We start from the raw sequence: 144179 nt of genomic DNA, 5'->3' as shown, positions 1-144179 counted from the left end.
GATTCACCATGTGACCCAACAATCCCCTAACTAGGCATTTGCCCAAAATAAATGAAGATGTATGTATACACAAACACTTTTATTGTAGCTTTAGTTACCACCACTAAAACTGGAAAAGATACACATGTCCATTCACTGGTGAATCGATAAATAAGTTATATATGAACTACAACTCAGCATTAAAAAGGAAGGAACCACCAATACCTGTAGTGACAAGGATGAGTCTCAAAGCATTATGCTAAGTAAGAGATATTCAAACCCTATAAATTGTGTGATTCCATTTAAAGCGACATTGTGAAAGAGGCAAAACTATAAGGACCAAAACATATCAGTGGTTGCCAAGGGCTAGGAGCACCAAAAGAGAAATGGCTAGAACAGGAGACTCTTAGTGGTAGAAAAGGTCTATACCATGATCTTCATGGTAGTTACACAGCACAGTATACATTTACCAAAATTCATTAAAATTGTACACACACAAAAAAGTGAATTCCACTGTACATAAATTATATATCAGTAAACTCACTCTTTTTGCTATACTGATTGTTTTCAAAATAATTATTGCTTGAATCAGATGAATAGTTGACTAGATATTGGAAATTTTTGTTATTAAAGTATTTTTCTTTATCTACTTATTTTTGTGGTTGTTTTATAACCACAACTGAGTAAGAACATTTACTGAGGAGCTGGGAAACCATGTTTTATTTCCTTCTTATCTGCAGATTCGGATTATGAGTAAAACAAAGGATATTACATACCAGAGCAAATTGCTAAGACAAGTTGTAACATCTTCTCTGGATATTTTGAAAAACAGAGAAGATGGACTTATCTCTTAGATTGTTAAAATGCACTCATTCTTGGAGATAGAAGCTGGATTAGATAATTTCTCAAGTTTGCTTGAGTTCAGTCTCTGTAATTCTGTGCTTTGGTGGCAAAATTGGGGTAATAGTCACTCTTACAAATTACATGTTCTTAGATGAAAGGTTGGGTATAAATAAAAAAGGCACTGCTATTTTGCTTTAAATGCTACAAATTGTAAGAAGAAAAAAATAACCTAAAGAAATCCTTGATCATTGGTTTTAAATAAATTGCTCTCTCTAGTCAAAAAAACTCACTCTCTTTTTAAAAGTATATAACATTGTCACTGGCTGTAGATGGTAGATAAGGCAAGACCAGTGAAAAGACAATTCACAATAACCAAGTATATCTTTCTTAAAAAGTACAAGAAGAATTCATAAAACATGCACTCTTAACACCTCTTCTTACGTGATTCTTCTTGGGTTTAATTATGGGTCGAATGAAATGTGGGAATGATCATGTATAAGGTCATATTTTCTGAGGTTTTTCTAATCGTGACACTTCAAATAAATCACTTTTAAAGCTTGTGCAAGTAAAACAGTTTGAATTTTCCTGTTTAGTTGGTGAAATCTAATCAATTTCTAAATAGTTGAAATAGTCTTTAGCATCAGGGAGACTTACTTTGTGAAAATCAAGTACTTTTTATAGGTTATTCTCTAGATGTGATTTTTAGCACAGTTAGGCAGTCAACTTATTGCTTATCACTGGACTTGCATTAAGTATACTTATTGACTGCAAAAAGGACCAAAATTATGTTGGATAGACAACTTCTGACTTTTAACTAGATGATAGCTGAGACTTCATATTAAGTTGTGCATTTAGTTACATGGGCTTTTCTTTTGCCTCCAGAGAGTCTCTTGCTCCCCTGGTGTGTACTGTATTGATTCATCGTCATGTTAGAAGTGTGGATGACTTGTCAGTGATCTTCAGTTTCCCAAGTGTGTTTCGGTGCTTCTCTCTCCATCTCTCACCTCTGCGGCCCCAGTCCTAGTCCCAGATGATGACTGAACTCAGAATTGTAGCTCTCAAGGTGCTTGCCAAGGAATATAATCTTAGAGTCATTGCCAAGCAATACCGTCTATAAAATTAGGGGAAGAACACAGCCTATGAGAATTGACTCAATGCAGGGATTTTCAAACTTTTTAACTAGATTCGCAGTAAGAAATACATTTTGCATCATGACCGAGTAAACATATTTAAAAGAAACCATGAGACATTTCTCCAGACATTGATTTTTCTATTTCACACTCTTCTACTTTTTTCTCTTTAGAAACTGGTTGCCACCCACTGAAATAATTTTACTACTAACAGATGCAACCTGTAATTTGAAAATCCATGCTCTAAAGGATATGAAACTTACCATTCATCTAAATATTATAGAATCCAAGTGAGAGTAGATCGTTATGAAGTATTTCACCTTGACCATATTATAAGATAAGCACCACTCCCATGCCCCCACCTCCATGAACCTGAATTGCTTTTACTGAATTATACTTTGGCTTAATACTACAAGCCCACATGAGAATGATCTCTATGTTAATTGTTGAGAATGTTGTCGAAGATGACTCATTACGCTACATAGTGTCTCCTCTATGAGGGCAAGGGGAGAAAAAAGACTTTTTGGTCACATTGGCAGGAAAAATGATTATCCTTGGTGACTGGCTTATTTTTCCTTTTGGAAAAACTTATTGCATTCCCCTTCTCATATTGCCATTTAGGAGTCTCAGTTTCATGTTCACAGCCTACCTTTAACAAGTATGTGGGAATTTGTAGCTAGAATTTGTGCTCTTTATTCTAAATTCCCTTTTACTTTTCTATCCTTTATGTTGTCCTTTACCTCATATTTCTTAATGGTCTTATATTTATTTTAACCTTTTTTTTATATCTTTGTATACCACTTTAAATCTTTATTAAACAGAAGAGAAAGAGAGGAATCGGAGAGTAAAGAGGTGGGGGGGAGAAAAGAAGAGGAGGGGGACAAAGAGAGAGAGAGAGAGAGATGAGTTTCCATGTATGGTGATAAGACTCAGGTTTTTAAACTTGCATTTCTCACATTTTGAAACTGAAATTACCATGAAGGTACCAAGTTAGAAACCTTTGTCCTACCTGTATCAGAAATAATAATTATAAGACAAACCAATTTGGGGATATCTTAAAGCTAATAATAATTGTTTTTAGAGTTTTCTAAAACTGACGTATTCCATATGCAATGATAAAAACTGCCTGGACCAGTAGGGATAACTTCAAGCAAAAGCTATTTCCCATAACTGTGTATGATTTGTCATAATACCAGAGAGTACAATATTTTCTTCATGGTCCAAGAGAACAATGTTGAAACACTATGTGGTATCCAAATTGAATGAAAAGTTTCTTCTGAGAGAAGCCAATGACATGCATTTTACCAGTGGCCAAGGTGAATGTGGTTTCAAATACATTTTAAAATAATGGCCAGGTATTAGAGGACAGATAAAATCAACTATGAAAATGTGTCTTTGGTTCTTTTTATTTTAGACCTCCTTGGAGTAGTTCAAAACCAAGGAAATTGTTCGGTGACATCAACAATGAAGAAAAATTAATTTACTGAAAATGTTTTAGAAAATCAAAACAAGCTTAGCCTTCTTTAAGTAGCACCCAGCCTGAAAAGTTGACTTATTAAATCTATATCAGTTACAAATATTAGTATACATCCCATTAGTTTTCAAACTACTTTTATGATCTCTTCATAATGTATTTTTAACTTTTAGGAACTGATATATAAGTGATCGATGACAAATAACACTATTTCCTGAATGGCTCAACTTTTCTGGTGCTATCTTTGATTTCACTCATCCACCCACCTTGCCCCCAAAACAGTTGTGATTAAAACTATGTGGTAATATCTTACCAAAGATGATATCTGCACAAGGACAAAAGTACAGGCAGTGAGAATGAAAATAGTCTTATAGAGCAACTTAAAGGATTCAAATATTCCTAAGTATTTGGTAACAGATACCTCAATGAACGGGGGAAAGAGTTTAATGAAAAATTCGTAATTATGGTATGCAATAGCAGATTAATTACTTCTGTACTTTCAAATTATAATGAATAGTCTCAATGTGGCTAAGTTTCAATTATGTAGAGAAATTAACTTTGAGCAATAATTTGATAGCTGAAAAATAATTTTATTGGAGAAAAGATAAAACAAGAAGGGATTGCTTCTGCCTTCCAGTAGAATTCACTTTTTGGAATCAGGTCTCTAATCAACCTGGTTTCCTTCTGGGTCTTCCAGTGTTCTCCAGTTATCACCCTTGGTCTCCGTTGGCTTTTATCTTCCCCCAACCTCCTCAGTTCAATCTCTAGATGTTAGGAGCGCCTTAGCACTAAGTCTTGGTCTTTTTCTTTGCATACTCCGTACTATCCCATGGATCATCTCAGTCACTCCTAGAGCTTTACACACCATCTACATGTTAATGGCTCCCAAATGTATATTTTAGTCTCAACCTCTTCTTTGCACTTTGACTCATATAGTCATTCATTCAGTAAATATTTGTTGTGTAATCGAGTACCCATGATGTATGAGGTATTAACCTGGCCTGGAGATGCAGTGGTGAGCTTAACAAAGTCCTTGCTTTCACAAAGCTTATCTTCTGGTGGAGAAACAAGCCATAAACACAAGCAAAATATTTATATGTTAGAAGCAATAATTGCTAGGGAAAAAGTAATCAGGATACAGTGAAAGAGTATTGAAGGTGGAAACTATCCCAGGGAGAGTGGTCAGGGAATAATCTCTGAGGAGGTAAAATTTGATCAGAGACCTGAATGGAGTAAGGGTACGAGACAGGCAAAGATCTGAGGGAAGAGATTTTCCAGGCAGAAAGTAGGGTGAATGCCAAGGCCCTGAGGCATAAATGACATGGTAAGTTTCTACAAAGAGTTAAGAAGACACACCTGCTTGGAGCAATCAGTAAAGGAGAGAAAGGAGGAAGATGAGATCAGAAAAGTAAGCAGAAGCCAAAACAAGCTCTTGTCAGCTATTATAAGAACTTTAGATTTTATTTTAATTGTCATGCAAGAGCCAGTGGAAGGTTTTGAGCAAGTGAATGATATGGTCTGATCTAATGGTCTACTTGATGTCTCTGTTTGAGTGTTTCATAAGCATCTTATGCTCAGAACGAAATTCTTAACCTCTCTCCCACCAAAAGTAAAATTATCCTGCTCCTTTTCCATTTTTCCCCATTTTAGTAAATGGTAACGCAAACTATCTAATTACTTAAGCCAGAAACTAGGAAATCATCCTACCTTCGTCTATCTCCTTTATCTCCCACATCCAGTCCATGCTAAAAAAACAAAGCAAGTGTGCGTGCACGCGCACACACACACTCACACAAACACACACACACACACAAACAAAACAAACAGACAAAAAAACAAAAAACCCTATGCTTTTCTCTTCAGAAGAGACGACTAATCTATTTGCTTCTCTGTGCCTCTCATCCCACCAACCTAGTCGGTGACCATCTCTACTTAAATTATAACACAGAAGCCAGATCTTTTACAATATCTACTTTCCATCAATGGCTTCTCCATGCTCTAATGTACAATTCATACACCTTGCCATGATCTACAAGGCCCTTGCATGATTGTGTCCACAGCCAGCCCTTTGATATTTCACTCTTCCCGAACTTCCTGTGCTCCAGTCACACTGACCTTTATCATCTCCTTGTACACAGTTTTCAGACCTTGGGATATTTGGCTTACTATTCTTCACTATTCTCTCACAGCTGGCTGGCTCTATCTCTTCCTCCAGTCTTAACTGACATATTCCCTCCCCAGGGACAACTTCCCTGCCCACCCAACATAGAGTTGTCCTTCCTTGTTCTTCTCTATCATAGCACCCTCTCTTTTCATTCTATGGCACTTACCACACTGTGATCTTCATGATCTTCATGATCTTCATGTCTGTCTTATTCAGTGCCCTGTAGACAGTCCAAGAATTGTGCCTGGAGCATAGTAGACACTCAGTAAATATTTATTTAATGAAGAATCAGTTGGTACTGCTATCCCTGTGTCATGTGGAAATGTTTACAAACATACAAGACTACTCTTTAAAAAAATCTTCCTAAAATGCCAGCTGAAAAAAAAAAAGTAAATTAGGAAATTAGATCATATTACTGATTTGACTTTTGTATAAACTTGGTTATACATTTCCACAAAAGAAAAGAATGATTCTAAAAAATTATTAAAAGTAGAATTTATATTATAGCAAATCTTTGAAAACCACACATTCCATAAACCAAACATTTTTTGAATGAAAGGGCTAACATTTTTTAATCTCATCTGTGTCCTTGATATTGTCTTAGGCATGTCTCTTATCTTGCCTCATTTAATCCTCACAACTATCCTGTGTCTTAGAAACCATTGTTTCTCATTAATAGATGAGAAAACTGAAACTCAGAATTGTTCAGTAACCTGCTTAAGGGTATACAACTAATTAGGACAGAAACAGGATTCAAACTCCACTGCCAATTATATTGCAGGCACCATCTGAAAATATTTTTTTTCTAATCATAATATTAAAAATAAGTTAATAAATACTAATGCTATTTAATTCAATCTTCAAAATATTGAACCAGAAAATGTCTTTACTTTGACCTACATCCTGGAAGAAGAAAATATATATTCTTTGTATATATTGTTTGGGCCTGTGCCAAGCACAGTGAAGAATTCATAACAGGCCAAGAGCTGTTGATCATTTAAAGGATTCCTTAAATTTCAGTTATGAGTTTCTTTATTGTAAAGTAAATATTCTTCTCATACAAACTTATATTCTTATTTTATTCCTTCTTATGTGAGTTCTTTTGATTATTAGTTTATTTAATAATAGCATGACTTTTAAAGTCAGCTAATATCTATTCTTAGCATCTTTTCTAAGATTGTCAATGGCAAATATACTACTTATTTCTATAAATTAGTCTACTATTTGCCATTGAATGTCTGATAAGCATAATTATTATTTTCCCGAAGCTGAGTTTCTATGCCCTGATCCATTTTAAAGAGCTCACATATGCAGATAGCATGTACTCATCTGGCTGCCCCAAACAGAAGTATCTTCTTGGTATTTCCACATTCTGATGAAAAGATAAGTCATCCATAATGAATTAGGAATTGAGAATTCCATCTTTGTATCTCTTCAGTTCATGGAACACAGTGGGCATTTAAATATTGTTTGTTTAATGAATGAATAAATGTATAAATGAGTAAATGAGTACAAGTGAGTAGAAAAAAGAGGTATTTGGATTTTTGCATTATACATCAAACACTTCTGTTTACCTAAAGGCAATTGATTTTTTAGAAAGATATTCTTTTATCACATTTTTGATAATTTATCATTTAGCGCTTAATTTTTATTTTATAATTTCATATCCACTATAAAAATACAATTTGTTTATTATAGGAAATAAAGAAATACATATATGTAAAATGAAGAATAGTAAAATGATGGATAATATCCCCCTCTTCTCACATATGTCCAAGTAATCTATGAATTAAAAGCACACCAGCATTAAAAAAGGATGGGAGGTTATTTCTTATCTCAAAGCACAATGCTAAACATACTATAAACAATTAAAATGCTCATTTTATTTTCCAAAGTAGTATTTAACCTTTATTGACAATAATATTTGCTGCAATCTATTTATAACTCAGAATGCGCCATCTACCGAAACAAGTTTTTTGCAAACATTGTACTTATGTGATCTTTGTAAGAACCTCTAAAGTAGATAGCACTGTCAACCTTTTTTAAAGGCTTGGGGAGGTTATACAATGTCATAGAGGTAACAATTCTGACCTGGGGCAGAACTGGGCATCTAGCCTAGGCCCATTGGACACCAATGTGTACACTAACTCCACACTGGACTTGGCTACCTGTTGAGTACAACCACATGATATTGCCAATAGTCCACCATTTTAGACATAGCGAAGTGGAAATTGTATATGATTCCATCTAATATACAGAAAATTAGTTTCCATTCTTATTCTTGAATTAAGCTCCATGATAAGCTTCAAAATATCAGGTTAAAGCATTCAAAGCAGATGTCAGATGATATGGGTTCAAATTCTGACTTCCTGCTAACTATCAGAGAGAAGTTAGACAAATCATCTCATTTCAAGTTTAGTTCCTTGTTGAAAAAAAAAAATTGCTTTGCCCTGCACATTTTATAAAAATTTGTGAGGAATAAATGACGTATGTAAAATTGAAAAGAATATAAAATATAAAGTGATTATTATAAACAACACTTATACATATGGAAAATCCAACGAGCCACATTTCCAAGTTTCAAATATGAAAAAGTGGCATTAGGAACTAGTGTAGAAGACCCAGGAGCCCTCCACAGTGATGTTGACTCAGTTTTTGTAAGGTCAAAGCCAATCCCTCAGAACCCTATGAATGAGTAGAGAGTCTAAGGACAATAGCTCTCCCTAAATGTCAAACAAAATGCTTACACAGAAATTTGGCCTAGTCTACAAAACACTCATTACTGTTCCTGGAAAATAGCTCAAAGCTATTTAAGAAATAATTACTGCTGTACTATACGAAAGTCACAATGAAATTTCAAGAAGCTCAGAGACTTTTGGGCAGCCTACATAAATTTAAGGAGAAGGAAATCTTATACCTACTGGCAAAGTATCAAACCCCAAGAACATGTGCCTTACCTAGAGAAGACTTCCTTAGAGGTCTTAGAGGAACTCTGAGCTACCCTTGAGTATTAATGCTCGTTTCTATGCACCTTTTCTGGAAATAGCAGTTACTCAGCATGAAGAAACTCCTTTTTGGGACAATATTTTTGCAGTGTGATTTACATTCAAGATTTTTATCCCTTCCAGTGTTGCATATCTTTAAAAAAATTTCTTAACCTTAGCCTAGCTTTCCACCCCATGGTTATTCAAATCTTTTCCATTCTATGGAAATCTCCAGTTTCACATTGCCTTCTAGCCAATGACCTGATCTCTTTCAGTTCATTCCGTAGAAATGTTTTTCCAGTCCTACCGTACCCTATCTTCTCATCTCTCCTCAGAAGAGGGAGGATATCCCTTCACTTCCAAGGTGGACTATTCCCCCAGGGGTTCCATTCCTTTCCCCTACTCTCTATTTTCTCTTTCTCCTTCATCTTCATGTGTTTCCCTCCCAGAGGACGAAAGTCTTTCTTATCCCTAAGAAAATAAATAAATAAATAAATAAATAAATAAACAAACAAACAAACAAATAAATAATAAATCAGAAGCAAGCAAACAAAACACTTATCTCCATTTTATTTTTTTTATATTACTATTCCATGTTACATCTTCTTTGACGTTAAGCCCTAAAAGAATTGCCTATTCTCATTTTCTGAACTTGTTAATTCTATAGTCCAGTTTCTATTTATCGCTCTTCATTAATCTTCTAAAAGTCTTCTCTCAAAGGTCTGAATAGTGTAATATTCTCCTAGTCATACTTTCTAGAATTCTCAGAGCCATCTTTATCTCTTTCCTCTTTCTCCAACAGCCCTTTATCTAATCCTTTAGTATATTTCGTCAAGTCTTTCTCCACACTGCATCTTATATCTATAGCTTCTTATTTATTCCAATTTCAGTCCTTTACTTCTTCTGCCCTGGATTATTACAATTCACTCCTGACTGGTCTCTCTAAACCTTCCTCTACCCCAACCCTCCATCGGAGCCTAAAGAGTAAGCACTCTTCTCTATAATTAGACCCACGCTCTCCTTCAGGCTCCCTACCTCTTGAGCCCTCCTGCCCGGCATTGGTATCCTCCCCTCTTCCCAGGCTTTCTGCCTTGCGCTTTTGTTTATACTGTTAGCTCTTTTCAAATCTGACTGTGGAAATGCTCATACATTGACTGACCACTCCCTCCATAAAGCCCTCACTGAAATGCTCATAAGCTAATACTACCTTTAAAAAAAAATCAGAACACTAAGATGTAATTACAATGTAATCTCAATTTATACGTGGTATAGAAACATACTGGATGGAAATAAGCTATAATGTTAACAATGCCCATTTTAAGGTATGATAATCTGGAGATATGGAACTTTGGACTCATTTTCTATTGTATTTTCTAAATTATTCAAAATAGTTAATACTAATGAGTGCTTCTTATATACTAAAAATCTTTAATGCATTAATTCATTTAATCTAACAACAACGACAACAAAAACACTCTGATGTAAGCATTAGTGCTATCCTCCTATTACTGAGATAACTGGAAGTGAAGCAACTTGCTCAGTCACAGGGCTGGCGAGAGTGGACTGGCTTCAGAGGCTTCACTCTCAAGCTCTGCACTCCGCTGAACTGTACAAAGAATTTTCATAACTGGAAAAACATATGTTTAGTTATCTTTTTTCCCCCTGTGTCTATCCTCTGCCCACCTCCACCCCTCAACCAAATTCCAAATTCTTCTATGTCTTTCAAAGACACTAATCTTAGCTAGGCATTAAGGAGAAAAGCAGTCTGATTAAGAAAATTTGCATGAACTTGTCAATTAGCAATTGCCATCCTGAGGTAATTGCATCTTAAAAAGGATTCTTGTTACCATAATTGAATTCCTAATTAGTGGAATTTCTGTTGCTATAACTAAGTGAATATGGCATACTGTTGGCTGTGTGGGGAGGGGTGGAGGAGTATCTCGGGAAAGTGTATTTTTCCCTTAGACCTTAAAGCACAAAGGCTCTTATGCACAAGGTCTCCCTCTATCTCAGATCTATCCTCCTTCTCACTCTAGTTTGGTTGAGCACCAATAATCCTCACCCTGAGGCCTGTGTAAAATCCTATTATATCATTTTAATGTTGCAGAAGCCACCAAAATCCAAGCTAAAAACCAAGTCACAGGTGTGCTCAAGGTTGATCTGGTTGGAATGCTCATTTTAGCCTGACAAGTGTACCACAATGTTAACAAATCCATAACTGAAGCAATAGGTGTGTTTATATTGTGGCATTTATTCTAGCTGTGTGTAACTGCCACAGAAAAAACTTTCCAGTGTAAATATCTAGTCTAACTTTTTTTGTACCTCTCATATTTCAGGAGGTGAGTTTTATGGCTTATATTTTTACTTGTCCTACTTTGGTTCCATAACAATGAGATTTGAAATCCCGGATTCTGCCTTGTGTTTGCTACCTCAAAAGAACAATATGCATTCATATTACCTTTTCTTATTTCTGCATTTCTAGGGACTGAATGTCCATTGAATATTTACCATGGTCGATTTCCTGTTGGAAATCCCATGGACCAGACACACTGGTGTCAACTGCAGGGCAAGATGTTTGCTCCCTGAGGAGGGGCTGGGGCTGAAACAACACCGATGCTCATTTCCAGAAGAAAAGTCTTTAACAAAATTAAGGTTCACAAAGTGATACAAAGGAGACTCATTCAAGAGGACACCTAGTAAGGACTTAATAAATATTTTCTGGATAGACAGATGGATGGACGGACGGACGGACGGATGGATGGATGGATGGATAGACGGACAGATGAACGAATGAATGGATCAATGGGTGGATAAAAGCAGCCTTGGAAGAAACAATGCTCTTAGAACATAATGGGGGAGTGAGAGAAAGAAAATGTAATTGGGAAAAAATGAAATAAATAATATTCCTATTTCCTCTGCCAGTTTTGAAGATAGTTCTGCTGTATGTATTTAAGGAATTGGGGGCCAAGGCAAGTACTTCACCATGACAGTAAGTCTTCTTCAAGGCAGGATCAAATCTCAGTGGGAAGAGAAGACTCACTGGAGAAGGCAAAGCTGAGAGAGAATTTCAGTCATTCTAAGATTCCACATATCCAATGGAGTCCAGAAAGTGCCAGAAAATTGAATCAAGAAGTAAGTATATCACACAGTCTTGCATGCTCACCCAGAGAAAGGAACACCAAAGGAAGCAGGTAAGGTAAAGAGATTGGGTGAGCTGAGGTTATCCAGAAATTCTAAATATCTAATGCAGTTTCTCTCCTGGCTTGAAATTCATATTATTCAATGGTTTTCTGTAATTTAAACTTCCAAAGGAGTTTTTAGTGAGAATAGCTGTGGCAGAGCCATTTTCTACTCATCGCATATACTTTGCTCCCCGACATTCCCTGCCCTCTTGCAGTTAGGAGGGACCACATGACTAGCTCTGGGCAATAGACTGCAAGCAGGAGTAGCTTTTGTCATTACCAAGAGGAAGCACTTAAGAACCAGCATGTGATTCTCCAGTTCCACTTCCCCGATGCATAGACAGAGGAGTCCACATGTTCCGGATGTTACAGCTTTCAAATGGCAGAGCCTCCATTAATTGGCACCCCTGGACAATCTGGGATCAAATTTCAGTTCTTTCACAGGCTAGCTGAGTGATCTTGGGCATGCATTTTAACATCTCTATGCCTCAGTTTGCTCAGCTGTAAAATGAGTATAATAACAGTACTTACGTTGGAAATTTGTTCAGGGTGGCACAGAATGAGCACTCAGTAAATGTTATCTAGTATTAATAATCTTAGAAATAATAAGAAAGCCCACATAATAAATATATTCTCTCTTTCAATCTCTCTCTCTCCCCCTCCTACGCTCCTTCCCTTTCTACCTTTATCTCTGTCTCTACTTCTATCTTTATTTCCACCTCTCTTTTTAAGAAACAAAGGTAAGGCTGAACATTTTCTAAAAACTATTAAGTATTATAATTTATACTATCACTTCTGTTTCTTTTCCCTTGTTATGGCTTACATTTCCAAACTCAGAACCAACATTCTGCCTTAAGAAGTCTATTAAAGCATTTTCAGATTATAAATCTGAAAACCACGTTTTCAGATTATAAATATTTTAGCGAGTCTTAGTTGTCCTGTTTTAAAAAGAGTATATCTTTCAAGAAAGAAATAAGAACAAGAGATAGGGATTTACTACACCATTTAATGAATATTTCTAGAAAAAAATTGCAATGTGTAAAAGATCGCAATGAGAAGAAAAGAAGAGGACAATTTCAAACAAAGGATTGACTCTGAAATGAGACTTCCAAACATTCATAAAATTAGATTTTCTGACTTAACGTCATGCCTCATACATCACATTTATCAAAAACTTCAGCAGTTATAAAAAAAAGCAACAATGGTTCCCAAAATTGTATAATATCTGGCTGTTACCCTAACCATTATTTCAATTCTTATTTTCAAGGTCATTTCCCATAGCTAAATAACTTCGTTGTCACACTGGGATGAGAGTGAAATAATTTTGCTTCTACAATTATAGAAAGTTGAGAAATCAAATCAAGACTATGTTTTCTGAGGAAACTCTAAATGTAAAATGACATCGATTAACCTTTAAGCATCCATTTAATGTGCTTCCATAACATGGAAGGCACAAGCCATTTCTTCCACTCAGAATGTCTTTCTATTCCTTGTCCACTGGTGAGCTCCTCTTTCACCATCAAAACTCACTCCTCTCCAAAGCCTTTCTTTTCCTCCTTCCTTCCCCCTTCATGCCCAGAGATAGTTGGTCACTCCTTCCCCTCTAAAGCTACAGAGACTCTATTATTGCCCTTCCCATCATATTTGTCTGAATCTCTCTCTCCCTACCATGAGAGCAGGATTCATGTCTTATATACTCCAAAGTCCCACAAACCTAGGAAGCTTACAAATTTCAGTTGAACGTTACAGAGAGTGTTGAGTATGAAAGACGCTAAGAGAGTACTAAATCTTAAGAATTCTCATCTCAAAAAAAAATTTTTTGTACCTATGTATGGTGGCAGATGGTAACTAGACTTACTGTGTGATCATTTCACAGTATAAATATCGAATCATTATGTTGTATACCCAAAACTAGTATAATATTGCTTGTCAATAAAAAGGCAAAACAGTTGACTATGTAAACAATAGATTGGATTCAAACATGATATGGATTCATTTTGCTATTTTAATCTAATACCCGGGGCCTCCTATTTTAATGAATTTTGTATGAGTCCTGTTCCTTCTCTAAATAGTGAGGAGCTAGAAGACAGCAATTTTGTATCATTTGCCCTGGTAAGTCCTTGCATCATCGAAAGAAGTTTTAAAGGTAATAGGTTCCGTTTGCTGAAATTAATTTAAATTATTACAGCAGGTATAAGTGCTAGGTGACTCATTCAGTAACAAGTAAAGTCCTCACTGAGTCATGTGATTCTAAAGTTTATTACTGATACAGCCAATATACTTACCATTAATTGTCTCAGTTCTTTATAACACTATAATTCTGAAGCTAAGCACAAAAGGTGTTCAGTTAAGCCCAACAGATCATCAAAGTGTTAGCAAAACTGCAACAACCTTTTGGGAAAGCCAGTTTACTATAATACTACAGATTATATTGAAACTATGTAAATTTCCTTTTTAAATTCCCATTACAATCACAGTCTTTATAATTCAGTGTAAGCACCAATTTCTCAGCATTTCCCCAACCCAATAACTTGATATCTATCTCTTTAGAAACTTAAAAGATTAAACTTCCCCACAATTTTCATATGATTTATGCCCCTCTATCATGTGCATTAATTTTTCCACACACACACTGGGATACTTTGCAAAATACTGAGAAGTTGATTGCTGATTCATCCTCATTGTCACATGAAATTAAAGCAAAATTAAAAAGTTGAAATCGGATTCTGTTTCCAGAGATTCTAAAATAATATCCAGGCACTAATCACTCACAGAAATGTAAGACTGAGAATTTTCTTTTGTCTTTTCTTTTTTTTTCTTCTTTCTTTTTTTCCCTCTCTTTTTGGTCTCCAAAGAATCAACTGAGTAAAGACAACCCCACAAAAATCTAGTCCAGCTTCTCATGATATAGCTGAGTAAAGCCAGTCACTAGACTCAAAAACAGAATATTGTTGCCACTTGTCAGCCACGTGACATTGGATAGCTAGCTCACTTCATATCATTAGACTCAGTTTCTCCACTTAAATAGTGGTAAATATCCTCCCTCTTTATTGCACAAAACAGTTTGTCAATGATTAGCCAAGATAATATGTACGAAATTAAAACATGTCTTAAAATCACTAAAAAAAATACAAAAATAAATTATATAAAACGTGCAGAAAGGCAAAGGATATACTAAACATTTTCCTCTCTGTAAGAATTTTATAATTTCAAAATGAATTTTAAAAACTCATACTGATGAATGAATAGATGAATTAGTCTCAGTGGGAAGAATCTATCCACAGACATGAAGCTTCATCAACTGCTAAAGAGCCAGGGCCAGAGAATTATGGACAACTGAATTGCAAAGCAGAAAAGAGCTTTGGAGCTATACAAGCAGAGGAGTATGGTTTGATGATGAACAAAAAGATCGTTTCATGCTTTGAGAAGATACTGGCTTATATAACATCTATGGGGCCAGGAACCACATGGTTCAGTTTCAATGGTGCAGTGAGGAAATATAGTGCAGCAGCCAAATGTCATTTCAAAAATATCTTGAGTTCGTTACTTGCATTTGTGAAACACTGTGAGGGGTATATGCAGACCATAGCAAAACTTTGTGAAAAATTCTCTTTCTATTTACCCCCTCTCCCCGCAACACTTCTCTCATATACCACAGCAATCCTGGAGAATAATTCTTGTTTGTCTGAAAATCACCTACTCTGGCTAGAAATAGTCCATAAGTATGTCACCCCTGTCTTCTACCATGAAGTTAGAGGTTCACAAATCTGGGAACACAAGCCCCTGCTATGCCACCACCACCACCACCATCACCACCACCACCAGCCTCCTGTACCCAGACCTCTGGGAATTATCATTTATCTTCTGCTCCCAGTGTTTTTTCCTCATGATAATTGTGACAAGCACCTTCTCTGTCCTCTTCATTTTTATAGGGGTGGGAGAATGTTGTAGACTCTATGTTAATAATTTATATCCCATTACTTTTATTTAAAGTTAGATTTAGTATAATGAGTTGAAAGTTCCAATTTGGGGGAAGGCAAGGAAGACTGTCTTGACATTTGATGGAAGACTACAAGCAGGCAGTCAAGACAGGGTTGAGTCAGACCCGTGATCCATAGTGAACACAGTGACCTGGACTCTGTGGTTTATTTGATCACAAATGTTCTGATAGGGGAAATTATTAAAAAGTAGCCAGACCCAATATCAGAACTTTAAAATTTAAAAGGAAAAATAAATATATATGTGAATTATGTTTCTTGTGTCTCTTAAGCATGGATCTTGAGACTGTGTTCAGAGTTCCAGTAGGGGACCACAAAGATTCAAATATCCTTAAACAATTAATTTATTTCTTTCTCTCTCTCTCCTCCCTCACTTTTCTTTCTCACTCAGTTAAAACTTACAAAATATTTACCACTTGCCAGGCACTATTCTTAGCACTTTATGTATATTTAATAATTTAATTTTTACAATTCTCTCTTTGCAGGGCTTCTCATTATGGATGGACTTGATGGACAAGACAGGACCACATAGAGGATAAGATGGAGGAGGAGGCAACATAGAGATGATAAACCAAACACCAGTAGAGAGAATGAAGCTTGAACTTCTTGCAGTGCTCCAATCATTTTTTTAACCACTGAGACTAGCAGGCTGTGACACGAGCTCAATTTAACCCAATCTAAAAAGTGAGAGATTTAATCATCTATGAGATCCTTTGTGTTTTTAAATTTTATAACCCTATAAGTATTAACCTAAGTGTAACATTGGCCAAAATAGCCCCATTGCTTCATCACCGTAACTCTCCTTCTCTAACATCAATTTCCACATTTACAGGGAAACAAAATAGACTCACTGCAGAAGCCAAGGCAGTTCATGACACCAAACATGTCAAGGGAGAGAAAAACATCAAGTTCCACATCTCTAGCCCTCTTTCCGGGTCTTCCTAACACAAAGAAAGCTTGAACTTTCAGAGTTTAGTGATTCAGAACGTCAGCCTACAAAACAATAAGCCTAGAAGTTTTATTAAGATTGTTACCTCCTACAAATAAGCAATAACAGAAACATCATGTAAAAAGAAAATTTTATTTGCAGCTGAATTATATTTAACAAAGTGACATAAAAAAAAAAGCACTGTAGACTACAAAACTTTCAATTAACTCTGCCCCTTGAAATATCTGTACATAAAACCACATCACCAGGCCTCAGATACAAGCTAAGTGGTTCACTAAAATTGGAATAAGGAAGAGAATAGGGAAGAGTTTTTGTTGCGTTTTTATAGGAGCACTGAGAATATTTAAATGTCAATGAGCTACAATAAAGAAAATTGAAGAGGCTCTTCTACTCACTGTTGAAGTGACCTTTCGAAATTTCAGGGCATTAAAATAAACAATATATCTGTGACCCACCACAGGAAAATATTTAAAGTAAAGGTTTACTTTTGCTTCTTTACACTACTTTGAAAGATGTCAGGGCATAGCTATAAACCAAGTGACGTTTTCCTGTTATGTTTGATTTCCTAGATTAACTAGATTTGTGTTACAGAAAAACAATTATGTGCCAGATTCAAATGCATGATAATTATGTAGTGTCTGGAATGATACGCTAACTCAGTAGGTTAGAACCTGTTTATAAACCAAATAATAAAATTCAAACCTAATACTAAAGTCAGTCAGTTTCCCTTTAGCACTATCCACTGTCTTATAAATATGTGCCCCTCATCGAGAGAGAGAGACAGACAGACAGAGACAGACAGACAGACAGACAGACAGACAGAAAGTCAGAGACAGAAGACAGAGAGAAGAGCTGAAAAGAGGAGCACAGCCCGTGCAGTTACTGCCAAGGGCAATTCATTGAGCACTCTCTATGAGCAGTGAATCTGACACCATCATGATTTCTGCATGTAAAATGCAGGTGGTGGTAATATTTTATGTGGTATGGCCTGGCCTCATAATCAATATTCGAAACTGCCTATTGATCGTGATTATAAATCTGAGCTCTTAGAGATCAGTGATTCAGCCTGGAAAGGTTTCTAGATACCAAGAAAATATCTCTATTTTGATCTCTCTGAAATTCTCCATGGGCATGTATGTATATTACAGGCCTATCCCAAAAAATCTTGGAGTGCCAATTTTATAATACTTTTCTGGGTTCATTCTTGCAAATATTATTAATCCATTTTGTTAGTGTACATATGAAGACTATGCTACAGTGTAGTCTTGGGAACATCAATATGTTTGTGGGTATAAAAGAATGTGAGCATCTCCCACCATGGATCATTCTTACACAAAAAAGTTTTCTTATATGTGTGATATATCATGATGCAAAATGCCTCAGATGCTACAGTGTAGTCTTGGAAACATCAATATGTTTGTGGGTATAAGAATGTGAGCATCTCCCACCATGGATCATTCTTACACAAAAAAAGTTTTCTTATATGTGTGATATATCGTGATGCAAAATGCCTCAGATCAGTTATTAATAATTAATAACTATGACAGCCTCTTGCCTCACTAAAACCACACTACAAATTAGATCATCACAAATTTGGCTAAATGAAAATAATAATGACTCTCTTGGGTCTTTTTCTCTCTCTTTCAGTATGAATCTGGCAATGGATCATCTCATAGGTAACCAAAGGACAACTATGAGGGGTTCTATTTTCAGATTGAGTGTTATAGATGGTAATTTAAAGAATAACATTAATGACATTTTCCATTTATTCCAAATGTAAAATTATAGGTAAAATTACTTTCTATGACCTTATTTGAATGACATTATTATGTTATCATTATTATTGTAGAATCCATACAGCATTCATCATTTGGTGGATTTCATTTTCATTTTTGTTGATGCAGTTTATTATTTAAAGTTCATCTCATACTAATTTATTAATTTACCCTGTTATAGTAAGATTCTCCAAGAATGCTGGGGGTTAGACTAATTATTAAATACAAATTGGAGTTGCACAGAATGTCCTCCAGCCCTAAAAGAATATAATCAGTTATACAAACACATTTAATGAAAGTCTCACCAGAAAAAAAAGTAATCAAGATAATAATACTAGATTCAAAAGAACAAACCACGTCACTGTTTATCTAGCAATGTTTACGATAGACACAAGCAATTCCTTCATTAAAGAGATACTCTCCACCGAAGTCTGGGAACACGTTATCATACTTCCTCAGAGCTTAGTAGAAACAACCCAGCAAGCCATTGTGGTGTTACTGCAATAGCATACTGGGGTTACTCATGTAATATGAGGAGAAAGACATTAATCTACTCTAACAAAGTACTTTAAACAACCCCAAAATACAGTGGTCTGAATAAGATCACTTACTCTCTCATAGTGCCATCTGGATATGAACAACCCAGGTTGTAATCCCCCTGATAAGTCTAGCACCTCCACTGACACCCAGATTTGGTGGAGCCCACTCTACTATCCCTACATATGGCTCTCAAGGTTGTCCCAGTTCTCATCATTCCTCAGTCAGTATCATGGGAAAAGAAAGACTATCTAAGAAGAGAGAATTAATCTTGAAGGAGATGACCCAGGAATCGCACATTTCCCTTCTGCTCACATCCAGTTGGTCAGCAATTAGCAGTAAAGGAGAAAAGGAAATGCCATACTTAGCTGGGTGGGAGAGTTTTTCTTACTAAAAGGAGGAGGAGATAGGATACTAAGAAGAAGTTATTAGTCTCTGTCACATTCCAACCATCTGGTCATTCAAATATTCATGCATAGTCATTTTTGCACATATAGAAGATTTACACCTTCCCCAAGTCTCCTGTATTTCATCTAGCTCAAAGCCCTAGGTTTTTCATTGATACAAAGTCCTTTTCATCAGGCTCCTCACATTTCAGCGAACAACAGACTAATACACAAGTGTGCTCTCTCTCTCTCTCTCTCTCACACACACACACACACACACACACGAAGGAACAGGATAGCTACCATAAAATCTCCTGTTCATAAAAGACAAGAATGGCACATGCGCAGCAATCAATGGTCTGCAGCAATGATGAATCCTGCTGAGTGGGATGTATGGAGGCCCCCTATCCTGGAAGTATAGGAGTTCTCTTTTTTTATTATTATTATTATTATTATTATTATTATTAAATTATAGTTGACATTCAATATTAGTTTCAGGTGTACAGCATAGTGGTTAGATACTTATATTGTGAAGTGATCTCCCTGAAAAGTCTAACACCTCCACTGACACCATACATAGCTATTACCATATTGACTATATACAGTATAGGAGTTCTCCTGATTAGAACATGATTCTGCTCACCAGTTTTCTTGATTGGCACCTCTTTGTCAGTTATTCTCTGTGGCCATTTGCATTGCTCTCTGGATGGTTTTCTCTTGTTCATCATCGTTGTGACCCCATAACTAAATAAGGGGGTCATTGATACATACTCCAGCTTTCTGCTGGTACAGGTTCAGGAGGAATAGAGGAACAATTGTAAGTTCTTGTAGGTCAGACTTGTGGTTTCTTTGGCAAAATGATTCCCTCAAAATGCAGTAAGCTCTGTGGGTTTGCTTCTGCCAAGTACCAAGTGCAATAACCATTCTTAAAGTTCTCCAGGCATAGTTCTTAAGCTGAGTAACTCTTCCCTTTATTTACTGACCTCTGTATTTCCTCATTTTTATGACAGCTACCCGAAGCCATTCGAAACAATAACCTTGGGAAGGAAAGTATCGCCCTTGATCCGATCCTTGCCTTTGAGTTGCTCCCAGGTCTAGAAGTAGTGCTTAACCAGTTCGTGAGAAAAGCTCTAAATGAGTTTTATCTTCAGAGGTTTGCTATAGAAGAGTTGACTTTTCCAATCCTGTGAATCTCAAATTTAACCTGCAGGTCATAGGCAGAGAAACTTTCCTTTAGCGAATCTATATTCTTTTCCATTTCTGCTTCCAAAACTGGCTAATCCTGTCTGCTTTCATCTGTCTTTTGTAAAAACCAGCAAGAAGCAGCCAATAAACATCAAACATTTGAGTTTTTCTATATAGTTACCCTAGACCAATAGACTCAGTAAGCCTATAGTCTTCCAAGTTATTGTAGACTAAATTTTGTCAATTATTTTTCAGCAGCCTACAGTCAGCAGCATGAGAACCTGCAGTATCTGCTGCTTTGCAACCCACTGCAGGACTGCTAAGTACAGTTTAACTTATTGTCATGTGGGACTTCACTTCTAGATTATCATTTCTTATATTAGTTAGCTGCTATAACAAAAGACCCCAAAACAGAGTGGCTCGTACTAAAAATGAAGTTCATTACTTTCCCACAAAACAATCTAGAGCTCCCAAGGTGGCTCTACCATTGGTGACACGTGGCCTTCAAGGTTGCTCCAGTTGTCACCATTTCCCAGACCGCAGACAAAGGGGAAGAGACAACCCAAGGCAAATAGGTGCTCTCCAAAAAGAATACCCAGAAATCACACACATTTCTGCTCACATCCCATTCATTGGCTTAAACTTATTTACATGGTCACAACTCGATTCAAAGATGTTCTCTCACTGGGTAACAACCTGCTCCACTAAAACTTGCTGTAGAGGAATTCTATTACTAAAAACAAAGGGGAAAATGGTTGGTGAAGAGCTATCAGTAGTCTCTGTCACATGGGGATTTCAGAATCGCAGCTCACTGTTGCTCCATTGTTTTGATTTCCTGTTTTAACATGGGTTCATAAGAGTCCACAAAAAAGAGTATGCAATGCAGTATCTCAAACAGAGACCCAAAGACTCACCTTTGATGAGTTTTCATAGACTAAAATCCCTACACATTACACAGTCCCAGTTCAGCCTCCCATTCACCATAATATTTCACATCTTATAAAAAGGAGAAAAGAAGGAAGCAAACTAGCATGTGAGTCTATTGCTTCCATTCTGGAATGTTTGCACTAAAAGATTATCTTTATTATCTTTATGTTGAAATTCTGAGAATTTTATGTTACGCAGCATCCACCAGTTTGCAACAGCACAGTTTTCTGATGGATCTGATCACTGCCAACCTTTTCAGGCCAGATATTATCCTCCCCAAGTTTCACAACCACCAAAATTATGACTCATTGGAATATTATTTCTCAAAACACATAAATGTGTAACATAGCATTCTCAGATAAAATGAAAAGCAAATCCCCTACTGATTATAGCACATTGCCCCTGAACTCAGGTGCCCAGTATACCATTTGAGCCTCTTTAATGCTACCTTAACATATTCTGCTTCTAGGACTATAATTCCATGCTCGTCCTCTGATAAGTAATAAGCCCACCTCCCAGATAATTTGATACCAAGTAGTGCATATCTTGAATAAAGGATTCATGAAAGGTCTGTCACCCAGCATAAATTGGATATGATGTTATTATGCATGAATTGCATGTGCGTTTAATAGCAGTGAGTCTGTAATTAAAAAACAATAATGTCTGTTTTAATCAAGCAAATCTTGTTCCTAGACCTGTAAGGGAATGAGACAAACGATAGAAAATGGTGACTCAAACCAGGTGCTTTTAGGAGGCTCTAACTACAACTGAATTGTCCCCCAAATAGCAACCTCATTAGCCTTCCCTTAAACTCCTGTAAGTGCATCTCATCAGTAGATCTTTTGTAAACTGTAAATCTAGGAGAATGGTGAGGTGATCTTACCAGTTATTTTAAAAAAACTCTTAAATGGCAACCACTACAATACTAATTAAATGAGTATGATTGCTCTTGACTTCTTATCTTCTTTAATGAACCCCTATTTAGAAAGAAGAATACACATACACACACCACATGTACCAGAAAACCAAACACTGACAACATAATTCTTTTTATCATATGGGTTGATAAATATATAACATGCTTCATCTATACCCATAATAGATATTCTAAACCAGTCATAGCACCCTTTCCCACAAATGCCAGAAGTAGCCTTGGAATCATTCTTTATGCAAAACTCCAGGAAAGTGTCATCAATTATAAGTTGTCCTCAGAGTCAAATATATTCAACACTCTGACAATTAAACACACACACACACACACACACACACACACACACACACACACACTGAGGTGTAAGGTCACATAAAAAGCCGGTGGTTGATCAGGGACTAGGGTCCAGGATTCCTATTTCCTGAGATTAGTGCTCTTTCTTCTGCAAGGTAGTGTGATGGCTTATTAGTAAATTAATGATATTTGTAACAGCTTGGAATGCCTTTATTTGCCAAGGGGAAAGTTATTGAAAGAAAAATCAATCCACAACTCCCTGGATAGCATTTTAAAAGATCCATACCATAAATATTACTTCTAAAAGCCCTTCTAAATGTTAAAAAGGTAAGAAAATTGCTGTTAATTAAACTCTCAATTAATGTTTATTATAGATTTTATGAATTGTTAGGCTAAGTTTATAAAATAGAGCCATATGTATATGCACTTCTTATGTTTTATAGTATATTCATGTTTCCTTGTATAATCGAAGTTTGTGAATGTCAATGCCAATTGTATAAGCTTTTTATAAGGAGTCTAATGGGCAGTATTCTGACAAATTAGAGAGAAATAGGTGGCATCTGCCTTGATATTAGAGGATAGGTGTGGGCTAGTCACTGGCTGCACCCTACCTTTCTCATTAAATTGAAGGGGTCTTTATGGTCTCTGAAAGTGTGAAAATGTTCAATCCCTAATATTCAAAGCAAATTTTTGTTATTTAATTATTATAGGATACTAAACTTGAAGCTTTCCTTCACAATATACCTAAAATATTGTCAACTTGCCACCACAAGTTTGAAAAATTACATATGCCTCTTCATATATTTTTCAGTCGAATCTAAATTTTTATCTTAAATGTAATAGTTACAAAGATGCAATTTCTAGTATATTGCATATTATGTGTGATATTTAAATGTATTAAAATATACTTGGAATCGCAGATTTAGCCCATTCAATTAGTGAAACATATCTGCGTATAAAACCTCACTGGCAAAGCCAGTCCTCATGGTCAAACCAGTCAGTCAAATCAGACTTTCTTTTTGCCATAAAAAGTCCAACTTCATATTCCGATTTAAGTAAAAATGTCAATATATGCTCCATAGAAACATTTTTATTTCTGAATCCTAATTCTAACATATTTAGACAGAGGCAAGGTGGACATAGAGCCTTTCCGTAAGTTCATGACCTGAATGAAATCAGGCGTTGCTCGCTTCCTTTTTTGTTTGTTTGTTTATTTGTTTGTTTGTTTTACCATATCTAGAGGCTCTTATTCAGGAGCTCTATATTTTCAAACATCCCTCTGTTTAGTACCCTTAAATTTTTTATACCCTGGGAAATGCCTCATAATAATATTTAGATGGGAAAGAGGTGCACTTTTTTTTTTTAAGCAGAAGAGGGTCAACTGTGAAAAGGGAGGTAGGAAAAGAAAAACACTGACTGTGCTTCTCAGACAGATCAGCTTTAGGAAGAAACTCAATGGAAGCTGAGCATCTACAAAATAATTTGCTTAAAGCTGCCCAAGCTGCATGCCCCTAGAAAGTCTTCTAGTCCCCTCAGGGATATGCACACCCTGCTTAAAGATACCTGGACTGAGATTCCTCTAAGGTAGGAAAAAAAAAAAGAACAACTATATGCAGAAAGTTAGGACTTCCTCACTGGAAGAAATGAGACAGAAGACAGAAATCAAATTCAGGTAAGAATTCACTTACCTGAACCATTTATGCTCACATCCTCAGTGCAAAATTACTTGCCATACCCATACACACAAACAGCAAAGAGGTTTCATCTTAGAAGCCACTCCTACCAGCAGTAACCTCCTGGAGTATTAGGATGGGTCTATGATGGTGAGTCTAAGCTCTTCAGAAAAGAGGGCCATGATTGATTAGCAAAATCTAGCAGGGTGGTGAAGTGACAGCATACATGTTATATCATTCTTTCCACATTTAAGTCAGAATGACCTAACCAAACAACTTTATTTTAATGTCATTAGGTTATCTAACCTTTGATTCCTAGAATTCTGAATGTAAGTACATTTCCAAAGAATACTTCTTTTTAAAAGAGATATGCACAAAGTTTTACTTTATTATATACATGATATATGTAAATGTAAACAAATTTTCCCCACAAAAGAATAAAATGACTATATTTATCAATCAAGAAAAATAAGATTTATTCACTCATTTATTACTAGATAAATAGGTAGGCTTAGAAGAAAATGCACATGCTTTATTTAAGAAATTGAATTGATTTTAGTATGGCTGGGAAGTAAGGTGCAAAAGAGTAAGCAGTAAAGAGAAGCCTGAACTAATCAGCAGAGACTATGTCATGAAGAACCTTGTAATCCATAGGACTGATTCGTAAAGCAATGGAAGCTATCAATTTTAATCTTACAAGGTCAGATTTACATTGTAGAATGCTCCCTCTGGTGGCAGTGTAGGGAATAGATAAAAGGCAGTAAAGCAGGAAAAACATTTGGGAATGCTGAGGTGTTCTAGGAGAAAGATAAGGTTGAGCCAAAATAATAGTTATTTGTAGTAGGAATAAAGAGTAGAAAGACTCAAGATTACAATAGTTGGATTCTCCTAGACTTGAGAGTTTGTTGGCTGTAGGCAGAAGAATGGAGGACAGAGTCACCAAACTGGGGCATAAAGGAAAGGAGAACAGGTTTGGAGTAAAAGACAAGGAGTTCCAATTTGTACATACAGAGATTGGTCCACTGAGATATATGGGTCTATAATTCAGAAGAGAGGTCAAGGCCAGAAACGGAAGATATCTCTATCTTTGGCATAGAAGTAATTGTCAAAGCTGTGGGTGTGAGTGCAGTGAAAGTGAGGACACCATGTAGTATTTGGGGGAACTAATAAAGGAACATCAGTATTATGAGGATGGTTCAAAAGAAGAGCTTGCAAAGAAAGCTGAGAGACATCAACAGAGAGTTAAGAAAAACTGGAGTAGAGTGGTGTTCTGGAAAGCAAGGAAAGCAAATGCTGCCAAAAGAGAGAATCAGAGGTGTAAAATGTTGCCCAGTGGAAAGTAAAAAAGGATGAAGGCATGTGGACTGAATGCATGGCAAAGAATTTGCTGGTGAGAAGTTTCTTCCAGTGTTGGTAACTTAAGACAGAGTGCAATGGCTTCGGAAGTAATGAGAGTTTAAAAAGAGAGGAAATTTGAATATTAAAGGACGAAGAAAACTAAAGTAGCTGGAAAGGGGCACATGGGATCAAGGAAGGCTGTAGTTTTGGGGGGTTTTGTTTTTATTAAATTTATGGCGAATTTGGTTAATTACATTATAGATGTTTCAAGTGTACAATTCTATAATATATCATCTGTATCATTTCCATTTGCAATTGCAACAAAAAGAATAAAGTATTTAGGAATAAACTTTGGAAAGTGAAGGAAAGTAGAGAATGTGAGAAGCACTCATGTGAAAAATGAGAGAGAGCTGACTATGGAAATGGAATGATGCTGTTCTAAGTTACCATTTTATTTGACATACAGTTAAAATTATTAAGTAATCTTTAATAATAGATGAGAAACTGCTTAAGTAAATAAAGTCCCTAAATTAATTTTAAGTAATGATTGTAAGTGGTTCTAAACAGCCAATTAAGAAGACAGTACTTGAAAAATAAAAATTAATGAAGGAATAATTTAAACAGCATTTTATTTGAATATAATTCTTTTCCTATTTCTGCTCATTCTCCTAAGCTTTGTAATCTTTTCTGACTCACAAGAAGATGTACATGTAAGAAGTGTGGATTCAAGGGCATTCTCATTTCAAATTACAGTTAAGAAAAATGTGGAAAACATAACAGAAGTAGAAGATCAGATGTCTAGATTCCCAATGGTCAGGAACAGAGAAATATCCTTCCCAAGCTTCCTAGCTTATGCTCTCTAGTTAGTCCACAAACATCTGCTGCGTAACTACCCAGAGGCCATGCTAGGCAGTGGCACAACAGTAAAGGGACGTAGTTTATGCTTGTAAAATGTTCGGTCTCATGGTAAAGAAAAGAAGTATATCTCCGTGTAATGTGGACTAAGCATATTTTGAGACTTTTACTATAGTTTGCTCATTGTGTTTATTTATCTCGCCCCCCACCAACCCCAACACAAACACTCCTCCACACACCTATGTCCCTTGTATAAGAAAGCATTCGGAAGATTCTTTTTGGGGGAATTTTATCAGCCCAAGAGAAAAGCCTGAAGATACCATCCAGATTGCCTGATGAAATGGCCCAGTCGGTCTCCAGACAAAGTGCACTACCAACAAGCCCTACCCACATGCACGCAGCTTCTAATCAGCTATATAGATACCTCATTTAAATATGAGGAGAGAGCCAAAGGTCACCAGACATCTAAGAAGTATGTGTAAGGAAGGGGCTTTCAGAGAGTCTGGAAGAATTGTGCCATTACAACTGAGGGGGACAGAAATAAAGGGCTTACACTATTTTATAAAATTGTTAACATATTTCCTGTTTGAAGATACAATTAACATATGTTGTACAACAGAGGTCAGCAAACTACAACCTATGAGTCAAATCCAGCCTACCCACCTACAGTTTTTTAAACAAATTTTTATAGAAATGCCACCATGCCTATCATTTGCATATTACCTACAGCTGCATTCACACTACAGCAACAAAGTTGAGTAGTTGAGATGGAGACCATACAGCCCACCAAGCCTAAAATATCTACTATGTGGCCCTTTATAGGCAACGTTTGTAGCCTATCTTTTACAAAATAGATCATTTGAATAGTCTCTTCAATCAATCATTCAATTATTTTATTTCCTCACTGTACAAAGGGAGAGATAAAGGTAATTAACATGTGGAGTCCATCCTCAGGCAACTTATAATTTTATAATAAAAGATAACATCTATATATATAATCACATTAGGAAGTACAGCGAAAAGTGCTATGTGGGATATAGATAATATGCTATGATTTTGGGGAGACAGGCAAATATTTATATAGCACAGGGATTCAGAGAAGACTCCTGAAGTAGAGGATATTTGAGTTGGAACTTAAAGATTAGATGTCTTTGAAATCTTTACTTTCTTTTATGTACTTTGGAGTACATTAGATATTTACTTGAAACTGTAGGTTTTTAATTCAGATGTTTAAAACATAATAATAATCCTGTCCTTTTAAAATATATTTTATAATTTTATACAAGCTTCTTGTTATAATTTTATTTAATTTCACGTCTATCTAATTCTTGTCAAAGATCTTGAAAATTTTGTCTAAGGAAGCTAACAAAGAATTCACATAACGTTCTCCACAATACTCTGATTTGGGTAGGAACCATTTATTATAAAATACTGTAAGGCAGGGAAGAAGAAATTGTTAGGTCAAAGTAATTACAGCTAAGCTGTCCTCTAATCACAAGGTAACTTTGGCTGTGAGACAAGAATCTAATTTAACAAAATATGTCATTCATTATTGCTAATATGAAAGAATATTTTTTAAAGAACACTGTGGTTCTATAGCAACTGAAGACTAAAATTTTAGTTTCAATGATTCAGGTTTATAAATTGTATTAGAAGTAGAGATGAACTTTTTTTCTGAGCTCCACATACATGAATAAGCTGAGGCTATCCACCCATATCAGTTTGGAATGATGGCTTACTTACTACTTTCTTTTAAAACCTACCAGCCAACTATTGCAAGCTTCACAATACAAAGACAATCTCCTCTTGGGAGGAGAGCCCCAGCTCTTGTCCCAAGATTCCCCTTTTAGCATTCTAGCCACCACCTCACTGGCTTCAAGCATTGACCACCATTGATAACCAAAAACACAGAAAGAATAAAAACCCTGAAAAAAAATTTACCAAGGCTTTATTAAAGACTCTGAGATAACAAGGAAGTAAACACAGAGTATTAGAGAGAGAGAGAGAGAGAGAAAGAGAGAGAGAGAGAGAGACTATTTTAGGTTCTTTAACTTTTTACTGAAGCATTTGAAAATAAGTTGTAAGCATCATGACTTTACCACTACTTCAGCATGCATATCCTAAGAATAAGAATATTCTCTTACTATTATTTCACCTAAGAAAATGAAGTGTATTAGTTGCTACTTGGATGTAATTTCTTCTGGGACATGTTAATGAAATCAGCAAGGAATACATATACATAGTTTATGCTGCTATCTCCAATTCAAATCCAACATCCCAGGGTTCTTCCTTAATTTCTCCCATTCCATATTGGTAGCCCCCTTCTTCCACAATAAAAATCCTTGTTTTCCCCCTAAATCTATGTATTCACTCATTTGTTCTATCCTACTATACAAACAAAATAGTTTGATAGCCACAACACCAACATCATGAACAACAGCAAACGAAAGGAGAAGAGTTCAAAAATATTTTGTAATTGTTTTTGCCCTTGGAATATAAACTTCTAAGTATATATGATCAAAGCATTGTGTTCAAAAGTTCTTTTTTTGTGTAGTTATATAGACTTTATACACAATAAGGATTGTTTGTATTTGTATTCAGTTTTAGTATTTGTTCACTTTTTATTTCATCCCTTTTCTTTGTTTTTGACTATATAAAATTATGTAAAAAATTTGTATGAATGTATAAAATATTACAAAAGTCAAAACTATGTAAAAGTACATTCAGAGAATTCTAGTTCCCAGCCCTATTCCTTCTTCAATTCTCACCTGCCTACTTATGGAACCACTTTCATTAGTTTCTAATTTGTCATTCTTGTGTTTCTTTTTTGAAAAACTAAGCAACAAGTATGTGCGTGTGTATTCTTATCTATTTATTTATTCTTTATTATACAAAACATAGTTCACTACATATCCTTTCTGCAACTTGCTCTCTTTATTTCACAATATATCCTGGAAATCATTCCATATAGTTGCATAAAGATCTTGTTCTTTTTATGGTGTCAAATTACTCCTTTATGTGGCTGTTCAACTAATCTAAGAGTGGGTATTTAGCTCATTTTTAATGACCTAAACTTTTTGACATGAGTAGTTTGGGAAATTTTTGTTTTGTATTTGTAAGATGCATATTCAGGAGCTTAACTTTTTTTTTTTTTAACATTTGGCATAAGAGATGGTTAAATGCTAGAGATACGATTATGATAGTGTGATAGTTTCCTATCTAATATCCATTTTCTACTACCTCCTAACAGAATACTGGTTTAGTTATTAGACTCAATATGTCAACTAGAAGACAATATTCCTTACTCTTTCTAAAGAAGGCAGACTCAACTTTGTCCTTCTGTCCTTCTCATTCTTTCTGTCTAAAACTTGAACAAAGTATCCAGAACCCTAGCTGCCATTATTGGACCATGAGGCAACCTAAAAAGCTGAAATCTAAATACAAAGGATGGCATAGTAGATAAATATTAGACTGAATTCTAGCCCAAATTGCTTGCCTCCAGACTTATTTTACATGAAAGAGAAATAAACTTCTATATCACATGAGCTATTTATTTGGATTTTTCTTATAAACAGACAAATAAAATCTTAGTGATACAGAAACTGGTACCTTAAAGTATACCTACTAAGAACTGAAGCCAAAATATGTCAAGGCTTAGTGAAGGCAAATCAGCTGGAAAACTGATGATCTTTTAATGAGATAGCAAAATGTTTAGTTAAGTGTTTGCCTCTGTACTTTGGAAGAATGTTCATGTACTTTGGAAGAATATTCATGTACTCATAAAGACGCCAGTGTTAAGGGAAATGGTTGGAATAGTCAAAATGGTCTCTGTGTTGGCTCTTCTTTATCACTTTTAATAAAACCTACAAGGGAGAAATAAACTCAGACCAGAGCTCTCAAGTCTGCAAATTGAGATAAAAGGAAACACTGCCTTCACAAGGAAAGTGTTCTCTCTGCCTGAGGTGTGCAATCTAAGTTGAATGAGAGACCCACAGTTCAAAGCCTCCAAGCTATAAGAGCAACCACTGCTTCTGTACTTTCAATCACAGCAGTAATAAGAAATGTCTGTAGAACTGCACCCTGAACAGAATTTAAGATAGAGGATGCATCTGCTAGCAATGACAAGATTGGACGTGGCTTCCCACTAGAGCCATTATTTCAATTGTCCTCAAGACTTAGCCTTGAAGTTGAGTGTTGTAGAGAACACCAAAGCCAGATTTTTTTTAAAAAAATGAAACTCTTCAGGCTTTAGAATTACATATCTACAGGTGAGCTAGAGTGGTATCATACTTTTCAGAGTGGATATAATGCTACTGAAGCAGCCCAGGACTATGACTATGAAAACTGTCCCTGCTCCTAGTTAGCTGCTACTAACGCTCAAGTGTCTACTCCAAGTCCACATATCAGAAATGCTGCAAGGCAGAAAGTCTGTTATTGGTTTTCTTCCTCCCAAGATCGGGAGGAGGTCGAGAGGTCTGGCTGCTATTGGATGGACTAACTACAAGCTCACTAAATCGGAACATTCTCCCTGCTGACCAACACAATGTTACCTAATTCCTGCTACCTTCTGAGCCAAAAGACTTGAATGCTAGTCTTTGTCTCTTTTCAAGGGAAGGAAAAAATGTCTTCAAAAGAAGACACTTATGCCAAGACTAAAGCCTGCTTTGCCTTTTTCAAAAAAATCCCCTAGATGACAGCATCACAAGGCTAAATTGAAGAGATATCCCTTACAGACTTCATGAAGGAGGTGAAACTTGAAGAATGGGTAGAATTTAAATTAACTGTTACTTATTTCAAGTAGAATAAACAGTATGCACAAAGGGTTGGTGTAGAGAAAGTTCAACGCCTATCCAAAGAATAATGGTCTTGTTTGGCTGAAGCTTCAGGCACAGATAAAGGGATTCATTTGGACAGGGTGTTGAGTGCAAAGCTAAGACATTTGGACTTTGTCCTATAGATGACAAGGGTTCATAGGAAACAATGGTGATGTTTGTGAACATTGTTCTTCACTTGAGCTGTATAGCAATGCCTAAAACTAAATCATGGAGTCAGCTAGGACCCATAGAAAACAGCACAAGTCTAACTGAGGAGAGTGAATAAGCAAAATGGGAGAAAAATGGTGGTTAAACTAGCAAACAGCTTTAGTGCTCACCAGCACCGGCCATAATGGCAGGTTAAATGGGGTTCACTCTGCTTTTTTGGGAAAGCTCTTCCATTTATATTTCTACAGAATCAGACTAACCATTTGGGAACATGGGTAGCATATGATGCATGATTTGTGGCAAATGAGAACTTTTTAAGTCTTGTCTTTTTTTCTCTGCCTCATTACTTGATACTAGGTGAGCATTGGAATGATTCTAAAAACATCAAGAGTCAGATTTGTGACTCGTTCATCTAGAGTAGAATCTGCTCATATGTGTGGCCAAGTAACTATTTATGAATGTACTGGAAGTGACTAACTAAATACAAGGACAGAAGCTCTTCTAAGCTTACTAAGCAACCCTGAATCTTTTGCATTACTTTGTATAATACTCTCTGTAGAGCCTTAATCAAGACAATATACAAAATGTTGTCTTCATTTGGTCTCATTATGTCCATCAGATTTTGTCACCTCACTCTGGCAGTGTACTATGATTTCTCTGACTTTTACACAATGTGATCCTGAAACGTGGTGTAATCTTGGGTGACTTAGTGAACAACCATTATACCTACATCAGTGCAGTCATCTCAGCCTCTGCACTGTCAGCTCCAGATTATAAATTTGACCTACCAGTTCATGAAGCTGTCACACAGAGAGAATATCAGGCCTGGCTTTAAAAAGAGATTAGAAATAAAATGGATTCAAGTGTAAAAAGAGTATTAAAAATAATGAAATGAAAACAAATATTATCAATGCCTTTTTAAGTGACAGAATAAATTACCTGAACATGACTGCAACAGGAATATAACTATTTGTTAGTTTATCTTTCTCTCCCCTCTCTCTCTCTTTCTTTCTCTCCCCGCTCTTGTCTCTCTCACTCTCTCACACTCTATCTTTTACCTCTCTCCTATTTGGCACAGAACATCCTTTTACATTAGGTTTTGCCAAGGGCAAAAATAGGTTTTGTTGGTGCTCCTCTACCTTTGGAAGGAAAGCAACGCTGAGTGTCATTTGAAGGTAGGAAGCATTTTATTTGTTCTTTTGGAAACCTTGCACACACCAGAGACTTAATAAAAGCTTAAAAAATAAGAAAGAAACCTACCATCGGTGGTACCATCAAGATCAATGTCCACGGTCATACTGAGAACAAAAATTTTAACTCTATAATTCCGAGTTTGAGCTCCCACAGACACATAAAAACCCTTCTGAACTAAGACACTTGACCAGCTTGATCTAAGCTCATAAAGAAGGTGAGAGTACTGCTTATCTTTTTTTCTCCACAAAATAATACTTTCTACTCCTAAAAAGAATATATAGCCATCAAGAAGAGATTAACTAGACATTTTCTTTTTAAAGACTTTTTAAAATTAATAATGTTCTCTGAATTACAGAACAATCTCCTCAGTGGGTTAGCATACTGTATTAATTTGGAGACAAAGATGATCATCTGGTGCAGAAATTCAGGCATTCTTGCTGGGTTACCAGGTGTTATGGATTGAATTGTGTCCTCATAAAGGTAAGTTGAAGTCCCAGTCCCTTGTACCTGTGAATGTGATTGCATTCAGAAATAGGATCTTTACCCTTATAGGAAGAGGAAAATGCCAAGTGAAGAGAGAGATGCACAGGGAGAACACCATGTGACAACAGAGGAGGAGATGGGAGTGATGCAGCTGCAAGCCAAGGAATGCTAGCCACCACCGGAAGCCAGGAAGAGGCGAAGAAAGATTCTACCCAAAGTCACAGATGGAGCATCGCCCTGCCGACACCTTGCTTTTGAACTAGCATCAAGAACTGTGAGGGAATACATTTATTGCTTTAAGTTGAGTTTGTGGTAACTCGTTACATTACTCTGAGACACTAGTGAATAGTGTATTATAACACTGGCGGAAAATAGGACTCAGGCTGGATTAGGGAAAAATGTGAAATTTGTCTCAGAAAACCTGGATTTGGATGTTGGTTCTGCCACCACACTGCTAAATGTATATTATGGTTATATTATATGTGAACTTAAAATATTTTTACCTGAATTACAAAATGATTATTTTAATCTCTAATCAAAATGTAAAAGTATATAATTCTGTGCAAGTAGTTCAAGAGTCAAAAGAGTGGACTACTCTACCATTCTAGACTATTATTGTTAGTCTGATATGTCCTGCCAAGCAATTGATTGTATCACGTTGACACTTTTTAAAGAACTTTGTTTCTTGATGTCTTTCATTTTTTTAAATTTCTGCTTTACAGATTTGTTAAAACAGCGGTGAGAAATGTGGCAAAGTGTTAATAACTGTAATGAAGAAAAGCTAGAAAACACTCCACGTGTGTGTGTCTTATTGTTATTATTGTTGAAAATCTCACTATGAGTGTAAGTTTGCCTTTGTAGCTCACTGCTATGGACTGAACTGTGTCCCTCTAAAATTCATACATTGAAACCTTAACCTCTCATGTGAATATACTGGAGATAGAGCCTTTAAGGAGGTGACTAAGGTAAAATGAAGTCATAAGTGTGGAGCCCTGATCCAACAGAACAGTGTCCTTGTAAAAGGGAAGAGACATCAGAGAGCTCTCTCTCTTCATCATGTGAAGACGCTGAGAAACATGGCTGTCTGCAAGCCAGGAAGCAAGTCTCACAAGAAACTGAACCCTGCTAGAACCTTGAACTTAGATTTTTCAGCCTTCAGAACCATGAGAAAATAATTTATTTTGTTTAAGTCACCCAGTCTATGTTATTTTGTTATGGCAGCCTGAACAGACTAAGACAAACTCTGAATGTCTGGTGGGATTTAAAAAAGGGGGTGGGGGGGCGTTGCATAAACGTGAACAGTTTGAGAAACCCTGTTCTAAGACAAAATTAATATCATGAAAATACATTGTATATAGGTCTTCAGCAATATTTTTTTTTAACACATTAAGTAATAATTTGAGGAAGACTGAAAAATAGATTTCTGAGATTTTGAAAAATAGGATTCTGAGATTTTGATGCGGTAGGTCAAGGTCAGGGTCTGGGTTTTGTTTGTGTTATTGTTTACTTTCTCTAGATGATTTTGATGCATAGCCAAGTTTAGAAACCATTGTACCACCTCAAAAATAATAGAGGTATTGAATGAAATCCCCTCCTCCCTCTAAACCTATACCGTGCCTATTCCTCTTCTTACCAGTAAAATGAATTTAAATTAGTGAGGGTCTTGAATTAGAATCAACGTCTGGAAAATTTCTGATGAAGAACAAGAAACTTGCCACTCTCTACACCAACAATCAGATGGTCTACATACGAACAGGACAAAAACCCCAGGAAGCCACAGAATCAATTCTGTCTCCTCGATAGGTCTGTTACAGAGTTCGAGATACTTGTATTCAAAATGGCCCTCTGGATTAGTCTGTTTACTTTCTTTTTTACTTTTGCATCTTAAAACCATAGTTTTTGTATTCCAGCCTAGAAACAAGTGAAAATACCAAAATCCCTTTTCCCTCCTGCCCCTCCTCTCTCGTTGGTCACCAAATCCTATGATTTTGCCCTCTTAAGTTTCTCTCAAATACTTCCTTACCTCTATCCATAACCTCTGCCTTATTTCTGATTCTTATAATTTCACACATGATTATTGCAATAGCTCCAGTTTTTATTGCTCACAGTCTTGACCTTCCAAGATCTAATCCTGATTGAGGTCCTGCATATTCCTTACAGCTACATGCAGAGTTTCCCCTCGGTTCAAGCTTAACTTCCACAGCATGACTCCAGTCCTGACCCATAAACACACACCCCAGGGCCAGTCACACTGAATTATTTTATTCTCTGAACATTTAATCTCATGAAGCAAATGAATTTCACACATTTTCCATTGTAAATTGCCCTCTTACTTGGAATATGACTTCTCTAAAACTTGTCCAATCCTACACATCATTTGCTCCAGACCATCCTCCATGAAATGCTACAGATCTTCCCCTGTAAGGTTAAAAGAAGGGGTGGGGGGAGGGTGGGAGTAATATTTATGAATAACTCAAATCTCTAGAAAGGCCTGCTCTTGGCAAGAAAAGAGTGTAGGGAGATAAAAACCGAGCCTTGAATTTGTGCCTCTGGAGCCTGGGAGGTCAAGCAAAAAGTCAGACAAAGCATAATAAAGGAAGGGTCTGGAGCCTGGAGAGAGTCAGCTCTGCAGCCTTTGTCTCCCCAACAGTGTTGGAGGATGCGTAGACCTTCCTCCACATGCAGCACGGCAGTGAGGGGCAGCTCGAACTATTTTCGAAAGGAGGGACCATATAAGCAGTAACACCAGCGACCTTTACCATAATGTGATAGAAAGAAAGGAGTTGAAAATTCACTGAATGAAAGGTAAAATATTGCAGTATTCCATAATCAACACTGCGATCATGATATTTGATATTCCTAGAGATGAAAATTTAACAGAGAATCTCATAAAAAATTAGATCATTTTACTTTCTAGGGACTCACTTTGAAAAGTACTTGTTAATAGTTTCCAGAGCCTGATGTAGCTAAATTATAAACGCTTCTTTAATACCAACCCTTTCTGAAAGAATTGTGGCCAATTCCCTCTGTATAGACATGGCACACTTGGAATTCTCATGCTGGCCCAGTCACCTGTGAATTCAAGAATTCACTAGAACCAAAAATAGGTTTGGGGCCCTGTCAAACATGCATTCTTTGTGCCCTGAACTCAAAGAGAAGCAATTATGTCTCCTCCATGCTTTTATTTCTTGTTTCTGTATTCTCTTCAATATAAACTTACTCTTTTTCAGTGTCCCATCACATCAGGCTTCATATCAATCTTTAAGAAGGAGGCTAAGCCTTCTACACAGTCACACCAACCTAGTGCCCATAATCTGGAATTGGGCTGCAGGTTCAGCCTCCCCTGCCACCTTCCACTGCTTTCTGACCACGGGCCCTTTGTGAAAATGTATAAGCAAGATCCAAGCATTCTGCACACCAAAGAAATGCACTTCTGGAGGGAGTGGGTAGAAAGCATAGAGGGTAAAATACCACCTGCAACTCAGAAGAAAATACCAAGGAAGGAAAAACAGGTAGCAAGAAGGCAAAAGAAAATATAAAGACAGAAATTAACAGTGAAGATGTGATTGAACCACATGCCGAGCCCCTCAAGAAAAGGGAGATGAAAAAGCAGAGATAACTGAAGAGATGATGGATCAGGCAAATGATAAAAAAGCGGCTGCCATTGATGCCCTGAGTGATGGTGAACTACAGAAAGCCATTGACTTGTTCACTGATGCCGTCGGCCTGATTCTTGCTTGGCCATTCTATATACCAAGAGAGCCAGTGTCTTCATCAAATTACAGAAGCCAAATGCTGCCAGTCTATGACTGTGACAGAACTATTAAAATAAGTCCTAATTCAGCTCAGTCCTGCAAGTGATAAGGGAAAGCACAGACTTCTGGGCCACTGGGAAGAAGCATCCCATGATCTCGCCCTTGCATGTAAATTGGATTATGATGAAGATGCTAGGACAATGCTGAAAGAAGTTCAACCAAGTGCCTAGAAAATTGCAAAACGTCAGAGAAAGTATGAGTGGAAACGTGAAGGAGAGAGATCAAAGAAAAAATTAAAAGGGTTAATTAAGAAGGTTTGGGGAGAACATGAGAGAGCCCAGAGGGAGGATGAAGCCAGATGACAATCAGGAGCTCAGTAGAGTTCTTTTCCAGGCGGCTTTCTTGGGGGAACGCCTGGAATGGGAGGGAGCATGCTTCGAATGACAGGAATGCCTGGGCTCAGTGAAATTCTTAGTGATCCAAAGGTTCTTGCCATGCAGGATCCAGAAGTTATGGTGGCCTTCCAGGATGTGGCTCAGAACCTGGCAAATATGTCAAAATATCAGAGCAACCCAAAGATTATGAATCACTTCAGTAAATTGTCAGCCAAATTTGGAGGTCAAGCATAATGGCCTTCTGATAATTAAAGAACTTGCTGAAGGAAAAGCAACTTAAATCACTCAATAGATGTCACCATTGTACCTCTGAACTCATGAAGAAAGTTGGGGTTCTTTGAAAAGAATCTCTACCTTTCTGCCCCAAATGCAGCTGTAACATTTTACAGTGATTTGCCCTTAGGGTATTTGTTCAGATAATGTTTTCCTACTAGGAATTACAAATTTTAAATACTTTTAAACCTTAAATTTTAAATACTTTTAAACCTTAAAAATATTTAAAACCAAATCGAAAGGTAAACCCCTAAATTTTTCTTTACTAAAAAAAAAAGAGGAAGTTAATGACAAAAGTATAAACAACTTTAGAGTCAGCCCATATCCTCATCTACACAGAAAAAATACATATACTACTTATTAATATCTAAGATGTCTAATTTCTCTAAAATTCTCTGAGATCTGATAAATTTACATCAAATATACCTGTATTGAAAAGAAGAGAAACACCTCCATTTATTAGCAGTGGCCTTGAATAAATCAAGTCATCTCTTAACTTCTCTAGGCCTTGCTACTGTTGCCAGATTACCTGGTTTTAACCCCCAAGTTTGCCACCTACTGGCTGCAAAGATTTCAGAATGTTAATTAACCTCTTTGGACCAGTCTATTCACCAAAAATATGAAGATAATAATAGTAATTTTCCCGTAAGGTTGTTACAAAGATTAAATGAGTTAATACACATAACATGTTTAGAGCTGTACCGCAAAAACTAAGAGCTCAATAAATGTCAGCCACTTTTACCATCTTTATTGTCATGATAAAATGAGAATAATAACCTGCTATGAGCTCTTCCCATGGTTCACGAAGGTCGATTAAAATAAAGTGATTTGTAAGTTTAAAAGTGCTATTTAAAATTAAGGAGGTATACAAATATTCAGCAACTGGTGACTGAATTTTTATGTGCCATAGACATACAATGGAAAACAATTCAGCAATTGAAAGGAAAGAACTATCGGTACATGCTACATACGAATGAACTCAAAGACATTTTGCTAAGTAAAAGAAGCAAGACACAAAATATTGTATATTTATACGCACTGGCATCCAAATCTATAGAGACAGAAAGCAAATGAGTGTTTTTGTCTAGGATCAGAGTAGGGATCAGGGAAACTGCAAACAGGCATGAGGGAATTTTTCAGGGCAAGAGAGATATTCTACAACTGGACGGTAGTGATGGCTGTACCACCATAATTTAATATAATTTAATAAAACCATTGAACTATACACTCAAAATGGGTGAATATTATGTTATACAAATTATACCTCAATAAAGCTATGAAAATAAATAAATGAATAAATAAAGTTAAGGTGTTATTGTCATCTAATATGTTATATTGTGAACTATGTTTCTTTTTTAAAACTTGATTGGAAGTTGCTGGGTATTATGAAAGTGCTTTGAAAGTTGTAAATCTCTACACAAAGTAATAATATTACTAGTGAAAAAATAATAAACATTTTAAAGGCGTCTGCTTTTGGTTCACCTTCCCCCCATTCCACACCCTCAATATTAAATACTCCCACAGGAATCCCCTGCTTTAGTGAACCTGGGTCCCACAGACCCTTCATTCCCGTAACCAAGTTTTCCTTGGAGCTCTATCAGCCCATTTCTGGAACACATTGCAGAGGAATAGACAAGAACGGGCTTTAAAATAGTCATCGGTTCAAACCTCACCTCGGACACATACCACCTATATGTCCATAGGCAAAGTATTTACCCATGAGCTCCTTCTTTTCCAGATAGCAGAAAGACAGGCACCGAGGCAGAAAGATTAGGCCTACACCGAGAGAGCCTAGTCATACTCTACACATCTTTCCAAATCCAGTTCAGCCCCAATTCCTCCACGTAGCCTTCTCTGCTCCTTCAGCATCTTCATGTAGTAATTCAGAAGATGCCTTCACATACTTTGACTTTGAGTTCCTTGACAGCAGGGACTAGGTATATGTCTTTTGAACTTCCAGGTTGGAGGTGTTCAAGAAATATTTATTAAAATAATGTCAACTATTTTTACTCTTCACTGAGTGAGCTGCCTCTCAGAACTATTTTCAATGAAGAAATGTTTTGACCATGAGCCACTGTCCATACAAGAACTTGAAGTTTTCTCTCATGTTAGGTTAATCCTAATCCACCAAGTCTATCTTATTTACTTTCTCATGGGAACAAATATTAACATGTGCTAACATGGAGAAATAGCCAGTTTGTGGCCAGAGAATGGAGCTTTTTCTTAGTGCAAGGACAACAGTTGCTATAATGTTTGGCCCTGGTTACATGCTCTAATCAATTAAGTTAATCAACCTAGATTTATTATTTTGTTCCCTGTATCCTGAGGTTAGCGAACACCATTAGTTAAGAGAGTCAACAAATAAATACTTTAAAGAGAAAAAGCCTTCTTCCAAAGCTTTGCTTAAGACTGTTGTCAATTTGTTCACAATATTTTGTAACTCCCAGGCCCATTTCTACAGAGCCCAGACTTGCAGCCAACTCATAGCTAATATGTACTGTGAGCAAGATATAAACTTTTGCTATAGTAAGTCACTGATATTTGGAGGTTATGCTTTGTTACCATAGCATAACTTAACTTAGAGTTGTCTAGTGCAGAAAGCTACCTATAGGCATTTCATACTCTCCCTCTGGCCTTTGTCACATCACAGATATAGAATGCAATTGGAAGCTCATTCTTTGAAAGCAACAGTAAAAGGCATAAAACCTATGTCATAGGATTATTGGGATGATTGAGTGGGACAACATATGGAGAGTGATTAGGATTGTGTGAGCACCTAGGATGTGTGAACTCCTCCCTACCACAACTCTTTCCCTTCCCATTTCATTCCCACTTCCATGGTGGAAGTGGAAAACCATAAACAAATGTCTACTAGGGTCCTGAATTTTCCTCTACTGGTAAAATGAACAAGTCATACTCAGTCCCTATCTTAAGAAGCTTCTAGTCTAACTCTAAGGAAAATGCAGCATTTGAATGCTTGCTTCCTCATATATTAAAGTAAGATCCCAGCTTCCAAGCGGAAAACTAACAAATGTGGTTAAGATATGTCTCAGAAATGGAAACAAACCATTGTTCATTTTCCCTACTCCCCACCACTACCAACCACCCCTTCTCCCATACATACACAACCACTGCCCTCTCCTCCAGCTGTTATTCCCTGATCTTCAAGTCTGAATTAAATTGCTCTCCTTTATTCTCCCACAGCACCCTGTACTTCTCTGTTCTCCCAACTATTACTTTTGATTGGTTTTACTAGTTTATGAATCAGTGTTTCTAAGGTCTATCAGAGAAGAAACTGTAGCTTCTTTATTGTATTCCTAGAAGCTGGCTCATGCTTAGTAAAGGGTGGATGTTAACCAACATTATTTGAATGAATGAATGAATGAATTTAATCAACTAATTCCTTCATAATGACTTCTGAGTTCTCACTGCAAGTTGATGAATTCGTTATGCCATTGCCCAGGGCTCCACTCAATCCTTACAGATTTTTTTTAACTGGCAAAGAATTCTTCATTATGAAATTGGCACGTGGTTTACATATACCTTCCATCTTAAAGCACTCACAGATCCCCATGGAAATGCAAATGAACAATCCACAAATTGAATTATCAGCTCCTAATTAAGCAGATGTTGACTTTCATTAAAACTAATAAAAAATATTCCAAAAGTTAATTAATAGCTTGAGAATACCGTGAACTTCATGAAGCTGAAATCTGACAACACTAGGTTATTCTGAGGTATGTTCAGGAGAGTTTCTAAATCTAAAATATGTTTCTACAGTTGCTTACACTGCAATAACCAAAGAATAGGCAAGCTAATTTTCTAAAAAAAGGAACACAATGAACTCAAATTTCCTTCTTTTGGAAAGACTCCAGATTTGCCAGAGTAGGACCATGTCCTTACTCCTGAGATATCTAAAAATTGTGATCCTTAAAAAAGACGAGGACTGATTCTTGTTCTGTTTATTTTTATACAACACTTCTATCATCAAAAGTATTTCAAATGATGACTTGGAAGCATCATCTTTCTTTTGTAGGAAAACATCCTTCCTTCTCATCCTCCTGTTAGGTTTTGTCCACTTAAGCCTTTTCTCTTCATGTAACAGGATGAACAGAGGCAAATAACAATTCAAGGCTATAGCTTATCAACCTTCCTTTCTCTTATTCAGCAAAATTCCCCTCCACACCCCTCACCCAGTCTTTGTGGATCCTGAGAGGCATTCCAGAAGGCAGAAAGGGCACACATGCTTGCTTTCCGAATTGAGAAAGGATTTCATTTGTTTTATAATTGTCAAGATACAAAAAAAAAATTTTTTTTAATAATAAATAGGTGAAAGAAAGAAAGAAAGAAAGAAAGAAAGAAAGAAAGAAAGAAAGAAAGAAAGAAAGAAAAGCCTTCTCAATTCAGCCATAAGGATACACACAAGAAAGGCAAGTATGAGATAGATATTTGGGAGTGAAACATGAGTTGTCTACACAGGTTCCAAGGTCCTTTCAACTTGAAGATTGTATCAGGCTGTCTACAGATCATACTGTCGACATAAGGTTTTCTATTTTATTTTATGGCTCCCCATATCTCCTCTCGCATCTGCCAGGTTGTAGTTCAAATAATCTGAGTTTTTCGAAATAATGTTAGGGAATCGATCTGTGTAAAGCTTCAGGGTTTCAGAGCCGCCCAAGTTCCCGACAGGCAGCAGTAACCAATCAGCCCTCAGGATTCCATAAAGTCCCTCCCAAGTTAACTTCTCTGGCCTGGCAGCAGACGGATACTCCTGGAAAGCTAGGAAGAGCACAAAGCCCTCAACTCAACTGAAATATCAGCTCCAAGCTCCCCACCCCCACCCCTTCTTCTTTTCTTCTCTGCTTTCACCACCTCTCTGCCCCGCTTTTACTTTCTCCAGCCGAATTTTCCTCCACCTCTTCCTTACATCCTTCTCATCCTTCTCATTAAGGAATCCTGTGCAGGTCGACTGTAATTTTTCCCTGAGTAATTCACCTCCAAAGGGTTTGCCTGGAGGAACCAGAGAGTCAAAGTCCAAACCTGCCAACTCTTCTTCCCTTCCTCCCCAACCCAGGCTGGTGGCAGAAATGGGGAGTGGAGTCTGCCTCTCCTTGCACCATTTAAGTCCTTGTCCTCCTGGGCCGCCGCCAAGGGAGGGTTCTCAGGAGGCGGGACCCTAGTCTGCACCTCCAACCCTGTAGGCCAGGTTTATAGCGTGGACAGCGCTGCCCTCTAGTGTTTGCAACCCGGAGACTTGAGGGCGCCATCAGGTTCAGAATTTCTCTTTTGCAGCCTAAGCAAGACCTGAAGCACCTCAGAGCTCCGACTCCCTCCCCGCCGCCGGCCCCCCCAGTCCTCCACCACCACCACCACCGCCCGCATTGCATCTGCTCACGTTTTTATCGCACCCACCCCTTTCTCGGTTCAGTGGTGTCCTAGGTGGCTGCAACCTGCCGGTTGATTTAATAGACTGCCCCTGCCCCTGCTCCTCCTCCTCTTCTCCGTTCTCGCTCTCTCCTCCTCTCCCAGTCGGGGAGCCCAGACTCCGCGAAGCGCAGCGCCTGCCGCCCCGCGCGCCGCGCTCCGGCTCCGCCTCGCCGCAACGCCCGGGCACCGGCGCGGGCCAAGGACGCTCGAGGGAATAGAGCCCCGCGACTCAGCGTGCCCCAGAACCCGGGATTGCGATAAGTGGTGCTTTGATATAGCTCCGGAGCAAAAGGAGCGTGTTGGGAGTGAGACTTCTGGAGCCAGCGGGACGCCCCAGCTCGCCCAGTGCGACGCGGCTGCACGCACCGTCCGCAAGGTGAGGGGCACACCCTTCTAGGGGCGACCGCGGCTTCCCGGCTCACCCCCACCCAAGGCCAGGGGCCCAAGCTCTGCCTTGGGGGGATTTTTGCTCCCTCTGAGGCGCAAAGGCGGCGGAAGTTGGGGCAGGGGGCGGGAAACTACGGAGGTCGCCTGCGCACTGTCCGCCTCCCTGGACCTCTTAATAAGGGACGCATGTCTCCGTCAGTCCCCCCAGATGTGTGAACCTGAGCGTCGACATCGTGTATAACTGTGGTTTACGAATTTCTCGGGCTTCCTTGCGAAAGGATTTGAGGCGGCTTAGAAATTAAATAAATGTGAAAGGGGTTCTAGGAGGAAAAACTTGAGTGGAAATCACGCGGAAAGGAGGACGAGATGATTTCCAAGCCAACGGTGATTGAAAAACATTTGATTAGAAAGGACAGCACGGTTGCTCCAGCCCTCACAAAATAATAATGTGCTTAGTCCTGATAAAGAAAATTCCCGGGTGGGGAGGCGATAGAGATGACTCTTTTTCTTAAATTACAAAATAAAGCCGTCCAAGTGCGAGTTAAGACGGGAAGTTTAGTCTTAAGCTATTTCTACCCAACACTGCAAGGTGAGAGACTGGTCCCCTACATAGTGAAAATGAAAGGGAATTGAAGCTAAATGCAGGTGGTTCCTGCGCCTATCACAGGATCATACATGGTTTTGCATTGTTAAAAAATATATATTTTGTATGTCTTTGTGTCCAGTTTTGGATAGGACCTTGTATTCAACTCAATCCTGCTTGACCTTGTCCTTAGGTTAGAAGGATGAGGCAGAGGGTGTCAGCATCCCAGGGTGCATCTTCCTGACCTTCCTCATTGTCCTTCTCTGCTTCCTGCACCGAAGAGTCAGGGAGGGGATAATGGATGGACAAATGGTTTGGGGGAGGAGCTTTTTCCCAAATAATTCAGGGTTCTCCTACCACTCTTCTTTTACTCCCAGCTCCAAGCAGGTTATGCTCCTGGTCTGAACTCGACATTGCTCCAGAATATATATTTGCATGCACACACATATGGCGTGTGTGTGTGTGTATGTGTGTGTGTGTGTGTGTGTGTGTGTGTAGACATTTGGACATAATGTGCATGACCTTAAACACCCAGGGTGGATTTGTGAATCTGGGGCTTTTCTGACTTAATCCTGTTCATGGGGCAGGAAGCAAGGGCTCCCAGTTCAGCCTCTTCAATGCGGACAATATTTGAAATACGTTTCAAACACATATTGCAAATACAAAGAGGAGATTATGAGCCAGCCTTTCTCTTCTTGCTGATGCACTTGTATTCCTGCTGAATTAGGTGAGATGATTCTGTCTTCAACAAATAAATGAGAGGAAGCGTTTGAGGCCCACTTAGCAATTTCAGAAAATAAGCCCGCCTGCCTTTTTCCCTGCTTCAGAACTTTAGCTCCCAGACCATAGAACTTGAAAATGAAGCGGGCCTCCTAAGTGGGACTCAGCCCAATTTCTCTATCATGTTTAAAGCAAAGTATGTTGCTTATTTCTAAAATTGCATAGCACATCCATAGCTAACCATTTTGCTGCCTAGAGGTGGGAGAAGTGCTTCTGCCCAGCTATTTCATTACTGGAGAGCTATACAGAAACTCGTTCAAATCCTGATTCATCATTGTTGATAGAACTTCACGATTATGTCATCATCACCTGATATGGGCTGTTGAAACACAGAGGTTGCTACAAATCTCTGTATAAATTGAGACTTGTAATGATAGAGCAGGAGAGGAGCTCAAAAAATAATGTACATGCCTATATATTCCTTTAGGTGATCATTATCCCTTTAATGAAGACTTCCAGGGATTAAGACTTCACAGATTATTTTTATATAAAAAAATATTTAGATTAATGATTTATATCCAACACCTGGCAAATTTAAATTACACGGTAATCAACGTCACAAACATAGTAAACTCAAGTTTTCATTCTTTTCTCTTCTCCTGCCCATGGTGACTTTACTTGGGGCATATTCCTAGATCAGGTGTTCCTGGGTATCCTCCTGGACACACCAATCCATTGGGCATGTGTTAAGACATGAGTCACAGCCTTCCTTGCAGCTCACTCTGATGTCACCTTGTTAGCCATTTTGGCATCTATTCAAAATATTTGCTTCTCATTTCTTTTTATTGTTGCCTAGTCAACATTAATCATGTAAATAAATTTCTATTTTTTGGAGGAAAGTAACTAAGTTAGGATTTCTCAGAGATGGTATTTAGTAAGAGACAAAATCCAGAACCCATCCCTAGCCCAGGTGACACTACAATATGTTCCCATCCCCTGCTGTTTGATGAGATTATTATTGAAGAGCAAAATAAGATAACATCGCTAGCAGCAACTTCTCCCCTACCTGGTTCAATCAACACATTACCCCCATCCCCACACCAAGATCCCAAGGTGTCAAATGGAAAGTAGCTCCCTTTTCAGAAAGCCTCAGGCCCTGACCCATTAGGTCATCTCATTACTCAAACATCCTATTCTCTACACCTCAGCTTTACGCACAGGTCATTTTTTTCATGTTTCGGTGATCCTTCTTAAAATTTTATTACTATGCTACCCTTTAAAAGTAAAATATCTAAATCTAATACTTTAATATGGAGAGGCTTTTCCTCTATTTCTGTAGGTTAAGTTACATGAGAAAGTAAGCTCGAGGCTGCTAGAGAGGTGAATTTCAACCAAATAAGGCTTTATTTTTCATACCATACATTATCAAGGGCATCTCAGGACAGAGGTGAATCTGAGCATCTCATGCTTTATGCTTCTTTCTTCTCTATCTCTCACATTTTTATACATGTTAAAGTATATGAACATATAAAGTATATTAACTTCCGGGAAACACTGAAGATGAGTATGCAAAATGCCGGGAGGGGTGTGGGAGACAGGAAAGAGAAAAGGGGAGAAATGGGCAGCAGCTCTTTAGAGTGGCTCATTTCTCCCTTGTTTTCTCCTCTATGAGTCATTTTCTAGAAGCAGTATTGTGGCCCCTAAAGCTTGGGGCCCAGGAGAGTCAACTTACCAAAGTTCATCTTCCTGGGAAGAAAAGGACTTTCATCAATATCCAATCTATGTTTTATAATTTGATATCCCTTTTCACGTTTTATGGATTAAGAAACTGAGAACCAGAATTTATGGAAATCGGCAAAATCCTTGAGAATTCTAATTCGATTTGATTCTAATTTTATTTTTCATTTTTATTTTTTTCTTTTCTTTCTTTCTTTTCTTTTTTTTGTCTCACCCACTGTGGATACTTGGTTCACTATGGTCCTTGTCCTAATAGAGATCACTGCTTTTATATCATGGCCATATTCCCCTAAGACATGCAAAATGGAAAATACACATAGCCAGCAAAACACTTGTAATAGATCCACTGTTAGAGCTCTCTCCTGTTGATCAATTCTCAACATTGCAATTGTAGAATTAGGAAGACAAAATTCTTAAGAAGAAGCTGTAAAACCCAGTCTGGATCATTTTAAACTACAAGCTGTAAGAGGAATGAGCATCTCAAGATTCTGGTTATCAGTACAGACCAGATGGAAGGTCTTGCTGAAATCTGGCATCAGAAGAAAAACATTTTTTATAGCAAGAAGATAATATTTTGAAAAATAACAACCAATAGCAGCAGCAGCTTGCAGTTCCGGACTCTCAGATCCTTCTATGACCTCATCCACCTAAAGTGCCCAAATAAAGCAAAACTGGACCCTGCGAAATATCTTTCCTAAGTTGCAGCTGTTCTTTACCCCTTTATCAGATAATGGATATGTGGTGATATTTCCAAGGGATTTGGGAAGGATCAGACTTGAATATTAAAGTATGGATTTTGTTGGGAGAGTTTGCCCAAGAAAGTCAAATCTATGTCAAGATTTGTAATCTTGGGGATCGAAGACAAGCCAGAATGAGATTGTAAACTCCACCAAATAGATAGTGAGATTGATAGGTAATACCTCCCAAAGAGTAACTTCAGCTATGATACTCTAGTAATGTTCAGAGTTATCAGAAATCCATTTATCTGGTTCTGGCAGGAAGGGGAAAGAAGGAGTAACTAATATATGTTGAGTGTCTGCTCTGCTTCAAGAACTGTGCTAAGAAATGCACATATATTCTGTCATTTAATCTTCACAAAGGCACTGCAGGGTAAGTATTATCAGCCCCATAATTCATTCATTCATTAAAAACCAGTTTCTGTCACCCAAACACCTGACCTGCTGTCCTTTTCACGGAGCAGCAAACAATCCAGAGTGAGTGAAGTGAACACACCCAGGAGGAATAGCTAGAGAAAAGGTTTGAGAAGTGTGCTGGTCATAGAAGGGATCCTGTGAATTTGGGCTTTACCCTGTAGGCCTGGGGGAATCATTATAGGATTTTCAAATGTATTAATTAAGAATAATATACATATAGAAAAGTGTGAAAATCACGTGTTAAAGCTCAGCAGCTTTTCTCAAAGTGAGCATACTCGTGTAACTAACCACCACCAAAACAAGAAATAGAATGTCACCACTACGCAAGTGTCCTTCCCGTCCCCACCTTCATTACTTCACTCTCCTCTCTAAATGTAACCGCCACCTGCGTTCCGTCTGTTTATTTTCAGCTTTATATACACATAAATGATACAGAATGATCTTTTCTGTGATTTGCTTCCATGTTCTATTCATGAAATTTATCCATGTGAATGGTTATACCATAACTTGTTCATTTATTGTTGTTGTAATATAGCATTGTATTGTACAGGTGTGCCACAATTTAATTATTTATTCTACCGTTGATAGGTATTTGAGTTGTTTCCAGGTTTTCGCTATAATAAATAAATGCTTCGGTATAGTATGTTAAGCTGTTGACCAAAATAATTAGCTTGGTGTTATAGAGAGCTTACCCTGGCTGCAATGCAATATAGAGTGGAAGGAGGCAGTTACCATAATGAGAGCCCAAACCAAGGCAGTAGTAGTAGACATGGAGAGAGAGAAATGGAAACAAGATGAATTGAGACTGTAGAGGAAGAAGGAAATGATAACATGCAGAGATTAAATGGACGTAAGGAGTGAAGGAAAGTATGGACTGCAGGGCAGTTCCCCGATTTCTAAACCTGGTGAATAATGTTTCCTTTCCTCAGGACTGAGAACACAGAAGAATGAGTAAGAACATATTTATTGGATCTCAGCAGATTGAAAGAATTGCCCAAGGTGACTCCAAATCTGTGCTTCTGCTATAAAGTACTTCGTTTTTCCCCCGGCTCCCCCACCGTGCCCCTTCCTCCTGCAGCAGCTCTCCTCACACCCCAATCTGTAATGGGCAGCCACCTAAAAAGAAATAAGAACTACTGCATATTTTCTGAACTGTTGACCTATAAATCATTTGCTTTTCCCTTCAGTTTCGTCCCCTATCAGCAGCACAATCACAAGAAAAGGAGATGATGATGAATCAGCTAAAACTTTATTTTACCTTTTAGACTATAAGAGACAGAATTCAGGGCAAGAGAGTGTAAATAAAGGAAATAGAATGTAGACAGCCTCGTTCTGTTCTGGTTGGTTCAAGAGGACAGACGAGTTAAAAGTGTAGCGAGCCAGATTCCAGCACTTCATGGAGGATCTGTCTAACGCCATCTGAAAATGCAATTAGACTGCCTATGAGGTGTGGACACTGCCTCATTGGGAAGTGCAGCATCCTTGGGGGCATGCCACAGCTTGGGTTCTCCATGCCCTAAGAGAACATACCCCAGATGAGGTTTGTTGTGCAGGATGTTTATCAGGGAATGCCCTTGAGAAACACTGGAGAAAGGGAAGGAAGCAGGGTTGGGCAGAGGAAAAAGTTGAGCTGCAAAGTGGGCCAAACAACAGACCCAGCTAACCCTGTGGGGTTCTGAGCTAATATAATCCATCAGAGTTCTCCCAAGGCCAAAAGGATCGGGCTTTTCAACCCCGTCCTGCACCAGGAACTGAATGTGGGCTGCACCCAAGAAGGGCACGATCTTTGGGAGTCAGCCCTCTGCCACTGAGGACACCCCTGAAAGGGCTAACAATTGAAGGCTGTCCTGACCCAGTCCCCATTAGCTGGGCCACAAGCCCCTTGTCTCTATGTCCATCTCAGGACATTTTTTATAAGTACTTCAACTACAGAGGATTAAACTAAATAACTTTCCAGACTCCTTCCAACACCGAGATTAGTGTTTACTTATTACATTATACCCAGGTTTCTAACCCACTGAAGAGCTTACAGATTGTTATAAATAATTTGCCATTTCTCCTTTAATCTCTCCTCCCTCCCATTTCCACAAGTCAGTGTATCAGTCAAACCGCTCAAAGTATGTGGGCGGCAAGAATCCTCATAAACGTATGTGGCCCCTTCGTGCAGACATTTTCATAACAAGATAGAGAGGGTGTACTGCCAACTGTCTTCAGAAGCTTCAGGAGGAACTTTTTAGATGATCCAAAGGAATTTGTGTGTGTGTGTGTGTGAGAGAGAGAGAGAGAGAGAGAGAGAAGAGAGAGAGAGAGAGAGAGAGAGAGAGAGAGAGAGAGAGAGAGAGGGAGAAAGACCTGTATTTAATGCTTGAAAAAGATTTGGCTATAACTGCTCCTTTATGATTGAACCTGTATGGCAACTGAAATATAACTGAAAAACTGCTCATAAAAAGCCTCTTCTTATTATCTCTGCCTATTCAACAAGGTAACATAGTACCCTGCAAAAGGATTTTATGCTGTACAATTTTGACAAAGGGGCCAGCTGATGTTTGTCAGTTTGAAGAACCTCTCGGAGCAGATTCTGCTGGGGATGCACCTGCTCTCATATCAGACACAGCAGCCCCTGAACAGGAGACACTGCCTCTGACCTCATGGTTCATTCTGTGTTTGTTTTTAATGATCGGGCTGCTGCTCCCAGCTTTCCTATAACCGTATTTAATGAATTCCTACCAAGAACCACTCCACAAAATTGCCTAGAAAGTGTAGAAGAATCACACTCTGTTTTCTGCATCCATCCCAGCTCCATTCCTGGGTGCTCTTTGCTTCTTCTGCCACAGTTTGGTCTCCTTTCAGAAATAGTTGCAGCTACAAAAATATCATTAAAAAAAAAAAAACCAAAAAACATGGTCTTTTAATAAAATGTCACCGGTTTTTTTGGCCTTCGTTGTATTAATTTTCTGTAGTTCTTACTCTAGTTTACTTCTATTAATTATAATCTGATACTCCCCCTCATTTTGTTTTTACCACCTAAAGCAAATTCTCTGATGGCTCTGTGCCTCAGTTGTCCCTTCTCTAAAAATGAGTGACAAGTCCTACCTTACAGACCTATTGTGAAGAGTAAAGAAAGGGTAGTGCAACATGGGCTGTGAAGAAAATGATAGGTATTATTACAACTGTTATCTTCATAATTATTCTTGTGTGGGGTGCTATAGAAATAATTCTGATCTAAATTTAGGTGAAGGACGTGAAGCTGGCCTTGTAGAAAATAAAGAGAGATGAATTCAGGCTGAGTTCCACTGCCCTAAACCCTTTCGGCAAGATTTTTTTTCTTTTATTTACTAAACATTGCCCCAGATCAAGTATGTCATCAAGCCCCAGAGAATGCCCTTGGGTGCACCTTTCTCTACCACTGAAAATAGTCACAGATCTCTCCTTTATAGATACAGAAGAGACTGATCCCAGGCTGTGACTTCGGAGTTCCCTTTGCCATTGCTTTGCACTCACATGATTTCTGCATGCTTTATAGCAATGCCTCTCACAACTTAGTGTGTAGAAGAATCACCTGGAAAATTTATAAGGGAACTTACTCTCAAAGAAGTACATCCCTGATTAGAGATATGTACTCTTTAAGCAAGAAAGCATGTTGCTCTCATGTTGCAAATATTTTATTACAAGAGTCTTCTTTATAGGGAAAGCAAACAGCCTTTAGAAGTGAGCAAGAATATCACACCAGTGAGCCAATGCTCATCTTAAAGGTTACTAAAAGTTTATAAAATTCAATATATATTCAGAACTTAAAAAAAAACTAGTAAACTAGAAATAGAAGAAATAAACTTCTTGGTAAACTAGAAATAGCAAGAAACAGGTTTTCATCATAAGAACATCTTTCTGAAACAATAGCTAACATCATGTTTATTGGTGAAGAACTATAAAGATAAGACAAGGATGCTAATACCACCATCATTTAATACTCATTTGAACGTTCTGATGAATGGAATGGAATAGAAAGGAAGGGAAGGGAAGAGGAGGGGAGGGGAGGAAAAGGAAGGAAAGGCTGGGAAAGGAAAGGAAGGGAAGGGGTATTATAAATTTATAAATTCCGGTCAGGCAGTAGCTGTATTATTATTTACAGATTATCGACTAGAAAAATTCAAGTGAATAAATAAAAATGCCTTTTAAAAGAATGGAGAAATTCAATAATATGGCTAGCTACAAAATATGCAAGAGCCAATAGTTTGCCTGATTAGCAACAATGTAATTGTAGGGATTTGTACTAAGCTTGCAAATCACTGGGGAGAAAACAGGCCTGAGAAATGTAAGAAGATTCTGTCAGAGTCCAAGAAGAATGGAAAAATGAAAGCCCAACTCATCTAAAAAAGATAGAGGAAGAAGATTCTGCAGGAAAGGACTTCATGTTACAAACCTCATCCCTATGAATTCTATAATATTTATCCCTACAATACAGTACAGCATTGTAATTATCTCCTTTATTACCGTAAGTGAATAAGAACTGTATACTTATTTAATTGGCTTACATCTTAGAACTTCATTACATAGTGCAAGTTTTAATGCTGAACTCTGCCTTACTCAAGGAAATTTTTGTCACCTGGCATGAGAATTTGACATTTAATCCAATAAATACTCTCCTGCCATACAGTCCAGCATAATTTAAGTAACCATTCAGGGAAAGGAGCAGGGTTTCCTCTTTGATTATGTTTTCATTAGAACTGTTTTAACTTTTTGCTCACTCTGTCCCCGTGAACCTAATTCAGTTTCTTACATGGATACTCTAAAAAAAGAAATGAAGAATTAAATATGACATTTAGTAATTAGCAATTTTGCAATTAAATTTACAAGATATATTCATATTGGTGAGCTGTATTTTATTTCATAGATTCTAAACTGGTAAAGCAGTGCAATCTCCTCACCCTTTCTGTGCTATGATAAGCCTGTTTCCAAGGCCCCCGGAGGCCTTACTTTATGCCTAAGGCATTGGAGGACCAAAATGTACAGACCTCGGTGTTTAGCGACTTACGTATAAATAAAATGTCTTACTAAGAAGGGATGGAAATGACTTAGAGAAAACAAAAAAAAAAACCCTCAAAGCTCTTGAAACTTGATTAGTTTTTCAATTTGGTAGCAGAGGAAATGCTCCTGTGTTGCAAATGGAACGATTTTCTCCAGTACATTGTGGCAATTTATACCATTATACTAAAAAGGTGGTCAGCCAAGCCCCAATGACTTTCGGAAAATCTCTCAAATTGCCTTGAGTGTACTTGAGTGCCTCTTTCTCAGAAATATATATAACACTAGCCGGCATTTAATTAATAATTGATGGTCCATATTATCATTATTATGATTATTACATGTTACCATTATTACTATTAATATTTTGAAAATATGTGGATTTTGTAGCATATGGTTTGCCTATTTTAAAAAAAATGAGTATGACTCTAAAGGTGAGGAGTTAGGGTCAGATGGCCTGGGTTAATGTCTCTGCCTCCTGGCTGTGTGAGCTGCATGTTTTGTCATCGTTACAATAGGACAAAAATACCTGCCCTGACTATCTTAGCCTCCTTTCAAAGAAGTTTCTCAATTCCAAGTGTGCTGTTGTAATTCATCCTTTACATTTTCACCTGTGCTAAGTCAAACTGTCTGTCTCACTCTTACGGGGCGATACAGCAGGAGAATCAAGCCCTAGCTCAGATGTCCAGGGAGTCATATCCCAGCTCTGCCAATTGTTAACTGCTTGCTTTGGGGAAAATTACTTCACCTCTCTAAACCTTAACTTCCTCATTTGTTAGATGGGGCTGTCATAACAGTACTACCTCAGAGGGCTATTATGAGAATCAAAAACCATGTGTTAGTTATTTGTTGCTGCAAAACAAATTACCCCCAAAGCTTAATGGCTTAAAATAGCAGACTTTTATTATTTCACATTTTATGTGGGTTGGGAATCTGGGCATGGTTTAGGTGGATCCTCTGGCTCAGGTTTCTAACAGGGCTGCAAAGTGTCAACCAGGACTGCATACATCTTAAGGCTCAAGTGGGGAAGATATGCTTCCAAACTCTCTTATATAGCTGTTGACAAGCCTTGGGTCCTGGCTGGCTGTTGCCTGGAGACTTCAGTTCATTGCCACATGGACTATTATCAATAGTTTGCTTTTCCCAGGTGTTGCAGCTCGCTTTCCCCAGAACAAGGACTGAGAGTGAGAGATTCCAAAATGGAAGCCGCAATCTTTTTGTAACCTAATCACAGAAATGACATTCCGTCATTACTGCTGTATGCCATTCATTAGAGGCAAGCCATTAGTTCCAGCCCACACTCAAGAGAACAGTTAAACAAGGGCATGAATACCAGAAGGGAGAGATCATCGAGGGCCATCTTAAGGCTGTCTACCGCAATATGATAATATACAAAAAGCTGTTTGATAAAGTTTCAATTTAGTGTTCACTGCCAATATTGGTACCCCATAGAACTGTTCTTAGATTGAAATTAGAATATCTAGGTAAAAGAAATTTGTAAAATGTAAAGTCCATGCAAAATCAAAATTTTATTAGTTTTGTTAATATTGAGAATCTAGTTCCAAACTGCAAACCAAAGAGTAAGAGATCTGAATTCTATACCTTGCTCTGTGTGTGACCTTGGAAAAACCATTTATTTGTTTCATGCCTTAGTTCTCTTATAAAAGCAATGATAATAATGGCATTACCAAGATAAAATGAGGCAGTATACATAAAACTATGCTGAAACCTAAAAAATTAGATGGCGATGGTAGAGATGATGATGATAACAATGATAAAAAGATTATATATTTCAGCTACTGCTTCTTGTTCCTTTGTTGACAACTGAATTAAATGGATGTGATTTTTATCAGTTATGTTTTAAATGTTTGCACCAAATCCTGCTACTCCCAATTTTTACAATACTGAGTGGATTAATCTTATCTTGCTTTGCACATTAGATATGCTGCCTGGAAAGGTAATACAAATATAATTTTTGGAAACTGACCCATAATTCAAATACACAAAGAGAGTTTCCACATATCTAGTGGAATTTTATAATGCACATGAGATATTGTGATATAATTAGTATTTTTGCAATATGTAACATATCTTTATCTAATTAGCTTGAATTTTCTGACATTATATCAAGTGCTCTAGAATTAAGCACACCTGTATAAATATTCTTCTAGTACATAATCAAGCTTTACAATTATTAAAGAACTCACTAAACAGCCTTCTGAAGTAGGCAAATATAACCAATTCTTGGTTATCTCAAAGAGTGTTTTATGTTTGATTCTTGTGCTATCTACATTTTTCTCTCACTGTAAACTGACACAAATTTATAGGTACAAAACAGGTACAGTTCAAAATCCTCTATTCAACTACTTTCAGGGTTTTTTTCCCTGATTATAAATGTATTACATATTCATTGTAGGATATGTGGAAATACAGAAAAGTATATACAAATTAGAATTAAAATTACTCAAAACCCCACCATCAAGAGATAGCCATTATTGATAGTTAGATATATTTCTGGCCCTGCCCCCATGCTTTTTCTCTATACAGGCAGAAAACAGAAGTTTCTTTTTAAATAAAATTAGCATACTATGCGCTTTTGATCCTATTAACTTTTTTCCAGTTAGCATTATATCTTCAATACTTTCACATATAATTATTCTTTAAAATCACTTTTAATATGTATATGATATTCTATTGTAAGGATATAACATAACTTACTTAACCAATCATTACTATTGGACTTTTAGGTTTGGTTTTTTTTAATACAGTACTATAAAATTATAGTGTGAAAAGAATTTCTTTTTACATAAATCATTGTGCTTCATTATCCCGATTATTTTAGGAAAAGTTCTGTAGCAAAGGGGTCCATTAGAAGGAAATGAGGTTTGGTAATTTAAGTGTGGATAGGATTTATACACACATCATAGCCTTCTCTCCCTCTTTTGGTAGAAATTTATAGGCTTTTAATGCTGGAAATTGCCAAAGCAACAATCTCATTGGGATGGCCATCTGTCGTTTTTTGCCTACCCAGCATCCATCCCTCTTCTGCGGTAACATCCCTCTTCTTGACTTGCATTAAGGAATCACACCTCTTCACTCTCGATTGGTATGGTTCAAGCCAAACCGAATGCACCCTTTGCTCAAGAGTCACATGTGACCCAGGTCGGTCACATCATCTTGCTCTCCTGTCCGCTGTGCTTAATTCAGGGATAGCCCATCATCCAGAGCAGATCAGTCAGAATCATTGACTCAGTTTAGAGGTTTACAGATGCCATCAAGGCATTATATCTTTACTGCTTTGGAGATCTGAGGATCTATGCCTGGAACTGCTGGGAGCTGGCATAAGGGCAGAGCCTCCTAAAGATAAAAGCTTACATGGTGAAAAGAAAAGATAGAGAAAGATTCTTGATTACACTGTGTTTCTGGACCCACCAGTGCCTGGTCTACCCTGGACACTGAATTTTCCCAAGAAAATACATTCTCCATTTTTGCAAAAACCAATTTAAGAGAATTTCTTTCATTTGTATTTGAAAGGATTGTCACTAATCCAGAGACCTTCCACCTTCAATTGATGAAGATGAGTTGTGATTAAGATAGTATAAGTACTTTATAACTTTACGAATTATGATTAAGACAAATCTGGAGCTGAACCCTAGTTCCGTCACTTACATCACATGACCATTCCCTGCCTCAGCTTCCTTACCTCTGCAATGAGGAGAATGCTAACACGTATCTCATTAGGGTTTCGAAAGGTTAAAGTTAACATGTGAAAAGTGATTAGAACAGTGCCTGGCACCTCGTAGGTGTTCTATAAGTGTGCCACTGCTGCAACTGTAGTTATTTTGAAGGCAGAAAGAAACACAGCAGGGTAAATTTCTCACATGCAGGGATTTGTTGACCAAGCTAAAGCTCAAACTTAGGTCTTCTCTGTTCAATTAACTTTCTCAAAAGTTGACCATGTCATCTTCTTTATGAAAGAGATTTAAGAATTAGCTTTGAGAAGTTTTTGTCTACATATTTGAATATTTCTGTCAAAAACATTTGAGGGAAGTCTGGAGCCCACAAGATAGGTTTGTTACTAGCAATGACCAGACCTATTGTTAGAACTAGATTATAACTTGTAACTGAATATTTTATTATAATAAATTTAATTCAATTTATTGTTAAATTTATTTTTTAATTAAAATAAAACATTTTGTTGTAATTTCTATTATTACAAGTGACTAAAAAAGAAATACTTGGTACCCTTTCCAGCCTTTTATTTGTTTAATAAAATATAACTTCCCACTAAATCAGTTGTTCTTGCAGAATGCTTAACTCATGCAGCATTCAGTTAGAAGGTTCCCATTACCTACCGAGCACTGGGTAAGTGTGTTTGCTGGGGGAGGCAGCTGGTGTCTTCCAAATGTAAATCAGATTTCATCGTGTCTGGCTCAGAGAGAATGTAGCATATGGCAAATGAATACACAGCTGCCTGGTGAATTTTTCCACAGAGAATTAGTCTAATACCTAAATGCATAGTGAATAAAACATTTTCTAAATGAGAATATTATGTTCACATTCCTTGTCACTGTTAAATATTAAGAGTCAGGTCATTCCCTTGAATTTTAACAAAACTCCACTATCTTGCTTGAAAAATATATGTTACCTAGTTTTTAATGTCATACTATTCAAGTTCAGGCTGCCTTTAAATAGTATTATTAAAAAATATTTCAGACATCTACATTGCCTGTTGTTAAAATACAAACTCTTCTTTGGGTAGAGAAGTTTTCCTTAAGACCTTATAAAGTTCTGATAGAAAAGGAGGGCAAAGAGGAGTCATAGTGTGATGGGAAGTCCATGGCCTGGGACTTCAGAACAGTCCGATCAGAGTTCAAACACAGCCCTTCCACTTCTTGGCTGCCTGGCACTGAACAAGGTACTTAACTACCCTCTGCCTTAGTTTCCACATCTGTAAAATGATAGTAATAATATCATGCAATGACAGTGATAAACAAACCTTATAGGATTGTCAGGAGCAAAATGAGAAAATTCATACAATGCCGTTAGCATAGCATCTGCTGCATAATAAGCACTCAAATATAATGAGAGCTGCTTTATTATTGGTTCTAAGGTTTTGCTGAATTATTTTTGTAACCAGGGGGGAATTATCAAGCCTTCCGGGCCTCAGTGTTGTCATGTTTATGAGTAAATTATCAGATTTCATATAAAATGCCTTTCAGGTTTAAAACGCTATGACAATGCCCGTAAGTATGGAGTAAACCAAAAATCCATAACAATTTCAAAGTAGGGAGAAAAATTTTTTAACCTATTTTTTAGAATTAAACCATTCTCCAAGGGTGATCATCACCTGAGGTGAGACAGCAAGCTTCATTCATGACTTTCCGTCCATCCTATACTTAAATTTTTCAGCATTCGTTTGGGGAGGAGAACTTGCTCCATCATGATGACTTAATGATGTTATTGACATTATTTCAGATAGTCCATTATTTCATTATTCCATAATAAAGCCTTATTTATCATAATCAAAAGGCTTCATGATGTTGCCAACACAGACAAAAGTAACCAATTCAAATATGAACTTGAAGATCACTAACGTAGATATTTTCCCTCCCAAGTGTTTTGGCAGAGTGGGTGTTGGATGCACTATCTAGTTGTCTACACTGATCAAGATAACTTGAAAGTCTCCTTATCAGCTTTTTATTTTTCAGCATCACAGTCTTTGAAGTATTTATGTTTTTCTTTTCATAAAGAGCCTTAAAATTTTTTTGCCTAAACTCCAAAGTAAGAAATTAATTTAAATAGCTTTACTTTCATTCTAGAGTCTGAGAGCCTTTACATGTCATCATTAAATCTAAATTGATAAGTATTTTTTTTGCTTAAAAGATGCAAGTTTTAAAACGAATGCCATTTTCTACATGAATAACTATACCTATGTTGATTTGTGAACTCCAGGAAGAATTATCACTAGAGAAAAAGACAGGCTAGAGGACATTAGTCATTAAGCAGATTTTAAATTGGTAATGATAATCTTCTTACAACATATTATGCATTAACTGATATTTATATTCATTTTTCAAAAATGAATTGTAGATTGATAAAGGCTATATTCAAAACTCAATTCACTGGAAGAATAAACAGTAGCTATATCTATTTAAATATACTCCGTGAGATTGAAAAATATTTTTCTTCTAATAATATAAATGGAATTTTTAGTGGCACACAATATTTTAGGCCCCTAGATTGACTACTGGCATAAGTATCAGAAAATAAAATAGAAACCAGGTACAGCCAAGCATTGGCAAATATCATTTTATTTGTTAAGAAACTTATAACAACTGCCTTTTCATTAATGTGAATTTTCTTTAGTTGAGGTTCTTTTGATTACAAATAACATATTCCTACCAGCTTAATCATGAAGGGCATTTATTAGAAATGGTGGGATATTTGGTGGGACTCAAGAGCCAGAACTAGTGTGTATGTGTCTCTTTTTTCTCCTCTTCTCTTTTCCATCTCCCCACCCTCTCTTCTCTTATCGTCTCTCTGGACTGATTTTCAACGCTTCTGCATGTATGCGGCCAAGTGTAGATGTTCCACAGCTCCTTTAGTTTAGATGTCCAGATTAAAACAACTTAGTATCTCTTACTCACAGTTTCAAATTTTTGGAAAAGAGACTGATTGGCCCAGCTATAACTAGATGTCTACCCTTGGCCCAATCAACAATGTCTGGGGGTGAGGTTATGGAACACAAACAAGATTGCTGGGAATCTAGTCCTAGCGGGAGGGAAACAGAGTGCAAGAAAAAAAAGGATATGAATTATAGGAATACCCCCCAAAAGTTGTTTAATTCTTCCTTTTAGCTGGCATGTGCACATACATGCACACGCACACACACACACACTCCTACCTTTCTTCTCATTTATTAAAGAGCTCTCTCTGCCGTACATGATTTAACCATCTTACATTAAACTACATTCTCACCCACCCTGTTCCAAAAGGGAGATAATCCAACCAGTTGTATCTAGCAACTGACTTCAAAAAAATGTCATCAATGGGCCCCTCTTCTCAAAGTGAATGATTTCCCAATTAGTCCTTTTTTCCTCTACATCAGACTTCATTTTGTTCAGACAATACTCCTTTCCATCCTACAATGCAGTGGTTAAATGGAGAAATTAACTAACAGAACCACAAACACTCCTACTTAGAAAAAGATACAAAATGCAAAAATCTTCACCGTTTCTCCATACATTGGCTACCAGAGCAGAGAATACATTGCATCCCACAGGACAAGGATCATGTGGTAAAGTATATGATTAACATATTTTATGGCATTCATTGGTGTTTGGGTGGGTTCCTTGCCTAATCAACTGTTTCACTACATGATACGAATGAGGGTATTTTTTCTGTATGCTGCCCTAAGCGACTCAGTCTATCAATTCCACATTCTCTCTACAGCTTTGTTAATTGTAGCCTTTTCTATTGATACAGTTTCTCTCTTGGCCAAGATTCTTTGGGTTGCAAGTAAAAACATGCACAGATACAAAACTGCACACTTCAAGTTAGCTTAGGGAGAAAATAATTTCCAAGGAGTTTATCAGAAGGGTACAGGGATCTATCAGTTAGCTTTTACTGAATAACGAATGACCCCCAAAGTCAATGATATAAAACAACACCTTTTGTTTAGCTCAATTTTGGAGATGGGCTGGGTAATTTTTCTGCTCTGGTGAAGCTCAGCTGGTCTCTGCTGAGATTGCTTATGCAGATGCATATGACTGGTAGGTCAGTTACAAGCCTAATGATCTAGTATATTCTCACATTTCTGGGGGTTGGCTGGCAGTCAGCTAGTGTAAAGGAAGCAGATGGTTCATGTGGTTCTCGACATCCAGACAAGATGTCTTTACTTGGTAGTCATGGGTTCCTAAAAGAGCAATCGAGGAAGCCAAAAAGCTCTTGAGACACAGATTCGAAACACACAATTCCATTTCTACCACATTCTATTGGTCAAAGTAATTCATAAGTCCACTTCTTGATGGGAGGAGTTACAAAATATCATGGACATTTTCACAATCTCCAGCAAGTGTATTTCGAGGAAGTCAAAGATAATTTGCAGAGCCAGATACAACAGCTAGAACTGGGACTGTAAAGCTAGCAGAGCCTAGGAGATTTGTTTTTATTTAGGCTATCTGTCAGCCTCTCATCATATGATCTCTTGTTGTGTTTCTCTCAATAGATAATTAACTTTATTCTATGACTTTCTTCTCCTCTTTGGTGTATGTGTGCAAGACAGGGAGGACAGCCTCACACTTTACCAGTGTGCATGTCTTCAGTTCGAAAAAGCTGAATAGCTCTTTCAACACCAGTGGGGCAGCCATTCCCCCAGTTCATTCATTATGTCTGGTCAGAGAGCTACAGAATAGACACATGTTTGCTGGAAGCCCACCCTGTGGAAAGGGATGTTGCGGGATCCTTCTCAGAGGATGAGAGACCCAGAGACACTTTCTGTTATAGTGTATAGTGACAAAGCCTGCTTGCAATGAAAAAAGTCAACTCCCAAAAAGAAGTAAATACTCTATTGCTGAGTCAGAAGCAGGCCAGTGTAATAAAAAGTGAAAACAAGCTTGTCATTTTCTCTTATTCTTTCTAAACCTGAAGCTCCTGTAAATACCCTCTGTTCTTTTTAAAAGATTGTAAATAATGTTTAATGGAAGTCAAATTTGGTTTGCAGCACATTTTTTCATTTGATTTCCCCCCTTATCTTGGAAACATCCCCTAATGAAACAAATATTCCAGAGCACCATCACTAAATGTGTCTGGGAAATGAGTGCAGCATAAACCAGAGCTTCCTGATAGCAAGCTTGATTTTCAGGATCTTCCCTGAGCCCATGTCTTATGACTTCACCACACTTTCCTACACTTCCTTAAGGTCTAGCAAAGAATCAATTTCCCTGACAGCCTTGTTGCAGCAAACGGTATCTCTTGCTGGCACCAGCACTTATTTCCTACAGAGCAATTGAGAGGGAACATGGGCCCCATGCCTATTATCTTCCCATCTGCACTTGCCAATCATGTGACCGTAAGCAAAGCCTCCTCTCTGTCAACTTGTCACCTGCAAAATTTAGATTTAAAATATTTACTCTTGCTGTTATTCCATATGTTGGTTATCAAGATCAAATAAGACCATGTCTATATGTGGTAGCACCTTGAAAACAGGAGAATATTCTGTATGTGAAAGGAAATAGAATTTCTATCACAGATACTTGGTAGTTAGATCTATTGTCGCAGGTCATTGTATGCCCAGTACAGTAGTAAAACCGCACCTTGGAAATGTAGGTGACCACATGTAGAATTTTTGCTCCGCCCACCACCGCCTTCCCCCGACCCCCCACCCCAGGCTGCTGCTGCTCCTTGAAGAATCTTGGAAGCTTTGCCTCTTAGCCTTCCTCTTTAGGTAGAAACACTTGGGTGTCCATCAGAAGAAGACTGCAGACATGACCACTTAACAAAATTTGCTTCTCCCAGAAAAAGCCTCCAGAAAGCCTGCCAATGGGTTCAAGGAAGACTTATCACACTGTTCTAGTTTAGAAGCCCCTTCCGATATCACTTCCATAGTTTTCTCCTAAACTTATCATTATTGTCTCCTCAGATTTCCTTTGAACTTTCCTTTAACAGAAGATGCTTTACCATCCTTAAAATTGCTTCCAAATGTCAAGGAGACTCAGAATTGTAAAGTGCTAAATCATCCAACCTTCAAATTATGTTCTAGATGAAGTATCTTTTCCTATTATTTTAATTCTTACACTTGAAATTTTTCCCCTACTCCAACATTTTATTTTGAAAATGGCAAATCTACAGAAAAATTGAAGGACTAGTACCACGAGCATGGGCATATTCTGCTAGACTCACCAATGTTAACATTTTCCCATGATGATTTGCCTTTTGACTGTCTCTCTCCATATGTGAGTGTGCATGTGTACATATACACAAATACATTATGCACATCGTGTATGTCTATATGTGTATATGTACGCATATGTAAAGGTCACAATATTCTGGGCTCATTTTAGACTCTATACCAGTTTGGAATTATCAATTTAGACAAGGTGTACTGATTACTTTTAATGGGGAATGGTACTTAGAAACCATAATTTGGACTCTAGTATACTTTGTTGCTCATAGGCCTTCTTAGTGAATAGAACTAGGAAAATGGTTTTAAATTACAAGTTTATATGAATGTTTCCAATTCAAATCTAGCATCTCAGGGTTCTTTTTCACCATCTCACTTCATATTTATCTCCTTTCACAGTGAGAACTCTTTTTCCAACTACATTAATATATGTATTCATGTGTGCTGCATACCACACACACAAAATACTTAACAGAATTATTGTAGCAATACTACTGCTAACAATAAAGCTTCTGAGTAAAGATAAAGATTGATGTTATTTTTTTCCTTAGAATACATATTATTTAGTATTATAGAGTATGTGTCACTATATTATCAGTTTGATTAGGTACATTTGTTTCTATTTATACCTTATTTTACAAATTGCTTTTTTCCATTGTTTTTCAATTCATTATTCTTTGAACATATAAAGTATTTACAAAGTTCAAAAGTCAGAACATATTTTTAAAAGTACACTTAGAGAAGTAAGTATGCCTACTCTTTTAATCTCATTCTCATTCATTCTCCATAGGTAACCATTTGCATTAGTTTCTGATTTATCTTTCTTGTGTTTCTTTTTGCAAACTAAAGATATACATTTACCTTTTATCTTACACAAAAAGTAGATATATTCTTTTATACATTGCCTCTTTTTTGTTTGTTTATCAATATGTATTGGAAATAGCTCCATATTGGTTCAAAAAGATCTTCCTCCTGATTATTTTTCATGATGACATTGTACTCTGTTTTGTGGACGAACCATAGTTTAATTAACAGTAGCATCTGCAAGGGCTTTAAAGTTGTTTCTAGTATCTTACTTTTAAAATAATATTGCAATGATTAATGTAGGGTTTTTTTATATTTTAGAGGTAAATTCATAGAAGTAGGATTGCTAAGAGAAGGGTGAAACATGGTCATATAGTGAACTCCTAGAAATGGGATTGCTAAGTGAGAATGTAAATATAAGTGTAGGTTTGTTAGACATTGTCTAATTGCCACATCAGCAGTGTGGGGGAATGATTTTTTTCTCTCAACCTTGCCCAATAGAGTATATTGTCAAATTTTTTAATTTTTGTCAATCTTGTAAGTGAGAAATGATATTTCAGTATAGCTTTATTTGTATTTCTCTTATTATGAGTGATTTTAACATATTTTCATATATTTAAAGGTCTTTAGTATATCTTTTTATAAACTGTCAATTCTTGTCTTTTGCCCATTTTCTTATATTGGGTTTCAGTCTTTTTCATTTAATTTTAAGAGCTCTTTTTATATTAGGTAGATTAGACGTTTATCTTCAATACATGCTACAAATATTTTCTCTCTGTGTGTTTGCATATGTCTGTTTTGCCATGTAACTTTAAAAAATAGTCAAATTTATTAACATTTTCTTTTATTGCACCTGGATTCTGAAGCAGCTTTATGAAGTATTTTCCCCTGGGTATAAAAGAATTGACCTATGTTTTCTTCTGGTATATACATTTTTACATTTAGAATTCTGGTATGGATCTAATTTTATCTTTTTTCAAATTGCTATACACCATAAGCCCCTCATTTTCCCAGTGATTTTAGATACCACTTTTATCGTAATCGGAATTCCCATTTGCACTTGAGTCTGTTTGGGGAGTTTCTATTCTGCTCCATTGGTCTGTCATTCAAGCACTAATATAAATTTGATAACTTTTCCACTGGATTTTATAAATAGACACTTCTTCCACAATAGGTGCTTATAAGAGGTGAAGGGAGGAGGTTTCATCAGGCCTAGTGTCTCACAATTTAAAGACTCGGAAAGTGTTTGTTGTAGACAGATCCTAAGGTAATTTCCAAAGATTCCACTTTCTGATATTCATGTCTTTGTGCACTCTTCTCCCTGTGACTGTGAGTGAGGCCTGTAACTTGATTCTAACCAGGAAAATACAACAAAGGTGAAGGAATCTCACTTCCTTACGTTGTATAAAACTGAGTCTTACTCACAGGTATACTCTCACTCTCCTGCTGACCTTGATGAAGCAAACGGCTGCTGTGAACTACAATGTGGGCCACACTGGGTGCGGCCTCTAGAAAGTGAGGGCAGCCTCTGGCCAACAATCAGCAAAAATAAATAAATAAATAATGATAATAATAAAAAAAACAATTTTTAGAGTCTTTCTCTCTCCATTGTGGGCTTTAAAGAAGGAGGCTGCCATGAATCCGATAGCTACAAGGAAATTAATTTTGCCAATAACCTGAGCAGGTTTGAAAGTGGATCTTTCCGCCTTGGAGTCTGTGATGAGAACCCAGCCTTGACTGACACCCTGATTACAGCCTTGTAAGACTCTAATCAAAGGACTCAACTAAGTCATGCTCAGACTCTTGATCACAGACACTGTGAGATGATAAACGTGTGGTTTTAGGCTGCTAATCTGTGGTAGTTTTTTACACAACAATGAACAACTAATACAGCATTCAATCTTAAATCTAAAATAACATTTTAAATAATGATTTTAAGAAATTGGATAATACTACTGTGGAGGCTGACAAGTTCAAACTCTGCAGGGTAGGCTGGCAGACTGGAGACCCGGGGAAGAGTTGGTGATGCAGCTAGAGCCCAAAGGAAGTTTGAAGGCAGAGCGCTCTCTTCCTCAGGAGACATCAGTCTTTTTTCTCTTGAGGCCTTCAACTGATTGAATGGGGCCCACCTTCATTCTGGAGTGTGATCTGCTTTACTCAAAGTCTGCTTATTTAAATGTTAATCTCATCTAGACTAGTCTTTGACCAAAATCAGGTGACTATGGCCTAGCCAAGTTGACAAATAAAATTAACCATCATGAGCAGAATGACAGAGCTCCAGCAGATGCAGGTAGCTAGAGGATCTGTGGTGAAAAGATTAGAAACAAGGGCATGTGTAAGGAAGAAGAAGCAAGTAACTTCCTGACAGATTTTGAATCTCTTTTAACTCTCTTTTATGCAATGATTGGAAAAAAGAAGATAGAGCCACGTTCAGCAGTGAAAATTCTAGCTTTCTGGTCTCATCTCAGCTGAAAGCTGAAGTAAAGCTGTTAGCAGAGACCAGGTAGTTCTGAATCCCCCACTTTGTGGTGACACTCTTCCTCACTGTCACTATATCTTTTGAGTACTAATAAGGATACCAACCAATTCTACTCAATTTACAGATAAGTATATTGAAATGTAGACTGTCTAAACAATCAAACTTAACTGGCACACTGAAAAAGTTGTCCAAATAAATCAGGATAAGATTTACCAGGCAAGTTTGGAAAGCTTACATTCTGGGTTCACGTTATTCCAGCTGGTGACCTTCACCAGTTAGATTCTTTTTATGACTCAACCCAGGCAGATGGTCCTCTATCACAGGTGTTCTGTCAAGCTCCATTGAGGTGCAGGTGGCAGGAATTGTTGATCAGAAGCAACCACTCCAGGAAAGTGGGGATTCAGTAAAGAAAGTCCAGACTGGGGGCCAAAGGAACATATTTCCAATAGGTTTAACACCTCTTTGGGTAATTTGGGACAAGTCGCGTCATCTGCAAGCCTGTTTCCTCTCTGATTCTCTCCCAGCCCTACAGTTCCATGGAATATCTAATCTCAGACAATTGACTGGCCATAATGACCTTAGGCTCCTCTTCTCATGCCTAAAGCTAACCCTACGTGCCTTCAAATATACGCTGCTGCTGCTGCTATTGACTTTATTTCTATCACTTAAGTAATAAAAAACTTATATTAAAACATATTTATTTTTCCCACAATGGTGAGTCAGCACGCAGGTTCTGAATTGCTTTACATATAAACCCTATGTTTATCTAATTATAAATAGAAAATAATACTGTGCCGGCGATAAAAATGAAGCTAGGAACTGTCAAGAGGACCTAGTCATATTACCAAATCCTATTATATTCTTTAACAGTTTGGTTTCAAATAAGTTTCCAATATTTTGAGAGTCTTTTTTTTTTTAATATTCTTGTTGCTCACTTGATTCAGAAAATCTCTTGTTGCTATGGAAGTCAACTGGGTTTTTGTATCTGTTTTAAAATCCTCACTTCATGCCTGTATAATTAAAAGTCATACCTAATTATAATGCTAAATGACTGAATGTGAGATCATGTGTGAAATAAAAAAATACTTTTTCTATGTTTATTATTCTACCAGACTTTAACTCTTCCCCATTCTTTCACATCCCACTTGAATACAACTAAGTGTGACTAAAATCAATTACATGAGTTTAATTTGCCCAAGCTCAGGGCAAAATTTTATTACTCTTTTCCTGAGCGTCTGGTTATTCTAATTAATTTTCTGCTCCTTATCAGCGGATTTAATGATTCACTCCCATGCTCTTCTTTTGCCAAGTGCGTCAGAGCAGTATTGTTTGTTAGCCAGAGGTATCTCCATGGCCGCTAAGAAGCTCTGACCTGGATGAAGAAATGAGCAGTGTGCTGAGCAGAAGAGAGATGAGGTCGTGGCTTTGAGCAGGGACTATCACCTTTATTTTGCCCTTGGGTTTTGTAAAGTATTCACTCCCACACACACAAATACGTGCGTCATTATATGTATCCTTATGTCAGTTACGGGTGGCAGGTGACGATGAGGGCATATTCCACTTTTTTAACCTAGTCTAAATTCAGCTCCTTTGCAGAGCTTCCCCTTTGTTGAGTAACCCCTTTTAAATCAGAGCCCTCTAATTACTCCAGATTCTCTTAACACTCGGCTACTTATGTGCCTCTGCTGTCACAGCAAAGTCACAGGCTGACATCCACAGCAGGGAAGATAAGTAAGAAATGCATGAATTTGCGGTACAAGATCAGGCCCCAGGCATTCATGCTCATGACTGGCATTGAGGAAAATGTCAAACCTGTTGAAGGAAAATGAAGACTGCGATGCGAGTGCCTGGAATTAAGATCGGAGACACATTAAATCAGAAACGGTGTATGTGGCGCCTATACATAGAAGTTATGAAAATGTCCCTGGTCCACTGCGGCCTTCAGCAGGTTTATTTACTCTTGCCCTAAGGCACATTCTGGGTACATGGCTCAGCTCCATACACTGCGTGTCTGCCAACACTAAAAATGTGTGGGAAAATAGGTGTATAAATATGAACACACCTATGTAGAAGGGTACTATCGCCACCAAAACTGTACTGAGGCTAAAATCAGTCGTGAAGAAAGAATAAATTGACGACTCATGCCCTGTGCTTCTATTTGCTGTTAATTCCCAAGGCTAATATTCTAAGTAAGAACTGCCTTCCTGAGAGAAATTTTTCCATGTACCTTTTTACTTGTTCATGCAGAATGAACAAAGAAGGGAACATAAAGCAGATGAAATTTTGTTTGCACATTAAGAATTTCTTGGCAATGAACAATGGAACAGTTTATGAAATGTGATTGTGTGGTCTCCAAACCTGGAGCACGTAAAGAAAAAAATCAAAAACCATTTGCCTGAAGTCGTTTGGGTCTGAAATGACAGGGATTGAATGCAAATTATCTTAACCAGCTGTGAAACTGGTCAGACACAGATATAAAGAGATTAATATAATTATTTATCCTATAAATACTTACCGAGCACCTACTATCTGCCAAACACTATGTGTGGCACTAGAAACACAAGGAACAGACTTTCTTGTCAAGGCCCTTGTAGTCTAAGGAGTAAGACGGATAGACTGGCAAAAATTACTACACAGTTCAAGACATAATTCTAGAGAACTCCAGAAGAGGAATGTACTATGGGGTACAGAGGAGAGGCACCTTATCCAGGGCAATGCACTCCCGGGATGGCTTCCTAACACTATTCAGCCCTTCAGTTCTAAAACCTAAATTGTCATGTGATTATGAAGAAAGCTGATATAGTCAAGCGTAGGAATAAAAGAGTATGCATTGGAATAGTATCCTGGGGTGTGGGGTAGGCTGCACTATTAGCACAAGACAAAAATCAAGTATACATATTTACAATTTTTGTAAAATTCCTGCATGTTGTCTATAAAATTCTATGTATACGAATGTATACAGTTATGTTCCCCAAATATTGGAAACTTATTTGAAACCAAACTGTTAAAGAACATTACTGTATTCAGCAATAAATGTGCATAAATATGTGGTGTAACCCAGGGGTCCTCAACCCCCGGGCCGCAGACTGGTACTGGTCCCTGGCCTATCAGGAACCCAGCTGCACAGCAGGAGGTGAGTGGCAGGCAAGAGTGAAGAGGCTTCTGTATTTACAGCCGCTCCCCAGCGCTAGCATCACCGCCTCAGCTCCCCCTGAGATCATCAGGCATTAGATTCTCATAGGAGCATCAGTCCCTGGTGCCAAAAAGATTGGGGTCTGCTATTGTAAACAAAGAACACAAGCATCACATTCAGCAGAGCAAAATGTTCTCAGTGCAAGAGACAGGGAAAATGTGACAGAGGCTTGTACACTCATTTAGTAATATAGAATTGTTTGTAGTATTTAAATGATTTCTTCCTACCTCTGCCTTTATTTTTTTTCAAGCATGTGGGTAGTTTGATTTGTTTAAGTACAATGAGCATGTGGTGTGATTACACAGTATTACTTTGATTTCTCTTTGCAACAGCAATAAGTTATAATTTGAATAAAAGTCTTCAAAATATCTTAAATTCTCCTAAAATAGTGATTCACAGTACTGAAAAGTTAAATGAAACAGCTGTAAAATAAACCACAAATAACTAATGTTTATTTATTTTTGTATCCTTAGATTTTTTTTAATGCCCTTGCAATTACGAAGAATTATTTCATTTGTAGGGATGATAACCTGCACATAAAATTTCAATTGACAATTTAATAAATAAAACAACATAATGCCATTCAGGAAATGAAAAGGAATATAATTAGAGACATATACTTCAAATTTACTGTGCTTCATCCACCCCCAGATTGTGTTGTTCAGGCCATTGTTTTAGAACTAGATCTGCACGATTAATATCACCTTCTGCCTCATTTCTGTTGCCTCTATAGGCCAAATTCCCCCCTCACTGCACCAACTCCATGCCCCATATGAGGCGTCCAGGCCAATCTTGACTTTGGGGACTCAGCACCTTGGGCTTCTTGCCCCTTTCAGTGGAGTTGTCCGAGAGGTTCCTCCATCAGTCCTGAGACATGCTCACTGCTGCTCTGACCTAACGTATAATCAGAGCTAACCATTGACTCTGGGCAATTCTGAGTCTCCTCACCTTCTACAGGTGTTCCCTACCTGATAATGAGGCTCCCATTCTTGGCCTAGAATCTATTCCACTCCCCCCACCTTCTGAGTCCCACCTAGTTCAGGGATCCTCAATGATTCGCAACTGAAAAGACTAGAATTCCTCAGTGCAGTGGTGGTTCTCACATGTGACTGCGTATTTTATTCTTCTGGGGAGTTTTATTTTATTGTTGTTTTTTAATGCCAATGTCCGGCCCTACCCCACAGATTCTGATTTAATGGTTCTGAGGTGGGTTACAGTCATCAGCGTTTTGCAGAAATTTCCCAGGTGGTTCGAACGTGCTGCCATGGTTAAGGATCACTTTCCTAGTAGGCTCCACAAATAATACCAATCTCACCTACCCAGACAACGCCAACAGCCGAGCAAATCTATCCAGGGGTTACATGCACACACACATGCACGCACTCCAGGACATGCTATAAGTAAATAACTCAAGGAATGAGAACAAGTAAGTGGTCTTTCTCTACAAAAAAGTAATTCTAACTCTTACAGTCTTTCTTGGAGGGTGATAAGAGATAAAAAGATAAAGTGGTTTTCTAATTTTTTAGACTCGATAAAATTAAGTAAAGGAAATGCATTGGCCATGTGGAATTTGAGAGAGAAGAATATTACCAAGAAGAAAGAAGAGAAAAAACAGAGCCGAAAACAAAAGTCAGGTGAAGTCATTAAGTCCAAGGAAAAAAAAAAGATGAAATGAGGGAAGACAGAAAACTAAGAAGGGAAGGAATCATTGAGATATTAAGGAGAATTACCTAAATTAACAGACTTACAAATAAAGGAAATCTTCATCCAGTTATTAGTATCACCAAATGACTGAGGCCCTATGGTGTAATGAAAATTATACAAGTCTTGAACTGACATGGACGGGTTAATCACATCTCTACCTCCTTCTAGCTCTGAAATTTGAGCTTCTAAAATATCTCTTCATTTATACTTGAAGGCATTGAAACCTGGGAAACCTAATCAGCTTTTAATAATCACACATTATTAGCAGCGTTGCTGAGACTAAAACCCAGGACCCCTTACATTTCAATAACGTATTCATTTATGACTTCAGGAAACATTTGCTGAGCGCTTCCTATGTTCTAGCCACCGGGGATTCAAAGTGATTAAGAAACATTCTTGCTGAAGGAACTCACAGTCTGATTGGAGATTCAGTCACAAAACCAGATAAGTATAGAGTTCAAGAGAAGAGCTTCAGTATTGTCAAATGGTATGGGAGCAGAGAAGGGATCTGCCCATTTGTCTTTACTGGGAAAAGATTCAGAAAGAAGATGATGTTCTGGCTGAGTTTTGAATGCTGAGTAGGGGTTTGCCAGGCAGAGAAAAGACATTCTAGGTAAGATAACCGACACAGTAGCCCCACCCCTCCCCTTATCTTCAGTTTTGTTTTCTGGGTTGCAGTTATCCATGGTCAACCATGGTCTGAAAATACTAAATGGAAAATTGCGGAAATAAACAATTCATAGATTTTAAATTGCACGCCGTTCTGTGCAATTTAAAATCTCTGAAATCTCACGATGCTCTGCTCTGTCCCACCCAGGATGTGAATCATCTCTGTGACCAGCATATCCACACTATAGACGCTCCTGCCTGTTAGTCACTTAGTTGTCGTCTGTGCTATCAGATCGACTGTCAAGGGTATCACAGTGCTTGTGTTCAAGTATCCCTTATTTTACTGAATAACAGCCCCAAAATACAAGAGTGTGATACTGGCCATTCAAATATGCCAAAGAGAAGCCATAAAGTGTTTTCTTTGAGTGAAAAGGTGAGTACAGTACAGTAAGATATTTTGCAAAAGAGACCATATTCACATAACTTTTATTACAATACATTGTTATATGTTTGATTTTATTAGTTATTATTATTAATCTCTTAATTTATAAATTAAACTTTATCATTGGTATGTAAATATAGGAAAAAACATAGCATATATAGGACTAATACTATGCCTGGTTTCAGATATCCACTGGGGTTCCTGGAACACATTCCCTGTGGATAAGGGAGGACTGCAGTATATGTGAAGGCTTGATGATATGAATGTGCATTTTCATTACACTGGGATTTCTGAAACTCAGCTCCATGGACATGTTCTTAAAGAACTTAGAGAATTTCTATCCTTTTAAAAGCTTAATATTGTTTTCAAGTTGAATAAGCAGACATGTCCTAATAACCAAAGGCATACATGTCTTTTTTAGAGAAACATAGAGCATCTGAATTGGATGGGCCCTCAGAGGTCATTTACCTCAGTCCCCATGTACACATGGACCAGAGCTGAGGAGTGATATAGCACAATGAGCAGGAAGACTGTGAAACCAGAACCATAGTTAAAGAGCAAGAGCAATTAAAGGTTAAAATTAGGTTATTATTCCCTTTGATGCCCTTCCCCCATGCCATATCATGAAATATAAAAACAAAGGGAAGGGAAAAAAACAGCAAATGGGAAGACTATCCTCTCTAGCCAGCCTATTACTTTTATAATAAGGTATTTGAAAGTAGAAAAGACGTTTTAAAAGGGCACCATTATTAATGCCACCAAGGAGGAATTGGAAAGATGCAATTTAAATCATTGGTTTTGTGCCAGTTCTCTTTTTTATGTAAATATCAATTCTCACTGTGAGTTATTGCACCTTAATTTAGTTAGGAATACATTTTTAAAATGGCTTACTAAAAGGTGTGATTCAATAGAGGGTAAGTATTATCAAGTAGTGCAATGATCCATAAATAGCTGCTATTATTATTATTATTATTATTATTATTATTATTATTATTATTTAACATTCATTAAACACAGTGAGCTAAGCACCATACTAAACTTTGGAAAAATGTGTTTCTTTCTTTGACAAGGAAAGATTAAATACACAGAAGAGAGGAAAGCTTAAATCTACGTAGGATCAGGGAAATTTATTCTTTTACTCCAATTTGTCCATACTCTCCTTGTCAAATTAACATAATTCAAGATATTAGACTAGTACTGATAACAGTCATTCCTTACTTGTGTTTAGTGTTTTATTCTTTACAAAGGTACTTATATGCATCTGTCGTTAGAGAACTTAGCAGCATATAGTTTCTGGAAGATGTGAGTGTTAAGGAGGGAGGTAGTTTTATTTCAAGAGAAGACCAAAAAAGTTGGAGATGTCAGCTGACCTGTCAGAGCATCAAAGGGCAGATGTACTTTGAGGAAAGAGAGAGATTTTTCAGAAACATATACAAAATAAGTGTCCCTCCCATCTCTGTCTTTCAGCCATCAGTTTCCCTCCCTGGAGGCAGTGACTGTAACTAATTTCTTGTGTATCCTTCCTGAGATATCAAATTCACACACTAGCATACAGTTTATACACATGGTATCATATTATATACTTTGTTCTTCACCCCACTTCTTTTCTCTTATAATATATTTTGGAGGCTATTTCATGGTGCATTATTATTTTTAAGGGTCATAACATATTTCAGGTATAAATGTACCATAATTTATTTAACTAACCTGCTCTTAGAGGATATTTTGGGTTTTGTTTGTTTGCTTTTGCAAACTTATGCATTATAATGATTCAATAAATCGCCTGTAGAAACAACTCTGCAAGCATATATGTATAAGATAATTTCCCAAAAGTGGAGTTATTGAGCCAAAGTGTATGTGAATTGGTAATTTTGAGAGCTGTTACTAAATTCTCCTCTGGAAAATCTATATTGATTGAAATTCCAGCAGCAATGGATTGGAGTGCTTATTTCCCCCACTGTCACTAACGTAATGTTACCAAATTTTTTGATCTTCGATAACCTGATAAGTGAAAAACAGGATCTCATGGTAGTTTCATTTGCCTTCCTTCTAATTATCACCCCTTGAATATTTTTTCATAGTTTAAAAAACATCAGTATTTCCTTTTCTGTGAACTCAGTTTATAGCCTCTGTCAGTTTTTCTTTTGGGATAGTTGTTCTTTTTCTGATTGATTTAGGGAAAATGTTTTAATATTAATGAAATTAGTCTTTAGTAGATAATCTGAATTGCATGTATTTTTCCTAATGTGTCATTTATCTTTAGGCTTTTTAAATACTTTTAGACTTATAGAATTGTTTGGTTTTAATAAATTAGTGAATTAATCAACCTTAGGTTTTGTTTCATAGTTATAAAAGTGTTCATTAATATAAGATTATTTCTAAAAGAAATTCTCTCATTTTCATCTAGTACTATGATTTTTGTTTGTGAATTATTAATCCATTTGCTATTTATTTGGTGTGAGGTAAGGATCTAACTTTGGTTTATTTCTTGATGACTACTAAGTGGTCCCTACTGCATTCATGAATCATTCACCTTTCCTCCACTATTTGAAATGCCACCTCTGTCATATACTAAGTTCCCTTATAGAGAGAAGTGCCATTATGCAGTTTAAGAATCTAGAAATTCTTCTGGGTTCATTCACCAGAGCTGATGTTAGGCATGACTTACAAAATTCAAATAGATGTGTGTGGCAAGGAACACAGGAAAACTAATATGAAAGAATAAGGCAGAGTACCCAGCCGGAATTAGGACAGCAAACAGAAACAGCAAAATGTTAAGGAAAATATGAGAGGAAAAGTAGGGAAGATTTCAAAACAAGTGTTTTAACGATGCAGAAGGTGATGGGAAGAGACCTGTTCCAACCGCCCTCGTGATAAAGTCCAAACTCCACCACATAAACTTTGGGACCTGTCTGATCTGGACTCTGCCTACTTCTCCAGCACCAGGATGGGTTTCCCCTTACTTGTCTTTCAGTTTCAACCTAAGCGTTGTTTTCTCAGGTGTACTTCCCTGACCTGGCCGAGATTGAGTCAGGAACTCCTCTTATGTGTCTCTGCAGGATTCTGTACATTATAGTCTAATAGTCTAGCCTCTTAATGCTTCTACCTCTATTGTGGACATTTTGCTCCACTTCCCAGCTTATATTTCTCTTTCTCCTGGTAATTAAATTTCTCTCTGGGGAATTGCCCCTTATCTTACAATAAGCTCCCGTGATTCTGGTGCCGTTGACTCCACTCAAAGGTCCTATACAAGATCTAGAGGAAAGCCACTTAGTACCAATCATTCACCAAGCACTACATTAGATCAGAGATGGGTGTAAGCCCTAGGACAGCTAATGGGACCCAGTGAAACTTAAGCTTGGGAGCCTGAACAAAAATTCACACCAGAAGTCATCTTACAACACAGGCTGCAGAATGGACCAAATATGAAGAAGTGGGACCAAGAAATGGAGAGTAAGAGAACATTACTTGAAGCCTTGTGTCAAATCTGAAACTAGTCTTATTCCTGGACTGTTTAATATTATTGAGCTAATAAATTCCCTATTTTTTTGTAAATCATTTTAAGTTGGATTTTCTGTTACTCCTAACAGCGACTTCTTAACTACTCCTAAAGGTTAAGCTACTTAGGGGCAGAAACTTTATCTAAATGCTATTGTACTCCCAGCACCAAGCTGGAATAAAGCATTTGGTGCTTCTTAGGAGGAAGGCTCAGACTATTCTAGCCCAGCCCTCATATTCTGGTTCCTGCACCCACCACTTGGTCAGAAACTCCCCAAAACAGTGCTCTGTTCCACCTCAGCACAGCACCAGGCCCTGGAATGGCTTCTATCTCACAGAAGAGCAGACTGGGCAATAGTCCCCTAGGACAGGCAGATCATCTCCTGAGGGTCATGGAGGGTAGTGAGTGGCAAAGTACAGTCCACAATCCAAATCTTGCCTGCTGCCTGTTTTTGTAAATACAAGTTTATTGGAAAAAACACACACACACAAATAATGATAATAACAATAATAACTACACATAACAAATAACTTATTCTTAAAACTGATTATTTCATCCTTTTTCAACTGCTCCTCAGAATCTTTATGGGTTATAAAAAACCACATAGAACTCTCTAAACTCTGAAAAGAAGGCATCATGGCTATGAGAGATTACTCTGATTTTTGCATATAAAATTATATTTTTATTCAGCTTTCAATTGTGTCTGCTAATGAGAGAATGCAAAGTAGTGGATAATCCAGAGTCATTTATATGTGCTTGGGGACCTTGTTTTATAATGCGTTCAGCAGTAAAATTTCCTTCCTAATTGCATTTTGCCTACAGTGGCACCAAAATGAGTTTGGATTGTCTGAGCATATATTGATTGGGTGATAAAGAAGATAATCATTGTGCTGGACAGGAACAGAAACCATTTTAAAATGTTGTTAAAGTTTACTTCATGTAATCCTCAAAGCAGATAATCCACAAAGCAGAGTGGTTGATGTCAGCAGAGGATAAGAAATTGATTTTAGCATAGTATTATAACTTTTTATTTTGGAATAATTTAAAACAATCTTACCTACTTTAGTTAGTGGAAATTTCATTAACTGTAAAATTTTATACCACTAGAATAATCTCATGTTTCAATTACCATCTTCTTAAAATAGTGCAAGTAATCGCTAAAACATTATTCATTGTGTTCATGATAATGCTGTTTAAACTGTTAGTGAAATGTGTTAAAAATTCTTTATGCATTTTTCCACCTTTCATAGTCTCTGCTATGCAGGGTTTAAAGGCCAAGCAGAATATTTTAAGATATACTTTGGACATTCTTAGAAAAAAAAATTACCTAAACTAGGTGAAATAACCAAATTTTATAAGGCTCTGGTACCTTTTTCATGGGGGCTGGTGGTTGTCTACATTGATATATTATTTCTGGAAGGCAATTTCCAATTCGTATAAAAATTTCTAAAATATTTAGCATTTGATTCAATTATACTTTGAAGAGTTATCTTAAAATAATTAAAAACACAAAAAGATATGTCATTGCAGCATTATTTATTATAAGGAAAAAATCTGAGTTGCTAACAATAATGGCATAACTTTAATTCTAAAAATCATGTTTCAAAGATTATTTCATATCCAGACAAGATGCTTATAATTATTATGAAATTTAAAACACACATAAAAGCAGAGGGTTATCCCAGATATCTATATGATTATGTATAGAATGTAGGGGACAGGCAGTGGGAAGTGGAAGAAATTTGACAGTGATTATCAGTGTTGTAGGATTATGGGTAATTTTCACTTCTCGTTTTCAACCTATTGTACCATCTCAAGTTTCTGTAATAAACATGTATAGCTTTTATAAGAACGAGTTTTATTTCAATGACTAGATCTTGGTTTCCACAGCAGATAGATTAAGTAAACAGCCCTCTTTAGAGGGTGCTTTCTAAAAAGAGCTTCCAAGACTGGAGCTTGTTTTACAGCTGCTGTTTCTAATCAGTCAGTTCCTTATCATAGCTGTACTTCACAGCGTGGTCTAGGACACAGGCATTCTTTAGCAAGGTTGGATATCTGCTTGCTATTCAGAAGGAGCATTTACTTTCCTAGAGAAAAATACTATCTTCCTCTTTCCAGTCTCTTAAATTCTTGGCTCAAAACTCATTGTGAGTTCTATGCTTTTTGTTCAGAGGCAGGAAGACCCGTTAAGATTCTGTTGCAATAGTCTGGGGGAGGGAATGACAAGCCTGAACCAAGGCAGTGTGTGTGTGCGTGCATGTGCGTGTGCGTCTGAGTAGGAGAAGCAACATGTTCACATAGCCCACATGTGTCCTCTGCCTAGAATGATCTTCCCTTCCTCTTTACTCAGCCAGATCTTCACATTTTTCAAGCTTCCATTCAAATTCCTACTTCTCTATAAAAACTCACCCTCCTTATACCTACATCTGGAAATGGTTTCACTTCCTTTGATTTTCATTTTTTGCCTTTTTCGTATATATACTTTTTATCTTGAAAAAAAATTAGGTTAACAGAAAAGTTGCACGTGCAGTACAAAGAACTTTTTTCTTAAACCATTTGAGAGTAATTTGCCAAGCTAATGCCCTACCACCACCAAATACTTTAGTATGTATTTCCTACAAAAAAGACATTCTCTACATAACCACAGTATAACCACCAAAATCAGAAAATTAGTATTGAAACATTAATGCCATCTATTCCTCACTCCAGTAATGTTCTTTACAGCAAAAGGATCTTCCTCAGAATCAAGTGTTGCATTTAATTATGTCTCCTTAATCTCATTCAATCTGGAACAGTGTCTCAGTCTTAACTCTCAGGACCTTGACACTTTAAAAAATTACAGACCAGTGGAATATACATCGATTTGTTTGGTGTTTTCTCACGAGTAAGTCCAAGATATCCATCTTTAGTAAAAATATCACAGAAGCTATGCTGTGTTTCTAGTAAGTAGTATATGAATGCAGTTTGTTCTATTATAAGTTATATTCACTTTGATCACTGGATTAAAGTGATTTCTGATAGTCTTCTCAACTCTGAAGTTACCTTTTCCCCTTATGTAGTTAATAATATTTTGCGGGGTTGTTCTTGAAAATTTTATTGATTCATTTTTTATCAGCATAGACTTGCCATTTTATTCTGTGAACTAAAATCCTTTACTATCATTACTTATTTTAAAGCTCAAATTGACACAGATTTGACCAGTGGGAGACTCTTCAAAGTGGTTCCTGTGTCCTCTGACATTTCCTTGTTTCGTGGTATAAAATGTATCAAGCTTATTTGTATTTTCCTTGCCCCAGACCTGGAATCATCCATTTCTTTAGGGACTCCTGGTTCCCATAAGAATGGGATTCGGAAGCCAAAGTCTGAGCCCTAAGAGTTTTTATTGCTTTGGGTTGTCACTGCTTTTAGGACTACTCAGTGGACAGAGGTTAGTCATCTTGAGAATACATGTGCACATATATATAAATCCACACACATTTACATCTATAGTTATTAGACATCTACCTTCATAGTGAAACAATTGTTTTACGATTCCACTGAGCTTAGGCCAGCTATCTCCCTTTCCGTATTTACAATTGCTTTTTCCGATAGTGAGAAACCTAGCTCCCGGTAACCTTACTATGGTTACTTATTTAAACATTTCCGCTACATGTAACCAGGCTTTTATGTTTAAAACTACCAGCTTCTGGGGTGGTTCCATGGAGTAGTGGTTAGCATGTCTGCTTTACATGCAGAATGCCCTGGGTTCGAGCTCCAGCGGAGCCACGGCCCATACTGGGGCGCGCCAGGCCCTGGGTGTGTTAGGCCCCGCAGATGTGCCAGGCCCCGAGTGTGTGCTGCAATCACATGGGAGGAGACACCCCACCTTCAGAGATCCAGTTCTTAAGGAGAGATGGCAATATCTGCAGGTCAGGGGAGGAAGTGTGTGTGGGAAAGGAGGGAAATTAAATTAAAAAAAAAGACAACTACCAGCTTCACTACATAGACATCCTTCTCACTCTACTCAGACCACAACCATGCGTGGATGTCCTCCCCACCCTGTTCAGTCACTGAAATTCCATGCCAAGTCACCCTTCTTAACTCCCTCTCCATATGTGTACACTCCTCAACCTGACACCCCCATGCAAGGCTGCTGGCCCCACGTGGCTGCCCTCTTCATCCTGCTTAGGCTCTGATACCCCATTCCATGCCATCTTAAACGTGTACCCTCCTCCCTCCACAGGGCTGCCCTATACGTGGACATCCTCCTCACTCTGTTCACAAATGACAAAAATTTTTAATTAAAAGAAAAGAGATACAGAATTTTGAATCTAGGGACACTCTAATACTTTAAAACCTTTGGCCAAACACTGACTTTATTAGAATACTTGAAACATTCTCAAGAAAGAGGGATTCCTTCTTTTCTACCCACCAGAGCAGTCATCAATATAATTATTGTTTTAAAGAGAAAATGAATAAGTTTTTCATTATTAAATATCACACACATGGACTCATTCACACTCCTTCACCATGACAATTTCTTTCACTCTCACTTGTTTCTTTCTGGATCAAAATTTGGCAGAAGAGAATCAACCGATTAACATTTTAGATGGAAAACACTGCCTATTACATTCTGTTGCTGAAAAGATTCTTCTGATGCAACAAGAATGATGGCAACACCAAAGGGAATACAAGGTAGATACAGAAGACGGGAAAAAGAGAGATGAGGAAATAAGAAAGTGAAAAGGTGGGAACGAGGAAGGTAGCAAAGACAGAGACGCAAAGAGGAGGCTTAGGAGAAGGAGGCTAAAAGGGAGGAATGAGAAAAGGGACTGGTCGAGGGGCATGCAGGAGAGTCTGACTTGGCCACTAAATTCCACGGAAAGGGGCTCCAACTCTATAAAGAGCCCCAAAGCAGTGCTACTATCGAAATGTAAAACCACCAACCACTCCAAGATCACTGACATGTCTAAGTAAGTAATGGGAAGAACCGTTAGTTTATACACTTCCTTTAATACACAACTGAATGAAACCGACATCTAGAAGCTTAGTATAGCCAACTTCTGGATTTTGTCTCCGTATGTGCTTACTTTAAATAATCCCTATTTGCAGATCACTTTGAAAACCACACAGACAAAAATATCTGCAAAATGATGAGAAGGTTCTTGGTTGACTAAAATTTTAATGAGGAAAAATACTTATATGTATAAATGGAACACCTGCAACTCTGAAAATCACTTCTAATTTTGCTTCTTTGATAAGAAAGAAAACACCTATCCTGTAACTCAGGATGTCAGTGTTTCAGACTCAATTCCTTACCAACCATCCAGACAGATGTCTTATCTAGTGTTGTCTTGTAAAAGCCAGGTTATTAAACCACTGCATTTTTAATAGTTTTGGTTTAAAAAGGTGTAACAGAATATGAAGTTCTTCTCTATTACACCTGTGACTGCTAGATTTCCAAAAAGTAATGTTGAAACACAGTAGAACTTAAGGCAAATGTTTTCGAGAGAAAGAATACTCATTCTCAGAATAACTTCATAGGCAGTTAATTCATAGTTTTATTTAATTTGCAGATATTTTTAGTTAAGATAAAAAATATCTTAGGTATTCTTTCCGAATAAAACCCTGATTTTGTTTGGTTATTCTTCCCCAAATGACTGAGGAAGAACAGACCTCTTTGTCATGTTGTCCCGGCAGTCACCACGTGGCATTGATCTGACTCCCGTCATAGTTGAGGGAAAGGTTTCTCTCTCTTTTAGGATATGAACAAGAATATATGTTGGATCAGATAGTGCTAGTACATTATCTTGCAACCATAAGACAAGCCAGTCTGAATTCAATGCTGTCACACTGAGGAAGGCAGAGCAAAAATATGGGAAGAATTTGGATACATGGTGATATTATTGAATTACTGAGTCACCAACGTGACCAAACATGACTGTACTTCTGGACTCACTGTTATGTGAGATAACAAACTTTTTTACTGTATAAGTCCTCATTAAGTTGGGCTTTTGTATTTGTAGCCAGAAGAATCCTAGTTGATCAAACCATGTGCAAGCTCCAGTCTGAAAGCCAAAATTGCAGGCAGACATGCAAGCCAGCTTTGCAGTGCTAGAGAAAGTGCTTTTACAAGTGTGGGTCAGGAGTTACAAGGATTTCATGGTTTCCCTACTAAAAAAAAAAAAAAATGTGAAAATAACTGAGAATACTAGAGAACTCTTTTGCAGATTCCTTCTGTTTATACAACTTTCAAATAAATATGGGCCATAATCCTTTCTGTTCTGGCATAGAGAGAAACAATAATGCTGGCTTTGCAAAGGTAAACTTATTGATTTGAGGACAAAGGAAATGATGCTCCATAAACTCAACAAAAAAGAATCTTGGAAAATGCTGATGCTCTTTGACAACAATCTACCTTTGAGTCACAGTTTTTAGCACCAGCTGCCATCAAAATAAAAATATCAAAATCAATTTAGTGCTCAAGATAATTTTCATGTTGCTATGTCAACCTCTTATTCAAGTTTAACATCAGATGCCTTAACTTGGGCGAGTTAATGTTTACTTTATTTTTGGAGAGGTTATTTTTTTGCACAAATTACATTCATTTCAATTATTTCCAGAAAGTCACCATTAGATTTTACATGATTTTTTTTCCATGAATAAATTTTTCTGTGGTCAAAATCAACTTCCAATTTAGTAAAATAAATCATATACAAATTTGTGATGTATATGTTTTATCTACTTTTGGGGGGAGAAAAATTATATTTTCATCTGATCCACAAAGGAGTCAGCACTCAAAAAGTTAAAACTATTGCTGGAGACTTAGTAATAACTGTAGGTGGTCAGATAAATTACCATGAAAAGAGAAAGGGGATAGAAGGAATAAAATAAGAGGTATTTAAAGAGTTTTGACATGGACAGTTATAAAGGAGAACAGATATAAGGACACTGACTCCTGGATATGGCAAAATGGTCGCATATATATCGGAGTCTGTTACAGTATAGTGGAAACACAAGCATATAAGAAGCCACTGGAGCCTTTAAGATATTTAACGACAATACATTGCAGTGCATGTACAAATTAGGTGCATGCTTATATCAGTTAAAGTCCTGGCAGGAATCTTAAGACACAATCAAAAAGGGTAATTGAAGAGAACTTAATGAAAGAAATGTTTATAAAAGAATAGATAAGATTGAGGGAAGCTGCAGGCATGGTGACGGAGCCTAGGACCCACAACAGTAAAAGTCATTACCTCTCTTAAGCCCGAAGAGACAAAAGGAGGAAGTTTTCTCAGAAGCTAGCCTTGTGAGAGTCATAGCTACAGGACCAGGGCACTTGACAGGAGCCCTGGCCTTAGGAAGAGGGATGCAGAAACCGCAAAACTGTACTCCAACGAGAAAGGAGCCGGGAGCAAAAATGCCTCAACTTCGCTTTCTCAACATCCTCTGACTGCCCAGCCTCTCACTGACCAAATCCACACAAAAACTGAGGAAAGGGGACTGGATTATCCTGTCTGAAGAGCTCAGTCCCTGAGGCCCAAATAGGGTCAAGGGTGGAGAAGGGCCTGGCTGGGCAAAAATACACCACCCAACACAGACACTGCCAGATAGCAGCACGGGAGGGACTCTCATTAAGAAATGGAGATATTTGGTTTCACAACAGCTTTGATACACATTTTGGGCTAAGATGTATGTCCACTTTGCCAATGTTCGTTTTTAGTCATCATTTCATGGTGACAACTTTTGGGGTATAAATAAATGCATATTTCATAATCATTAACTTTCTGAAAGTAAATCCTTTTTCCCTCAGACAAAAATACTCTTCTAGTTCCATAATCCTTGCAGGACTTTATTAGAGTCAAAGAGTAAAGTGTTTGTGTAAACTTGAGATAATTTGCTTTGATTCCATCTCCCTAATGTGAATCTAATTCACATTAGATTCACACTTCTCTTTTGAGTTGCTATGAGCATAAATTGTGTCTGGAAGTGAAGGTAGATGTGTGCATATAATTTACTTAACTGATCAATAGAGATTCTGTGTGTATAGATGATCTGAAATACCACACTAGCTCATCATGTCTGAAGATGTCAGATCACCTATACAGGAACTGCTTGTACAGGTCGTGTGGTGCAACAGAAAGCGTTCTAGGCTTTAGTTCTGGAGACCCTGGTTATGATATGTCTTTTCATTAACAAACTATAGGACTCTGGCAAGTGTCTTCATCCCTGAAGCTTCTCTTTTAATTGCATAAAAGGGGTTAAGGCAAAAGAGGCTCTGATGTCACTTCCAGCTTTCAAATTCAATGGTTCTCATGCATGTCTCTAATTATCATGCCCAACAGCAACTGTCAATTTTGCTGCTTAGTGGTTGCTTTAGTTTGAAAGAGATTTTTTTAGGCAATGTAGAGAATGCAAATACTCTACCTTTAAATTAGAATTTAGATAAAGAAACCGACAGATGATTTTAAAATGCAGCAAGTCTTCAGTGACTTTTTGAGTCTAACAGCTATAGCCTCCTATGAACCTTGGCATTTCCCTGAATTACATAAATAATGTTTACCATTTCAAAGGTAAATATTTACATGATTAAATAATGACTCCACAAAACTATGAGGAATGAAGAGCATAATTTATGCCCTGTACTTTGTAATTTAATTCCATTAAGGAAACTCTCCTTAACATCCTTAATATGGTCTTCAGTGTCCTAGAACAGAGGAAAGAGCTATTTGACCACAGCTGAGGCTGAAATATTCCATGCAGACTGTCACATGGGTACTTGTACATATTCCTGCATCATATAAATGTATGTATTTAATACCTACTACACGCTGTATTAAGTGTATTACATCTATTTTTAAATTCTCACAACTGTTTTTTTGATGGTAAGTCAAATTTAGTGGTCTCAGAGAAATTAAGTAACTAACCGAAGACAATACAGCTAGTAAGTGAGGGAGCCAGGATTTGCACCTAAGATTCTAAAGCTAATGCCTTCATTCTTGTTACCCTAGTATCTCCAACAACACTGGTCAGACACAACCACTAGGTCTCAAATACTTCATTTGTTTTTCATAGAAAATGAAGCTTTCCACCTAACTTTGTTTTTTGCCCTTGAACGATGCCTCTGCGCCCTGACCCCCTCCACATATCCCTCTACCAATATTCACCACTCTGTCAGGAATGAGAACTAGGTAGGCTTGGCCTCAAATGTCAGCATTCTCAAGCTCTGTAACAGGCGATTGACACCTCAACAAGGCATTAAAAGCCCTCTTTTTTCTCTCTTTTTAATTTTAGACATTTTTCCCATAAGTACTTCCTCTCTCCTTCCACTATAATTATCCAACTATCCAAATAACATTCCTTACTTGAATTCTTTCTAGAAAACATCAACCTTATAAATGTGCTTTACAAAATTTTACACCTTTACTTGTCTTTGAGAAGTAAAGAAGAGAGGCACTGCCCTAGACATCTCTTTTTCTGTCTTTGATTGAGTCTCAAAATGTAGAACAGTGTGCAGAAGTTTGGCTGGGCAGTCCTCTCAGGTAATATACCTGAAAGGAAGTGAGGAAAGAAGGACTAAGCGGGGGAAGACCCAGGGATTGGTCAGCCCTTAAAGAGAGGTCTGGAATGAGCAGCACGATATGCACTGCACCCTGTTGGACTGGTGGACCTAACTTTTGTCTTCAGTTTACCTGTTTGTCTTCCAGTTTTTAAGGTTCTAAAGATTAGTCTGGAATCTGACTATGCAGAATTTAAAAGATCTTGTACTAGCTTTCCTGAGAAACTAAGTGAAACAAAGAAAGATTATGAAATATGAACGTTCTAAAAATAATAGAATGAAATTAGGTGATTTGAATGAAAACCAGTCAAATCTACATGGAATATAACATATTACTGATTCATTATCAGGCCACATAATTTAATTATATTCTACTTACCATGCAATTTTCACACCCTAAACCTTTTAGTGTGAAGTCTGTGTTAAGTGATTTAAAAAACAGAGAGAGAGAAAGAGAGAAAGAGAGAGAGAGAGAATCGCCATGTAAGAGAAGCTTAAATAAGGATGGCAGAATGCATTGCAAATTCAGAAACATTTTTAATATGAAAAAGAAATTATAGAAATTCATTTTTTTTAATAAATAAGCTGGGTTTGATCATCTTAAGCTATTAGTAAGAATATCTTCCCTTTCATCTTTCCTCAACTTGACCCATTTACAATCTGTAACACAGAGAACTATTTTCAGATTTAACTTAACTTGTAACTCTTTGATGCTTCAATTGAATTTAGCAAAATCTAGAAAGAAAATTCTTTCCTAGGACATAATTAATTTCCAAAAAGTGTTGATTTAAGAGTTGCTAAGTTAGGAATATACATATCACTCTTACTAGGTTCTTCTGGTCACACTTTCAAGATATATATTCCTCGAGTTCTTGGATAAGGAGGTTTTAGTGATTGATACTGAGGAACATATAAAGCTCTTAAACTTTCAAATCAAACACATCAGTGGTATTATCTATATTGAAAACAATTATTTGTTTTTTGTCATAATAGGAGATTATAGTTGACCATTGAACAACACAAAGATTGGGGTCACCAACCCCCTGCACAATCTAAAATCTGTGCATAGCTTTTGACTCCCCAAAAACTTAACTACTAATAGCTTACTGTTGACTGAAAGCCTATAGATAACACAAAGTCAGTTAACACATGTTTTGTGTTATATTTATTATATCCTGTATTCTTACAATAAAGTAAGCTAGAGAAAAGAAATTGTTATTAAGAAAACCATAAGGAAGAGAAAATACATCTACAGTATTTATTGAAAAGAAATCCACGTATAAGTGGACCCATGCAGTTCAAATCCATGTTATTCAAGGGTGAACTGTAACAATAAATATACAAATAATGCTGCTAAGTTAATCTGTTCAAATAAATTAATAACTTAATAAATACTAAAGTTTTGAGAAGTACGTCCATATAAAGAATAGAGGGGTATGTGTGTATGTATGTATGTATTTATTTAAAACATTTCCTATCATTTATGGTGTCCTAGGAATTATATAAAATGAACTTTTAAGTATGTCTCTAGTAAAACCAAAATTAATATTTTATTTTAAACAAATTTTGTTAGGAACGAGATATAAACTTGTGGAAGGCAAAGTTTTTGATCTGTTTTATTTGCGTTATCTCCCCAGCAAGTAGAACAGTAACTGGCACAAGGTAGGTGCTCACTAAATAACTGTTGAATTAATACATTAGGACAAGGTTAGTGAGGACTATAAGGCAATACTAAGAACAAGAAATGACCCTGGCCATTCACTGAATGTACTTTGTTTTAGATAGAGAACTAGCAAATATTGAAAGCAAAGTTCAATCCAGGTTTGAGTTAACACTAAAACACACTATTAACATCTGTCCAAATTCCATTCACAATCTTGGATTCTTACATGAATGTTCTAAAATCTTTTAAAATAACACAACAGGCATAAGCCCAGAACTACGACAGCTTTGTTTCAATAGAGAGTTAAGAGATGGACTGTTAGTAAAATATCTTTACCATGAATTATTCATGCAGGGAAATCAACAAAATACTAATTCAGCTGTAATGCTTAACTGTGTTATTTAACCAAGAGATTGAAATGATCCTGGAAAATTCAGGAGAGACAAGAGAACTTAGCAAGGAATAGCACTCCATGGAACCACATAAAGACCCAAATACTATATCATCATCAATATTATATGAACTATATGAACTATAAAGCACATTTATATATATTGTGTAAATTAATGCTCAGGACAATCTTCTGATTCAGATAATATTACTCAATCATTTTGGAAGTTAGGGAATACTAATTGCAACCTTTTGCAGTCTAACCAATTGAAAGTAATAATAATGGCAATAATCATTGTAATAATAATAATAGCTAGCACCTAAGTAACATTTATTTATGTGCCAAGTACTATCTACATACTTCTACATCTGTTAACTCATTTACTCCTCACAACAATCACATTTCTATATAGAATCAAGGCATCTGTCTTATTAAAGTTGATTGGCAAATTTAATTTCCACCTGATAGAAAAATGGTGCTTTTTGTCTCTGTCTCCTGAATTGAAGAAAATCAAGGAATGACCATCCTGACTTTTCCACCCATTGTTATGCTGTAAAGCTAGAACAGAGAGAATTAAGATCTGGCTAGGACAGATTTGTGGGGTCTGGGGATCTTTTAACTGACAGCCTGAATGTGCGAGCTACAGCCTCACATGAGCTCAGACAGGTCTATGAGCTGAGCGAGATGAAGTAGTTGTGAATGTCAGGCTTTCCCCAGTTTTATTGATCTCTCACAGTTTTATCAGTGGATAGAAAATTGTTACTGAATATGATGCTGCTCCCTTCTGAGCATAAAGCAGATATCTCTCATGCCTCCATGGGAAACTGCAAGGAAGACAATGAGTGGTCTAGTCCATCCTACCCACAATGTCTCCAACAACCAAATGAGGAAAACTGAGGACCAGGTAGGCTTAGTATCTTTCTCAAAGTCAAAGAACTGGCAAATGGCAAACAGGTCTTGAGTTGTACTACTCTGACAGCAGTCCACATCGTATTCATTCTATACTACACGGGAATCTCTCCACTCAGACAAGTTTGGTGAAAGCCGAAAGTTTAAAACTCTTGAACACTCTTCTAGAAATGCTTTCATGCCTTAACCAGAGTCTCTTTTTCTCATTTCTTGCTACACATATCATTCAAACCATGTTTTTCTGAGACAAGGGATGAAGGGAACAAAAAAGAATAGAAAAAAGATTTTAATTGTACTTCACCTCACATGAGCATATTTAAAATTTGTCTCAATTTGACTTCGGTACATTTCTTTTATTCAGTAAGTACTGACTATAGTGAATAACAGGGTAAAACATCTTCAGTTTATAAAGTTACCAGTTGTGCCAAAAACACTAATATTTTGTTCTGGTGATTATCAGACTTAGGGGCAGATGCTACATTATTCTCTTATTTGTATTTTTCATCAGTCTTCATTCAACATATATCCCAATATGAAACTGCTTATTAGTTTATTTTCCACTAAATATATACACATAATTAATATGTACTAATTCATGTACTATTTACCTTACTTTTTGCTATTAACAGGCTCAAATTGCAGAGTATGAATAAATTGGACTGTACGTCATCATCAAGAAAGAGTCTTATCGTCTAATGTAATTAGAGGATGTTTTCTCCCCTAATTTATTTGGGTTTTTAAATGACCAGCTTGAACGATTTAATGTACTGTATTTCTAAAGTTCTTTTTAAGAATTACACTATGATAATTTAGAGTTTAGCATCTAACCTCTAGTGTAGACTGATCTCTTAAACTATTCTCCCACCAATAAACTCTCCAATTGCAATTATAGTAAGAGATTCTGTGACATTAGAGTTTGAGATGCGGGTTGGAATGGGAATTAAGACCCTAAAGTCCTACCAATTCTGAACATTGTTAGTGTATCTATGGGAACAGGGGACTTTTTGTTTCTGCTGTGATACTTCCTGATCACGTAAAAAAATGAAAAATGTTAAGTAACTTCGAGACCTCATAAAATCATGAAAAAAATCATTTTAGTTTAGAATAAGCTGGTAATTACTTCAGATAATGACATTTATCTCATCTGTCTTCTACTTCCTATGGACAATTTCCTGGATACCCCTTGAAATGTTACTTCTTTTTTTATTTCAACATTTGTTGTGATGGTTATTGTTCAGGGGTCCAATTTAAATATCTAAGAATTGTTTTTAAAAATCAATAAAAGTTGTTCCCACTAACCCTCCTAGAATCAGAGCATCCTTTCAGCCCACCCATCTTAATTTTGTTTTTCAATAAGTTTGGTTAGTTTTACAATTGTATTTATCATTAAATTCATGTAGTTCTGAATGACTTCATTTGCTCATGAAAATGTAACCAGAGTATAGTGAAAGCTTAATAATCATGAAAGAAATGCATTTCAATAGTATGAAAATGTTTTAAATCAATTTTTTCTATTTCTGATTGCATAAACCTATCCATCTCACTAAGTAATTAGCTTTCAAAAATAACCAATATGTAAAACTCAAAAAAAATCGTATCTTGAATTATAATAATAGCATAGTTATTTAAATATGTCTATAATTCTAGAGTTATCGGGCTTTCACTTAACATATTTTTCCTGATCCATCCCCCAATTAAATTCAAGTTTATATTGGCCTATATTCACATTTATTTTTGGAAGCACTATAAAATTTTTTCTAAATTAGGCTTTTTAGCATAGTTTATTCTTCCTATTGTTGTAAGAATTCTAATATGATCCATTTCCTGAAGGTAATTGGATCTTAGTTGCTATGGCCTTTGCTTCGGTGGCTTTGATTTTTAAGGTAAATCTTCGCTTCCCTAGTATATTCTAAGACTGTATATTCTATATTTGGTATATTCTAAATATATGTATTTAGGCCTCAAAAGGCCACATCTTCAAACTTAAGAAACAAAGGGAGTGGTTTCAGAATACATGTGTGTAAAGTATAAAATTGTCTTTTAGGATGGAGGGTCCTACTCTCATTAGGAAGTCCAGGATTCAGATATTTTTCGCAAAGTAGATAAATAAATTTGAATTGATCAACCCACATTCTCTCTATCAGCTTCCCTTAAAACCAAAGCACAGCCCTCTGAACTTCAGTCTTTAGAGCAACTCTCTCCAGCCTACACATGATTTGGGTTTCAACTCTGTGCCCTTAACCAATGGCAAGACCACCAACAAGAGAAAATAGGGACACTAAATTAAGTAATTAATTATAATTCTTTATGGATTAGAGTAATCCCAATAACTATAACAAATAATCTCTTTAATGTCGGTGGCTCAAACAGAAGTTTATTTCTTGCTCAGATAATAATCCAACTCGGGAACTCCTGATGGTGATTTCAGACAGACTTCTTTGTCTTTTGGTCCTGCCATTCAAGCCTCATAATCTTCTGCATTTAGCCAATGAAAGAAGAAAGCATGGAGAAGCACCCCTGGTTCTTTAAGGCCATGGTCCAGAAGTAACACACATCATTTTCGCTCACATCAATGAAAAATAATTACAAAGTCAAACCAAGGTGCAAGGGAAAGAGGATTAAAAATAGAGTCCTTGATTGGATAGCAACTTCCCAATGATAAACTATGAAATAAGAATCATCACTACCATAAACATCATCAAACAATAATTTATTAACACCTCTTTTATTCTGGATACTGAATTAATAATCAAAAATAGCATATGCAAAGTGACATTAATTAACTATAATTTATTCACTCAGTCATTCAACAAACGCTTATTAAACATCGACTATGTGCGACTTGCTGGGCTGGGAACTAAAGAAACAAGGTTAGTGCTCTTGATCCAATGTAAGAGACAGACCTGAACAGTGCTAGATTACCTCAAAGTAAATCGAGTACATGTTTAGGGTTTCAATGCAAGAGTACCAAAAATAGAGACTTCTCTGTCTTTTTTTTTTCTTTAATAGAAAGCTTTTGAGATGATTTCATCCTTGACATGTCCTTAAAAGGCATTAAAATGTCATCACAAGAAAAGTAAGACTTTGTGGGACTTTATCATACTTAAATTGGTTAGCATTTTTTAACTACAGATAGAAGAAATATCAAAATATTTTGTAATACCTGAGGCCTCTGAAGTCTCAACTTGGTCTTTGATGTTTGAACAAATAACTTTAGTAATGTCAGAAAAGACCTCACAAATAGGATGGAATTTGGGTGCTTTGGAAAAAGAATAGGGTTCAAATGAGGAGAGGAAAAGAGGGAAGGTGTGCCAGGTCAAAGGAACTTGAATAGTGCTAGTCAGTAGACAGTGTCAGGCTATCATTATGGCTAGGAGTGATTGAGAACATGGGAGATGGCAGGGTCCTCTTATCAGCTTAGCTTCACTCAGGCTATGATTTAGACAAATCAGGTCAGCCTTTCCTGGTGAGCTGTGAGCACCTCAGGGGCAAGGACCATAGTCATCCTTTAACTCCAGTTCTATCTGTCCAATTTTAAGTGTCTATCCAGATTTGGAGAATTAAATGAAATTGAATGTGTACATTCACTTGCTTCTCATAAATTCAGTGGTAGACATAACAACAAGGGAAAACTTTTTAATCATATCTTGACTTTGAAAACCATGTGTTGTTAGGTTGGCATGCAAGGAAGGTGATTGCCCTTATCATTAGGATTGCAATGGTTCTGACATTTATCACAAATTATATTTACTGGAATCTTTCTTCTCTATACATTTATCCTTCTTTCATTCCCTCCTATTCTGTGTGGTAAATACGAGATATTTTTTCTCCATATAATCTGTACTCCAAAAAACTACCATTATCTATTCTATTAGTCCTAAATATCTGAAGAATTGGTAAAACCATTAATTAAAAATTCCTAGTGGCATTCTTCACATTTTGTAGAACAAATTCTGTCAATTTTTATTATTTCGAATATCTAGAGGGCTGTTATTTACTATTTGTGCTGTTGTAGAAGGGGGAAAAGTTATATCACTACCTTGAGCTTCTCATAAACTATAAAAAAGTAGTATTAAGAGTCATAATTCTATCACTTTTCTGATAAGAACTTCAATTTATAAGCATGGTGATTAGAAGAATTCGATCTTCTCTGGGCAGAACTAGGACTGGAATTCGACTGAATCAAGATGATAGTCAGTCCTCAAGGTCTTTGCTGCCATTTGGAAGGAGTGTGATTTTTTTTTTTTTTTTTTTTAATTTTAAAGGAGTAAAAGAATCTTAGCTTTTCAAATATCAATCTAGGCTAGTTACTACTGATTGATCACTCTCATCTGCTGAGTCTAGACAAAAGCTCTGAATCCTCAGCCCAGTACTCCAGGGACCAGGACCCACAAGTTGGAGTTTATATGAGGTGAAACTATTACCTTTTCTATTATATCTGAAGTACCTCACCTGTAACAGTTTACGAAGAAAAATAAGTAAATATAATCCTATAATATTTGCAGAGACATCAGTGCCCTTTCAAATTCTAATTAGTGCTACTAATCCCTATAGACTCTTTCAACACTTTGTTGAAAAATAGTGAAATCTAATTAACTATATTTTAGAAGGAAATGTGGCTGATAATAGCTTAGCAACTAAGAGGGTACATCAGGGATAAAAAGAAACATTGAAAGTCCTCTTAGCTCCCTTAATAACCATAACACTGAGGAAGGGAAAAAAGAAAAGGAGGCAAAAACTGACGAAGTAAATATTGTAAATTTGGGAGTCAGAAAATCTAACTATAAGAAAGTCAAAACAAAATGAAAGTCAAAACACATTTATTTTCTGAGGCAAGACAGTCAAATACAAAGTAAACGAATATAGGACAAAAGAAGGCAAATATATAGAGCGCATATGCTCCAGCCCCTTCCCACACCCATAGCAAATATTGCTCGCCATTCACGGCACTCTCATGCTGAATCCATAGATGCAACCTCAGAAAATTTAACATATCAGTCTGTGCAGCCCCTGGTACATAAAATGAGGCTTAGTTTTCATTCCCAGTCGTACCTCTGTTGTCAAACTCTACCTAAGTTTTTACTGTAAAACTTAGGCTCTCCATGGCACATGTGAGCATTAAAATTTGCCACAAGTAAGCAGTAAGGCAAGTAAACTGATCTCATCCAACCTCCCACTAATAGCAAAAGAACAAGAAAACAATCATATTTCTATAATACTCTATATGTATAAAGAGCTTTGTCAGCACTGTCCAATAGAATTGGGGGCAATAACAGAAATATTATATATCTGTTTTATCCATTATGGTAGCCACGAATCACATGCAACTATTGAGCATTTGAAAATTGGCACTAGTATAACTAAGGAATTGATTTTTCATTTAATTTAATTTTAATGTAAATAGCCATGTATGCCATATTGGATAGCAGAGGTATGTATTATCTTTTTGATCTTTTGATAACCTTGTGAAGTAGGTCATCTCCACTAAAAAGAGAAGGAAGTGAAGAGATGCTAAGTGACTTGCCATTGTTACAAAGCTAGAACGTGACCAGATGTATACTTGAATCCAGTTCTTTTGGAATCCAAGTTCTCAGCTCTTTTTATGGTAACTCATCAGGTCAAGACAAGTATGAATCAAGAGAGGACCACCTCTAAAACTTCACAATGGATGGTACATTGCAAAGAACTAGCTGTGAAAATACAAGATTTTACCCTATTTATAAGCTAACAAATGTCTCATTTTCCCTGAAATCCACCTTCATACCTGCAAATCTGCTCCTTGTAGAACATACCCTTGGAGGCAGGCAGAGCAGTACCAAGTGATCCAAGATAAAAATGCTTCCCTAGGTGGAAGTGCTGTATGAAACCTTAGCCCTACAGGCAGCTTAAATGCTCATCCCATTAGATCTGCCACAAAGGCAAATTATACTATTTTTAAAAAGATTTAAGAAAAAAAAATGTATGCACAGCACAGGAAGGAGCCTAGCTCTTCTCTGAGGGATTGAGTACTTCAGTTGTGTCATTAAGCTGAGTCAAAAAGAAGTCATTTCATTTTTTTTTAAATATGTTAATACAACCTCAAGCACCAGCTAGCTTAAATGACAGGTACTTCATAAAGTTCATTTTTAATATTCTCAGATGAAAAGCAAATAACACTTTTACAAATGTCCTTCATATTTAAAGGTTTTATTTGCCTGCAAAAGAGACTCTATTGACTAAAATTTTATCTATACTTCACAAGACAGATTGTTTTTTTCCATCACCTTTTAAAGAGATGTAGCCAGTATATACAGGACAAAGAAAATCAGACTGATAAAGGATGTTTTAATAGGAGGAGACTAGAAGAGTTACCAATGGTTAAAGCTGGAACAATTAGAGCAATAAAATAATGTAGTATTGGGTTACAACCCAAAGAATAAAATAAATATCCATTAGTCCATACTGATATAAATAAAAAATGTAAATAAATATCAATAGCACTTTTATTACCATAATTCCCCCAAAACTAGAGGCTACTATTCCCTTAGGACTGAATCATAAATGTATATACATATAAGTACAAATTATAAAATATGTAAATACATGGTGGAGAAGAGACAAATCTTCCTTACAGAAGAATTCAAAATAATATATGTACATATTCCCCCCTCCAGGAGGTGGAGCTTAATTCCCCACTTTTGAGGGTAAGCTAGACTTATTGCCTCAATTCAAAAAAAAAAAAAATAGAGTAGGGAAAGGGAAAAATAGTGAGGATCCTAGCAAATGTTTCCTTAACCAAGTGACAAAGGTTAACATCCCCATTGATGTCATGGATATTATGTACACCTGATATGATGTAATGAGAAGGGCACTTTGCCTCCATGGGCATTCTTTCCTAAAACCTGTACCCCAGTCTAATCATGAGAAAAACATTAGAAAACCAAGATGGGGGACGTTCTACAGGATACCTGACCAGTAATCTTCAAGACCATTAAGGTCATGAAAAACAAGCAAAGATTGAAAAATTGTCACAGACCAGAGGAGACTGAAGAGCTACAATAACTAAATACAATATGATATTTTGGATTGGAACAGAAAGAGGACATTAATAGAAAAACTGGTTAAGTCCAAATATAGACTGGAGTTTAGTTAATAGTAATGAATCAATATTGCTTTCTTAGTTTTGATAAATGTACTAAGATGCTAATGATGGGTAAAATGAGAGAGGAGTATACAGGAATTCTCTGCACTATTTTACAACTTTTCTATAAATATAATTTTTTATGCCAAAATAAAAAAGTTTATTAACAAAGTAGTTGCTACAAATTTATCTTATTGTGTGCTCCCATCTGGAGCATGGCAGAGTTTTATGGCTAATGAATTGCCAAACCCAAGAAGAACAGTTAAAGAAGGCTTTGTAAAGTTAAGTGAGTTCAACAGCCAGAGATAGAGTGGCAAAAGCAGACTGTCGAATGAAAGAAAAAGCAGTGTTTGTTCTTCACTGAACAAACTAAGTATTATTTGTCTAGTAGTCTGAGAAGCAGAATATGTTCTGATCATAACAAAAATTGAAGCCCTTTTATACAGGTCAGCAAAAGTGATAAGGTAAAAGCCCACATCAATAAGCTAATCAGAGTTCACACAAACACAAACATGTGCTGGCTATCCAATAATGACTATGTTTAATGGTAGAGAAGACTCAAAAAACATAAGTTTTAGACAAACTCTTCAAATTTTGGAAATTTCTTTATGAGTATCTAGGATATTATAATAAATTCCTTTATGAGTATCTAGGATATTATAATAAATTCTCTTTATGAGTATCTAGGGTATTATAATAATATACAATTTTTATACTATCATTGCCAATGTAGTAAAACCACTTGGCCAATAAATTGTATCACATTCCTGTCCCCTCTTCAGTGTTCTAAAGTACTTCTAATTCCCACTCAGGCTATTAATTCGGTAGATTTCATTCCTTACCTCCCCACCTCCTCTCTCCACCCATCCCACCTACACCCCCATGCCTCATTGAAGAAATCTCAACCACCTCATGCCTTTGGCACCTTTTCTGGATTTGTCTTCCAAACAATAATCTTTTCAAAATTACTTTGTGAATGAATGGAACTGACTTATGAGTAAGGAGGCATATATCTACTTTTACATAAACTTTATGTAGATGGTGAAAACGACCTGTGCAATGTGTCCTTTTTCTCATCATCCTTGCATAGAAACATACAATGGTGTTTCCAAAAGATCCAAGGAAGGCATGGGCATAACTTGTGATATACGTGGTATGGATTTTCTTAAAGACAGTTCTTAAATTCAAATTCACAAGCCAACTATGAATGTTTACCTAGGAACTGTGTCAAATGGGCTGACAAATTCATAAAATTCTGATTAATATACATTGAGTTTACATTATGTTTCATCACTTTACTGCTGAAGAATAAATTTTAAATGGATAGATTAAACATTTAAAGAAACAAACACAAGTAAATACTCCTTAGTTCAATGTAGAGATAGCAAATCCATTAGTGTCTCACATGAGCACTCTCAGCAAACAATAGACTGGACAAATGTTTATTGAGTACCTTTTAGGTGTCAGGAAATATGCAAGTACTTTGGCAAGCGCTATTTCATTTAATTCTTTCTATAAATGTATAAGATAGATACAATTACCTTCATTTTTCAAATTGTAAAACCAGGCTTCCGAAGGACAGTTTGATGTGTTACTTAAGGTAAATAATATTAGCCCCTAAACGAGGCTGATAAGCTCCAAAATATTAGTGGTTTAATGCAATACAATGTTATTTCTCACTCATATCACAATCTAATGCAAGTCACAAGGAGGCGGGCAATATTCTGCCTACCTGGTCATTCAAGGACCCAGATTACTCTCATCACATCCAACTGGTGGATGGAGATTGAAAGTAAAGATAGTACATTAGAAGTTTTTGTAAACCAAGCCTAGAAGTGGCATACCACTTCTGCTCATGTTCCATTCCCCAAAAATAGTTTATATTCTATTAATAGGGAAAGATTAAATGCCTCCTCTCTAAGATAAGTCATAAGGTAAAGATGTCTACTCTCACTATTGATAATCAACATAATACTAAAAGGTCTAGCCAGTTCAATGAGGCTAGAAAAGGCATACAGATGAGAAAGAAAAAATAAAAGTGTTGCACTTTGCAAATGACATGATCGTCTATGTAGAAAACCCAAGAACCTACCAAAAATGTCCTATAACTAATAAAAGTTAAACAAGTTTGCATAACACAAGATTAACACACAAAATCAATCATATTTCTATGTCTTAAAAATAAACATGTGAAAACTGAAATTAAAAACACAATGCCATTTATAATCACTCCAAAGAAAATAAATAAAAAGATGGTAGAATTAAAATCAAGCATATCTGTAATTATAATAATTACATTAAGTGTAAATGATCTAAACATCCTAATTAAAATGCAGAGAATGTTAGACTGGATGAAAATGCAAGACTAAACTAGAGGCTGTCTGTAAGAATCCCACTAAATATAAAAACATAGATAGATTAAAAGTAGAAGAATAGAAAAAAGATATACCATACGAATATTAACTAAAAGAAAGCTGGGTGGCTATATTAGTATCATACAGAGTAAACATCAGAACATAGAACATTATTAGGGACAAATGAGAATATTACAAAATGATATAATAGTCAATTCATCAAGAGAACATAACAGTTCTAAATTAGTATCTAATAACAGCGTATCAAAATACTTTGACAGAACTAAAGAGAGGGACTGACTTAAGGGAGGGATTGGCATACCCACAATTATAGTTGGAGCTTTTAACACTCTTCTCTCAATAATTGATAGATCAAGTTAACAAAACATTACTAAAGGTATAGAAGATTTGAACAATACTGTCAAGCAATTTACATGGAACAATCACAGTGTATACATTATTTTAAACACACATATATAACACTACCAGAATAGACTATAAGCTGAGCCATAAAATCAGTTTCAATAAATTTCAAATGATTGAAATTATATAGACTATGTTTTGTGAGCCTGAGTATGATGGAATTGAAAAAATAAATTTTAAAAGAAACTATAAAATCCTTAAAAATTTTAAAGTTAAAAAAAAATGCACTCCTAAATATTTTATAAATCAAATAAGAAACCATGAAAAAAATTAAAAAATATTTCTGGCTAATGATAATGAAAATACAAATATTAAAAATTTTAGAATGCAGCTAAAATAGTGTTTAGAGCAAAATTTCTATTTCTAAATGCTTCTATTGTTGGTGAAAAAAAAGTCTTAAACTAATTATCGTCTACATTAACAGACCTAAAAAAGAACATAAAGTAAGTAAAGGAAGGAAATAATAAATATAAAGGCTGAAAGTAATTAAATAGATAATAGATAATAGAAGAAATCGAGTCATTTAAAAGGTTATTTGCAAAGATCAATAAAATTGAAAAATTCTTACCTATACCAATGATCAAGGAAAAAAACTAAAATTATCGATATCAAGAATGAAAAAGGAAAATCACTATATATATTACAGGCATTAAAAGGATGTAAAAGAAATATTATGATCAATTTTATGACTATGAACTTATCAAATGAAATAGACAAATTCTTTAAATGACATAAATTGCCAAAAGTGACACAAGAATAAATAGAAATTCTGAAAAGCCCTATGTATGTTAAAGAATTTAAATTTATAATTAAAAATCTTTCCATAAGGAAAACTCGAGATCCAAAGGATCCCCCAGTACATTTCATCAAATATTTGCAAAAGAAATGACACCCATATTTCTCAAACTCTTTCAGAAAGTTTTTGAGCACTTATTTTTTAAGGCCAACATAGCTTTGATACCTAAACCAGACAAGATAAAGGAAAAATTTTTTTTACACAACTATCTCTCATAAACATAAATAAAAATTCTTAACAAAATATTAGTACAAAATCAAATTCAGCAATATACAAAAAGGATACTACACTATAGCTAACTGCAGTTTTTCCAAAAATGCAAAATTGGTTTAACATCTAAAAATTAATCACTGTAATTCACCACATTAACAGAATAAAGAAAATAGGTCATAAAATCATCTTAATGGTTGAAAAGATAGATTTGATAAAAATTAACTACACGCTTGTTATTTTTTTTAAAAAATCAGCAATTTAGGAATAGGAGAAAAATTGGTCAAACTAATAACAAAAGGAATCTAAGATAACTATTGCTAATATTATATTAATGGTGACTTATGAACATTTCCTCTGATATTGGGAACAAAGTAAGAATATCTGGTTTCACCACTTCTACTCAGCATTTTACTGGGATTCTAATTGGTATAATAAGGCAAGAGAAAGAAAAAAGAAATAAAATTGGAAAAGAAATAAAACTGTCTCTATTTGCAAATAACCTAATTATTATTTTCATAGAAAAATTATAAGAATCTACAAAATATCTACTAGAATTGATAAGGGTATTTAGCAAGCTCATAGGTTTAAAATTAATATTCAAAAATCCATTGTATTTATCTATACAAGCAATAAAAATGGAAAATGAAACGAGTACCACTTATAAAACATCAAAAACATTAAAACACATAAGGATAAATTTGAATAAATATGTGCAAAACACTGAAAACCACAAATGTTACTGAGAGAAATTAAAAAATACCAAACTAAATGAAGAATGCTACTTTGTTCATGAATTGTAGGATGCATAATATCAATAAGTTTTAATTCTCCTTAAATTATTCTATAATTTCTATACGATCCCAATGAAAAATCCAGCAGGGTTTTTGTAGAAACTGACAATTTGATTCTAAAATTTATATGGAAATTCATAGAACCTAGAATAGCCAAAACAATCTTGAAAAAGAAGAACAAAGTTGGAGTCACACCACCTGATCTCATAACTCACTAATAAAGACAATGCTGTATTGGCATCAAGGCAGATCAATGGAATAGAAGAGAGAGTATAGAAATAAACTGACACGTATTTCAATGGGAACATTCTTTCCCACAAAAAGTGTTGAAATAATGCAACATCCATATGAGGGGAAAAAAAAACCTTAACACCTACCTCACACCCAAATGCAAAATTTTATTCAAGATGGATCATGAACTATTGGTTCAAAAATTCAGGAAACTGTTACTTTTACACAAAGAGCAAGGAGAGATGGGAGAAAGAGGCAGACCACTCCAGATTGGTAGGTGGCAGGCTTAATAAGCAAGGGAAATTTCACATGAGGCTTGTTTTGAGAGGCCACAAGATGAATAGATCTCTGTGCCTGCCTGTCAAAATCTTAAAAGTTTATATAGACGCCTTAGGTTCAGTCACATATACCATCCAGATGGTCTCAATAACACATTGCTCTTCGAAGGCTGAGTCCTTAAAAATGACTCTGGCTATGATAACAATGGGCAGAGAATACATTCGAAGGACCAGGGAGGGAGGGAGAAGCCTCTGATTGCCCCAAATGACTGCATTTCCTAATTGCTTCTATTATCAAATTGAAATTTCTAAAGCTTTTTGTCTCTTATCCATGCTACTCTCTATATTCAATCTTACAATCAGAGTGGCAAAGACTTTTACTGAGAACTATTCTATTCAACAGACCTCAAGAACCAAGAAAGACATAACTAAGGATTAATATTTACAGGAAAAACAACTTTATTTAATTTTATTATGGAGAAAGAGGTCAAAATGGAGAAATAAACCCTTGGGACACAGGAAGATATGTACAGAAGTTGCCCAAGCATCTAGTAAATGGCTCAAATGCAACCTGAACCCAGGTCTATCTGATTCCAGAGCTCATACACTTTTAATTTTATATCCTGGTCTCAAATGTAAATGCACATTTGAAGTGATTATAAAAGGAGAGAAAGATACCAGTGGAGAAGAAAACACTCCATTTATAAGAAAGAGGGAATTGTTGGAACAAGTCACTCGGAAGAACTAGAGAAACACAAGGCATCCAAAAGTAGGTACATCCACAGAAACACTGTAAAAGTATAATGGAAACAGAGAGACCGAATGTTTCTCATTTAGCTACAGAATGATACAAACTGTCTTTAGAAAATAATTACTCCGTTTTTGTTTTTTAGTGAAATCAATATTACTTTATTTCATTTCATTTTCTATATCTGAAAGATCAATGGCACCCATGTTCCCTCTTCTTGGTTTTTGAGCTATGGACAGGAGAAATTAAATCCTGAGCTAGACTTCACCTAGGCTGGAGATTTTGATTCCTGCCTCTTGACTTTCCATCCCCACTCTACCCAAAGACTCTCCCCACTTTCACTCGCATTCCACATACACCTCACGTGCTTTTGCCCTCATCTTTTGCTGAAATCACTGTGTCTATTAGGCCTAATCTACATCAATCTATGTCTCTTCTTAAAATTGTTGAAACACCAGTTTTTCTTTGAAGTTTTCCTGGACTTAATCCTATAGATTCAGAGGATTTGATCCATGTTCTAATCAACAGCCATTAGCTGTGCATGTCCCTATGTGGATTTTGATTGTCTTGTAAATATACATTTATATCTAACTTTACTTTTTAAAATTTTCTTATAGCTATGCAATCAATAAATGTCACTGACTATCTCATTGACTTTCCAGCTTAATCATAGCTATCCAATGGATGGATGATCAATAGGTAGATAGAAAGACAGACAAACAGACAGATGATATAACTAGAACACAAATGTTAGCCATAACTAAACACATTTTTTAAAATGTCGAGATCTTCAAGCTTAATAATGATGCTGTCTCATAATCAATTTACTGTATTATTCTGATAACAATTTGCCATAAATATCAAAATAATATGATATGCTTTTCCTCCCTTTTTTCTCCAAAGAAATGTACAGTGGCATATATAAAATATCAGAAATAATTAGACAAAATCACACAATCCCACTGAGACATTAATATATCTCTGAAGTTAAATATTTCCTGTGAAACCATAAATATGGTTTGAAGGCCGCTTATTATAAACAATATATTTTTTTCTTTAAGGTAATGGTCCCAGAATTATTAAAGCATAATATAATGTGAATGTATGTTTACAAATGTAAAAACAGCCTTTTATGTGTAAATTTGTACCGTATATAAAAGAAAAAAGACATCTAGGCGGAAAGATAGACTTAAAATTTGATAATGTCTTCATCAGAAAGAGTTTGGTAACTTACCAAAAAAAAAAAAAATCCTTTGAGAAGTAATGTTAAAGATGAAGTTTGCATTCAGAGAAGAAAAGAAAATTTATATCAAAATTGTGCAAAGAATTTATGAATAGCAAAATATCATCATGTTTTCCAGGAAAAAGAATATAGTTTTTTTCATTCACTAACCGGTAACATACTGTTTTCCAGGAATGCTTCATTCAGAAGAAATGCTGTGGTGCTTCCTTTTACCCACACAAAATGGAACACAGAGACTACATAGCTGAAGTTACAGTCCTCTTACAAATGAAAGACATTCAAGTCTAAGTAGTTTCCAGCTGAAGGAAAATAACCAACAGCTTCTCCACAGTGCATATTGGAACAGGAAAAACATGAACATCACTAACTGTACCACAGAAGCCAATGTGGCTGTGAGAGCCAAGACCATCACTGAGAAGATGCTCATTTCCATGACTCTAGTGATCATCACCACCCTGACCATGTTGCTAAATTTGGCTGTGATTATGGCCATCTGTACCACCAAAAAGCTCCACCAGCCTGCCAACTACCTGATCTGTTCTCTGGCTGTGACGGACCTCTTGGTGGCTGTGCTTGTCATGCCCTTGAGCATCATGTACATTGTCATGGACAGCTGGAAGCTAGGGTACTTCATCTGTGAGGTGTGGCTAAGCGTGGACATGACCTGCTGCACCTGCTCCATCCTCCATCTCTGTGTGATTGCCCTGGACAGGTATTGGGCCATCACCAATGCTATTGAATATGCCAGAAAGAGGACCGCCAAGAGAGCTGGACTGATGATCCTCACCGTCTGGACCATCTCCATCTTTATCTCCATGCCCCCTCTGTTCTGGAGGAGCCACCGCCAACTCAGCCCGCCTCCTAGTCAGTGCACCATCCAGCATGACCATGTCATCTACACCATTTACTCTACTCTTGGGGCATTTTATATCCCTTTGACTTTGATATTGATTCTCTATTACCGGATTTACCATGCAGCCAAGAGCCTTTACCAGAAAAGAGGGTCAAGCCGGCACTTAAGCAGCAGAAGCACAGATAGCCAAAATTCATTTGCGAGTTGTAAACTTACACAGACTTTCTGTGTGTCTGACTTCTCCACCTCAGACCCTACCACAGAGTTTGAAAAGATCCACACTTCCATCAGGATCCCTCCCTTTGACAATGATCTGGATTACCCAGGAGAACGCCAGCAGATCTCCAGTACCAGGGAGCGCAAGGCAGCGCGCATCCTGGGACTGATTTTGAGTGCATTCATTTTGTCATGGCTGCCATTTTTTATCAAAGAGTTGATTGTAGGTTTGAGTATCTACACTGTGTCCTCTGAAGTAGCCGATTTTTTGACATGGCTTGGTTATGTTAATTCTCTGATCAACCCTCTGCTCTACACAAGTTTTAATGAAGACTTTAAGCTGGCTTTTAAAAAGCTCATTAGGTGCCGAGAACATACTTAGATTGTAAAAAGCCAGAAAGCATGACTTTTACCAGCCTCGTGAATGGACGTGGGTAAGGGGTGCAACTTCTTAATTCTTGAACATAGTTGGTTCAGGAGAGTTTGTAAGAATGTATTATCTTGTTTGTTTTGTTCTGTTTTGTTTGAGGCTTCTTATTTGGTGTGCTGTTTTCTACCTCTGGTCTTATTTGTGGTACATAATTTCAAATAAACATTATACAAAAAACAGACATTTCATAGAAGTAATAATAAGGTGAAATAGTAAATACATTTTTTTAGTCAGCTCAGTTAACCCTAAAATTAAAGAATGCCAAAATAAATCTTTATTTACAGAATTTCTTATTATAAATCGAATATTTGATAACTTGCCCTCATGTGGCATAACATCCAAGGTTATGGCTCCAAATGCTTACAAATTCTAGTGGCAATTGCATGACTACATAAAACTATAAAACTTTAAAAGAAAAAGTAGTGTGCTGTCATCTACTGCTTGCAGACATGAGCCAAAATCATTTACTGTGACTACATAGTATAGACGACATGCTCTGATTAGTTTATGATTAAATAAACTTCCTCATTCTCTAAAAAAAAAAAAATCCTGAAAGGAATATCCTGACATTTTCCTAGGCCTCTGATTATGAATATAAAACATAAGCAAATAAGAAATGATATAAATCTACTTTGGTCTCTGTGTTGCTATATTACTTGAAAAGCACGTGGGGCTCCTCCCATTCTAAGAAGTATCCCAGCTAAGCCTTGCATACACTCTCTCACTCTAGCAGGGTTAAAGTGAGAGTCAAATTTGGGGAGCTTTTAAAGTAGCTTAATGTGGTACAGTGATCAAATAAGGGAATATGTTACCCAAAGAGCTCTGTTGGAGAATGTTACTCATTAATTACCAATTGTAGAATTGAAAAAAAAATTAAAAGTCAAAAATCTATGTTTACAGCAAAAGCCACCCATCAGGAAATGAGTATGAAATTGTGTCTCCTAGAATTCCTATGGCATCCCTGCCAGGCTGCACCCTGGAGCCAGGAGGCTGCAGGTGGGACCCAAGGCCACATATTGGCCTGACTCAACTGACCTGACCTGGAGTTACCTCTCTAAGTCCCATGGAGGAGCTCACCACTAAGTCAAGAGTGATGACAGAAAAGATTGAAAGTTTGTAAATTCTTGTATACTCCTAAGGAAATGACCGTTCTAAACATCTGCTCCTCACCTCTCTCCCACAGCCTCTCCCTATCTCTTCATTCTCCACAGATCATCTCTTCTTTGTTAACTGAGAAGACACCTCCACCTGCATGTTTTAGCCCTTAAATCTATCCTCTCAACTTTTCTGTAATCTTGCTGCTGCTGCTTCTTTTCTTCTCCTTTTCCTTCTTCTTTCTTCTTCTCTCTCTTCCTGTATTTCTCCCTCCCACCCCTAATCTTACCTATTAATTTGCTCAAGTCTCTTAGACACTAGAATAAACTTCCTATGGCCCTATTCCCCCTCAAGCTCCTGCTTCATCTCTCTCCTAGATCTCCTACCTGAATTTCTTAATCATCAACCCATTCTCACCTTCCACTGACTTTTCTGCGTTCTTTGCCTTCTGAGCATGCCCCTTCCAGTTCTTTCAAAACTAATCTCCCAGAAGTCATGGGTGACTTATGAAAAGGCAAATCTACTCATTCTCGCCTCAATTAAAACAACTAACCATCCCTTTCTTGTTTAAGCTCATGCCTTCCAGGATACTTTACTCTCCTCATTCTTTGTCTTCTTTTCATCTCAGGGCTTTGTCCTTAGCCCTCACCTCCTGTATATTTATACTCCATCCCAATCTCCATCATGGCAAAAATTAGTTCCACACCTGTGGCTTTTCAGCATGGGTCATTAATTCTGATCTCTCTCTTTCTCAAATTCCAGAGCCGTGAATTATGTCTGGTGAACATCTCCCTGTAAATACTCTGTAAGTGCCTCAAACACAGCCATTCTGAACTGAAATCATGATCATTTTCCCACACTCAAATCTTCTGCTCCTTCTACCTTCTCAGTCTCAGAAAACAAGATTACCATGCTTTTTATCATTCACATTAAATAAACATGATTCTCTCTCTTTGTAGCTTATCTCGCAACCATAGTCTGTCTGTCTGCCCTAGTAGATTGTGAGCTCCTTCAGGACAGGATCCACGTCCACTTCATCTCTGTATCCCTAAGGATTCCAACAATGTTTTACATACAGTAGGCACTCAATAAATAATATAAATGAAATTATGTCCCTGAAATCATGTCTTGCATCCATAGTCTTAAAGCCTTTCCATTTACCTTTACAGAAATGTTTATATATGCCTCCTCCTTTTCCAATAATTTAGTCCTCTCAACCTGACCAGTCTTCTTATCTGATCCACCTACATGTAGACTCCTCACCCTGCAACTCTACCCCTGTACACCTGACAGATACATCTTCCTAGAGTAGTGTTTCTCAGAATGGCATCTCCAGACCAGCAGCATTAGCATCATCTAGGAACTCATTAAAAATGCAAAGTCTAGAGCCCCATTGAAGACCTACTGAGTCAGAAATTCTGAAGATGAGGGCCTATCAATCTCTATTTTAACAAACACTCAAGAAGATTCTGGTACATGCTAAAGGTATAGAACCACTATCCTAGCGTACACTATTGATTTTTAATTGCAGCACTCAAAATCCTCTACTATTTCCCCATCAGTACAAAATAATAAGGATTCCTTAGGATAATATTCAAGACTCCTTCACTATGCGATCTCAAAACTATCTTTCCAGAGTTTATTGTTACCACTTCTCACTCACTTTGTACTCAAGAAAATCTGGATGTTTCCTGTGTTTTCCAAGCTCCCTTGACATTTGTGCCCACCACTTCAGAAACCTGACCCCATGGCTTCCCATTCTTCTTCTATCAATTCTTCATCGTGTAGTTCAAATGCAATTTCTTCTGTAAAGTCTTCTTGAGATCCTCCTTCCTTCTCTGTCACTATAGGAGTCCCCTCTCTCAACTCTATATTCCCATAGCTCCTCATTTTTATATCTATTATACATACATCATATCTTGCAATGCATTTGTTTGTGTATTTCTGCTGTCTGCCCTAGTAGATTGTGAGCTCCTTGAAGACAGGAACCATGTCTACTTCATCTCTGAATCCCTAGGGACTCTTATGATGTTTCACACACAGTAGGCACCCAATAAATAATATGAATGGAATTATGTCCCTGAAAGAGAAAACATAAATGTGCCATCTTCTCTCAGTGAGAAAAACAAACTTCTAAAATTGCATGTGCAGTGCCAGCTTCCTTTTTCCTCAAAACTTATCCTAATGTCCCCAGCCTTGTTCCAAAAAATGCTAGGAAATGCTTTCACATGAAAAGAAAATGAACTCATTGAATATAAATTAATGTCCTTTACTAGTTAAGGTTCAGGCTAAGCTGCTCTGAAAGAAGAGACTCCCAAATATAGTAGTTCAAAATGTTGTTTCTTTCTGTCTACATGACAGTCTAGAGATAGGAGGGCAGCCCAGAGTGAGTAGGAGACTCTGCTCCACAAAGTCATCCAAGGAGTTGGGTTTCTTCCATCTTGGGGCTCAACCCTCCCCTCAGGGCTTGTCCTTATCTGCGCAGCCAAAGATGATTCCCCATCATAGCTGCATTATAGTCCACAGGAAGGAAGAGAGAGAAGTACAGAGCAATTTTTGTCAATGAAGGTATGTGGAAGTTATACACATCTCTTCTGCTTGTATCCCTTTGGGAGTAACTTAGTCATATGGTCACGTAAAGTTGTAAGAGAGAACAAGAGAGTAAATCTCTAGCAGGGCAGCTATGTGCCTTGCTAAAAATGAAAAGCTTATAAGAAAAAAAAGAAGGAGAAGGTGAACACAAGGTGACAATGAATAGTCTCTGCCGCAAGGATATTGGTTTCTGTATATGTAGCTCAAATATTACCAGGCAAGTCAAATGACTGCCCAGCTCATGGTGATCTATGTACAAGGATGCTGAGATTTAAATTACAGGTGATTTAACTGAGATCGTGCATATGCTGAAAATCCAGTATTTATCATTTATGACTTATGACTAAAGTGTAGAAATTATAAGAGCAACTCACTTGCTTTCCCATCATCCTTCACATGTCATCTTGACAATTATAAGAGTTTCAAATTTTTAAGAATTTAAGTAAATAAGCCAAAAGCAGGTGCATAACTAATTTTCATTTACTTATTTTCCCTAATTCATTTCTAATTTACTAGATAAGTCTTGATAAAATGCATTTCTCTCACACCTACCACTGCCCTTAACAAAGAAGAATCTGTATATAGTTCCTAATATAAATCAAGCCTGTCAAAAAAACAAAAAAAAATCTGTTGTTTGGTTTACTCATTAACTGATAGTTCTAGCTGTTATGAACTACTATTGCCCCTTTAAATTAAAGCATGAGTGAAGTAGCAAAACCTTCTGATATGGTCAGTTTTTCTAATGTAAATATTAGCAGATTAAAAGTAAACCCAGAGGCGACATTTCAATCACCTCCATTAACTAATAAATTAAAACTTCCTGGTTTGTGTACTTAGTGAAAGAATTCTTGGACATAATTCGCTCCCTTGTAACTAGTAGCAATAAGAACCCCTAATAGCATTGCTACCACTATCTGCTTTGGAAAACTGTAGAGGACTCCTATACTTAATGAACTTCAGTTTGCAAACTCTGATACTTATGCACAAGGTAAGTTCTGGAGCCAGGTCCAGCAACTGTGCTTGTTAATAGAACAAGGAATTTTAGTTTAGAACCATCACTTTGGTCTTAATCTACTTATGTATGTTTATTGTGTTTAGTTAGTTTTTAAGGTCATCTACACACAATTTTTAACTTAATTATAGACAGTTCTTGCAAAAGCAGTGAGAGCATCAGAAACATTTGTGAGAAAAAGTACATGACTATAATAGAAATACAAATGAAGGTAATTTTTATTAAAAGTGCTGAGAAAATGACAACCATTGCATATGAAAATGTGCTCAAATTTTGTTTGGTTTTCAAGGGCTGTCATATACTACATGTGATAAAACACTCTGCTTAAATAATTGACTATAATCCGCAAAAAATAAGGAAAAGTGATTAACGAGACGGGGAAGGTGTTTGGGAAAGTGTGTGGGCATGTTCAGTTATTCTGATAGAGAACACTAATGGCATTTTGTGGTAGGACACAGGGAGGCTAAATCCTGCAATAAAAAAAAAAAAGAAGAAGAAGAAGCCAGTCCTATTCAATTAAGGATTGCTGTACCCAAAACACCAATATCACTGCCTGCTTAAAAGCTTAGGAATAATCAGTACCAACATGGATACTCAGAAGCCTAATGTTAATTCAGGTGTCAGCAAGGGGTTATTTGAGATCTTAAAGACTAAGCACAATGGAAGCGCTGCTTATGAATTGTTGTTGCAAACCATTGAGGGTTTAAAGGCTCAAGGCCAATTTGAATCTGCCCAATATCAAAGTGAGGGTCAGGCCAACAGATATAGAAACCACACTAGTTAAAGAATTTTCCATAACATTGGCAGAGATCACTAACAAAAAAGACTTAATAAATTTCTATCAACAAGGAGGAGTGTATGCATGGTATTGATGTTTCAGAGAATTGACTCATATCCTTATGTGATGGAAAGGCCTTCAAAAGCTAAGTATAGTCTCCCCTAAGTCACCCCAGAGAGAATTAGAGGGAAATCTCTGGCACCTATTAGCAGGAAGAGGAGGTATTTCGAAGGGTCAGAAGGGTGAAATTATTCAGGAGACCTCCTTTCTCCTTCATAAACCCCACCCTAGAGAATATACAGCAAGTATCACTCTTCCCACAAAAACGGTGTGAAAATATTTCCTTTGGAATGGAAGGGAGAATTGCTTTAAGAAAGTAATCTGTTGCCTTCCTGGAAGCTCCAAGTACCTAGCACAGAGGGTGATATAGATTAGCACTCAGTTTATATAATTTATATCTATTAGATTTAACTAAAATGAACACATTGATTACAAACTTCAAGAAATGTAGGAGCAGAACTATGTCGTGGGCAAGGAGGGTACCTTCTCACATGGAAGTGGAATTGTCAAATATTTAAAGGAAAGATGGGCATCAGGACAATGATGACACAAAAAAATCAATAGGAAGAGTTGAGAGATAATATCAGACAAGTTTTAGATAATCAAAAACTATTGATTGCCCATCTACTATGATGAGTGGATTATGAACATTTTTAATTAGAAAAGAAAAAGGGTTAAAAACAATGATATGAAGAAAGCGAAAGCAAGAATACAGCTATGGAAAGAGCCAAGGTTGGAAGACAATATTGGTGGTGGTTCAGGATCCACAAACACAAAATGAGCATTAGTTTAGCATCATACGAGGCACTGGGATTCCTGTAAGGGAAAAAAGATGGGTGGAGGGATAATTCAGGTGAAAAAACTATGAGACTCAGATCTTAAGAGCAGATTTGTAGAAAGCTGAGTATATTTATTTTATATTTGGATGAAATAGCATTTTAGAGGGAATTATAAACATTGCCTTTGCTTAAGGGGGTGGGAGACAAAAGAGGCAGAAGAGCACATCCTGCACATCTGAACTTTAAAGAAAACAAAGATGCTAGCAGAAACTCTGAGGAGTAGAGAAGGATGGATAGTTCATCAAAGAAATATATAAACAATTTGGACATAAGAAATAAGGTCTTATGGATATGTTCTTACAAATATGTTCTTCTAGTTTGTGTGGTATCAAGCAGTCATACATCAAGAGATGATTTAAGAAAAGTTGGTTTATGAAAAGGAATGATGATGGAAACAGTTCTCTGAGGAAAATTTAGACTTACATATTGTCTAATAATGATAAGCAGACCAGTGACACCAGATGTTTCTGGTTCGTAGTTAAGCACTCTGTAAGGTGTTGGCAAATGAATAAATCAATTACTCAGTTATGGATCAAGTTTGAGTTAGAAGCTGGGTGGTAAATAACAACCTGGCAATATAACAAAAGTGTTTATGTAAGCCAGGAAGAAAGATGCTAACAAAATATGCATTCAGAGGTATGAAGCACTTATATATACAACTGAGGCTGCAAGATAAACCATCGGTCAACCTTTCTTTCTGTACTTTGGAGGGAGGGGCAGAGAAGAGGGGTTTTATACAGAACAAAAAGAACAACCATAATGCAAATCATGTTGACATATAAGCCTTTGGGGCAGCATGTAGCCTTTTACCTGATAACTTTACCAGATTACTTCTTATTTATCAGTTTCTCATTAATGAAAAAGTAAAGCCTAATTTCCCTCTTTAATCACACACATGTACATAGAAACAAAAACAGTGTTTTCGACCCTAGTGAGGAGAGCAAAGGAGAGGATATGAACAAAAGAAAGCAAAAAAAAAAAAAAATCAGGAGGATATGAAGAGATCAACCTCACTGGTAATACTTATGAGAAATCATAATCAGAATTTCCAAAATACATCTCTACTGAAGATATCTTGCCTTAGTATGGCTGCCCTGCCCACAAACTCATAAATGGGTTACAAAACAGCCTTTGCTGAGAAAAGCATCTCAAGGCGGTTCTTTAAGCATAACCCATCATGTGGCACCATGTCACACACACACAAATACACACACAGCCCCCCACTCTGCTCTTCCCTATCTTCAGCCGACTGGTTAGGGCAGTTATGTACCTGGCCCAAGAACAGCTAGATCTATAGGCTGGCCACAGGTAATGAGGTGGTCTGGTACAAAAGCTTCCCCCAAACAGAAGGTGATTAGTTGTGATGATGACATTCTTTCTTCTCAAAAATTTTAATGAAAAATATATGGAGATATTTTATTGTCAATGCAAGCAGAAGGAGAAAGATAAGCAAAGTGAGGCTGAAACAAAAGGAACAGTCAACTTATATCCATGGCAAGTTAGAAAAATTAAGCTCAATTAATTCCTGCTGCTGAGTAACTAACAGTGTCCCTTGTCCTCTGGAGTTGCCTATTACAATCCCAGACAACCTTCTAGCTCCCAAACTATGCTCCAGATCCTTGAGGTTTAGCTGTAAGAATATTCCAGAAACTCCTTTATCTCTTATTCCAACAGTTACCATTACAATCAAACACCACCACTTGTGATAACCTGCATTGTTCTTTCTTCCAATCAAAGAAGCCCTGACACACAATGCTCCTAGGCATCTGAGCTGTGAGCTTCTAGAACAGGCACGCTGGCTCCTTTTAAGTGGTGAGTACAGTTTGATCAGACTCAAGTCTTTTCATTTCCATTGACCTTTCTAGTGTAGAAATGTACATAGTTTTCATTACTCTCTGATACCTTCCAGTTCTCATGAAACTAAATTTCTCCATTTACTTTTCACTCCATGGATTTCAATTCTATCCAACATAGGTTTGAGTTTCTTTTTAAGTTGTTGTTATTTGTTTTGGTTTTGGTTCCTAGGATAACGTGACCTACCTTTTGCTGAACAAGCAACCGATTTTGATTTCCTTAGGTTTCAGTCTTAGGTTGCGAAGGAAGAAGACGTGCAGGTGGGAGTGACGGCGGGCAGAGAGATCAAAGTACCGTCTTAGATTGCTCAGAATACTAAAACGAAAATGCTATAGACTGGTTGGCTTATAAACAAAAAATATTTATTTCTCACTTGCATCTTCTCTGGGTGTTTTGAGGGCTTTGGGGAGCAGAGTCGTGACATTAACAAACACTATGTACTTAGCCAAGCTTAGCTCAGTCACAGCTGTCCTGGGGAATAGAATTACCTCCTTTAACCCTATAAAAATGCTGTAGATCTGAATATGCTCCAGCAAATGGGTATATTCCCAATGGGATGAGCTTTTTCCTAATAAAAACAAACAGAAAACATTACTGAAATGAAGCGGGGGCTAGAGGAGGACTTACTAAAAAATATTTTGAAGATAAAGTTTATTCAATCAACGAACATTTATTAACATCTGTGTGTCAAGTTTTGCAACATATTGTGTTGTGAATTAGAAAGCCCTAGCTCTTGGGCTTTCTAATATGCTCTATCAGAAGAGAAAGCCAAGTAAACAGGTAAGTAATTGCAGTAGAGAATGATACATTGCATGTGCAATGTGCTAAGTGAGCACAGAAGAAGAAATACACTGTTCTGTGGGAGAAGGAGAGAGGAGCCTTCACTGAAAATTTGCACTGAAGCATGATATAAGAGCTCACCAGGCTGACAATTAATTCAGGTAAACAGCATAAACAAAGACATGGAGAGATCCAATAGTGTTCAGAGAACAAGAAGAGGCCTGTGGTCGCCAGAGTGTGGGGTAGGAAGGGGAATGGCAGGAGTGGAGGTTTGCCGGGCAGGCATGTCCATGAAAGGCCTCAAATGCCTAAGGACATTGGATCTTATCCTGCAGGCAACAGAAAATTGCCCGAGAATTCTAACCAAAGAATTTGGCCAGAACTGCAATCTTGAAAGCATCCTCGAATGAAAGAGGATGAAAGACTGAAGACCAGGTAGACAGATTTTAGAATAAGCCAGAGAGCAATAAGGAGGAGTCTGTACTAAAGAAGAAAAGGAAAGTGAGGAGGTGGAAAAAAAGGAAAGAAGAAGGTGGAAAGATTTTAGATTTCAAAGATAAAATTGGAGGACAGACAAATTGGTTGGTTTAATTGGAATGTGACATTTTTAAATCGAAAGAGAGCAAAGGTTCAGCCCACCAAGGGGAATATGTAGTGAATTCAGCAGCAGATCATAAACTCACAATTCGAAGATATAGTAGTCTAGAACAAGGATCACCTTCTTTGACAAACCAACCCTCTTGCTATGTTGGAGGCTGTCTACCCTTGCTTAATCACAGTCAACTGGGCAGAAAATCTTCTAGGAAATAACAATAGGATCTGAGGTGTTAATTACACACCTCATTTGTCTCCACTGTTAGCAATACTCTTTCATTGAGCCCTTCTAAACACATTGGTTACTTAACAGTTCGATTAAGGAAATAACCCTTACTCCAGCAGATATTCATTCATTTATCATTCAGCAAACGTTCACTGAGCACCTGCTATCTGCCAGAAATTATGCTAGGCCCTACATACTCACTGGTGAACTAGACAACACAGATCCTTTCCCAACTGAAACTTCAGTCTAATGGAAGAGAAAGATAATTTAAGTAACATATTCAATATAATGTGTTAAAATACAGTAAAGGGCAATATTTCTCATACTTCTAATTTGGTAGGTCTGGAGTGAGAGCTGAGATTGAACATTTCTATGAATTCCCACGTGGTGTTGCTATTGTTGGTCTAGTGACCACACTCTGCATGACATAGGACCATGTAACTCTAGGGTATTGTCATCCAAACCCATTTGAAGAGAAATTGGCAGGAGAATGAAATCTCCTGCATTTCATAATTTGAGCAAAAGCAATTAACGAGAGAAAAAGAAATAACACAATACAAGCCTACTTGTAGAACTCTGATGGGACCAAAGCAGAAAATCTGAGTTCATCTCTGAGCAAGTTGGGGCAGAAAGAAAATGGGGATGAGTTCACACTCGAGACCTCAAATAGTCACATGGAACCAGAGCCATGGAAGTTTATAGATCGAGGCTAGGACAGAGCACTCACCTGGTCTCTCAGGCTTTCATTTTTTGCCCACAACACAATGTAGAGGGATTAATATTTAATACCTGATCCTAAATTAAGTTATATCTGTCCTTTTAAAATAATTTTCTCTGTGCGTTCATGATTAAGTTAACTATTCTATCAATAAATGTGCTTTATCCCATGGGTTCATATCTTCTCAACTAATCTTTTTGTCATCCTAACAAAATCTCTACATCTTAAAGATTCTCTTCAGGCAACATTAAACAGAAAAACTAGCTAGCAGAATTTAACTTACCTGGGTCCTGAAACCATGTAAATGCTTGGGCATTTTGTCTTTTTTAAAGGAACTTAAATTGCCAAAAGAAACAGAGAGGAAATGTGAAAAAGAAGAAAGTTTCACCTGTTTATTTAGTTAACCTCTTTCACGCATTTCTGTGTTGCACATTGCAAACCCAGGGTCCTAACAAGTGCAACAGCAAGACATAGAAACACAAAGCAAGCAATCTGGAGACATCAGTAAAAGGCCTTTCTCTAAGGAAATTCTCTTTACTTTGCACGTTAATGCAATATAAATGGTCTAAAATGTGTGCTTAAGTTCCAAGATTTATACCTTTACCATTAACAGAAGATATTTAAATGTGCATCTAAGTCAGCATCCTGAAAATGGCTCACCTGGCTTCCAGAGCTCCACCAGACCATATTCTGTGAACTCACGGCCCTCCAGGAAGCTGTAATTCTCAGCCCTGTGTATCCTGGTAAAAGCTTCAATACAGAGGTGAGCCCCAGGTAAGAAGCCACATCATCTCTCTTCACTTGGAGAACTAAACCTACACTGTCAAGTAAAGCCAGGAATCATAGCTTTGTATTCCTTGGCTTTTGTTTTATTGGTAACCAATATGTATCTTACATAATACTTCTGAAGATTGACCCTTAACACTCTACTCTTTGGACCTTTTCTACTCTTGCTCTAGGTTACATTCATTGGTTGGCCCCCAGTAAAGGAGCTAATAAGTGAAGTCTGTTTTCTGTATTCTTCCCGCCTTTGATAATCTTCAGACATCAGAGTCCCCCTGTTGCTCCCAGCTGCCCACAGACCTTCCCAGAGGTAGCCAACAGCCTGCGCTCATAAGCCATTTTATTTCTCTGTTCCTCTGGAAACAGCTCCCTCAGTTGCTTTGAGAATTAGCCTTGTCCCCATTTCAAGTGGCTCGAAAGAGGCTTTTAACCACAGTGACCAGCTTAACATCACTCCCAGAGAGGAGTGAGCATGTGACCAAGATCTGGTCAAGCAAAGTCCTTTCCTAGGATTTATTCATGGTCCCTGGGAATTGTAAAAATAGGAACCCAGTGGCCAAATTCTCAGTAGATGCCTGAGGTAATGAGACACAAGAGACAAGATGAAATGAAAGTTGGAAATGTGGAGACAGCCATAAGTGTTTTTGCTAATATGGACTTAGAAGAGCTAATTCCTTTCACTTCTAAAATCTTATGACTCTTGAAAATATATCTATGAGTAATTGTAGTTTAATAAATTACCTTTTTCATGTAACATGTATGAGATTAACTTCGGGCTTACTCTGTTACCATGAAAAGAGTACAGAACATGGAATAAGACAAACTAGACTTAAATTTCCATTCCAAAAATTTTGAGTGACATCAGGAAAAGTTTAATGTCTTGGAGGCTCGATTTCTTCATCCATAAAAATAAGTAAAAATATTTACTCCTCAGGTTGTTGTTGTGAGAGTCAGATGGTATAATACTCAAACGTTTTGGTGAACTGCAAAACTAAGGGGGGTGGGAATTGGGGGAGGGGTGGGAAACGAAATCAGAAAATCTCTAAAATTGCATAAGGTAATACAATGCAAGAACAGTTCTATTTTAAGAAATAACACTAAGAAATCAGACACACAATGTCCAGAAGCTGTATGACATTTTTAATACATGTTCTGATTTGATCAAGGGAGCCCCCCAGTGGCTGATGGATAAGACACATCTAAATTCTCCTGTGTGCAGAGATGCTCCCAAAACATGAACAGACTTGTTTTTACATCGTCATGTAATTAGAAGACTGTGGAGAGCATCCCCTCAGATTCCCACATTTAAGAGGTGGTGAAACAAAGGCACTAAAAGGCTGTATATACATATTTCGAAAGTTGGAAATCATACCATTTATTTTGAAATTTAACACCTTAAATTTTTCTGAAGAATGTCAAAATCCGACTATTTCCATTCCAACATAAGAGCTACTCATTTTCAAAACGTATAACTAAGGCAAGTATGTAATTACTGAGACCCTAAATTATCACTCAGAAATGTAACTATGATGCTTTAACACATTTACATCATGGGATTATTTTATTTTAGTACAGATGTTTTAGCTGAAATTGTCCCACAACTAAAACACCAATATTTTTATCTTATCAAAACCTGTACTTGTGACTATTCCTAATGCCCTCTACTGGCCAGAATGTTATTGTCCAATGTACAACATAAATTATTTCTGTGTGGCCTACTAATCTACTTTATAATATTCCTAGTAACTAGAAAAACTGACTTTGAGGATAAAATAAATAAATAAAAAAATAAAGGAATTTACAAAATACAAGAATGCATCAGAAACATTTAGGCAATGAAATAAACCCAAAACAAATTATTACTGAGGTAAATCTGGGGAATGTTAAACAATTATGACATCAACTAGCTTCACCCAATATTTGATCTACAAAATGTAACTAGGCTGTGAATTTTGTTCTTAATTTAAATTTTTCCAACAGTGCTAGATACTATAAGGATGAACTATTGAATAATATATTACTGACTTTGACACAGAAAAACAGAATTATTAAAATAAAATTATCAAATGTTGAGAGATATCAAGTTTAGAATTACAAGCAACAGAATAACATGAGTGAATGTACAAACCATTCAAATAGCCTTAAAATTGAAATAAACCAAACTAAAATATAATTCTGGTTCCCATATAGTTTTATACATACAACATGCCAGTATGCACTCACAAGCACATACATGTACACCCTGCACAGCCTAAAATCACACTTTAGACCCAAAGAAAAATCAAAATCACTAAAATAAACCAAATTATGATCAGCTAAAGCCATAACCAATGATGATCCTCTGCAATCCACTTTTACCACCACTTCATCTCTGGGGTCTCTGCCTCCCCCAGCCTTTCATAGGTAAGTCCATTGATAAATTTCCCACATGGAGACCCAGCAGGGCCTGCCTCCTAAACAACCATTTTGAGGCCCACCATCTAGTCTTGCTCAATAACATAAGGGGACCAATGTTGCACCCCTGGTCATCTTTGCCGCCAGTCATACCTGAGGCCTTATGTTCCCTGTAGCACCACTCTTCTTGACCCGTGGACTCCAATTCTGAGTCTCGGACTCCTCTTTTGGTTCCTCCTTTTCTCCCTTATTCTACCTGTCCCCTACATCCCAGCCCAATGTCTGTATTCGTTTCTAGGGCTGCCATAACAAAATACCACAGACTGGATGGCTTAAACAACAAAAATTTATATTCCCACAGTCTGGAGGCTGGGAGTCGAAGATCAAGGTGTCAATAGGTTTGCTTTCTCCTGAGGCCTCTCTCCTTGGCTTGCAGATAGCCGCCTTTTTGCTGTGTCTTCATATGATCTTTCTCTGGTGTGTCCAAATTTCCTCTTCTTGTAAGGACACTGGTCAAATCGGATTAGTGCTCACCCTAATTGCTCCATTTTACCTTTGTCACTTCTTTAAAGGCCCTATCACCAAATACAGTCATGTTCTGAGATTGCGGGAGTTAGGGCTTCAACATATGAATCTTGGGGGGTGAGGGAGACACAATTTAACTCATAACACCAATGGATACCAAATAGGCCTCAGGGAGCAAGACCTCAGCCCATGTGTGATTGGGTGTCCTCTGCCCTGATGTTCTACCAACAGGTTAAGCCCCTTTTGTCTGCTCATGGAAGCTGAAGTTCTGGTCGTTGCTCAACTCTACTCACAATTTTTCCTCCCCTGAACATGGAATCTTATCAACTTTGGTAACAGCTCCACAGTTTATGTTGACCATTATATTGGTTTCTGTGGTCTACTGGCTGGGTCTCAGGCTGAATCACAGGTTTATCTACCTCTTCATCTGCATCATGCTGCCAAAATATTGCTGCTGCTGCTACTACTACTACTACTACTACTACTATTACTACTACTACTTGTAGTAGTAATAACATTTTTGTAGTTCAAGCCATATTCCAGGCACCATAACAAGCACTTCTCAAGCATAATTCTCACTATAATGCTATAAATGTGGTGCAAAATAGATGCTTAATAATTAGATAAATTAGTTAATGAATGAAGACTAAACTTGTTCTCATTTTTCAGATAAGGAAATGTCAACTTGTAGAAATTAAGTAGTTTGCACAAAGCCAGGAAGTGGCAGAGCTGGCGCTCAGGGCTTTCTAACACCAAAGCTCATGCTCTTCACCATGTCTCATGCACTGCTGTGCCCTGTGCACACCCTCCTGAGTTGTAACAGCCAAGCTATCTACTGCATTGTCTCTCTTGTGACTCATCCCTGAACATTAGCCCATGCTTCAAAGAGATGAGAAAAGTAAAAATTCTTCGGTGATATTCAAAATCAAACCTCAAATGTCAGACAGACACACTTACATACACAAGAGTAAGAAATACATTTAAAACTGAAAACACTCTGTTGCCAGTGGCAGTTTAAAAACATATCCCCCAAACTATATGATACTACTCCCATCTCAAGGTAGAGTATATGTCTTTTTTTTTTTTTTTTTTTTTTTAATCCAGACAGGTTTGCGATCACCTAGACCAATAGAGTAGGACAAAATTGTGCTGAGTTCCTAGGATAGGTCAGAAAAGACCATCAGTTTTCTGCCTGATCGTCTTAGTATTCTCACTATGGAGGAAATCAGCTGTCATGTAAGAAATCTGAATTCTCTGAGATTACTATGTAGGGGAGTTTAGTCCAGTGCTCCAGTTGACAGCCCCAGATGAGCTCCCAGCATCAACTGCCCTATGAGCCACTGTACATCTAGCCCAGTTGAATCTTCAGATGACTGCAGCCCTGGCTGACCTCTGACAGCAAACGTGTGAGACACCCCAAGACAATACAGCCTACCCAAGCCCTTCTTAAAGTATTTGCCCATGAAATTGTGAGCAAATAAAATGATTGTTTTCAGCTAGTACAGTTTGGGGTAATTTCTAATGCAGCAATAGTGACCAGAACATTCCTCCACTCGATTTTAATATCTCTTGTTACTCCAAGTTCCTGACCTTGTCCCAGTCTGTTAAACATGAGAAAGCTCTAGCAATCACATTCATCTGTGACTTAGATGTTTGTAAGATACATTTCTAGCAAAAGCATATAGAAAACAGGAAACTCAAAAAACTGAAACAAAAGTATACAGACATACTTTCTAAAATTTAGACTGACTTGTCTCTATTTTTTAAAAAGAAATAAATACTACTGTTCTAAATGAATGCACAGAGAAACATGAATGAATTCAGGGCTCTGTACTCCAGAAAAACATGGGAGAGAGCCCTAATTCTAAGTCCACAATCCTTTCCCAAACTATACGGATCATTGAAGATGTGTTGCACGGCAGTCATTATACTTCCCTGATACCATTCTGCTTTGGGGACTTCTAAAGTTACCCAAAGCCTCCACACTTAGTAGAGTACTGCCAAGGTACCCATCCAAGATCCTGCCATCTCTTAGGTGCTACACACAAATAAGACACAGGATACCAACACTCATAGAAACATCTACTTTTGTCTACTTTTGAGACTGGGAAATTTTGTGAATTTCCCAGTCTCAGGAAATTCAATTGTTCAAGGTTAGAACATTTCCAACTTCTCCTCAAAACAAAAGTCTCCACCTCCAATTCAGAAAGTCTATCCTAATTGCCTTGAAGGTCCTCAACATTTAATATTAAAACCTCTCTCAGATTCTGGTCTTCAGGTGCTAGTGTTGCTGAAAATTTCTTCATTGATCTCTGACCTACACAGACAGACCCACATATACAATCATTACAAATGTTTTTACTTCTTTCTCAAAACCATGAGAAGTCCAAATTTTAAATATACAACTAGTCCTTTGTAGCAAAGAGTACACCTAGTACCCAGATTTTAGTTTCTAATATTCTCTAATAAGAGGAACAGGGGCTCCTTATGCAAGCTCTTGTGGTTGATTCTAGGGCTGGATCAGGAAATATACAAGATGAGCCTAAAGCATTTTGTAGTTCTAGAAAACAAAGATGTGCTCAAAAAACAAAATGATGGGAGTATGTCAAGAGAACATGAGAGCCAATTGACAGCTCCCAGTGGCCAAAGTTGGAACAATTTTAGAAACAAAATAAATAACTTAGTATTGGATTATAGCCCAAAGTATAATATAAATATCCATGCATCCATAATGATAGAATTAATTTAATAAATAAGTAAATGAAGTAGAATAGAAAAAACTGATAGTGCCCTCTCAAAGAGCTAGAGCATAACTCCCCATCATTTAAGTGGGGGCCAAGCAAAATATCTTCCTTCTAAAGAGTGTGATGTGGAAGGGGGGACAAAAGAGTGACTACACCAGTGGAGAAACCTGACAAACACTACCTCAGCCAGGTGATCACAGTTAACATCAACAGTAACAAGTCATGATGATAGCATCTACCCTTAATATGATGTGATGAGACTAGTGTTTGAGCTCTAGTCTTCCAAAACCTATACTGCCATCTAGTCAGGAAAAATTCAAAACGTATAACGTTCTGCAAAATATCTGATCAATATTCCTCAAACCTGTCAAAGTCATCAAAAACAAAGTCTGAGAAACTGTCATAGTCAACAAGAGCCTCAGGAGAAGTGATGGATGATTAAATGTAATGCAGTATTTGGATGGGATCCTGAAACAGGAAAAAAAAATAGGTTAAAAACTAAGGAAATCTGAATAAAGCATTGGCATTACTTAATAATAATGTATAATTGGCCTTGAATACATTACATATACATTACTTACGGCAAATGTATCACACTTGTATAAAATAGTAACAATAGAAGAAACAGCATACAGAGTATCTGAGTACTATCTGTACTATCTTTACAACTCTTGTGAATCTAAAACTATTCTAAAATACAAATTTATTTTAAAAAAAATTTTAAGCCTGCAAGTTTTCATTGTTATTTACAAAATTTTCATTGTTATTTACAAAAGTTTTTAACATTCTCATTATCTTAGCTGTGACACTTAATAAACCCAAAATCAAATGCTGCACTATTGAAGCGAATGCTTTACTAAGTTGTACTCCCTTATATGTTTCCTGTAGTTTGGCAATTCACATACACATCCTATAAGAGCTCTCAGAAAAGATGCCTAAGATAAAGTATGGTTTATTACCTATGTTTAACTGTCCCCAGTATCATGCTTTGCAAAGCTCACAATTAAAAAACATTTTTTTCTGTTATTCTTTTCTATCTTGATTATAAATTGTTGATGACTTAAATTTAGATTTCATTTTGATTAATATTATGTAATTTTTCTCCCCTTCTCAATTTCAATCATTCTTCTTAGAATGTTAAATAAATAGGACATTTTCTAATCTCAGCTGAAACTAATAGGTGTCTCATATCCTTGCATGCTGAAGAAAGGTGCCAAGCACACATACAAGACTGGCTAAGAAGCATATGAAAAATAAAAAGCATAATCTTTAGTACAATCCCCAGGGTATTGGAAAGCTAAGAAATTACTTAAGATTATTGGTGAGGCCTTTGAGTAGAATTGTCAGTGTTATGCATTTCTACCTCAGCTCCCATTAGAAGAGTGCCACCCCTTCCACTAGCCAAAGGACAGTGCTTTCAAATAACTATCCAGAGAGAATGGTGGTGCCTGCTGGGAGGACCAAGGATGGAAAATAAGGAGGGGCACCCAGGGGTAATGTTTACTGAGAAGCAGACAAATGTTAGTATGCCTGGTGCAGCCATGGGAGAGTTTAATCTCTGTCCTCTGGGGCTGGAGTGCAGATACTGGGAGCTGCTCTTTTCTGGAAAATCTTAAGGTAAGAGGCTGAATGGAGTGGCTTTTGACTGCAGGGGCAAGAGAGAAGACTGAGATGTGAGAAAGCTTCATTTGCACCCATAGTCAGCCCAGGGGGCAAGTTTCCAAAGGGCTGGACTGGGCATAGCAGAAGATAGTCAGGCTTGAGCAACCTTTAAGGACCCTACCCGCAGAGACTGCTGAAGAAAAGAGGTGAGCCACGAAGAAAGCCTGCATGGCATAGACAAGAGCAGGCATTGGAAGAGGTCAGCCAGGGAACATCAAGCCAACTTCAGAGAAAAGTTGAAGGCTCTGGCCAGGGATGAAGAGGGGTGTCTGAAAAATTCATGAAATGTTCCATGAGAGAAAGAACAGCATAGCATTTGGGCATGAGCAACACGGAGAGCACCAACTCCAAGTTAAAATCAGACCAGGTGAGGCTGAATTGCTTCTATTTCAAATGACCAGAACTAATCTTGAAACCACAGTGACTATCTTACTAAAATACACTTTTTTAAATCTGAAAACAATACATCTTAATAGGTTCTGCTGAATTCATAGATTTTTTCCCCCCATAGCAAAGAGATAAAACTAGGTAGCATTATAGAAGGACAGGAGAGAGTCAATATTATTATTATTATTATTATTATTATTATTATTATTATTATGCAACCTGTAGCACAAAATAAATAGTTTCTGGAAGACCAGCTTTAACTTTAGAATCTTACAAATTGATTTTGAAGGGAATGTAAAACCTGAAAGTGTTCTAGGATACGTGGGTCAAAATCACCTTTCAAAATCACATTGATTCTGCCTGGAATATATAAATACAAATTACAATGCAGTTTCGTTCAGGAGAAACGGTTTACCGGCATAGTATGAAATAATGCTCATCAACCAAATGACAATCTATTCGCTAGGCAAAGAGATGTGTCCCCGCTACTGTCAAGAGATCAATCACTCGCCAACTTCAATTAGAGCCTGTGAATCAATACTCCATTTTAAGAAGTATAACTACTCTCATGTGTACAAAAGTGTGGATTTCCTCAGGGAAATTTTCTCATGAATTTCTCACTCGTGACCAAAATTTACAATAGTCCTTGACAATATATTATGAGAAATTATCCCCTGACGCTTGAGAGCTATGTGTACATAATGATGACAAAGATCTGGGACCTCACACTCTTTAAAGTGATTTTAATAGAAACCTGCCACCTTAGATACTTCCCATGCCTGCAACTCAGTATGAACAACAAAGCAGATCAAGCAGCTGTAAGCCACAGCCCACATGCCCTATTGTCCTTCATTCTGAGAGTCACTATCTGTATTAATTTGCTAGGGCTGCCATAACAAAGCACGGTAACCCCCTTATCCGAGGGAAATACGTCCCAAGACCCCTAATGGATGCCTAAAACCACATGCATACCTATACATGCATACCCGTGATGAAGTTTAAATTACTCTTTCACTTTGGGGCCATTATTAAGTAAAATAACAGTTACTTGAAAACTAGCACTGCGATACCGTGGCAGTCCATCTAATAACCCAGACAGTCCAACTAATAACCCTAAGTGACTAAAGGAAGGGGAGCATATACAGCATGGACATGCTGGACAAAGGAACGATTCATGTCCCAGGTGGGTTGGAAGGGGACAGCACGAGATTTCATCACACTGCTCAGAACAGTGCACAATTTAAAACATAAATTTTGTATTTCTGGAATTTTCCATTTTATATTTTCAAAACGCAGTTGACTGTGAATAACTGAAACCTTGGAACGAAAACCTGCAGATAAGGGGAGGCTACTTTGTCACAGACTGGGTGGCTTAAATAACAGAATTTTTTTTCTCACAGTTCTGGAGTCTAGAAGTCCAAGATCGAGGTGTCAGAAAATTCAGTTTCTGGTGAGGTCTCTCTACCTGGCTTGTAGATGGTCACCTTCCCACTGTGCCCTCAGTGGCTTCCCTCTGTACTCATATGGGGAGAGCTCTCGAGTGTCCCTTTCTCCTCTTCTAAAGACTCCGATCGTATCAGATTAGCGTCCCACCCTTATGACCTCATTTAATCTTAATTACCTCCCTAAATGCCCTGTCTCCAAACAGCTTAAGATTTCAACATATGAACTTGGGGGGTGGGAGGCAACAGAATTCAGTCACAGTAACATACCTTTACTGCAGTAATAGTACCCTGATTGATGTTAAGACTGACAGTTAAATAAAGAATTAAATTCTGATCTCTAGCTCTTCAGATTTCTCAGGTAACTATTCAATATAAGTAATGCTTTAAATACCACTAATTTGAAATTGGTGTTGTTTGACTGAAGAATCTGAAACGTCCACTTGTACCGTTCTTGCAAGAGGAATTACTGAGGCAATTACAAGTATTAACAAGATTGCAGAAGAATTGGGGAACCTATAGAGAATAAATTTTAACTGCTGTCATTAGTATATAAGTAATGAGCTGGTTTCTAATTACTCTTCTCTTGTCATAAAGGCAGCGTGGCAGACTCTCCCTTCAGGCACTCACTACCTGTCTTCTAGTCAAATAACTAGATATTCAGTGTTCTAATTTTTAAAAATATTTCTTTTCAATCATTTCTGATTTCATAATTTTAGACAAATCACACCCCAAATCCTCATTTGGATAGTCAAGGCCCTCCTTAATCCAGCTCTATTTATGTACTCGCCCCAGCCTCCTGTCCCTTCTCAGTACAACCCCTTACTTCTATGAGGCCATTCTTCTCGTGGCCCCTGGATACTGCACGGCAGTATGATCTCTGGCTTGCCCCTTCTGTCCTCAGTGCCTCAGGACCTCACACTTTGGAATGGATTATAACAAAGCAGAATCTAGAAATCGAAGAAGCTTCTTTCCAGATCCATTTCACTCACTCTTGCTACACACTACAGCTTTTCTTTCTAGTTATTTTCATAAGTAGGTCTTGAAATGGAGTGTAAATTACTTCAAGTCAGGCACTGTTGACTTTTACTGTTTTTTAAGCAACCAAAGAGCTCAACACAGTGTGGAAACATAATTTAATAAGTATTTTTCTCTTCAAAATGGCTTGAGTTCAAACCTTTCACTACTTCAAATCAACCTTCCCAAATAATGCTAATTACTGAGGTTGTGCTGCATCTGGCATTTTATTCATGCTTGACATCACAAACCAATTCTAAAGCAACAAGTATGTGAGAGCAAGAAAAAAACATAAAAGGGGTTTGAAATTTTATAAATTCCTTAAAAGAGGTGGAAAGAATTTCCTACTATTGAGCAGTAGTCAAAGAAAAATTCTCTTGAGGAAGTTTTAATTTAGTAAAGAAAGTTTTTACTTGAAATACTAAGTGGGAAAACAATTTAACTTTAGTTTATGTACATTGGTACTAATTTTTTAGATGATAAGAACAAAATTAATTTCTTTTCTTAAAACCAAATAAATTCGAACCCCAAATTTTCTGAAGTACTAAAGCAAAGTTTTGGAAAGAGTAGGTGAGGATAGAATGGGGGTGGGACAGTGACTGAATTTTTTTTCATTTGAATCCTATCATCTAAAAGCACTTTCTGCCCCCTTCTAAAAATGAGCTACAGGTGTCACACTTCGGCCTCACCCCAATATTAGGCAGTGATGAAAAACTGCTTCTTTTATCTCTGTGAACAACAATTATCAACCCTTTAGAATCACAGTATCTTACTCGAACTTGCCCTTACAACTATCACTCCACTAAAAGTCATCTATGATATAATTATATACACACTTAAAATATATAAGCTAAAAATGTGTACTTTTACTAAGACTCTAGATACAAAACGATTGGATGGATTGCACTGAATTGCCTAATACAAGCAGCTAGAACCTAAACAAAGATTCTCAACACTTTCCAGGGTAGACCACATAACTCCGAGCAGAGAGAACTCATTTAACTCTGTCTGACTGAATTCCACGTGGCCTAATAATCCAAACAGCATTCCCAAAAGTTTTTGGATAAAGTATTCATTTTAGCCGAACATATCTATAGTTGACATCAAGCATATTCCATAACTTTTTATTAAATGATAGCTTTTCAGTTGCACCAAAATTACATAACTGGATTCCCCACTTAATTCAAGTTGATCTTATTTTGTAAACCATATGCAGTAAGTTGGAAAAATGGCCACACATGATTCCTTTCACAGTATCCAAACTGCCCTTGCCGTGTAAGTTTGAATGTCTTTGACTTTGAGCTTGGCCATAGGGCATGTTTTGACTAATGAGATGCCAGCAAACATGACACAAGCAAATGCTTTAAAATCACTTGTGCACTGGGGTGTCCCCTCTTGCACCCACCACCACTGTGTGAAGAAGCCCAAACAAGCCTATTGTTTGATGAGAGACATGTGGTCTAATCAGCCACCCAAGCCAAGAGCCACACCACCCCCGGAAGTAGGAATGACTGACAGCTGACTATAGATACATGAGAGCCAGCCTAAACCAAAAGAATCGTCCAGAGTGTTCCAAATTGCCGATGTAAACAAGTGTGAGTGAAATAAATGACCGTTGTTTTAAACTACTAAGTTGAAGAGTGTTTCATTATTCAGTAAAAACTAATTGACACACCGTGAGATTTCAAATAATAGCCTACTATTCCCCTTATCCCTTGACTTTAATCCCTATGATCCTTTCTTTAAATTGGCCATTGCTAGATTTTCTATTTTTCCTAAACACTAGGAGATTTGGGGATTGCAGTTCAGAAACTGATTCAGAAATTTAAGAGATTGTCTCATAAATGGAAGTGTGAAAATTCAATAGTTTTCACAGCTGGGTTTTACTAATATAAAACTGTAATGTATTCCAAATGACTGAAATACACTGATGGCTGAAATACAAGCACCAAAGTCCAGTATCTTTTACTTTTTACTTGCAAAGTTACTTGAAATCTAGTGAAACAATGAAAGCTTTCAGGTAGAATGAGACTTTTTCTTTGCTTTGTTGAATACACCAAGCAGATGGCATACTATAGCTAAAAAAAGATCATTCAAGTTTCAGTCCTTCTCAACAGAAAGTTGACAATTACCTGGGTTAATCATGGATCAAAGCCCCCAGACATTCCAAAATTGAACCAAGGGGGAGTCATAAAATTAAGTTGTAGCGCATCCAAAATAAGTTATTCATTTATGTCACTGATAAAAAGCTTTCTGTTTTAATGTTATTACAGTTACAATTATTATGGCATCTATTTTTTCTGATTCCTATTATATAATAGAATATTTTTAAATTTCATATACTTGATTATTTTTGCTTAACATTAAAATATTTGGATAGATTTCCCCATAACTTTTTCAGGCTGAAATCCACCTTCACACCAAAACCTACATTGAATTATTTTTCTCATCAGCCAATGAGGAGGTAAACACTGACAACTTAAGTGGAGACTCAACACAAATAAATATGCTGGAGAGAATACTGGTAATATCTTCAGAGTTAAGTCTTCAGACAGTGTTATTACTTCTCAAGTTTTCTTTTCTGAGATTTTTATGCTTGTTTCATTTGGGGGTACTTAAAAGACAAAAGAGCTTTAATATTTTCAGTGGAATCTTGAGTAACATACTGGAACTCTCTATCTCTGAATAATATTTTTCCACCAGATTTCAGACTCTCTGAAATGTGATATAAAAATGAACTGAAGTAAGAAACACTCTCTTTAAAATGCAGATATATGGTAGGCAGTTCAGTTAGATATGGGAATTTTCTGACTACATGCCAGCCATTGGGGGTTTTGTTGTTGTTGTTGTTGTTGTTGTTGTTGTTGTTGTTGCTTTTTTGAAAACTAGAAGCTGGGTAAAATAAAAATATGATGGACATTCTCAAGTTGAACAGATGCAAATCTTCGTGTTAATAATAATTTTACTTGTGCACTGGTTAGGGAAAGGTCACTGAGGGAAAAATAGAGGGAATTTTTAAAGGCATATAGTTAATAAAAATGAAAAATTGATTTCTCTCTTCCCATCATCTAATGATTAAATATTATTTAATAGCTCATTACATTCTGGGAGAGAACAGACTAAGATTAATTTCATGATTATTAGAAATTGATACTGACACAAGAGGAAGTTGTTGAAAATTATACTCTAGCTTTTCTACAGTTAAAACACTCTGACTTCCTGTCACTTAGATAGTGAACTAGGCCCTATGATATCACAGGCTTAAGTTCGCATTATAAAAATAAGATATCCAATGGACCTCCTACATGAGCCAGAAGACAAAGGGAAGGCCTGGTCTGTTCAACCTGGAATTTCTGTGGTTTCCCATTACATAAATGTAAATTCAATCCCTCTGGACACTTAACAAGTAATGTGTAATTATAACCCCTTTATTCAGAATTCAGTAGTTAGGTTGAAAGATAAGCAACTCTGTGGGACTTTTTTGTGAATGTGAATTTATTTCAACAGACATAACCTCTTCTAAACTTTTAATCATTACCAATACTGTATAATGTGCTCTTCATGCCTTATCTCACTTAACCTTCACAAACAACCCTGGGAGATAGATGAAAAAAATGAAGTTAAAGAGCTAATTTGCTCATAATTTAATGGCTTATAAATAATTAAGACAGGATTTGGACCAAAGAAAGGTTTTGCTAATGACAATGTTGTCAACTAATACCTTCCACTTAACAAAAGAAGTAGAAATAAGAAAACTAGAAGACCCGCAGTTTTATGGCCATAACTCACATTTAACTAGTTCACTTGGTCTATAAAGAGAGACCAAAAATAGTCGATTTGTACTAGAAATAAACCCATGCAATATATGAGACCTGATCCCTAGCGATATTTTTCCCTACACACCTTCAGTCACTAAGCTTCCTAATCAATGGAACCATATGTCAGCTGGGTTTATTGCATGTGAATAGTACCCAGGAACAAACAGAAGAAATAATATGTTGTTTCCAGGAGCAAGTAAGAGATTATTGATCATGATGTGTGACAGTTCACTCAGGTGTTTTGCTATAGTTGAGTGGGTGAGAGAAAAGGAAAACTAGTTAGAGAAATAGAGGTCCTGTAAAGAGGTGGATAGTCTCCACTCTTTGGATAAACTTGATTTATGAGTATAAATCGTTTGTGTAACAGAGCTTGCCACCCAGCAACCACACAAAACCATCTATACTTACCTAGTAACTGCTCAGAATAACTTAACTATTGTTTTCAAAGCTAATAATATGAGAGACAAAAGGAAAACACAGGGAATTGAAAGAAACCACAGGGAGGTGGAATCTTTGCCAATGCTGGACTTAGCATTCTGGCAAAGCTTGCCCTCATTAGACAAGATCCTATTTATGGGATATTTTCCAGGATAATTTTGAATATACTATGATTTTTAATAATCATAACATAAATTCATTAAGTAAAAATATTTAAATCTGTCTTGCTTGTGGAATTTCATAGTCTTCATGGCAAAATCCTCGCATATTCTACTCCTTCTTGGCGTCATTCACCAGCTCCTCTACCTCTGCCCACATCCTACAATTGAGACCTCTAGAAGAGTCTGTCCTTCACTCAGCTTTCTTCTCTCTCCTTGCTCTCTTGGTTTCCACCATCATGTCTAAGGAATTGATCCTGAATCTGTATCACCAGCTCAAATTTCCCTCTTGAACTCCAGACAGTTTTTCTACCAGTGTGTTTGATGTCTTTATATCGATGTGTTTACTTGTTTATTTTCAAAGTCATTAGAATGGCCTGGACTCATCTTGTTTTTGTTCTTTGAATATACCAGGGACATTTCCACTTCTAGGCCTTTGTAGCTGTCATTTTCTCTGCCTAGAACACCGTTTCTACATAAATGTACGGCTCACTTCCTTGACTCCTTCACGTCTTTCTCTGATGTCAATGCGATCGTCCTTACCACACTCTAAAACAGCAACACACACTACCCAAGACCCCTGTATACCCCGTTCCCTTTCCCTGTCTTACATGTCTCCATAGCACTTACCACTTCTAAAACATATGTTTTACTTACTTATTTTGTTTACTGTCTATCTCTCCACACAAGCTCCTGAGGACAGGAATTTGTTCTGTTTTGTTCAATTCTATATCCCTGGTGCCTAAAACAGTGACTGGTGCAAAGTAAGCACTCAGTTATTACCTATTAAATGGAATGAATGAAGAAATAAATGGACGATTGCCCCACTGGCGTCTCACATAAAACTCCTTACTTTCCACAAGTCTGTTCCTTCTTCTTCCCATACTTGTTCGTAGTATCTACTCTCTCCTGTTCATTCAGACCAAAAATTTCAAACACTTTCAACAAACCCTCTCTTCATCCCTTTGTCAATTGTCTAATGTTTTAAGTCACTTCAAAATCCCACTAACCTACCTCTTCCTACCTATTTCATTTCCACTTCCCCAAACCTGGTCCAGGGTCTCATAACTTCCCACGTCTGTCACAAAGACTGTCATGTAACTTCAAAACTTACTTGCCTCCACCTCCAGCCTCTATTTTTCAGTTCATCCTGAACATTGACCTACATGGAAGTTCCTAAAATGCACATGTCAGATCATATTAGGCCCCTATTCTAATTTCTTAGCCTAGAATTCAAGGCTGTCCATGACCTAATCTCAAAACACCTGTAATTGTCACCTGTCCACATGCTCTGTATCCAGACACATTGGACAACTCCCCATATCCCAAAGACATGGAGTACTATTATAATTCCAAGCCTTGTCTGTGTTGTTCCCTCAGCTATCCAGGCTAGTTCAGCCGTCACTGCTTCTAAAAATGTTTCCTGGTCTCTCTCTCTCTTTTGCCTCCCACCTACTTTGTTAATACCTCTATTTTAGCACTTAACCCAATTAATTTAAATGTTAGGTGTTTGTCTCTTACCACAAACCAAAATCTCCTTGAGAACTGTCAGTGGGCTTCATTTATCTTTATACAAACCATAGTGCCTCGCTCAGTATTTGGCACACAATAAGTGCTAAAGAAATTTGTGTTGACTTGCTGAATGAAATGTGAGTACCTATTGAAAATCCCACGTACTGTGATCGATTGAATTCTCAAAAAGGATTCAGAAAAGAGGCACTGGTTTAATTAGGGCATAATTTAGGCTAATTTCTACTCATCATTCAGACCAGATTATAGGACCACTAAGGAAGGTCTACTGCATACTCCTAGTAAATCAACACCGCATGGGCTTTTCATAGCTCTAGTCTCAATTACATGTGACAGATGAGATACCCCAGCTTCACTCTCAGCATCATGAACCTACCTATTCTCATTTCTAGGCTGGGCAACTACCAAGCTATAAAATAGGACTGTTACTTATATAAGCAAATCAAAACGAAGGAAAGGAACAGGAAATTGGTGGGAGGAGAGAAAAGCGTGTAGGAGAGACAATTCCATACAGTCCATCTTATTTCATTTTATCACATTTTACTTCATTATATTTCACTTTTACCAATAAATATCTAGAAATGTGCACAAATGCACAAATGTGACTGTATCAACATACTTTTATTTTACATTAATGATTTTCTTCTTTTCTGAGCTCCCCCTCTCTCATCTACTCCCATGTTAACAATATAGGTTTCTTCCTCATATAAGCATATGAGAAACCTATTGATCATATATACACACAGGAGTTTGTAATCGTTTAATAAAAACTGGATTATTTTATACATTCTTTGGCATCTTGCTTTTCTCACACATGTTACCTCATGAAAATCCCTCCAAATCAACTGGAATAGGTAAATCTAATTCTTTGTAATGGTTACTTAAAATTCCACAATCCAGCTGTTGCATGATGGGTATTCACTTTGTCTCTAGATTTTCTCTACTAATAAATCAAGCTACAATAAACATTCTTGCATAAATATTTTAAATAGTGGTACTTTTATTTGTAAGAGATAGGTTCCTTGGAGTGAAGTTTCTGGGTCAGAGTATTAAGTATTTATAGGTATTGTAATATGTGTTTATAATTTTGTATTCATTATTTTAATATCGTTGCCAGATGTCATATTATAAAAAGCTATAACAATGCATATTTTCACCTGCAGCAAATGAGAGAACACTTTGCCCTGCATCTCCGCCAGCAACAGGTATTATTGAGCTTTTTAATTTCCATCTGAGTTATAAAATGACATCTTGGTCTTAGTTTAATTTGCATTTCTGGATCACTAGTGAGTTTACTACCCATTTGAATTTTCTCTTATGTAAATATTTGTTCAAACTTTTGATTATATCTCTATTAGAGTCTTTTGGCAACTTGTTTTAATTTATAAGAGGTCTTCGAATATTATAAATATTAACTGTTTTCTATATTTCAAATATTTTCCCAAGGCTTTCATTTGCATTTTGACTTAGTTGATAGTATCTTTTGCCATATTTATATAATCAAGTATTCTCTTTTCTTTAACAGTTTCTAGGTTTCTAGTCATAAGGAAGATGTCTCTAGCCCCTAGATTTTTCAGTCACCTAGATTTTCCTGCAATGTATTAATATGTTTACATTAAATTTTAAATCTATTTGAAATGTTTTGTTTTGATTTAAGATGAGGATAAAAGTGGAAGTGCAATGTTATTTTTTTATATTAATAACCAGTTGCATCAGCACCATTTACTGAATAATTCATCCTTTCTCACCGAATTGATATATCTACCAGTTTTGCATTTATTCTCACATATAATGGGATATATTTTAAGATTCTATTCTGTCCCATGAATCTATTTATGTACCCCTATGTCAATAGCATTTGATATCTTCATGGGCAAGACCTCCCTTATTACTCTTTCTTTTCCCCATGGATATATATATATATATATAGATATATTTTTTGTTTTGGAGCGTTTACTCTTCCATAAAAATGTTTAAATCATTTTATTCAATTTTCCAGTTCTCCTTCCCTATAAAAGTCCTTTGGGATTCTATTTGGGATTACATCAAATGCATTTATTAATTTTATGATATTGTTTTTCAATCCAATAAATTTTATTTGTTCCAATATTATTTAACTTCCAAAATCCGACCTCTGCCAATAAGATGACACCTTTAAAATACTCCCTTACTTCATGTCAATCCTAGATGACACCTTGAAAAAATTTTTTAATTTTTCAAAAAATTAAATATTTCTATTTTTAGACTTTAGCATTATCTTGCCATATTTATTCATACATTTCCCTAACTTGGTGAAGGAAACAGAAGTACAAGCCCAGGAAGCTCAGAGAGTCTCAAGAGAGAGGAATTCAAAGAGGCCCACGCCAAGATACATCATAATTAAAATGCCAAAGGTTAAATACAAAGAGACACTCTTAAAAGCAGCAAAAGAAAAGCAGTTAGTTACCTACAGGAGCACCCTTAAGACTGGCAGCTCATTTCTCAAAAGAAATTTAGCAGGACAGAAGGGCTTGGCACAAAATATTCAAAGTGATGAAAACTCAAGATTTACAACCAAGAATATTTTATCCAGCAAAGCTATCATTTAGAGTTGAAGGACAGATAAAGAGCTTCCCAGACAAGAATAAAATAAAGTAATTCATCAACACCAAGCCACTATTACAGAAAATGTTGGAGGGACTTCTTTAAGAAGAAAAACTATGTATCAAAATCATGAATAAAAAATGGTAATAGCTACATATTTATCAATGAGTATATCAAATGGAAAAGAATTAAGTACTCCAACAAAGGATAGGATGACTAAAGGGATAAGAAAACGAGACCCCTACGTATGCTGCCTACAAGAGATTCACTTCAGATTAAAAGACTAAAAGAAAGGGGATGGAAAAAGATATTGCCTTGATGGACCTAGAGGGTATTGCGCTAAATGAAGTAAGTCAGATAGAGAAATACAAATACTACATGATTTCACGTACATGCAGAATCTAAAGAACAAAATAAACAACAATAACAACAAAAATGAAAACAAACTCATAGATATAGAGAATATTTTGAGGGCTACTAGATGGGAGGGGTGTTGGAGGAGACTGTGAAAAAGGGCAAAGGGATTAAAAAATACAAATGTTTAGTTACAAAATAGTCATGGAGATGTAAAGTGAAGCATAAAGAAAATAGTCAACAATGTTGTAATAAATATGTAAGGGAGAAGAGGGGTGCTAGATTTAGTGGGGTGATTACTTGAGCTCTAATCACTACTCTGTACAACTGAAAGTAACATATCATTGTATGCCAACTACAATTGAAAAAAAGCTCATTGAATTATCAATGTAAATATGAGCAACTAATTGTCTATTATATTTCAACAAAGCTGAGAAAAATAAAAAATAAATGAAAAAATAAGTTATTCCTTTGGAGGGATGAAAAATTTTAATAAGTTTAAACTATGTACATATTTTTTAAAAAGATAAACAATTTGGGAAAATTCTTTTAAATTGAGATATAATTAACATGATATTAGTAACATATAATGTATTATATTAACATATAACATTATATTATATAACATATTAACCTTATTTTAGTTTCAGGTGTACAACATACTAACGTGATATATGTATGTCAAATGATCACCACAATAAGTCTATATAACATCCATCATGACACATAGTGACATTTTTTTCCTGTGATGAGAATTTTCATGATCTACTCTCTTAACAACTTTCAAATACATAACAAAGTGTTATTAACTATAGTTACCATGCTGTATATTACATCCCAGAGCTTATTTATTTATAACTGGAAGTTTATACCTTTTGATCACCTTCACCTATTTCACCCACTCTTTACCCACCCCCAACCTCCAACAACTACCAATCTATTCTTTGTGTACCTATGAGGATTTTAAAAAATATTTCACATATAAATGAAATCATACCTTATTTTTTCTCTGTCTGACTTATTTCACTTAATGTAATGCCATCAAGTTCCATCTATGTTGTTGCAAATTGTACAATTTCCTTTTTTCTGGCTGAATAATATTCTGTTATATATATGCCACATTTTCTTCTTCTGTTTTTTCATCTATCGATGGACACTTAGGGTTTTTCTATGTTTTGCCTATTGTAACTAGCACTGCAATGGACATGGAGGTGCAGATATATTTTTAAATTAGTGTTTTCATTTCCTTTGGATATAATCCCAGAAATGGAATTGTGGGATCATGTGGTAGTTCTATTTTTAATTTTTTTCTGTTTTCCATAGTGGCTGCACCAATTTACATTCCCACAAACAGTGCAACGTAAACAATGTTATTCACTCAGTTTTTCAGCCAATATATCAGACAGGTATTATTGTCTCTCAAACAACTATTAATAAAAATAATAATAAGCTTAACACACACGTATACCCACTCTGAAAGTATGGAAAGTTTATAAAATGTCAGTACGGCTTTTACTTTTTCTTTTCTATTTATCTTCATTTATAATTTTTCTACAATAAAGATGAATTACTTGTATAAATGTAAGAGTTAATTTTGTTGAAATGTTCTTGCATAGAAGAGAAATGGTTGCTACCCAAATTTAAGGTACTTGAACTGAAAAATTAATTAAAGAGGATTTGATCCAGTGTGCCCTTGTTACAGATGAAAAGGCTGAGGTAGAGAAAGGTTATGTCAATTTTGCTAATAATAATCTGGATGCATAGATTATGCAGCTCAATGATTCTCAACCCTAACTGATTGAAAGAGTAATAAATCATGCCTGACTGAACCCTACCTCAGACCAATAGAATTAGAATCAGGACTACTGTGGAAACTGGGATCCACATCAGGGCCTGAGGAATAAGTAGGAGTTAGCAGAGGAAGTGGAGGCAAAAGGGAGACTACTCCAAGTAGCAAGAACATTATGTGCAAAGGTCCAGAAACAAATGACAGCACAGGCCCAGCTTTATGCGCATGCGATCCGTCCACAGTGCTCAGAAGTCACCCTCCTTCAGACTTGTTTAATGTTCTGCTGCCACTGTCTTCAAATTCTTACTAATTTTATCTTTGAACTTGTGTTTTAGAAGTAAAGTCCAATAGGACAACTGAGCATGTACCTGAGTGGGGGGCTACTCACAACACGCAATGGCTGTTTCCTCCTCTTGCTGCTCCATTTGCCTATAGCATTAATCTGACAACACAGAATTCCAGTGGATCCACAATATGTGGAAGTTCAGAGATACTAAAAGCAAATACAAAATAAATGCTAAATCTTTGATTGAGCGAGTGGGGCTCCGAGAGCCCCTAGAGGCTACACCTTTTGTTCCAACCAGAACTTTCTTTGAACACAGAAAGGAGGCAATGACATTCTAAGAAATATTGGTGACTGAGGGCTCTTATGATACATTCTTACTGTTACTTCTCTGTATTAGTCAACCAGTGAAGCTAAAAATGGTGACTTAGAAAGGAGAAAAAAGAGTAACCCAAAACTTTTTTTATTTTTTCATTTCAGACCTTTCTTACTCATCGGTAAATGAAGATAGGAAATGTTGGTAGAATGTGAATGTTTCAAAAAGTGAAAGAAAAACAGTTGAGTTAGTTTTGTGAAGTATTTTCACTGTACTGAACAGAACCAAATACATATGTATGAATGAACTATGAAATACAAATTGTGTAATTTCAGTGATTCAGCATACAATATAAGTGCTCTTACATTTAAATACTGGCATTGCACAATATAAAGATAGATAATAAAAATTCATGATAATTTCAATTTTTAATTTTTCTTTACTTAGAATGTCATTAAGTGGCAAATAAAAATCATTATAACAGCTGTAGAAAGAAACCGAGGAAGTAAGAAAAAAGTTTACATGTTTTTCCTGCATTTTGAAAACAGGGTCCCTGCATTTGCATTTTATAGTGGGTCCTGCAACTTTTGTAGCTTGCCGTGTGAAGGCCTAAAAATCTTCTGTGACATAAAAATTTCAGAATTAGAGGAACATACAATGTGTTGATTTGTGAAAGGAGGGTTAGAAGAGGGAGAGACTTAAGTTGGAAAAGACCATCTGGCAATCATTATGAGGAGAGTATGGGGCTTTCTATATCAATAAGAAAGTACCAACTTTCAGAATAAAATACAGTTGATTCTGTATTTGAATAATGATTTTGTACCTTTTTTATTAAAAATTATTGAGATGAAATTAATTAATAAAATAAAATAAGTTTCAAGTGTACAATTCAACAGTAAGTCATATATATTTTGCATTTTGTGTTTGCCTCCCAAAGATAAATTTTCTTCTGTCATCAAATATTTGATCCTTTTACCCTTATTTACCTCCCTACCCTTTCCTCTGATAACCACTAATCCACAGTCCGTGTTCATGAGTCTCTGTCACGTTTGTTGCTTTCAGTTTTATATCCCACATATGAGTGATATCATGTGGTTTTCAACTAACACCAAAAACTTATATTTTGGGTGTTAGGCCCTTATCGGAGGCATTGTTTGCAAATATAGTCTCCCATTCTAATGGTTCTCTCTTTGCCTTGTTAGTTGTTTCTTTTGCTGTGCAGAAGCTTTTTAGTTTGATATAGTCCCATTCATTTATTTGTGCTTTTACTTCCCTTGCCTTTGAGGTCAAATTCATAAAATCCTCTCTAAATCCTAGGTCTATGAGTTTAGAACCTATGTTTTCTTCTGTGCAATTTATTGTTTCAGGTCTTATATTCAGGTCTTTAATCCACTTTGAGTTAATTTTGTTGTGTGGTGACAAACAACAGTCTAGTTTCATTCTTTTGTATATGGCTTTCATGTAAGAGTTAGAGGCACCAAGCTTGAAGTCAAAAATCCAAAAATCCACATATAACTTTTGATTCCCCAAAAACTTAACTACAGTTGCCCCTCGGTATCCAACAGGGATTGGTTCCAGGACACCCACAGATACCAAAATCCACGGATGCTCAAGTCTTTTATATAAAATGGCATAGAACAATGTATACAATAGGACTTCTTCATCCACAGATTTCTGACTGCAGATCAAAAATATTGTCTTGGCAGATGTCAAATTATAATGTACACCTGAAAACTATTTTATTGTATTAACTAATCTTACTCCAATAAACTTTTAAAAAATATATATTGTCTTACATCCACAGTTGGTTGAATCGATAGATGTAAAACCCAGGGACAGGAGGCCTGATTGTATATTTATTGAAAAAAAGTCTGAATATAAGTAGACCTACAGAGTTCAAACCCTATGTTGTTCAAGGATCAACTGTAAATAAAGATAGGGACCACCATCCTGCATCCTTTCTTTACTGATGGCACCAGTGTCTGGGGTGTGATATGATTTTGTCTTACTATCTTGACTAGTTGATGAGGCGGGGCAGTTTAAGTTGTTTCTGATGCTTCCCCTTGTCCTTCTCTGTATGACAGCTCTTAACCTATGGGCCCAGGACCTAATCGAGGGCCAGGCAGGGGAGGTGGTGAAGAGTGGATAGGAAAAGTCTTAGACTGCAGTGGAATTCTGAGAAATCTGAGCCAGGCTGATGGTAAGGCCCTGCACTAAAATTCTTCCTCAGAGCAATCTCCATGTCAAATAGTTCTAGTACCTACACTGTGCTCAGTCATTGGCTGGGGATGACTCAGGAAGCGGGGGTATGGGTGTTACCTACTGTGAACTCACCTTAGACCCAGAGGTGCAGGAGCAGGAGCAGGAGCAGGAGCTGTCAATCAGCCATACTCCTCGGGGCAGATTGTATTGAAGGATATCTAAGCAGAGCCATGGCCAGCACAGAGAAGAAATACAGAAGTAGGATTACAAGTTCACAAGTCTTACAAGTTCTAAGAGATATATATAAGAATATTTGTACCATGGTATTTATAATAACCCCAACCTGGAAGCAACTCAGGTGGCCATCAATAGGAGGATAAGTGAATACACAGTGGCATAGGCATAGAGTGGAAAGCTTCTCAACAATGAATGGACTACATACAGCTAGCATGCATTGGCGTGGATGAAACTCACAAACAACATTGAACCAAAAAAGGAAGTCACAGAAGAATATAGCACTTCCATGTATCAAATTCAAATATAGATAAAATAAATTATATACTCTAATGGTCTGTACATGGATAATGAAACCATGAAGAAAATCAAACCATTAACACAAGTGTAGGCACAGTAATTACTGTGGAGAGAAGAGAGGGGAATCTCAGTGGACTTCTAAGGGACTGGTAATAATTTATTTCTTTATCTGACAAATGCATTCAGCCACAGGTGTTCATTTTAATGTTGAACTGTACACATATTGTTTATAGACTTTTTCTATACATATAATATATTTTATAGTAAAAAATGTTTAAGATGACCATTTCATTAGACACATAAAAATATTTGCTTGTTTTCAATTAGAGTTGACCTTCAGTATTATTTTATATTAGTTTCAGGTGTACAGCATAGTAGTTATACATTTATATAATTTATGAAGTGATTCCCCCCTTAATTAGTCTAGTGCCCACCTGGCATTAGACATAGTTATTACAATATGATTGACTATGTTCCCTATGCTGTACTTCACAACGCTGTGACTCTTTTATAACTAGTAATTTGTACTTCTTAGCCCCTTCCCCTTTTTCACCCAGCCCCCTAAATCTCCTCCCATCTGGCAACCATCAGTTTGTTCTCTATACCCATGAGAAAGACATTTGCTTTATTAAAAAATCCTTTCAGCAAGCCAGGTATAGAAACTTCTTCATCCTAATGAAAGCTGTTAAATAGAAACCTGCTTTAAGCATCACAAGAGCAGAACGTTAAAAGCAATCCTATTAAGGTTAGGGGAGCTGCAAGAATGGACCATCATTGCTAGTCCTCATCTGTATGAGAGATATATGATTTTTTAAGATAAATTTGAAAACATTTAACTCACTAATGAGTAGTTGGTACTTCTTCCATTAATAATATTGACGAAAGCTAGACTGACATTCTCATCACGGTGTGACTTTGTCATATTCCCAGAAACAATTATGAATATGCAGTCCCAACTTCCTTTAATACTGAATTAACTGCACCAATAATACTAATTGTTTTTTAATTGAACTTTTGTGAGTTTGTATTCTACTGCTCTGTTCTTTTTGATCATGGATCACCTTTTAGGGATCTATTCCTTCAGAAGATGAAACAATGAGGCAATTTGGAATAGTGAAAAGTGTGTAAATCCAGCTCAACCACTTCCAAGTAGGACATATTGTTTAATCTCTCCATTCTTCAGTTTGATATCTTTTAAAATGAGTATAATAATGCCATGTCGAAAACCTAGTTCAAGGCATAGATAGAAAGGATAATCCAAATACTATAGTTGTGATTATTTTCTTAATTTTACGATAGCCACAAAATGTTAATTAAGTGTCCTGGACAGAACTCTGGCTTGCTGCAATGGCATTTGTTGGTTCTGTTCTACTCAACGTTTTTATCAATAGTTAGAAATTTTTAAATAGCATAAAACTACACCAGATGACTAAAACACTTCAGTGGTCCCCAACAACACTGGAACTAAAACCAACAAGATGAAACTTGATGCGAGTAAAAAGAAGGCCATGTGCTTGATCTTTCTGACATTTGCACTTGACACTGGACTAGCAGGGAGTCATGTATAAAAGACCCATGTGGCTTTGAGTTTGATATGAACTAACAATTTGTGAGAGCCCTTTATGAGATACATATTTAGGTTACTTGACAAGATAGTCAGTGTCATGAAGAAAGCAACAGAGAAGAAAAATGTGGCAGGCCCCAGCTGCAATAGACAGACAAGGCAACTCTCTCCTCACTGGAGTCCCATTATCCTTCTCAGAGACCCTCAGGAAGTGGTGGCAGAAACCAATTTTTAGACTACTAAATTTTTAGACTACTAAACCAATTTTTAGACTACTAAAATGTTATTTCAATAACATTATTGCAATGTTATTTCAATAACAGCCCCAGGGAATAAGAACTACATACTATCACAAAAACTTGGTTTGTTTTTCTTTCAATTTTGGTACGTGGCAGCAACAATATAATAAAACAGCACAAAATAACCAAAAGAACAAAAGCAAGAAAAAAAAAAAGGTCGGGATTACAGTCACAGTGTTTGCAACGACTTGGTTATATTCCTGCTTTAGAAACATCGGTTTCTCTAATTCATTTGAAAGAAAACTAATCAACTGCTTCTGATATTTTCTTCCCTCTCCAAATTTTTTTTTTTAAGTTTTTGACTACCCATTACCACTGGGTGGTGCTCAAGGTCCACAAAAGCATCTTGGAACTACAGACAGCAAATAAAAAGCAGGCAGCCACTGACTGGTTTTCAGACACATACATAAAACATTTAAAATGTTTTCTCTCTTGTAGTGATGCATAAAGAAGCACAAATATCAAAAGAAAGAAAGTGGCCATCTTTAAAAAGAAAAAAAAAGCATCTCTTCAACTGACAAAAAAAAAAAAAAAAGCAGCAGCTAGAAAAGAGGTTGCCACAGCAGTTTCTGAGATCAATATTGTGCAATCTCCTTTATCCGAGGGTGTAATTGGCGGCTTACAATAATGACAGAATCAAGGCCGTTGCCCAGAGATTTGTTAGTTTTTTTAATCAGATTTTTTCAGTTGCACGGAAGAGGCAACATAGCTTGCTTCTTCTGCAGCTATATTTTGCATGTGTACACTGTGTGGATATGTGGATGTGTGAATCTCATGAGTATATGTTAGGCACGTTTCTGAAAAGAAGGCCAGGAGCTGCCCTTGAGGTCCAGACGGTCTGTCTGGCCCCAGGACTATCCCCTTGGGAAAATCAAATACAAAATGCTGCTCAAACAACCAATTATTGCACTGTTTTAGATAAGGCAACTTGCACTTTCCCCTTTTGTCAAACTCCTGAAAAGGAGGACTGAAAACCAGAAAAGAAAAGAATAATGAGCTTTTTATTATCTATAGAGCATGTGCTGAAAGGTCCTTTGACAAAGAGAAGATGGAAATCGGGTATGTCTTGACTGGCTCTACCATTATATGCTAACATTTTCCCAAATTGCAGTATTCTTTTATTATGCTGGTTTACCTAACACATGTTTAATAAAATACAGTTAGGTAATAAAATAGCTGATGGTGCTAGTTAATAAAAAAAATAGCTGATACTAAATGGGCTTTTATTACACTTCAGGTGCTGAACAATTTACCTCTTCACTCCCTTTAATATTCACAACAAACTTATGAGGAAAGAATTATTATCATCTCTACTTTGCAAGTGCAGAAATAAAGCCTTAGCAGAGTTAATCAACTTGTGCAAGGATACACAACTAGAAAATGGCAGTACATGGCTCAGATGCAACTCTGCACCAAAGCACATGCCTTTTCTTTTCTATAAGCACGTTTCACTGAGATTTCAGGATGTCCTAGTTAAAGAACTCAGCCTGGGGAAAGGTGTCCTGGTTATGAGCTACCTGGTGGGTCCCGCCCCATCAGCCCTTAGGTCCCACAAAGCAGCACTGCAATCTGAGGATGAAGGAAGACGATATCCTCGCTTCCCAAAGGGATGTTTCACCCAAAATAAGCTCAGCGTTTTCTCTGCATCCAGGGGAGTGGCTCATCAGGCAGTCCTGATTGTGCAGACATGCATTTCCATTCCATGGCAGTCACTGGAGGGCACCCAAATCTAGTAAGTTCTTGGGCGAGTGACAACCTCATTTGTGATTTTGAATCTTTGAAACAACAATAACAACACCTACCTCAAATGTTGTTCTGAGAATTATGAGTTAATGTATGTGCTTCTGACAGTGCCATTATCATTATCACTGAGCCAGCAACTCCAGATTTGCACCCATTTTCTAATCATAGCTTCATTACCTGCCCCCTCTCTTCACACATAACTATTAGTCTACCATGAAAGCATCCTCACTTCCAGGTCTCAACCTCTCCAAAGAACCTTGCAGCTGGTTGACAGACTCGTGTCACTAAAATATCACAGGCATATTATACTTTCTGTATTTAAAAAAAAAGAAAAAAAAAATCATGACTCTTCTTTACCTAGAAACAAAAGTTCTAAATTTTTAGTCCAAAATTCAATGCTTTTCCTCAGACTGCTCCCAACGTATCTCTAAGCTTTTCTCCCCTGTTCTTGCTTTATTCCAGTCATGTCTCCTGACCATACCACACCTCTGTACACATCATTCCACATGTTTGTATGCCCATCTTCATCTGCCAAAAATTGACATATGGCTTAAGGTTAAATTCTACTGTCCTCCTGCGTAAATTCCCAGTTCTCTTTTCTTTCTTTCATTCTTTTTTTTTTTTTTTTTTGATGGGAGAAGAGTGTTGTTGTTGTTGCCGCTCCTGTATTTCTCTGTACTTATTCACTTGTTTTATTGTTATTCTATTTGTGTTTTATGGCTTTTTTCCTCAGGCAGATTATAAGCAGATTGAGGGCAGGGACTGTTGAAATTGTATATGCTAATTTGTGTAGCTAAAGGTCCTGAGCTGGTTTATGAGGCTCTGAAGGAATTTTTCACCAGAGCAAAGTTGGAGAGAACTCCTCCCCCAGGCTAACAGGAGTCTGTCTTCATGGTCGAGAGAGCCTGAAAACTTAACTGGAAGCTTCTAAGAAGGTGTGTCTGAGGCACTTAGTCCTTCCGGATTTCCTGAGGTAGTAAAGTATGGTTGGAATTGCCAAAAAAAATAGCAGCCTCACTGACACCAAGCACCAAGCAGATCAATTTTTCCTGAAGACTCCAGCCCACAAAACACTCTGGTAACCTCTAAGGATGTAAAGGAAACTGGTAGTACCAAGAAATATTAGGAATGATAAAGAAAAGATATACAATATACTTTTTAAATGGTTTTAACATTCTTGAATAAGGAGCTATTCTCTAAGTATCAGAGTCCTCTGGCCAAAATGTTTGTAAAATAAAATGTGTACGTGCTTTAATCTGCATGTCCCCCTGGAGGTTTGATTTCGATCTTTCAAACACTAACCAATAAAGCAAACAGAGCAAGGGAGCCCATGTCCTGGGGTAGTTTTTTGATGTCTTCCTCATAAATCTGCATTGATCAAGTCTGGGAAGGCAAGACTGCAGTGACCAAACCCCAAATCTCAGACTCTATACAATAGAGATTAATTTTTCACTCATATTACATGTGCATTGCAGTTGGGGAGCCCTACTCAGGAACCTAGGCTCACAGAGGTCCTATC

General features: G+C 36.8%; 1 protein-coding gene and 1 pseudogene across 1 annotated transcript; both read left to right on the top strand.

Moving 5' to 3' along the window:
* The first annotated feature begins 36646 nt into the window (after positions 1-36646).
* LOC120594889 (hsc70-interacting protein-like) lies at positions 36647-37680 on the top strand (annotated as a pseudogene).
* A 5533-nt stretch (positions 37681-43213) lies between these two features.
* On the top strand, positions 43214-103716 carry HTR1E (5-hydroxytryptamine receptor 1E). Its single transcript, XM_039853072.1, has 2 exons — positions 43214-43489; positions 102220-103716. Exon 2 carries the CDS (start codon positions 102402-102404, stop codon positions 103497-103499), a length of 1098 nt encoding a protein of 365 aa, XP_039709006.1. The 5' UTR covers positions 43214-43489; positions 102220-102401; the 3' UTR covers positions 103500-103716.
* Positions 103717-144179: the final 40463 nt, after the last annotated feature.

The sequence above is a fragment of the Pteropus medius genome, unplaced genomic scaffold (assembly GCF_902729225.1).
Source record: "Pteropus medius unplaced genomic scaffold, Ma_sr-lr_union100, whole genome shotgun sequence".
NCBI lineage: Eukaryota > Metazoa > Chordata > Mammalia > Chiroptera > Pteropodidae > Pteropus > Pteropus medius.
Note: the sequence above shows the minus strand (reverse complement) of the source record. Positions and strands in the feature narration are given on the sequence as shown.

Excerpts from the sequence above, each read along its gene's own strand:
- HTR1E (XM_039853072.1), top strand. The coding sequence starts at position 102,402 with ATGAACATCACTAACTGTACCACAGAAGCCAATGTGGCTGTGAGAGCC.